The sequence below is a fragment of the Rhinoderma darwinii genome, chromosome 3 (genome assembly GCF_050947455.1).
Source record: "Rhinoderma darwinii isolate aRhiDar2 chromosome 3, aRhiDar2.hap1, whole genome shotgun sequence".
Lineage (NCBI taxonomy): Eukaryota > Metazoa > Chordata > Amphibia > Anura > Rhinodermatidae > Rhinoderma > Rhinoderma darwinii.
In genome coordinates, this window is record NC_134689.1 from 335,217,561 (window position 1) to 335,361,739 (window position 144,179).

The 144,179-nt window shown below is 43.1% G+C and overlaps 3 protein-coding genes across 5 annotated transcripts; 1 reads left to right on the plus strand and 2 right to left on the minus strand.

Moving 5' to 3' along the window:
* Positions 1-25,769: 25,769 nt before the first annotated feature.
* On the minus strand, positions 25,770-41,208 carry CIAO2A (cytosolic iron-sulfur assembly component 2A). 2 transcript variants are annotated; one of them, XM_075858376.1, is made up of 5 exons: positions 41,030-41,208; positions 40,010-40,174; positions 31,537-31,586; positions 28,289-28,334; positions 25,770-26,186 (listed from the first exon to the last, which is right to left on the minus strand). In XM_075858376.1, exons 1-5 carry the CDS (start codon positions 41,154-41,156, stop codon positions 26,089-26,091), a joined length of 486 nt encoding a protein of 161 aa, XP_075714491.1. In that variant the 5' UTR covers positions 41,157-41,208; the 3' UTR covers positions 25,770-26,088. The 2 variants fall into 2 exon arrangements, with proteins under 2 accessions (XP_075714491.1, XP_075714492.1); XM_075858377.1 differs by having other exon boundaries at positions 41,066-41,203.
* A 14-nt stretch (positions 41,209-41,222) lies between these two features.
* SPG11 (SPG11 vesicle trafficking associated, spatacsin) lies at positions 41,223-111,915 on the plus strand. The gene is made up of 41 exons (XM_075858375.1): positions 41,223-41,344; positions 44,822-45,044; positions 47,536-47,723; positions 48,212-48,439; positions 48,547-48,721; positions 48,796-48,891; positions 71,633-71,988; positions 72,278-72,423; positions 72,500-72,617; positions 73,170-73,325; positions 77,444-77,598; positions 77,746-77,922; positions 81,380-81,451; positions 81,524-81,657; positions 81,731-81,891; positions 82,537-82,750; positions 87,877-88,065; positions 88,369-88,472; positions 88,561-88,706; positions 88,786-88,950; positions 89,494-89,560; positions 89,632-89,797; positions 90,052-90,260; positions 91,286-91,388; positions 93,039-93,183; positions 93,266-93,502; positions 94,666-94,863; positions 95,045-95,143; positions 95,236-95,401; positions 95,484-95,698; positions 103,995-104,727; positions 105,693-105,826; positions 105,947-106,145; positions 106,234-106,371; positions 106,461-106,594; positions 106,688-106,795; positions 106,889-107,057; positions 107,264-107,352; positions 107,960-108,115; positions 109,169-109,320; positions 111,153-111,915. The coding sequence occupies exons 2-41, from the start codon at positions 44,851-44,853 to the stop codon at positions 111,331-111,333; spliced, it is 6,972 nt and encodes a 2,323-aa protein (XP_075714490.1). The 5' UTR covers positions 41,223-41,344; positions 44,822-44,850; the 3' UTR covers positions 111,334-111,915.
* A 10,677-nt stretch (positions 111,916-122,592) lies between these two features.
* On the minus strand, positions 122,593-137,937 carry EIF3J (eukaryotic translation initiation factor 3 subunit J). Of its 2 annotated transcripts, none has more exons than XM_075858379.1 (8): positions 137,683-137,937; positions 134,019-134,116; positions 129,054-129,108; positions 127,665-127,756; positions 127,439-127,553; positions 127,138-127,296; positions 124,353-124,426; positions 122,593-123,660 (listed from the first exon to the last, which is right to left on the minus strand). In XM_075858379.1, exons 1-8 carry the CDS (start codon positions 137,702-137,704, stop codon positions 123,529-123,531), a joined length of 747 nt encoding a protein of 248 aa, XP_075714494.1. In that variant the 5' UTR covers positions 137,705-137,937; the 3' UTR covers positions 122,593-123,528. The 2 variants fall into 2 exon arrangements, with proteins under 2 accessions (XP_075714494.1, XP_075714493.1); XM_075858378.1 differs by having other exon boundaries at positions 127,665-127,759; positions 137,683-137,933.
* Positions 137,938-144,179: the final 6,242 nt, after the last annotated feature.

Sequence of the window (144,179 nt, forward strand, 5' to 3'; positions counted from 1 at the left end):
CACAACGGTGACAAACGGAAACCATTAGCAAAGTTTCCATCACCATTTTGGATAAATGGTGATGCAAAAGGAAGCTAAGGTTTACATTTGCCTTTGCGTTCTGGGGTTCCCCCGAAGGAAACCTCAGACGAAACCCCTCAATGGAAAGACAACACTGATGTGAACACAGCCTTAAAAAAAAATGGACTTTAATATACAGCTTCTATGTAGCCTGTATACATAGAAGCTGTATTATTTTGTCTTAGTCAAGTCCGTCAGTTCAGCTGACACACAGGATCCAGCTAATAACGATCACATCTAAGTTCATAGATGTGTCAGTGACACACAGGACCAGCTCTCAGCCGAGCAGTAGTTTTAGCTGAACTGACGGAATCGGCCGAGACAGAACCATACAGCTTCTATGTATACAGGACACATAGAAGCTGTATTTCAACAAATAAAAACATTTTTTATTAAAGTTAATTTGAAAGTTGCTGAAAAACACTAAATACATTCATTCCTAACCTGCCTCTGTGAGGGAAATGATTGTCTTCTTGAACATTACTGAATCTACGGTATATAAATTAAATTAGGCCGTTTTTACTTACAACTGCCTTAGGGAAGGTTATATTTATCATTCTAGTTTACAATGTTTGTTTAGAATGAAAATTGTCCCAGTTATCATTTCCATTAATAATGAAGGAAAACAATGCAAAGGATTAGAACTCTTTGAAGACTCCCTCCATGTAAACTTCAGATTCCCAGCACAGGAAATATACCCGGTCCTTTTCACACATTCGAGGCACGGCACTTCTAGGTTCCTGGATATTCTCTTATTAAAGAGCTTTGTGGAATCTGCTGGCTATCAGGGTATGTATGGAAGGCTACACTTGGACCTCTTAAGATCTAAATACATTTCCAAATTGGAAGATTAAAACATCTCATTGCCTTGTTTTTCGAGCAGATGTCCATTTCAAAGGTCACAACATGGTAAAAATAAAAAATAATACGGCCACTGAAATTATAGGTTGGGGTTATTAATTTTGCAGCAGAGCTCATCGTGGTCCGTATCGAACTGTTAATGGACTTATTTGTGAAAAACGTGAAGTGTAAACTATTATTTTCTGATATTAAGAAATAGAGGTCTGGCAGAGCTCTATTGAATAACGCACCCCTTTGACTCATGACTTGGAGAGTTAATAGAAGCTACATGGAGTATAGAACTCAGAACCCCAGTAATTCCCCCTGACATCACGAGAGAGCATACACGGTATCTCTATACAGTTAATGCTGAGTATTTATTCTGTCTACACATGAGGAGTTAATTGCTGTCAATCAGTATACAATGGAGTTCTGCCTTATTGTGTTTTAATGTATAATCATGTGAATTCTTCATATTAGAATGCACAGTATATGTATATAATAAAACTGAATAGAAACATCTATCGAGTACAACTTATATTTTCATGATTTGTGGATGAAGAGGAAAAAACAAACTGACCACTTTAAGTATTCAGTCTGATTTTGGAGGTAATTGCATAGGCTTAAAAGTTGTATCTACAATTGAGCCAACATTTTGCAAAATTGAGTGAGTCTTCTCACCCCAAAAAACAAAACAGATGAGAAAAGCTCAGGCTGTAAATGTACTTTTAAGGTGGACATTCACATTAAATAGCTGTCGGCCGATATTCCTCCGCACTAATGTGTATGTGCACCTTTAGACTCATTTATCAAAAGCAAGGATTAAAAAAGGGAGCAAATTAGTGGCACACATGTACGGCTGTTCATAGCAGGTGTAAAAAGAAATTCACAGTCAGGTAATTCAAAATGCACCAAATTTATTACGAGCCGTGCAGCTTTAATACATTACGTGCGTTTCTCGGCCAGGGCTGGCCTTAGGATAGATGGCGTCCCGTGCAAAATTATCTTTCGGCGCCCCCCCATCTTTAAAAAAATGCCCCACACAGTATAATGCCCCTTTAGTGCCCCCCATACAGTATAATAATATATTATGACTCCTTCAAATACACAGTATTTTGCCCCCTAAGTGCCACACGCAGTATATTGCACCCTGTAGTGCCTCTACACAGCATAATGTCCGCTTAGTGCCCTCCACACAGTATAATGCCCCCCCTAACCCTGGCTGCCACACACAGCCCCCCTTATAGATAGATTGTGCAATACAGCCTCCCTGTGACAGTGCCATAATCCCCCACCTCCTCCCTGTAGAGAGTGCCATAATCCCCCACCTCCCCCATGTAGACAGTACCATACAGAGACCCACTTCCCCATGTAGACAGTGCCATAAAGCCCCCACACCTCCCCCTTGTAGACAGTGCCCCCAAACAAAAAAATTGTACTCACCTAGTCCCCCTTTCCTCGACGAACTGAGCTGCTCCACAATGCCGACGATGGGATCCTTGCGTAGGCCAGCGTGATCCTGTAGCCTAGTACAGAGTTTCCCAACCTTTTCGGACTCAAGGCTCCCCTGGGAAAAAAAAAAAGCCCCCCACTCACAGTTAAATGACCATCAGCCCCCCTCACAGAAAAATGACCATCAGCCCCCCTCACAGTAAAATAACCATTAGCCCCCCCAATAAAGTGATGATCAGTCCCCCAGTAAAATGACCATCATCCCGCCACTCACAGTACAATGACCATCAGCCCGCCACTCACAGTAAAATGACCATCAGCCCGCCACTAAGGCTGGGTTCACACGACCTATTTTCAGGCGTAAACGAGGCGTATTATGCCTCAATTTACGCCTGAAAATACGGCTCCAATACGTCGGCAAACATCTGCCCATTCATTTGAATGGGTTTGCCGACGTACTGTGCCGACGACCTGTAATTTACGCGTCATCGTTTGACAGCTGTCAGACGACGACGCGTAAAATGACTGCTTCATCAAAGAAGTGCAGGACACTTCTTTGGTCGTTTTTGGAGCCGTTTTCTCATAGACTCCAATGAAAACAGCTCCAAAAACGGACGTAAAAAAATGCAGCAAAAACGCAGCGAAAAACGCGAGTTGCTCAAAAAACGTCTGAATATCAGGGGCTGTTTTCCCTTGAAAACAGCTCCGTATTTTCAGACGTTTTTGATCACTACGTGTGCACATACCCTTACAGTAAAATAACCATCAGCCCACCACTCACAGTAAAATGACCATCAGCCCGCCACTCACAGATGCCCCCTGTAGATAGTGACACACAGCCCTCTGTAGATAGTGCCTAACAGCCCCTTGTAGGTTGTGCCACACAACACCCTTGTAGGTAGTGCCACAGCCCTCTGTAGAAAGTGCCAAACAGCGCCTTGTAAGTAGTGTCACACAGCTCCTTTGTAGGTAGTGCCACACAGCCCCTTGTAGGTAGTGCCACACAGCCCCCTCGTAGGTAGTGCCACACAGCCCCCTTGTAGGTAGTGCCACACACAGCCCCCTTGTAGATAGCACCCCCCTTCCTGTATATAGCGCCACTGTAGCTCCCTGAAGGAGCAAAATCTCCCTGTGGCCAGATATTCCGCTACTGGACAGAGCGCTTGATGTCTCTGTCCATATATGGACTGTGACATCAGGCGCAACTCCTGAAGCGGAATCCCCATCCACAGGGTTGCGGATTCCATTCAAGGAGAACCCCTGTCGTCTCTGTCCATTTATGGACAGTGACATCATGGGCTTCTCCTGGAGTGGAATCCCTGGTCACAGCGTCGGCAACGCTGTGGACGGGGATTCCACTTCAGGAGTTGCCCCTGATGTTACTGTCCATATATGGACAGAGACATCAAGCACTCCGTCCAGTAGCAGAATCCCCGGCCACACGGGGATTCCGCTCCTTCAGGGAGCTACACTAGCGCTGGTAGATAACATAGCAGGGAGATACCTCCAAAGGACGCAGATACTATTGAATGTGGCATTGCTACCGCTGTAGCAGCCACAGCGGGATCTATCCCGCCCACTGGAGGTATCCTTAAATATTAATTAAAGGGGTTTTCCGGAAGGGAAAAAAATTAGCCTGACATTAGGAAATGTGATCGAATAAAAAAAATAACCAATGCTCACCTGTTAAATGCTTCAGTGGTCCCCGTCAATCTTTGATAACTTTGTAGCGATGACATACCATACATTCACGTTATCTCTGCAGCCAATCACTAGCCTTAGTCACCAGACCGCTGAGGCCAGTAATTGGCTGCAGCGGTCACATAGATGAATGGAATGTCATCACTGCAGGACGAATAAACAAGGACCTTCGGGAAGAAATGAAGCGGCGGTGCTGAAGCAGCGGGGGATTTAACAGGGGAGTATTCGTTACTTTTTTTATCTCCTACAGTTAGGCAATGTTCAGACGTGGCAGAGTTTTTCTGCTGAAATTATTGGTGCAGATTCGGGGCAATTACGCAACGAATCTGCACCAACATTTGCATAGTTGACAGGTAATTCAAACGTTGCAGAAATCACAGCGGACTTGCCACAGATTTCAGTTTTTGCATTGCAAAGGCTGAAATACGCAGTGAAATTCCGCTGCTTCTCCGCAATGTAATGAGCATGCTGTGGAGGGAAAAATCTGCACCGCAGCCTGAATTCCGCACAGTTATTTTCTGCAACGTCTGAACTAAGTTTCCTAAAAATGTATAGAGAGAAATGTAAAAAACGGCTGCTGCAGAATTCCACTGCGGACTGTCCACAGCGGAATTCAACAGCAATTCCGCCAGGTCTGAATGTGCCCTTAGGCTATTTTTTTTAGACTCCCAGCAAAAAATAATCATACTTTGTTGCGGATATCTTTAATGTATGTATATCCTCTTAATGACCAGTGTACTGATGAGAAAATGAAGAATGCTGCTCGAAACTTTACGTCTTTTGTCAGCATTTATTGGTCATTTTTTCGATAGTGTACCTCTCATTACTCATGTGTCTGTTTAGTCCACAGCACTTTTCGAAGGTGTCATAATAGGAGTTAAAATCCATCGAGATTTCAATAGAAAACTTACTCTGTTACTTCACTACTAGACCATGAAAACATAAACTCCTTCATGCTTCTTTAAACACCACATGTGTAACTTTAAGAAACTGATCCACTATCTAAGCAGTTGTAGCTGGAAGGCATGATCAAGTACGTATGTATTTTTGTAAAAGTTAGATTGAGAGAAAGAGCCAAGTGTGTCAGTCTAAAGCTCGGTGAAACACCATAGAGCCCTCATTACATGGCTGAAATACATGTCTTAAAGTGACACTACCATCACATTTTTTGTCAAAAATGTCTAAAAATATTTAAAATGCAGCACCACTCTTGGAACCAGATTAAACGTTATATTAGATAAGTGCATAAATAGCAATTCCCTCGCATATTCTAATTATGGAATTTTTTCTTTTACAAGTGGGAGTGATACCTACGGGATATATCAAATTCTGCTTATGCAATTCCCTAATAGTTTCTAAAAAAATAACCCACTAGCATCATTCTTCAGTTCATAAACTATGTTCCTTTGATCAGCCACTGATTGAAAAACTGCTGACACACTGACCAGGTTTCTCCCATTTCAGCGGAGGAGCCTGTAGCCTTCAGGAATGTTCACAAGTGGCATATCTGCCACTATGAATATGTATGAATATGTATGAATATGTATATGCCATGTGTGAACATACCCTTAGGGTTTAATGACATGCAATAATTATGGCACTTAAAATATCACTGCTCTTGTATTGTACGCTTTGTTAATAAAACTGCACTATGAAATGTTTCTAGAATTGTTGTCATTTGAACGCGTCTGTAAAAAAAATATAAATGTTTTTCTTGACTCTTAGCAAAGGGGTAGGGTTTAATGATCCTTGTGTCCTTTTGCAGACAGGGCAGAAGGCGGAGGCTGCAGCTGCAGCCAGTTGTCTTACAGTCAGACATAGGGTTATTGGAAAGATGGGGAAAACGTCTGATCTCCTGGGACACATAGATTTCCTTATAGATGTCTGAGTTTTAATTGCAATCTGAGGCAGTATAAGATCGAAGAAAAGAGGAAATTAAGGGAGGAATTGCTGTTATATATGTGTGTCTTTTTTTAAATTTGATTTGTTTAATGTTTTTTTTAATGGATGCAACTCGCCCCCAAGACAGGAACATACAGGAAACAAATGACCTATTTAGTAAAATTCTGTATTAGTAAAAAAAAACACCAATGACAAATTGTGGAAAGGGGAATAGTCATCGGTGTCAGTACCAGGAAAGCAGGCATAACAACTGAAAAGGCTGGGTTCACACGACCACATTAACGTCCGTAATGGACGGACGTATTTCGGCCGGAAGTCCCGGACCGAACTCAGTGCAGGGAGCCGGGCTCCTAGCATCATAGTTATGTACGATGCTAGGAGTCCCTGCCTCTCTGCAGGACAACTGTCCCGTACTGTAATCATGTTTTCAGTACGGGACAGTAGTTCCACGGAGAGACAGGGACTCCTAGCATCGTACATAACTACGATGCTAGGAGCCCGGCTCCCTGCACTGAGTTCGGTCCGGGACTTGCGGCCGAAATACGTCCGTCAATTACGGACGTAATTAGTGTGTGTGCACATACCCTTAGGGTATGTGCACACGATGAGAGGCTTTTACGTCTGAAAAGACAGACTGTTTTCAGGAGAAAACAGCTGCGTCGTTTCAGACGTAAAAGCTCCTACTCGTAATATGCGAGGCGTCTTTGACATTTGTAATCTTGAGCTGCTCTTCATTGACTTCAATGAAGAACGGCTCAAATTACGTTGCAAAGAAGTGCCCTGCACTGCTTTGTCGAGGCAGTCATTTTACGCGTCGTCGTTTGACAGCTGTCAAACGACGACGCGTAAATGACAGGTCGTCTGCACAGTACGTCGGCAAACCCATTCAAATGAATGGGCAGATGTTTGCCGACGTATTGTAGCCATATTTTCAGACGTAAAACTAGGCATAATACGCCTCGTTTACGTCTGAAAATAGGTCGTGTGAACCCAGCCTTATAGGGCTCTCAACAAGGGGGCCCATCTCTACTCCAAGGGATTGTATAGTTAGTAACTACGGCTGATGGAAGAGAGATTGAAAAATTTAATGAAGGGCATTTTTAAAGTCTTGCTATAGAGCCCTTTGGTTAGGGCCTCATGCACACAACCGTAGCCATATGCACGGCCGTGATTTTCGGGTCGGCCAGCCACGGAGTGTCAGCCGCAAGCCACCTGAAAATCGCGGGCTGTGCACATGGCCGTGGCCATTATTTTCAATGAGCCCGGGTCGTGTGCATGGCCCCATAGGAATGAATGGGGCCGCAATTCTCCTGTGGATTTTCGGGGGAATTGCAGCCGCAAAAGCACGTTCGTGTGCATGGGGCCTTACTGTTAAGTTCCTGATGTGTCCATTATTCCTCTACTGAAGCATCACTTTATGAATTATTCCTGTGTTGACATTGCTATATGCATTATCCCCATAATGTAACATCGTTATGTCAATTATACCTGTACTATAAGAATATGTTTTTTCTTGTGCTGTGATGTCACTGTGTGTGTGGTGACATATTGGTTTGCATTATTCTTGTGCTGTGACATCACTGTATAAATTATCTCCATGCTGATATCAGTGTCAATTATCTCTATGCTGTGACATCCCTGTGGAAATTATTCTTTCACTGTGACATCACTGCGGACATGATTCCCGTGCTGTAACTTCATCGAGATAAGTATCCCTATACTGTGACATCATGTTGTGCTTTATCACTGTGTACTGCAAAAGACAATGGCACAAAATAAAGACCAAAATAATCATAGGCTTTTCATGTTCTGATCTCGCTGCTGAAAGTGGTTATGGTGGAGTAGGGGCCCATTTGGTTTTGCAATGGGGCCTCATAGATATGTGTTACATCTCTGGGCATAGTGAGGGGTTTTCATATGCCAGTCTTAATATGAAGAGCACTGGAGTAAAAGATTATTTAACTTACTAAGGGTCACATGGCTTTTAAGAAACTAGGCGCAACTCTGGCTGTCTGTGCGCCAGTTTCTGTGAGCCATAATGTGGTACTTTTTTATGCTATAATACTGGCCTATAGCCATTGATGTCTCTTACAACGATGCTGTAAAGCAAGACCTTTGTTTTGAGTGCAGTTAAAAGTTGGCTACTCTCTATGGTACCACAACCAAGGAGTAAAACTTGTAAGCTTTGATTTTTGGGGCTCTTGGTTTTCATTTCCGGAGGTAGTAAAATCATAGGCTACATTCTTGCTAGTTCCAAAGACAAAATGGCTGCAACACTGTTTTCTGCATTCTGTACTATCCATTTTATTGATAACCCACCATGATTTCCTCTCGCCTCATTAATTGAACACATCTTGTTCCTCTTGCAGGTGTTCAATGCACCCGTGACCGCCTCACATTCAGCTTCTGCCGGACATTGAAAATTCTAGGTCGTTGTTCCCTGCCTACAGTCCAAGCCCAATGCTGCCAGACTTGCCAGTCTCATATTCAAAGCTCTCGTGAACTCAGTAATCAACGGGTGTCCCGGAGGTGAGGAAGATAGCCATGTCTCTTATCTCAGGGACCAAACGACTGTACAATACTTGGTTATCTCAATCTCTGCTGAAAAAGGTCCATAGATCCGCCCCACAGATTTCTTGCTCTCTTGAACAAAAAAGGATAGAGGAGAGCTGCATTGCATCTAGGAATAGTTAGACTTTTTGCTTCCAGTGTCCCATAACCAGGAATCCCGTCCATAAATGCACAGTCTTTGGATTTTTGGAGCTAATGGTCTACAAGTGACCTCCCATGAAACTCTTGATGATTCACTGGCTGGCCAGTGGAGGAATCTAATGCTCCTTATAAAATTCTGCTTCTTGGTGCTGTAGGTTCCTTATGGATTAGTAAGAAAGAACTATGGTATAATCTATAAATATAGTGCATTCTAAAGACAAGAGGAAGCCAATGTCCACTTTCTGGCCTGCACTCTTTACTTCTGTAGCATTGTGTACTGCTGATGTGGGTTTCTGCCACATGAGCCCATCACTGCTTAAAACGTCTGGATTGAAGTGTTAAATCGGAGTATGACAAGGACTCGTAAAAGTGAAGATCTTGATAGTCACAAAACCAACGTAACAAGTCTACAAACCGGACAGCATCTATATATACAGCTGTCCAGGACCACTTCCTCTGAACCATCCTCTGCTATTCGTGCATTTGGTGCTGTCTAACTGGGCCAGGAACGGGCCGCAAAGTCACATACGTCTCTGCTATACTGGAAATTGTGGCCTTAGCACTAGTGAACCATACCTCATGGATAAATCCACAGAAAATTGTATCGTGCTAGTCTGTGTGACACTGAAGAGTTGAGGGCATTAAGCAGAGTATATGGTATAAAGACTGTAGTTTAACAATGTAAGGCCACAGATATGTAGCAAAGCAATGGAAACAAGCATGTATCTTACACTGGTGGGACTGGGAATATCAGCACGCTAAATGGCCAATACTAGTCCAGTTATGTCTACAACTGTATGTACCCCATTGGAAATTGGTGCTATAATTATGAAGTAATGACTGTCTGACGACTAGCCTGGTGAAGAGATTCTCACGCTCTTAATGGATCTTCTAGGTGCAAAAAAGTGACATGCCCTATTTTTAATAAACATTTTGTATGCCAATTAAATATAAAACTTTTTAAATTGTCAATGCATTACCCTCTATCATAAATACATACACCAATGATTACCATATTGATCCCGAAATAGCGTTTGTACCTATTTGTACTTTTTTTTTTTTTACCTACGTGTGACACTGGAAAATAACGTTAACTATTCTGCTCATTCGTCTGGGCTGCCTGTTCATGTGGGCCTTGACTAATTATTTAGGATCTTTACAGTTTGGTTTCACCTAGGAGAATAGCTGAGGGATCGCATAAAAGCCCCTGATATACTGACCTTACCCTGGTTGCTACCGCTTGCAAATTCAGCCTCTAGTCTATGGAAGGGGTAAATACAACAGGCGGTATAATCAGAATAATCTTGCGGCTAAAGAGACAATCCTGACAAAACGACTATATTAGGGAGTGGTAGTTTAAAGGGATTCTCCGGGACATTACCATTGATGGCCTATCCTTAGCATAAGCCATCAATGTTTGTTTGGTGTGAATCCGACCTCCAGGACATCTGGCGGTCAGCCCAATTAACCGGTAGCACCACTTCTACAAGCGTCGCGTGCCCGTCAATGTTTACTCAATCACAGTGGCTATACTGTAGTATCCTTAGTATACTTGTTATAATATACTTTTTATGTAGATCTTGTATTCAGCCATTCTACAGGCTGCATAACTTTTCCTGAGAATATAAGGAGTTAACTGAGAACCAGTACAGAAAAGAGAATAGGTAACCTCAAAAGCCCCAAACTGTCCTTAATGTGGGTACAACAAACAATATTAATGTTATGTTAACAGGAAGAGTAGAATAATACGATTCCTATAGCCTAGAAGTACCCGTTACAAAGAAGACAACAGTGCGGTGGTAAGGGAGCGCACTCAAAGAACTGGGTCTCTGTGCTGATTGGCCAAAAGGGATCACAAGGCCACATACTCAGCACCATGACTAATACATTACAAATTGTAGATTATGTGTTAAGATGCGAGTAATTTTTGGAATCTTTTTCTATTTTATTTTTTTCTCTTCTTTTGGTTACACGTGTTTTATCACCTAGAGCAAAACCATGCAGAACTGGGTTTCATTGGAAACAAAAGGTTGCACAAAAAAAATCATTAAATTGGTGTGTAAAGGGTTTGTATCAGGTCCCAGTTTATAAATACAAGTTACACTGACAATGTTTCGTTTTCTGGAATGAAAGCAGATCTATGAATGGTTACTATGGGTAACACCATCATTTTTGAATGGTAACCTATGGACTAATGATTCTGTTTCCCATTTATGTCCTGGAAATTAGGACGTTATTATAAAAACCCATTGTTATTACAGGATGTTTTTACCTCATCAAGTGAATAATAATTTCTGTTTTGCAACTACATGATCTCTTAATTATAATCTTTGCTCTTCTCGTGTGTTGGGTGTGTGTGATGGGACCATGGCCAGGAGAAGTGGAGTTCTGCACCACAGCTGGGACACAGGATGATCACTCATGGATTCTCAGAGGAGCAGGGCTCAGCACTCACCACACAATAGGTGTATTTATAGCTTTACAAAGCTCCGGATTAGTCGGATGTGCAAAAATATATGGAAAGAAAAAAATTAACAAAGGACAGAGTCCCATATGAGCGGACGAGTCTTCGTAGCTTCCTCCGCAGTCTCATAAACACTGCCTTTTTTCATTCTCCTCATGACTTAAACAGTTCTATCCCGAGAATTTCACCCTACAAAAGCTCAACTGTTAAGAGAGTGTTTCATCTGCTTGTATCCTGTGTAGCAGGAAAACTGGAGCGCACATACAAAGTATTATACAAAAATCAGGCACAGCTAGATATGGCCCAGAATAACAACACGTTGATATGAACTTATTACATAAATTATGAACTTAGTGGGAACTTGAAGCATCAGATAAGCATAGATAATACTGGCAAATGAGGGTCCGGAAGACCAGGTATCTTGCACCATATTTGTCCAACAGCTGAGACATTTGAAATTTTGTCTTTTGAAATGGATTTGTCTTGTCACAAATGGTGAAACAATCTTTAGAAGACAATCCTTTTTCAAATACCCTATTAATGTATGGTTCTACATCAGACCATGTATAGAGCCTCTGTATGTATGGGATGCAAAATAGCTCTCCTCTGGGAGGAAGAAAATGTCTTCTCTAGCACCACCTATAGGTAGCTATCCTCTAAGTCAATACAGCCTTGAAGCATGACTCCAGTTAATGGCCAAACCAGAGACACATATGTATACAGCACTGTTTCAGAGTTTTTGCTCCTCATCAGTACAGAGTAGGGTTATGGTTGGCTGAATGAGATGCCTTGGATGCAGCTGTTGAAAAGTAATGATTCTTTTTGCGAACGTCCTGCTGGCATAGAGCCTTTTAGGAGGATTCCCAACACAAACATTTATGGCATATCCACAGGATATGCCATAAGTGTCTGATAGATGTGGGTACCAGCTCTGGGACCCGCACATATATCAATAACGGGGGTCACCAGACACCCGTTTCGCCTGGTGAGGCAGCCGCAAGTTGATGATTCCAGGCAGGGAATTGTGGAGAGGGGGCATGCGCAGCTCTCTCCATTCTGTTCTTTCGAAGTTACAGAAACAGCAGAGCAAGCGCTGCTCAGCTGTTTCCGTAACTCCCATAGAGCAGAATGAACAGAGCCGCGTGTGGTCCCCTCTCCTCTAGTTCCTGCCTGGTATTGGCACTTTGCGGCCGCTGCACCAGGCGAAACGGGAGTCAGGTGCCCCTCTGCGCTATCGATATTGGTGCAGGTCCCAGAGCTGGAACCCGCATCTATCAGACATTTATGGCATATCCTGTGGAAATGGCAAAAAATTCTAAGTGGGGAATTTCCCTTCGAAGAACAAGGGAATAAAACTGTCTCTCTAGTGCCACTCTGGCTTAGCTATTAACCCAAGTTATGTTTCAAGGCTCTATAGTGACCTATAGGTGGCGCTAGAGACAGTTTTCTTCCTTGTGGAGGAGAGCTATTTATCATACTTTTTCCCAGGGAGCTTTGCCTTAAGACTCCCCACCAGCTGGATTAAGAAGAATCAGTACTTTCCAAGAGCTGGGAGACATTCTATATAAGACATTTTGAAGAATAACTGGATCATTTTCTGGAGAATCAGAAGTCCAAGGAGCTTTATTATAATCGATAACACATTTTGGGACCACTGTTTCATATAACAAAATACAATTATTTGTATACGAATTTAAGCACAAAAAATATTAAGGACCAATTGAAACTTGTATCAAACTATTAGACAACACATTTCTAAAGCTATAAATATGACATACTAAATAAAATTGCATTGCAGTCAACATAAGAATTTGTTCTCCTATAGCAAATTGTAAAGTATATACTGTAAATAAACAAACACAATAACATCCACAAATACTTTGCTTTCTGCAGTGCCTAAGTAGAATAGATTCTTAGTGTTGTATTATTCAATAATAAAGCAAAAAACTTTAGCTCGAAAGAATTCAAAGCCACCCAGATCCAAATATTTTGTGATTAGTATGTGCACATCGCAAACATTTTCCTTTCTTTCATCTAAGGGCCGATTCACATCAGCGTTCGCTTTCCAGTCGACTGCGCTATTGATTCAGTCGGAAAAACGGAAACCTGCCGGAACGGTGACAAACGGAAACCATTAGCAATGTTTCCGTCACCATTGATATCAATGGTGATGCAAACGGAAGCTGTGGTTTCCGTTTGACTTTCCGTTGTGGGGTTCCACGACGGAAACCTCCGACGGAACCCCTGAACGGAAAGTGAACGCTGATGTGAACCGGCCCTAAATTAAAAATTGATCCAACTTTGCAAATTGTTTTGATTAAAAATATCCTACTCTTTGGTGTATACAGCTCCCATGCAGGTCAATGTGCACCATGCTTGCTAACTACAAACAAACCATCATCCCCTCCTTCTACCTATTCTGCTCAAGACACCTGGTCAGTGCAGATTAGGCTAAGTTCACACTACCGTTAAACTCCGTTTAGCTCTGTTCTGTCGGAGGAAGAGATGAACGAGAGTCTAAACGTAAAACATTACTTCCATTAGAATTACCATTGATTGGTAATTCTTTTGTTTCAGATGCTTTCCATTTGCCTCGGTTCGCTAGGTTTCCATTGTTTTGATGGAAGCAAAAATGCAGTCTGCAGTACTTTTGCTTCCGTGAAAAAAAACGGAAACCTACCGAACAGAGAAAGCATCTGAAACAAATGAATTACCATTGAAATCAATGGTGATTCTAACGGAAGCGATGCTTTCCGATTTGACTCTTGTTCACCTCTTCCTCTGACAGTACAGAGCTAAACAGAAAAGAGCCTTAGTGTTATTTGCATACAGCATGTTATATATCCGAGGAGACTTCGAGATGTATTTTCTTACAGGTAGTACAGATTGTAGAGCCATGTGTCAAGGTCTGCAGCAGATTAGGAGTTCGGTGGCTGAAACGATGAGGCAGAAGCGTGCTAATAGCAAAATGAGTCAAGTTAAAGTCCAGGCAGGTTCATTACACAGATAAGCGGCAACAGGTTGTAGCTTGAGGGAAAGACGTGGACAAGAAGCAGTTCAAGTTCCGGGGGCAGATAAGCAGAAAAAGGTCATGGAGTGATGAAGAGACGTGGTCAGGAGACAGTCCAAGTTCGGTACACAGATAATCAGCAACATGGGCAAGAAATCTAGTCAAGAGGCAGGAATTAAAAGAACCTGGACATTAGATTTAGCATTGGAGCCATCCACAGCATTTCAGATAGCTCAGCAAGAAGAGTTGCTGGCTTCAAATCCTGACACCATGTCGGTATGAGAAAGGCCTAGAGTATTGAAAGTAGGGAGTTTGGAGAGAGAGCATGCTTCACATGTAATGTCCACTAAGCTCAGCGCTTGCAGGTCCACAAGCAGGCACGTTAGGGAAAAGAAGTCTTATTTTTTTATTTACAGACACAAACTTATTGGTCCAAGAGTCACTGTCACTAAAATGTTTGCACAAATATATGTACAGAAGAGTATTGTGAGATATCCATGTTAAAAAGGACCTGTCAGTTTTAATAAATACTTGCACGCCCCAGGAAATATTAACATGTACACGGCAGATGTGCTCTAAGAATAAGGTGCAGAGCTGAGCCTGCATTATACACGCGGGTGTCGGTTGTTTTATACAGATTACACCCGCCTGCAACGGTCGGGAATGGAGGCAACTCCAATCCCGGCCAATTAACCCCTACAATATCACAGCCTTTAACCCCTTCCCTCTTTAGCCACTTCTGACCTTCCTGACAGAGCCTCATTTTTCAAATCTGACATGTTTCACTTTATGTGGTAATAACTTCGGAATGCTTTCAACTATCCAAGCGATTCTGAGATTGTTTTCTCGTGACACATTGCACTTTAAGTTACTGGCAAAATTTGCTCGATATGTTCAGTATTTAATTGTGAAAAACACCAAAAATTTGCGAAAAATTGCAAAAATTAGCATTTTTCTCAATTTAAATGTATCTGCTTGTAAGACAGGCAGTTATACCACACAAAATTGTTGCTAATTAACATCCCCCATATGTCTACTTTAGATTTGCATCGTTTTTTGAACATCCTTTTATTTTTCTATGACATCACAAGGCTTAGAACTTTAGCAGCAATTTCAAAAGGCTATTTTTACAGGGGCCAGTTCAGTTGTGAAGTGGCTTTGAGGGCCTTATATATTAGAAACCCCCAAAAAGTCACCCCATTTTAAAAACGTCACCCCTAAAAGTATTCAAAACAGCATTTAGAAAATGTTTTAACCCTTTACACATTTCACAGGAATTAAAGCAATGTAGAGGTGAAATTTACAAATTTCATATTTTTTTGCAGAAATAAATTTTTAATACAATTTTTTTTATAACACAGAAGGTTTTACCAGAGAAATGCAACTCAATATTTGTTGCCCAGTTTCTGCAGTTTTAGGAAATATCCCACATGTGGCCGTAGCATGCTACTGGACTGACGCACCGGCCTCAGAAGCAAAGGAGCACCTAGAGGATTTTGGGGTCTTATTTTTGTTAGAATATATTTTAGGCACCATGTCAGGTTTGAAGGGCTCTTGCGGTGCCAAAACAGTAAAAATCCCCCAAAAATGACCCCATCTGGGAAACTACACACCTCAAGTAAATTATCTAGGGGTACAGTGAGCATTTTGACCGCACAGGTATTTTACAGAAATTATTGGAAGTAGGCCCTGAAAATAAGAATCTACATTTTTTCAAAGAAAATGTAGGTTTAGCTAATTTTTTCTCATTTCCAGAAGGACTGAAGGAGAAAAAGCACCACAAAATTTGTAAAGCAATTTCTCCCGAGTAAAACAATACCCCACATGTGGTAATAACCGGCTGTTTGGACACACAGCAGGGCTTAGAAGTGAAAGAGCGCTATTTGGCTTTTGGAGATCACATTTAGCAGGAATGGTTTGCGGAGGCCATGTCGCATTTGCAAAGCCCCTGAGGGGACAAAACAATGAAAACGCCCAAAAAGTAACTCCATTTAGGAAACTACACCTCTTGAGGAATTCATCTAGGGGTGTAGTAAGCATTTTGATCCCACAGATGTTTCATAGAATTTATTAGAATTGGGCAGTGAAAATAAAAACAATCCTTTTTCTTCAATAAGACGGAGCTTTAGCGCAATTTTTTTCATTTTCTCAACAAATAAAGGAAAGACAGAACCCAACATTTGTAAACCAATTTCTCCCGAGTACGGCAATAGCCCATATGTGGTCATAAACTGCTGTTTGGGCAAACAGCAGGGCTCAGAAGGGAAGGACCGCCATTTGGAGTGCAGATGTTGCTGGATTGGTTTCTGGGTGCCTGTGGGTCCAAAACAGCGGAAACTCCCCAGAAGTTACCCAATTTTGGAAACTACACCCCTCAATGCATTTACCTAGGGGTGTAGTAAGCATTTTAACCCTGCAGGTGTTTTGTAGAAATTAGTGTGCAGAGTGAAAATGGGATTTTTTCCATAGATATGCCAATATGTGGTGCCCAGCTTATGCCACCATAACAAGACAGCTCTTTAATTATTATGCTGGGTTTCCTGGTTTTAGAAACACCCTACATGGGGCACTAATCTTTTGCCTGGACATTCGACCAGGCTCAGGAGTGAAAGCGTACCATGTCAAATTGAGGCCTAATTTGGCGATTTACAAAGTATTGGTTCACAACTGCAGAGGCTCAGATGTGAAATAATAAAAAGAAACACCTGAGAAGTTACCCCATTATGGAAACTGCACCCCTCAAGGCATTTATTAAGGGGTGTAGTGAGCATTTTCACGCCACAGGTCTTTTCCATAAATGAATGTGCTGCAGATGGTGCAAATTAAAAATTTATATTTTTCCCTACCATTCAGTGGCAAATATGTCATGCCCAGCTTATGACGCTGGAGACACACACCCCAAAAATTGTTAAAAGGGTTCTCCCGGGTATGACGATGCCATATATGTGGAAGGAAACTGCTGTTTGGGCACATTGTAGGGTTCAGAGCGGAGGTAGCGCCATTTGGCTTTTGGAGAGCGGATTTTGCTGGGTAGTAGATTTTTTGAGTATTGCTGGCGTTTCCATTTATAATGTGGGGCATATTTAAGCCGGGCGGAGTATATAAGGGGCATAGTCAGGTGGTATAATAATGGGGTAAAAAAATAATAAAATGATCCATAGATGTGTGTTACGCTGTGAAGCAATCCTTTCTGCACAGGCCGGTGTCGCAGTGATGAATGGCGTCCTTTCTTATCCCCCTTTTGGTCCACATGCCGCACCTTAGCAGTTTGGGGAATTTTGCTGGGAAAGTGTTGTCCTGGTATAATACGGGCACCGTCGCTTCCAGCAGATATGTTTGGGCCCTACCCTTCCTGGTTCCCTAATTTTAGGTCCTTGATAAATCGCCTCTTGAAACAGAAGAATTGTTCCCCTCGGACCTGCATAACTGCATATTTTTTTATTTCCTGACTTATTGGAGCCTTAACTAATTTTATTTTTCATAGACGTAGTGGTATGAGGGCTGGTTGTTGTGGGACGAGCTGTAGTTATTGGTACCATTTTGGGGTACATGCAACTTTTTGATCACCTTTTATCCTATTTTTTGGGAGGCCAGGTAAACAAAAAAACGCAATTCTGGCACAGCTTTTTTAGTTTTTTTTATACAGCGTTCACCATGCGTTATAAATTACATGTTATCTTTATTCTGCGAGTCGGTACAATTCCAGCGATACCAAATTTATAGCACTTTTTTATGTTTTACAACTTTTTGCACAATAAAATTACTTTTGTAAAAATAATGTATTTTTTCTGTCGCCAAGTTGTGAGAACCATAACTTTTTAATTTTTTTGTCGACGGAGCTGTATGAGGGCTTGTTTTTTGCGGGACGAGCTATAGTTTTTATAGGTACCATTTTTGGATACGTGATCACTTTTTATTCCAATATTTGTAGGGCAAAGTGACCAAAAAACAGAAACTCTGGTAAAGTTTTTTACGTTTTTTTTTTACGCTGTTCACCGCGTGCAATAAATAATATAATATTTTGATACCTCAGGTCGTTATGGTTGCGGCGATACCAAATACGTATGGTTTATTATTATTTTTCAATAATAAAGGACTTGATAAGAGTAAAAGGGGGATTGTGTTTTATTTTATTACTTCAAACTTTTATTGTTTTCAAACTTTTATTTTTTTCACTTTTTTTTCCCACTTTTTTATACTTGTTTTACACTTTTTCTCAAGTCCCCCTAGGGGACTTGAAGGTCCAGCTGTCAGATTAATTTTTTTCTAATACATTGCACTACCTATGTAGTGCAATGTATTAGATCTGTCAGTCATAAATCGGCTTCCGTAATGGCAGAGCAGGAGACCATTGTGTCTCCTGTTGCCATAGCAGCAGTCGCCTAACCTGATTGCCTGTCAGGGCTGGCGATCTGCTAGTAACCGCTACGATGCAGCAATCGCTTTCGATTGCTGCATCGAAGGGGTTAATGGCAGGGATCGGAGCTAGCTCCGGTTCCTGCCGTTACAGGTGGATGTCAGCTCTAACATACAGCTGACTTCCACCGCTGATGACGCCAGATCAGCTCCTGACCAGGCGCCATCTTGCCGTCGGCTACGGAAGCCGATCAGGCTCCGCTGCCGGGCGGATCTTGACCGGCATCCATGCTAGGCAGACCGGGAGGCCAGTATTAGGCCTCCGGTAGCCGTTGCAGCCACCGGAACCCCGGCAATTTCATTGCTGGGGTTCCTATTAGCTGCAAACACCTTAAGTGCAGCACTCGCGTTTGAGCGCTGCACTAAGGGGTTAATGGCAGGGATCGAAGCTAATTTCGGTCCCAGCCATTACAGCCGGATGTTAGCTGTCAGATACAGCTGAGATCCGGCGATTATGGCACCGACCCAGCTTCTGAGCCGGTGCCAAACATTTGTCGTAAGTATACGACATTTTGCGGGAAGCACTGGCTTTCCATGACGTATACTTACGACAAATGTCGGGTAGGGGTTAAACAGTTAGGCTCCATGCACACGACAGTATTTTTCATCAGTAATTACGGACAGTAAATACTGACAGTAATTACGGACCCATTCATTTCTATTGGCCACGGACAACTTTCCATATTTTTACTGATGGGTGTCCGTGCTGAAAAAAATTATAGAACCTGTCCTATTCTTGTCAGTAATTACGGCAAGGACTCTCCCATAGAAGCCTATGTAAGCTTCCGTAAATATGGACGGCTACGGATATGCATCCGTATATTGTCCGTATTATCGGAAGCGTTGCTATGCAACATGCTGATGATATCTTTTGCACCCTCCCTCTTTTATTACGGATCCGTAAATACGGATGGAATACTGATACAATACGGACCGTATCATATACGGATGATATACGGATGCCTACAGATCCGTATTTATGGACAGTATTTCGGGATAGATGAAAATACGGTCGTGTGCATGGAGCCTAAGGCCCCATACACACGACCGTATTTTTTCCCTTCCGTAAATACTGGCCGTAAATACGTGTCCTTTGTCACACGTTTTTAACCCGTATTTACGGACCCGTGCCCATAAATACGGGTCCGTTGTCATCCGTATTCACGGAAACGTAAAAAAAGGGGGGCTGGAAATAATCGCCCAGACGCCATTTTCTCTGCTTCTCTTTATTAAAAAATCAAAATCCCCTGACGTTGCCTAGCAACGCTCCCATAATTACGGGTGAAATAGGAATTAGGAATAGGAATAGGGTGAAATTCTATATTTTTCAACGGACCGGGCACCTTCCCGTACGCAAACCGGAAGGTACCCGTGGCCAATAGAAGTCTATGGACCCGTAATTACGGGCGTTTTTACTGTCGTGTGCATGGGGCCTTAGACAGAGGGTGGGGTGCCGAGCAGTAGCCATAGCAGCTGGAGACCCAGTGAAGGCCTTTTAGTCTGCCTTCTGTGTCTGAGTATAAGGAGAGCACAGCAAAAGGCAATACACCTCAATACAGAAGTATTGCAGTTTATTGCATGAGCTTTTCATCGATCATATAGTAATAAGTCCCCTAGGGGAACAAATAAAAAATGCAAAAGAAAAAAAAAATTATATATATACACTAGTCCTTAATAAATTAGAATATCATCAAAAAGTTAATTTATTTCTGTAATTCAATTCAAAAAGTCAAACTCGAATATTATATAGATTCATTACACACAGAGTGATCTATTTCTAGCATTTTTTTTCTTTTAATGTTGAAGATTATGGCCAACAGTTCATGAAAACCCAAAATTTAATCTCTCAGAAAATTTGAATATTGGGTAAAAGTGGAAGATTGTAGACTCATGGTGTGACTCTCTAATAAACTAATCAACACAAAACACCTGCAAAGGTTTCCTAAGCCTTTAGGGTAAGGCCACACGTTGAAGTCACGGTGCGTTTTTAAATTGCAGCAAATCATTTTTCAATAGAAGTCAATGGTGAAATTAGTGTTATGGACAGACTGCTGCTCTTATATTACAATGTGTTTTTTGTGCAGTTAACTGCATCTTTATAATGTCAAACCGCATGCAGTTAATGACCGCGCTGCCAAAGTTGTTGCTGAACTGCTTGCGTATTTGCTAACAGTTCTGCAATGCATTGTAATGAACTATATTCCGGGAAGCACCTAATAAACTTCAACACGGGTGAAAACTATGTCCATAAACTATGTGAGTAAAAAAACGCAACAGAACTGCAGCATTACAGAGACAAAAAACGCATGCAGTTGACCGCATGCGGTATTCAAACGCAACAAAACCGCGTCAACGACGCATCGTGTGGCCTTACCCTTAAATGGACTGGTCTGTTGCTCAGTGGAAACTGCAGCAAAAACCGGCCTAAATAGTCTCTGTTGATATCAATGGGAGATGGAGGCGTTTTTTCCCACGAGCGGAAAAAAACGCTCGTAGGGAAAAGAAGCGACATGCCCTATCTTGAGACGTTTTCCGCTACAAAAACCCCATTTGAAATCAATGGTAGATGGAAAAAAACATTGCAGTGTTTTTTGACATGTTATGGCAAAAACCACTTGCGGTTTTTTTTCCTTTGCCTATGGTGCAAAACCACTTAAAAAAAAAAACAGAGCTGATTTTTACAGGCAGAATTTTCTGCCTGCAAAAAAAAAACCTGTGTGAACAGGGCCTTATCGTCCAAAAAATAAGGTATAGATACATTTTAAAACCCTCCCTTTACCATTTGTCAATAAAAAAATAAAAAAACATACCGTAATTGGTATCGCCGCAATGTAGGGCTGGGCGATATGGCCTAAGAATAATATCTTGATTATTTTTAACTTTATAGGCAATTTTAAATTTTCATCTCAATTTTTTTATTTTTAAGACAAAATTCAATCAATATATTGATTTTATATGTGCTTATTTGGGTTCTAGTTTGAAACAGTTTGGAGGCTAATAACTTTTTCGCTGGGTACACTGTTGAATTTTTAACTTGCATTCTTTGTTTTGGTTGATAAATCCCCATTGAGAGACGCAGTCTTTGAATGACACAGCGCACACAGTCATGTAAAAGGAGCCTTAGATCCCAGAATGGTTTTTGCCACCTTTGCATGAGTACAATCCCAAGAAAGCTGTTATAAAAGGGACATGCTGAGCTGACTGCACTGCACCCTTGGGAGTGTGCGATGACGGGTTGGGGCGGCCTATGAGAATTTGCAAGCAGCGGTTTAGGGCTTATCCACATGAACGGGATAATCGACCGTATGACAGACGTTTCCTTAACGGACGTCACACGGCTGCATTAAAATCAATGCCCTTCTATGGGGCTATTCACATGGCCGTTTTTTTTAACAATTCCAGAATCGTGCGCACTTGAAACGGCAACATTATTTAACTCGTTATTAAACGTAGTCGAAAAAATTGCTGTTTGGCCACCTCACATTCCCCAAAAAAATTAAATAAAAAGCGATCGAAAAGCAGAATATACAAACGCAAGCCCTCACACAGCCCTTTGACAAGGGGAATGGTAACGCCTAGTTGTCAATTTATTCTTACATTGCCTGAAGGAACAACAGAGGAAAGGCACAATGCAGAGTTCTAAGAAAAGATGCCCCAGAATTGTTACCTCATGAGTAATACAAGTATTTACTAAAACAGACGTGTTACAAGAGCTGACAAATCCTCTTTAATCCCTTGGCACCACCGCCACTTTTTTTTTTTTGTTAAATTTTTCGTCCCCACCTTCCAAAAGCCATAACTTGTTTATTTTTCAGTCAAGCTGTGCAAGGGGTTGTTTTTTGCGGGTCGCGTTATTTTTTTTATAGAGCACGATTTAATGCACCAAATAATGTACTAGGAAACTGTTATTTGAGGTGTGGAATGGGAAAAAAAACATGTGATGTCTCCAAAACTATATGTAAAAAATAAATTAACTGTGTTGCCACATTCTGAGAGTAATGACGTTTTTATTTTTCGATCCCTGTAGCGATAGGAGGGCTATCTTAATTTAACGGGGTAAGCTGTAGTTTTTATTCATACAGTTTTTTTGTACATGCGACTTTTTAATCGCTATTACTTAATTTTTTGGGGGAAGCCAGGTGACCAAAAAACAACAATTCAGTTTTTATTTTTTATAGCATGGGGAGTTTCTTGAACTTTTAATAATTTTTTGTATACTACAAAAAAAACAAAAAGCTTTAACTTTTTTTAACATTGTTTTGAACAAGCAATTGTTTGATCGCTGGTACAATACACTGAAAAATACCTATGTATTGCAGTGTATTATCATTTTTACCCGCTCCGATAAAGCCCTGGCAGGGCTAAATAAAAGCAGTTATATACCAATATGTATCTAAAGCATAAAGTAAACGATCAAGACCTAATTATATCTTCAAAAAAAAATAAAAAATGTGCCTAAACCAAAAATTATACAAACGTATTCCAATAGTATAGAAAAATAATTTTATTATCCCAATTTGCAAAAATCCCTACAATTACATACAATAAAAAACACAAAATTAAAAGAAGCCACAGATGGGAAGATCAAACATGACCCTATACAATAAGTATAAATTTAACATATCAATGATGCAAAATAATTCCACCAGGGATCAGGAATCTAGAATCTGATCCATTAGGTAAACCACAGGTGTGCTATACAATAAATGGTAAAAAGATCCAGTTTGTATTTATAAACTAAGTCCATTACCTGCGGTAGACATGATGGCAGATGACACTGTTCACAATCCAAGGAGACCCCTCGACGCGCGTTTCACTACCTTCGTCAGGTGATGACTATACTAGTCCCATTACAAGTTTAAATACTGGACCCAAGGCGGCGATGCCCAATAGCGCATAGCCAGTCACACCCCCCTCTCAACGTCAGACCACCTGCGTCATGGCTGCCAAAATTGCGTGCCAAGTACCAGGCCTCGATATCAGCCAGTATTTTGACAACTTCCAATCTGACGCTAGGGAGATCACATGACAGATATGCGCACTCATTACAACCCTGGTTTGTGTAATTGAATGTGAACCCTACATGCTGCCAAGAAACACCCCTCAATACCATATAAATTGTATAATATAACACATACTTGATAGAAAAATTAATCAGAGAAGCAGTTTAAAAAGCATTACGGTATATATAAATGTACTATATAGATATAATATTTTTAGACAGCACAAATCCCAAACCGTGACTACAGAAAAATCCAAATCCCTAAAAATGTATATAATATCCAAAATTAGACTGCAGATTGATAGTTCACATGTACATATGTATATATAGATGCAAAACAAACAACTAACCGAACCCTTGAAGGGGAGGGCATGACCAATGCCTTCATCATGACCCAAGGCTGCCATGACAACCATCGGGGGAAGGAGGTGATGGGAAGATGGAGGGAGCCCCCATCTTCCTAACAGCTTAGATGCCGTGGTCACTTTTTCCGTGGCATGAGTGGTTAAACAATAGGGAGTGGAGTATGTAGTGGGCGTAGGCCGTGAGGCTGCTTCATACTCCCCCTTGCCGGCTATGACATAAAGCTATAGATTGTACACTTGTAGCTTTTATGTTCTGCATGACATACCCCACACATGTAGATTCCAACATATGTGGCCCGTGCAATGTAAGATATGGCAGATGCAGTGTATTTTCTTAAACTGTTTTTTCCTAATTCAGCAGAACCAAATCTTGTCAGCTAGTTTCCTTTCATAGAAATCCCTTCAACTAGATATACCCCAACAGAACGCCCAATGTAATTTTGTCCTAAAGATTGCATTTGTAAAAAGACATAAAAAATTATATAGTGCCAAAAACCTGGGGTGCCGTGAGAACCCTCCAGGGGTGCCGCAACACTCCTCTAACCCACTGCCACCAGAATCATGTAATAAAAATAAAATGCTTGTAGCAGACGCGACGCCCGCATATCTGCCACAAATACCGCCCTTGACTCTCACTCTTTCTTCCTATTTCTTGTAGCAGACGTGACGCAGACACGTCTGCTACAAGCACTGACCGTTTCCTCCAAGAACAGCCTGACGCGGAGTGCGGGCGCCATTAACGCTGCGTTCCTGGGAAGCGTACGTGATTCCTTCCTCCGCAGCAAGAACACTTTTGTGCCGTTACAATTACACCTCTATGATTGCAGCGGCGTTATAGTGTGCTTACTGCGGGGGAAGGTATTAACTTCTGTCTGTGGAGCGGGTGAAGCGGAGTGGTAAGGCCCTGGTGACGAGAGCTTTTTTTTGCCTACCCTAAGCCATGTGCTCTGAAGTGGGGGAATGGTGTTGTTCATGGTGATGGTTATTTTACTGTGGGGGGGCTGGTGGTCACCACTGGGGGGGGGGCTAATGGTAATTTCCTCATTGCTGAAAGTGTTTTGTCTTGAGGTGCGGTTTAACGTAAAGGTGTAGCAAAGTATAAAGTAAATTGCCAGCTTCGGTAAATCGGACATACATTTCATCAAACACCGCTGGCAATTCAACATCTGCCTCAAAATTCATTCAGATTTTTTTGACTGCAAAAAACAGTGTGAACTAGGCCTAAGCGTATACGGCTTGTTTTTAGCCGTTTTTTTTGTCTTTTTGTAAACGTTATTTGGTAGGGGTGCCCTAAGGATTTTTTTTCTCCCCAGGTGTGCCTCAAGCCTGAAAAAGTTGGGAAACTCTGCTCTAGTGGGTACTGGCACTGCGCTCAGGCTGTGCAGCGCATGATCATAGTCTTAAGGGGTACTTTGATGTAATTTGTTTAAGTAGGGGGTACTGGGCTTAGGAAAATTGAGAAACATTGCTGCAAACCACTACGGGCTATAATACTGTTCTCACATGCTGCGACCTCCTGCTTGGAACATGTAGCACACAAAAGTGTAAAATGACCTACTTTAGTTGACACATGGATTCCCAGCCTCAAACAAGCTCATCCCACCCCCACCATTGTAAATGAATATTGTGTCCCTGCAGCCCGAGGTCAGAACCTCATAGACAAGTGTCAGGTGTCCCTACGGGTCATTACACAGGTCACTTGCTAAATACACGGCTCCTGTTCTATAGAAGAGTGAGTAATCCCAAACTGGTAGTTGTAAGACCATGCTGAAAAAGAGAGATATGTGCCCCTCACCGTCAGTGCAGATGTTCATATGTGCGATGACAGGTCCATCAAGAAGAAACAAGAATGTAAACCAGATTTATTTATGACTTCTGTCCATACAGCGCAATAACACAGTAACGTCTCCTGACTACTTCTGTAACACCACCATTTAGTAGTCCATGTACGGAGGCTCCGGCATACTAAAAGTGCGCTGGCATCTGGTCCTATGAGAACATGACATCCCAGAGACCAGCAAGGGCAGCAGTCCATGCGGAGCAAATACATTCGTACAACCCAGATATAGCACGTCCAGTGGCCTGGTCTCCTCTATGAAGGGATCGCATTGTCCATGTCCCCTGTTCCAGATCTTCAAGTACCCTTCAAAGTAGACCCTTCTAACTAATCTGGTTCTGTAACACACTGCTCCACGATCTCCCGTAGATTTGGGTTCTCCATGGCTGCAGAGACTCGTTCCTTATCGTTTATCTGTTTATTAACTTGTAGATAAAATAGAAGTCGTTAAAAATCGTAACGAAAAAGCAACAGCCACTAAAAAGGGAAAACCGCAAATAAAAAGTTAAATGTGAATGAGTTAAAGTATCGGTTAACACGAGCCAACACAGGTCCCACAGTGGGAACGGGAATATTGGTTCTAGAAGGCTGGTTTCACACAACTGTTAGGGCTTATTCACACTTCTGTATATTGGATCCGTATTAATAAAAAAAAATTTTATTGCAAAAACAGTGCCAATACATTTAGTTGGTTTTATTCACATTTCTGTTTTTTTCTATGTGCATATTTTTATGGGCATGCTGTTATTATAATATGCAGCATGTTCCAACGGATCCTTATTGGTACCATGTTTAGCCCATAGCAGTCAACGGGTTGATTTTAAAAACGCATGTTATGTTTTTGCATAGTTCACATGGTCGTATTTGTTCTGTTTTTTACATCCGTATTTCAGCAACATTAAAAAAAACAGCAGAAAAAAGAAGTCCTTTAACAAAAAAATGGAACAAATACGGATGAAAAACAGACAAAAAAATGATCTGCATTTGATCCGTATTTTCATACGCAAGTGTGACGGCGCCCTAACACAACTACATTTTACCATCTGTTTTACGGCCTCTTCACTCAGGAAACGCCCCCTCAAAACAAAATAAAAAATCAGCAGCAGATTGTAGGCATTGTGAAGATTGTGAGATCCCCAGCATGCCTGTTGTGTTGCAGATCAGTTTCCCACAAGCATTGGGCACTTTGCAGAGCGGTCGTCTATCACACGTGCAGATGGAGAATCGTTGGTCAAGCAGCAGATTACACTTATAAACATGTTCAATCATTGATCCTTCTCGGTGTATTACTGTAGTACCTTCTGCTCTGCTGAATTGGGGCTTGTTTGTTCTAACTCTCTACATGGTGTACCTTAAACTCTGTACGAGAGCAAATAGATCAATAAATCAGCAGAAGGCCAACTCTTATTTCACTGGACTTTCTAAGGTTCCTGAGGACTGGAGTTCAGCACAGACGCAGACTTGCACCAAAACTTTAAAGCGTATCGAACCTTTCAGGTGACTTTTCAGAATAAGCTGTCATATGTGTCTACATGAGGAATAACACTATTTCTGGACATTATATGACTTTTTTTTTTAGCAGTTTTCCCAAGGCTTTATCTATAATTCTCAGTTTTCTTTGAGCTAGTGAGCTGTTTTAAGTGCTGCAATTTCTCCCATGCACAGCACACAGGGAAGATAACATCTTGGTCTCTCTGTAGCACACAGTGTCATTCTCTCCCTGCTCCCATGTTCACTCTGCTCCTTCCTTCCCTCTCTTTAGACCTCTAAGGGCAGCAGCGTCTGTATCTCTCTGTGCTCCTGCTGCTCCCTCCCCTCTCTATAGACTTCTATGGGCAGTGTGTCTGTGTCTCTCTCTGCTACCCCTCCCCTCGCTACAGACTTCTATGGGCAGCGTGTTGTTGTCTCTCCTCCTGCTCCTCTCTCCTTAGATCTCTAAGGGCAGCAGCGTCAGTATCTCTCTGTGCTCCCGCTCCTCCCACTCCTCTCCATATACTTCTAGGGCAGCGTTCCGGTCTCTTTCTGCTGCTGCTCCCTCTTCCTGATCCCCCTCCCCTTGTCATAGACTTCTATGGGCAGCATGTCTGTGTCTCTCTCTCTGCGCCCTCCTCCAGTCTCCATAGACTTGTATAGGCAGGCAGTGCGGAGATACACCACCACCTTCTGCAGCCCTTCAATTCTGCTCTGTAACTAGGGATGAATTTTGCTTGACAACAGGAGGTGGACAGCAGATTACAGGAAGGGAGACGCCAAGTGGCAGTAATTAATTTTACAAAGAATTTGCATGAATAAAACAACTGAATTTTAACAGTAAGTAAATTACAAGGTTGATATATATCTGGTGTACTAGGAGATTAGTATCAATTGTTTGAAAAGTTAGTGTCCATTTATGTAATTAGAATCAAGATATAGCCTCTACGTTATATGATCTAGTAAGAGCAAGACTTATTTATAAAGCCCCCCTTCACCTAAGCCCAAATCTCAACTTCAGCAAGAGGTCTTATTGGCAAAACAATCAGAAACTTACTATCCTCCTCCGTTGAGTGCGTTCCTTCGGAAATATAGATCTCCAGCTGAAATAGAAGAAGGACATGAACTCACCCACTGCAGGAGTGTGAGGGATAAAAGAAGCAAAGCATAATGGCAGGTACAGGTCTGGCACAATGTATTACATTGTTTGCAAATGGATTATGTGACACTAGCTTCCCACAAAACCACTGCAAAACTGCAGGTCAGGACTTTACCAGAATGTCTGGAAGAGTAAGGAATGCAGACAACTTGCCAGACATCCCTGCGGTCCAAACTACGATGCCAGGACTGTGGGTGTGTGAAACCAGGATTTGTAATTTATTCCTCTGTCTTGCAATGTGCTTAATCCATCAGCATTTAAAAGGTTAAAAGTGCTTGGTGCAGAGATGGCATGTCACGCCAACTGGAATTTTCATTAAAATGTGAGAATACACTGCCACCTGCTGGTCAGCTTGTACGATTGCAGTCATTTTGCAGTAGTTATTTCTTCATGGGTGTAGTGGTTCTGGGATACAGACAGATCATATAATAAACACATAAATGTAGATTATATATGGGAGAAAGTTCTTTGACTTATTGAATTATAATATTAGAAGTCACCAAGGAGTTCTGTGCCCGTATAACAGATCGCAGGCTGAGTGCATTTATACACATGCATTTTGAATCATAATGTGGTGCACAAAACAGAACCACATTGCCCTGTATTGCGGCTGCCTACTTCTAAACACGTTTCACGGATCCATTTATCCTCTACAAGTACTAAAATCAGGGATTCTAGAGGAGAAATCGATTAATATACGGCTTACGATAAAGCTTGCTGCGTTTCCAATTATGGGGAATACATTGGAACCTTTTCCCTAAAAGGATCTCATGTAATGTTAATAAAAATATTATTTTTAGACAATAAATTTCCCATTGACGTGTATTATAAAAGTATAAGTCATGTAGAACTAATCACATTATCTGTTCACCACATTTTCTACCAATATCAGAAATATCAAGAGTTTGTCCGGGCACGGGGAGGTTTTTCATACTGATGTGATGACCTATCTCCAGGATAGGTAATCAGTATATGATAGTGGGGGTCTGACACCCGGACCCTGCACCGATCAGCTGTTCCAGCTGCCTCTAGGCACCGGTCGTCCGTGCCGGAAGTAGATGGCTCTGGTCACAGAAAAGGAGCAGAGTTGCAGTAACCCAGCACAGCCGCTATATAGTGTACGGAGCCTTGTGCTTCCCGACACCGGCCACTGCATAACATCCGGTGCCCGGAGGCATCTGGAACAGCTGATTGGTGTGGGGTCCGGGTGTCGGACCCCCACCTATCATATATTGATGACCTATCCTGTGGATAGGTCATCAATATGAAAAAACCACCCCATGCCCGGACAAACCCTTTAAAGTACTCTAGTGCAGTTTTCTGGGGTAGAAAAGTCACACTTTGCGCAAAAATGTAGCAACATTTTAATTTTTACGCTGGCTCCGCAACTTTAAAATGGGGCTGGAAATTAGTCCAAGGGGCGGGCCCCCCGCAACACTATAATTTACGCCAGAACCTGGCATAATTTATAGCGCACTCCAGCTCTTAGGTGGAGCAGATTTCACTTTGTCGCACAGATAGCAAGAGATGCGTCTAATTTATTAAAAGAAATGTGCGTCTTAATAAATTAGACGCATTTTACTCTAGCGCTCTTCATATTAAAGGGGTTATCCGGGGACCAAAAATTGCATTGCAATAATATATTTACGTGAAACTAAGTAACTTACTAATTTACTTTAATTTCAAATTCTGTACTAAATCGTGTAGTTCTAACCTTGTGAATTGTTCCCAGAAGTCCTGGAGCTTTTCAAATAATGATGATGCGCCGACACGGCCCCACGTGACGGAGGGCTTGCTTCCTGTGCTGCTCGTGTCGGCGTGTTATCAAGAACATGACCACAAGGGGCAGTTACATTGCCTATTGCTTGAGTTCCCAAGCAGAGCATAAGCTAGCACTTTGCTCGCGACTCTAGCCCTGCTCCCGACGTCCATATTTGGTCAGTGACTTCAGGGGTTTCCTGTCGCTCAAGTTCCCGAGCAGAGCATCAGCTAATGCTCTGTATGGGAACTCCAGCGATAGCAAACCCCTGAAGTCACTGACCACATATGGACAGTGTTGTTGGGAGCTGGGCTGGAGTCCCCGGGGCAGAGAATCAGCTGAGGCTCTGCTCGGGGACTCCAGTACTGCTGCCGATGTCACTGACCATGTATGGACGGTAACAGTGACATTGGCAGAAGGGCTGGAGTCTCCAAGCAGAGCATCAGCTGTTGCTCTGTTCAGAAACTCCAGCGATAGGAAACCACTGAATTCACTGACCAAATATGGACGTCAGGAGCAGGGCTAGAGTCGCGAACAAAGCGCTAGCTTATGCTCTGCTCGGGGACTCAAGCAACAGGCAATGTGAAAGCCCCTTACGGTCATGTTCTTGATACCACGCCGACACGAACAGCACAGGCCCTCAGTCACGTGGGGCCGTGTCGGCGCATCATCATTATTAGAAAAGGTCCAGGACCTTCGGGAACAATTCACGAGGTTTGAACCGCACCATTTAGTACCGAATTTTAAATTAAGTAGATTAGTAAGTTACTTCTTTTCAGATAAATATATTATAGCAATGCAATTTTTGGTCCACAGATAACCCAGTTAAGACTAGCGTATGACACGCCAGTCTTAATAAATTCCCCATAGTCTTTATCCTCTTTTTAATCGTGATCATGAATAAAGAGAAATTTCCTGTAAAAATCATATAATCCAGATTTGCCACATCTTTCAAACAATTAAAACATTTTTTTTAATGGGGCTGTGTGGCAGTTCCCTGCAATGTTGGTGGATGTGAATGACTACTTAAAAAGCTAAAGGGACCCCACCTTGTTCTTGGAATTGTCAGGAATCGCAGAGGTCAGACCCCCACCGATCGTAATATTATGGCATACTCTAGCAATATACCAGGACAAGAATACCCCTTTAAGGCCTAAACAGTTTTATATATTATTATCTAGTAAATCCTAAATTATTCCAAGAGGATTTTCCACAGGGGTACAACAAAGATTTGACTCTCCAGGTAGATACAACATCGGTGACAGCAGCTGGAGCTCCCTAGTGACCTTACGAGTCAATAAAGCAGCACCCTTGTGCCAATGCCCTTCATTATTAAGCCAATATCCGTCAAAGTGTCCAGTATTGAATGAGGAGAATGATTCCTTACCTTGTGCTTGAATGATAAACATCTCTGCAGCTTGACTCTCAAGCAGAGACCTGCATGTCAGAACATACATATAAAATCAAAGGTGAGGACCTCATGGGAAACCCATCTGTAAACTACGTACAAGACATATCAAAACATTTATCACAATTGCTGCACAAAAGGATGTAAAACTGGTGCAAGTTCTTGAACCACATACATATAGAATCCGTCTGTCGTGTGAAATGTCGAGTGCTGGCATAGTAAGGGCATGTTCACACAATCAGGATTTGCACTAGCGGCTTCAGAAATCTGTGTCGTGTTCATTATTCTGGGCAGTTTTTTTGTGGAGCATGTGAATGGTGACTAAAATACCCCATTCCCTTGCATTGCTGGTGGCATAATAGCGGATTCTTTCTGAATTAAGAACTGGAATCTGTGCCTAAATCCTGACAGAATTGTGTGAACATAGCCAAAGACTTGATATTTAATTTATCATGAAAGAAAGGTGTGGATGTCATAAACTGAATATGTGGAGGAAATATCCAACCCTTAAGTCCCGTTCACACATGGCACATAGGTTTTGTATAGGTTTGTGAAAACCCTATGCACATGCAGGGTAAAAATGATCGGGCAGATTTCCCAATCAGCAACATGCTTTTTTTGTTGAGAATTTATGCAGCGGATTTTATTCATTTCACTGCAACAGGTGAAATTTGCAACCAACTCTGCATCACGGCTTAAGGCCTTATTCACACGAGCGTTTTCATGCATATGATTATCCGTGTTGTGTCCGTGTGTCATCCGTTTTTCTTGTCCGTTTCTCTCCTCTGCACTTCCTGGTTTCACTATTATTTTTTTTCGATTTCTTTAGAAACTGATCAGTAAAAAACACACGGATGTCATTCATGTGGTATTCTTTTTTTTTTTTTTCACTCACCAATGTACTTTAATGGGCGAGTCCGGTCTGCAAATACGGACCAGAATAGGATATGCTGTGAGTTTCGCACACCACTTTCTGCCGCACACCACTTTCTGCCGCACACCACTTTCTGCCGCACACCACTTTCTGACGCACACCACCTTCTGACGCACACCACCTTCTGACGCACACCACCTTCTGACGCACACCACCTTCTGACGCACACCACTTTCTGACGCACACCACTTTCTGACCCACACCACCTTCTGACGCACACCACTTTCTGACGCACACCACTTTCTGACGCACACCACTTTCTGACGCACACCACTTTCTGACGCACACCACTTTCTGACGCACACCACTTTCTGACGCACACCACTTTCTGACGCACACCACCTTCTGCCGCACACCACCTTCTGCCGCACACCACTTTCTGCCGCACACCACTTTCTGCCGCACACCACTTTCTGCCGCACACCACTTTCTGCCGCACACCACTTTCTGACGCAGACCACTTTCTGACGCAGACCACTTTCTGACGCACACCACTTTCTGACGCAGACCACGCATTTCCTCTCTTATTTAGAAATAAAACGTAGTAGTAATTTAATAATCTATAATGAGCCACATTTTCCAGTTCACTGAATGCAGCCAAAAATGCATGGTGGTTCAGTGGTTGGCAGTATTGCCTTGCAGCGCTGCAGCCTGGGTTTGTCTGTCTTCCCCATGCAAGCTTGGATTTCCTCTCACACTCCAAAAACATGCAGATATGGAATTTAGATTGGGAGTCCCGCTGGGGGACATTGAGTGATGACAACTTCTGTACAGGACTGTGGAATATGTTGGCATTATATAGGCAACAGAAATAATTTAATAAAGGATGTTTTGTATGGTGGTTACCAAGGGCGTGTATACTTCTACTCTATATTATTTTAAACCACATGTTATATAGTGCATTTGCATTTTAGTAAATCTAGTATTGATTAGAGGGGAAAGTTTACTTGTATGCCAGGAGGTCGGCGGAGGCTTATTCTACTTTCCCTATTAGAATAAGTATGCAAAATTGGCCGAGCCACACATGCATGTTGATAAGGGAGTTGGGCAAGATACGGTTTATATGGAAAACCATGTTGTGGCACTATATGTAATAAAACATGACCATTTCATGTCGCAATTTGGGCTCTACTAAATATTTATAATAGGCAACATTTTGGTGGAGTTTCCCTTTAAGTAGTATTTTTTCAATGTAGTTTTGTGGGACCTAGAGAAAGTTGTCATACTAATGGCTGCCACATTGAACAGAAAGCCCGCTAGTGATGTAAACATAAGAATCATATATATAATATGGGGTTCATAAGAAAAAAGCACTGCCGCTGTTCAGGTTGCCTGCCGCATCGGTTTACGCTCCAGCGTGAGAACCATCATGGGAGATTTCATCATGCAGACATGTAAAGGTGGATGTGGCAGGGGACGTGAACAACGTCAGTGAGGAAACGATGAGGAATTGCAGAGGAAAATATATTAAGAAGTTTACTTCTATAGCATTTTGGGCAGTTTTATACTTTTTTTTTTTTTTATCCCCAGAAAACTCCTACAATAAGACAAGTGCATAGAAAAATTGTAATACTGTAATTGCCTGCAGTGTCCACATGTCAGCGCTAGGTTCAGTGCTTCAGGTTAGAAATAAAAGCGGTGAGCGGATTTGCTGCCTCATAAGAGCGGAGATCTTTTATAGTAGCTTTCATAAACGTGTCCCCGTGCACAGATTTTTTGTTTCTGCTCTGGTCATGGATTTACTGTCAAACTGAAATTGAAGGGGTACATAACTGCTTGCATAGCTTAACACATATGGGGTAATAATGGAAGGCTAAGGGACCTTAACGATCAGTGCCAGGCGGCTGCTGCCTAAGCAAAAAAAAAAAAATCATCTAAAGAGGTCTAGTGGCACTTGTTCATCATAGACAGTTTTTTTTTTTTTCTGTAAGAGCAGTGAGACTATAAAAGTTTCTGCCATAGGATGTTGGGATGGCTGATTCAAGAAATAAATTTAAAAGGGGTTTGGATATCTTTCTGGAGATGGGTCATTGATTCAGGGATTTATTCTTATTGCTATATTTGGAGTTGGATTTCATTTAGTATCAAAGGGACACGAGCATAAAAAAAACTCCCACATATTAACGCACAATATGTGACTATTATATGTGCTTGTTTTTGTGATATAAATTGTTATCTTTACTGAACGGTTAGCACGGCAGGGAGGGATCACTTTACACCCTCTGTCTGATCAGGGAGGTGTTAGTGGGGGTGACTCAATCACAGCACCACTACTCCTATAGGAGCTGTCCAACTTGTAGTATAATATAAGAAGCCTTGAGGGGCTCCTGTAAATGACAGACACCCCCCCCCCCTCCCGAGGTGCAGTGCATTAGATTAGTATAATATAAAAGCCCTAATTACAAAGCATAGGAGACACTCCTGAACATCACCCAGGGGAATACCACAGCGCCACATGAGCTCCTGACACTAGAAGAGCCGGATAAACACCTGTGTATAGCCATGTCCGGTGAATGGACATCGCGTGTGGCCCACCCTGCACCTACCCGCAGTGAATGCATGCCCCGGTCACTCGTAAGTGGTCTCCAGCTCCTTCAACGGCCTCTTCACCGCAAGGAAGCTCTGGAGAAAGCACCGTGCCCAGCACATCCCAGCGCCCCAAATCTGCCATACTCGCAGAACTTTGCTGGATGCTCCAATGACGGCAGTCCAAACCATACTACTAAGCTGTAACCCAACTTTACCAGTGCAGTCACTGTAATGACTTGAGCACTGGGAAAGCTGGGTTACATTTCAGTGATGGTACGTTCTGAGACTGGGAAAGCTGGGTTACATTTCAGTGATGGTACGTTCTGAGACTGGGAAATCTGGGTTACATGTCAGTGATGGTACGTTTGGAGACTGCAGCGGAGACTGGAAAAGCTGGTTATAGCTCCGTGATAGTAGGTTCTGAGAAAGGGAAAGCTGGGTTATAGCTCCGTGATTGTAGGTTCGGAGACTGGGAAAGCTGGGTTACAGCTCAGTAATAATGTTCTGAGACTGCTGAGGAGACTGGGAAAGCTGGGTTACAGCTCAGTAATAATGTTCTGAGACTGCTGCGGAGACTGGGAAAGCTAGGTTATAGCTCAGTGATGATACGTTTTGAGACTGCTGCTGAGACTGGGAAAGCTGGGTTATAGCTCAGTGAAGGTATGTTCTGAGACTGGGAAATCTTGGTTACAGCTCAGTAATGATATGTTCAGAGACTGGGAAAGCTTGGTTATAGCGAAGTGATGATACATTCTGAGACTGGGAAAGCTGGGTTACAGCAAGTGGCGGAACTACCACTATAGCAGCTGCTACGGGACCCGCAGTATGATGGGGCCTTGCTGCCCGGCATATGACGTTTATGTGCCGGTCCAGGCCCCACTCGTGCCCGGCGGCGCTAGCAGCGGGCATCTGGAGGACCTTGGATTCCCGGTGCTAGCGACTGCCATATTCAATTGTATCTTTGTCCTCAGGACGCAGATACAATTGAATACTATGGTGGAGCAGGGAGTGGCTCCCTGCTCCACCATTCACTAAGCTGCAGGCCACGTTAGGCCTGCAACCTATAAGATACTGGGACAGGATCCCTGCGCAGGGCGGCGTGATAATTTCCCTAGATCATTCCCGTCTTGGCGTCTCATATTCTGCAAGCCTAACATGGCTGAGGAGGCTGTAGAGCAACTCTGTTCGTCATCGGAACGAGGCTAGGTGAGAACAAGTTTTTTTTCTTATTTGTTTGGGAGCAGCATATGGCACCATCTATAAGGGGGAGCAGCGTGTGGCACCATCTACAAGGGGGAGCAGTGTGTGGCACCATCTACAAGGGGGAGCAGCGTGTGGCACCATCTATAAGGGGGAGCAGCGTGTGGCACCATCTATAAGGGGGAGCAGCGTGTGGCACCATCTATAAGGGGGAGCAGCGTGTGGCACCATCTATAAGGGGGAGCAGCGTGTGGCACCATCTACAAGGGGGAGCAGCGTGTGGCACCATCTACAAGGGGGAGCAGCGTGTGGCACATCTACAAGGGGGAGCAGCGTGTGGCACCATCTACAAGGGGGAGCAGCGTGTGGCACCATCTACAAGGGGGAGCAGCGTGTGGCACCATCTACAAGGGGGAGCTGCGTGTGGCACCATCTACAAGGGGGAGCTGCGTGTGGCACCATCTACAAGGGGGAGCAGCGTGTGGCACCATCTACAAGGGGGAGCAGCGTGTGGCACCATCTACAAGGGGGAGCAGCGTGTGGCACCATCTACAAGGGGGAGCAGCGTGTGGCACCATCTACAAGGGGGAGCAGCGTGTGGCACCATCTACAAGGGGGAGCAGCGTGTGGCACCATCTACAAGGGGGAGCAGCGTGTGGCACCATCTACAAGGGGGAGCAGCGTGTGGCACCATCTACAAGGGGGAGCAGCGTGTGGCACCATCTACAAGGGGGGGGCAGTGTGTGGCACCATCTACAAGGGGGGGCAGTGTGTGGCACCATCTACAAGGGGGGGCAGTGTGTGGCACCATCTACAAGGGGGGGCAGTGTGTGGCACCAACTACAGGGGGCTGTGGGATCATTATTAATGGGATCTCATAAAATAGATTATCTACCCCCCTGGACCCCCACTATTTTAGGAGATCCCATTAATAGAGATCTACCATAGATACATATACTGTATATAAATAGGATCTCATAAAATAGGGAGGGAGAGGGGTGGGGGGGGTGCATGCAGGGATTGCTGTAGCATAAGAAAATAGTCTATACTCACCCCTCCCCTTTACACTTTAAAAGTCAGAAAGAACAGATGGAAACAAGTTCTTCCTGCCCCGCTGCTTTGAGTTTCAGGTCAGTTTTTTTAATTAACAATTTTCGTAACGCTGCAACTAAAAGGTTAAAAAGAGGACACTTGGCGGCCTAGCTGGATTTTTACATTGCACACAGAACTGATAAATCTTAACCCCTTAATGACCAGCCTGATACTTCTCATCAGAAAGCCCAGCTAGTAAAAGTAGTAAAAACGCCCCGATGTACGCACATAATACACGCCCACTTGGACTTTTACTTTAAACACGCCCACTTGGACTTTTGCAAGCCTCATTTGCATAAATGCAAAAATGGTCATAACTTGGCCAAAAATGCTCGTTTTTTAAAAATAAAAACGTTACTGTAATCTACATTGCAGCGCCGATCTGCTGCAATAGCAGATAGGGGTTGCAAAATCTGGTGACAGAGCCTCTTTAATAACTTTTTTGGGGGGGGGGGGGGGGATAGAAAAAGAACAGAAATTTCGCCACACTTTTTTGCATCCTAAATCTACGGCGTTTACCGTGTGGCATAAATAACACGATAACTTTATTCAGCGGGTTGTCACGATTGCAACGATACCAAATTTGTATAGTTTTTGTATGTTTTACTACTTTTACACAGGAAAAACGCTTTCTTTTTTTCATTATTTGTTTTTGTGTCTCCATATTTGAAGAGCCGTAAGTTTTTTTATTTTTTCGCCGAGGCAGTTGCATGAGTGGGTTTTTTTTTGCGGGACGACTTGTAGTTTTTATCGGTCCAATTTTGGAGCAGATGCGACTTTTCGATCACTTTTTATCACATTTTTTTTAAGGCAGGATTCAAAGAAAACAGCTATTTTTTTTCCAGTGTTATTTATATTCATTTTTACGACATTCACCGTGCGGGTTAAATTATGTAATAACTTTATAGTCGGGGTCGTTAAGGACGCGGCGATACCAAATACATGTAACTTTTTTACTTTATTTTGTGTTTTTTTAATAGTAAAAGCATTTTGCAAGGGGAAAAAGTGGGTTTTTCATTTTTTTTCCCACATTTTTTTTTATTGACTTTATTAAACTTTTTTTTTACTTTCTTACTAGTCCCACTAGGGGACTATAATATGCGATGGTTCGATCGCTATTATAATACTTTTGTATTGCAGTGTAATACTGCATGTTGATGACCTCGCAGGTCATGAACAGGCAGTGTGTCGCTGTGTGTCAGTGGGATGAGAGGGAGGTCCCTCCCGATCTTCAAAACCACTCAGATGCGGTGCTCGCTATTGAGCGCCGCATCTGAGGGGTTAAACGGGTGAGATCGATCCTAATATAGATCTCACCAGTTAGAGCAGGGACGCCCCCAGCTCTCGGCTACCTCTGGCAGCGGAGAGCAGGGAGATTTGACAGCTCCCTGCTCTGTTTATTTATTCTGATGCAGCGCCGTGAAAAGGCTATTGCATCAGAATAAAGCCCGTTAGTGGCCGCCGTGAAAGGGTGTATTGGCGGTCACTAACGGGTTAATTGTCAGGAGGGCAGGGGTTGTGGTAGAGAAGTTTGCTATGGGGCCGAGTCTTTTGTAGTTATGCCCCAGGTTACAGCGCAGATGAGACTGCTGCTGGGTTATAGCTTAGTGATGATACGTACGGAGACTAGAAAAGCTGGATTATACTTTAGTGATGATACATTCTGAGACTGGGAAAGCGATGATTAGTATTAAATTAAGGAAACTGGTTACTACTTCACAGGATTGTTTTGTCTTCCTCTGGATCAACACTGCAGGAAAATAGGTTAAACTAGTTGGAAACATCTACCCTATACAACTATATAAAATGGTTGACTACGCTTTGAAAACAGTATATACGTAAAACAAAAAGTCAACCAAACATATTTAAAGAGAACCTTTCACCTGCCCAGACATGTGCAGCATGTAAGGGGCAGGGCTGCACAAACCCTGGGGCACTTTAAAAATAAATTATATTTTCCTCCGTTATTTAGATATCGGTGTCGTTATATTTGGCGCTCGATATGTAAATAACCCCCTGAACTGTCAATGGGTCGTGTAAGTGACAAGGCGGCGTGTAACATCGCTGTGACACTGTCCAATCAGCTACGGACAGTGTCACAGCGTCTTGTGCAGTGTGATCTCTCTCGCGAGATCACAGTCTTGTCGTCCTCGTCTGCTGAGAGGTGAAGAGTGAGAGCGCTCAGCTCCGACGCTGCTGACGACGACATTCCCGCCGCTACGGAACAGAAGAATTCCCATTCTCCTGATCCTCTTCTGTTTCGTGGCAACGGAGCTGTGCGTGCATGCGTGCGCGCTCTCTTCTCTCAAGATTTTGTCAAACAGTGAAGTAAAGACTTTGCGATCTCGCGAGAGAGGTCACACAGCACAAGCCGCTGTGAGACTGCCCGTAGTGGATTGGACAGTGTCACAGCGATGTTACACGCCCCTTTGCCATTTCTGGTTGTTATTTACATATCGGGCGCCAAATATAACGGCACCGATATCTATATAACAGAGGAGATTAAAAAAAATAATGTAAAGTGCCCCAGGGTTTGTGCAGCCCTCCCCATTACATGCTGCACATATATGGGCAGGTGAAAGGTTCTCTTTAAAGCACACACTCTTTTGGCACGTTTGGATAATGGAAGTCTATGAGCACATTGGCGTATACATCAGATATTCCTCTTTGGTAGCATACAGTCGTGCGCTCTCTTACCAATAAGCGTGGCGAGGGAGCAGTGGGGGACCGTGGGTGTGAACTTGATGATCACCAGGAAAGATTCATCATCCAGCTCCTCTACCGTCACACAACTCTCCGACACAACCTCAAGATCTTCTAATGTGTTCGGCTTCTCTGGATCCCGAATACTCCGGATTACATCTGGGGAAATGAGAAGAATACCACTTTATAACCGGACGCCATAATGAGAGGTGTGCCATATAAGAACCCAACCTGCAGCGAAGTCTATGACATCTATGCTCGGAGATTAAATAGGAGTACATTACATACTCATGGCACTCTGGTATGAGACCTACTTGTGTCAAGTATTAAACCCCTTTAACCCCTCAAAGAAACCCACCAGTCTAAAGCAAAAATACCCGGTGCCCTCCTCCTGAACAATCCAGCCGCCGTTCCAGCATTCCTGTCCCCCGTGATCATCTTTCCAAAATGGCCACCACAGTATCAGAAGCCCCTATGCAGATCATACTTAGGAAGTCTGAGTCACGCCCCCTCTCCACTACCCTCCAATAAACCAGCGCTGAGGAGGTGGCGCTGGTCTCTTAAAGGGCAGGGTTTTATTTTTCCACTTGTCAACACACGTAGGGAAAAAAAACGGAGTTAGTGGTCTGTAATCTGCAGGAAACCAGCTGCAGTGCAACTACAACTCCCAGAATGCCCTGTCAGATACGCTGGGAGTTGTAGTTTTACAACAGCTATGGAGCTACAGGTTGCAGATCAATGTGTCAGACTGTAGGAACACATCTTTACTATTGTTTGTTGCAGGAGACCCGATATGAGAGCGGGACTAGTGAGAAAAGCAGGAAGAGAACGTGACATTACAACATGGCTGAGGTCAAGTCTGGATCACGTTACTATACAATGCTGAGATCCGTATATACAATCACCTATATAAGATCCATATACAGAAGAAATAACACATATCACATGAGGGACAAGTAATATTAGATCACATGACTGTACTATGAAGGGTGACCCGGGACCGCCCCCTCGTACCACACACAGACAGGACGGGGGGCAGCGGCTGGTTACCATACACTTCCAGGGCGCGCTCCTCCATGACCCGGGTACGTCCCTTAGATCCCCCGCGGAGAGCTGACAGGAGTCCGGACAGCAACTCCATACCAACTCCGCCCACCAAATGACGTCACGCCTACAATATCCAACCACTAGCTAGCGGTGACGTCACCGCGCCGCCTGACTTGTTAGATCATGTGATCTTGAGGAAAGATGGCGGTGTTCGGGGCAAGTTAGAGTGAATGAGAAGAAGCTTCAGAATATCGTGTGGGAAGCGGAGATGAGTAACGGGAGGTAACTGACCGGAGCGGCACGTAGCGGAGGAGTGATATGGTCTGAGCTAGGAATAGCAGGTTATACTGTTCAGCACAGCTGGGGAGCTGCAGTGTTCCCTCCTGCTATCCGTAGACGAAAAATCAAAACTCGTGCAAGGGAAAACAATTTCACTTTAGAAAATTAGTGCAGCAATCTGGTTGGTTGCTATTGGTAACTGTGCCACCATGTTTCATTAGTCTTAATATGCCCACTCACACCGAAGATTTAGGCTTTACACTTCCGTCAGAGACTCCATTTATAGCCTCTGTCGGTTGTCCCAGCAGATTTTAACAGATTCCACTATGCGCCATAGTTTGTTATAAACAGAAACCACAGAGTCTTTAAAGGGTTTTTACGAACTTGTACTCCACAAAATATGCCATAAATGTCAGATAGATGAGGGTCCCACCTTTTGGGATCTGCATCTCTCTCTAGATCTGGGCCCCTAACCTCCCCCCCCCCTACCTACCTACTGCGTTGGGCTCCAGTCACTGAGTTACAAAGTGGCCGAGTTTTCCGGTAACAGCTGAGCGTGTTTTGCTATGATGTTACCAGATCTCCCATAGAGGTAAATAGGAATTATGGAACCAGCGTAGCTTAGCGAGCTATGTGGTTTCAGAACTTGGGCGCTACACTACGCTGTTTTCATAACTACCGTACCCATAATCACGGTCCATTATTTCAGGCGTGGACGGCTGCGGAGAGTCATCCGCATTTGTGGACTGTGCTCCCGTTCTAAAGTATGGGAGCACGGTCCGTAAAATAAAAATGTTATGTCCTATTTTTTACGGATGGTTTCTACGGCACAGACACCTTCTCGTAAATATACAGGAAGATGTCTGTCAGCCATAGATATGAAGGGGTCCGTAATTACTTACTAAATCTATGGTCGTGTTCTTGGGGCCTAAGTAAGGAGCCCAGCAGCAGAAGGTAGGGCGGGGTCAGGAGGCCACATTCTGGAGATAGGGGGGGTCCCAGAGGTGGGATCTTGTGGATATGCCATAAATATCCGAGACGGTAATACTCCTTTAAGGGACATTTCAGTTTGAGAAAAGACCGCTTAGTCATTTTAAATTGAAATGTTATGCAAATTACTTTGGGCATCAATTTCTCATGTTTTTCAAAATGGCTTAATATGGATCGGTAAAAGTTAAAGAGGAATTTCAGTTAACCCCTTAATGACCGGGCCATTTTGCACGTTAATGACCAAGGATTATTTTTTGTTTTTTCACGGTCGCATTCCAAGAGTCGTAACTCTTTTTTTATTCCGTCGACATAGCCGTGTAAGGGCTTGTTTTTTGCGGGACGAGTTGTATTTTGTAATTGTACCATTTTTAGATGCTTATAATATATTGATTAACTTTATTTTAGGAGAGAATTGAAAATAAGCAGCTATTCCAGCATTAATTTTCACGTTATAAATTTACGCCGTTTACTATGCAGCGTAAATAACATGTTCACTTTATTCTATTGGTCGGCACGATTACGGGGATACCAAATATGTAAAGGTTTTATATGTTTTCCTATGTTTGCACAATAAAAACCCTTTTAGAAAAAAATTACTTGTTTTTGCATCGCCGCGTTCCAAGAGCCGTTATTTTTTTATTTTTCCGTCGATGTGGCCGTATCCGGGCTTGATTTTTGCGGGCCAATGTGTAGTTTTCATTAGTACTATTTTGGGGTACATAGGACTTATAGATTAACTTTTATTTTATTTTTTATGGGGGGAATGGGAGAAAAGAGAGAATTTTGCCGTTGTTTTTTGCGTTTTTTTTGGACGCCGTTCATCCGGCGGTTTAATTAATGTGTTCATTTTATTGGTCAAGTTGTTACGATCGCGGGGATACCATATATGTGTATGTGTGATTTGTTTTGCCACTTTTACTGAATAAAACCACTTTTTGGGCAAAGAAAGTAGTTTTATTTGATTTTGACTGTAATTATTTATTTTTTTTTCAACAAACTTTATTTAACTGATTGACATTTTTTTTTTTTAAGTCCCACCAGGGGACTTCACTATGCGATGTGCCGATCGCATATATAATGCTTTCGTATACTTAGTATACCAAAGCATTATTGCCTGTCAGTGTAAAACTGACAGGCAACCTGTTAGGTCATGCCTCTGGCATCGCCTAACAGGCAGATGCTGAAGACAGACCTGGGGGTCTTTGTTAGACCCCCGGCTGTCATGGAAACCCGACGGCGACCCGCGATTTGTTTGCGGGGGCGCCAATCGGGTGACAGAGGGAGCTCCCCCCCTCTGTCAAACACATTAGATGCCGCTGTCACTATTGACAGCGGTATTTAATGGGTTAAACTGCCGGAATCGAAGCGCGCTTCGATTCCGGCAGTTGCAGCAGGAGCCAGGCTGAGTATAACAGCCATGCTCCTGCTGCTGATCGCGTGGGTACACTGGCAGTACCCGCGCCATCACAGGACGGATATATCCGTCCTCCTGCGCGAACTAGCAGCTGCTGAGGACGGATATATCCGTCCTTCGGCGTTAAGGTCTAATTTTTTTTTTTACATTTAAAGCAGATCTGTCACCATAACAGGGTGTCCTATTTGAGGGTGGCATATTATAGGGGCATTTTCGCTGTACTAACAAATATTGTCCTGTTGGTTAATAGCTCCTAATAAGAAACATAGCGGACTCCTATTCTAAGTATTCGCTCCCTTACTCGTAACTGACAGCCGCCCTGTATACATATTATTAGAAACTGAAACTAAGCTGTATAGGAAGTCTGAGGTAGTCTAAAATGCATCCCCTGCCTCATCAATGCCTCAGGCTTCTGCCTTATCCCTCCCTTGTGCTTTAAGGGGGTCATGTCTAACTTTTTCTATTCTCAGAACAATCCTTCCTATCTCCATAAAAAAATAAATTCTTGTGTCGCTTGTATCACCTCTCAATGCATTCCTATAGACCTCAGTCGTGTGACCTTTCCTATCCCCAGGGCTCATTCCCCACTATTATATTACTGTAGAAGTCTATGAAGCTTGCTGCATCTCTATAGGACTCTGATTCCTTATGAAACCAGCAGGAAAAAGATCTGTCATGCTCAATTGGGCGTCATATTAGAGAGGTATTTTTCCCTAGAAGCATGGGGCCGGTCCACATCCGCGCTCACCATTCAAGTCAGGGGAGCAGAACGAGGGAATAACCGGAAACTCCGATTCCGTTGCACCACCAGTTCCCGATGAAATCCATTGACTTTAGTGGGTTCCATCCGGGTGTCCGTGGTTTTACTAGATACAATATCTCAGCATGCTGCGCTACTGTTTCCGGTATTTTCAACCAGATCTGTGACGGAGCCCCCTAACGGAGCCTCCAATGCAGATTTGAACAGACCCTTACTGTCAGGTGCTATTTGTTTAGTCCCTACACCCATTTTTAGCTGATGGTATAAGATATATGGGTATTTAAATCATTTTTTTTATTGGATTTTACACACATAGAGTGAAGAGATTGACGTTTCTGCTGCAAAATGGAATTAAGTGTCCTTCTGGATCCTGGTATAACTTTACAAGACTGGACTGAGCTTCCACTACAGGTGTCTTTTACCAGGCTCAAAAACCTCAACTTATGTAGCCTTCTGCCGGAAGGAAGACTCTGCCTCACCGTCTTCCCCCCCGGAACAACACATGGCGCTCGTACACAGCTGGATGGACCGTTCACTCAGTAAGACTTCTAAATGTGAACAGCGATTTATTCATGTGAAGAAAATGTGTTTGCATGCAGGAAAACACTAAATGTTGTCCTTGGATTTTATTACATGAATAGTCAGTGTTAGGGTATGTGCACACACACTAATTACGTCCGTAATTGACGGACGTATTTCGGCCGCAAGTCCCGGACCGAACACAGTGCAGGGAGCCGGGCTCCTAGCATCATACTTATGTACGATGCTAGGAGTGCCTGCCTCGCTGCAGGACAACTGTCCCGTACTGTAATCATGTTTTCAGTACGTGACAGTTGTCCTGCAGCGAGGCAGGGACTCCTAGCATCGTACATAAGTATGATGCTAGGAGCCCGGCTCCCTGCACTGAGTTCGGTCCGGTACTTGCGGCCGAAATACGTCCGTCAATTACGGACGTAATTAGTGTGTGCGCACATACCCTTATAGTCAGTGTATAATGAGAAATAAATCACGCCGCTGTTTGTATGTTCGGGGTGCTGGAGTCAGTGACCTAACCCTGATTTATGAAAATTCCACAATTCTATACAATTTCTTTTATTAGAGTGTATTGGACAATCCAGTCATACAGGGTAAACGTTTTTGGTCATCAGACCATCTGCATAATATATAGACATTATATGAAAATAAAACGATTGGCATGACATAATAAATGAAGTGTTAGGCCTGGAACACACACAGAGTTTTGATGCAGTTTTGTGAGGCAAACGCAGGAGTTGACACGAAAGAAAGGAGATGCGTCAGTCTTATCTTTACACTTTTCCTTTAATTTGGTTCCATTTCTGGCTTTGGCTTAAAAGTCAAATACTTCATCAAAACTCTGTGCGTGATCCTGGTCTTGTAAACATGAGTAACATGTAGCCAAGTGCTATATCTCATCGATAATAGAATAAATAAGCGTTCCAAATACAGCACATCAGGCTAAAAATCTAATTCAAGGGACTATGCAACAGCGGACATGTAGTATTGGGTTCAGAGAAATGACTTGTCTAATATTCATGAGGCACTTGTATAAAAGCAGATACAGAAATCTCCGTTATGATGCGCATGCGTGCTCCCTGCTGTTAAACTGTGACGTCTTGTATACTGGTGAGTGACTAGCGGCTCCTTCCCCATAGGACGTCACTAGAGCAGGACCTAAAGATTACGTCACAGGTCACGTGACGTGCGGCCGCACCTGGTAACTGGGACATTTTCTTGCGTCCATGCTAAGCTCACTGCCAGCAGAAAAGTCGATCTTGGAAAACCCCTTTAATACATAAATGAAAAATCAAGAATAAAAAGAAAGACAAAAACCCACTTTTTTCCCTAACAAACTGCTTATTTTTATATATATATATATATATATATATATATATATATATATATATATATATAAGCTACACATAAGTGGTATTGCCACGTCCACAATGAGGCAAACTATAAAACTATTTGACCCACACGGGTCAATAAAAAAAAACAATACCAGAATTGCTGTTTTGTGTTCATCCTGCTGTCCAAAAAGTGATCATCTGGTCATATGTAACCCAACGTGGTACCAATAAAAAATTACGTAATTGTGACGACCCGCAGAATAAAGTTATCAGGTTACTTATACCACATGGAAATGGCGTAGATTTAAGGCAAAAAGAATGGCAAAATTTCTGTTTTATTTATTACCTCCCCCAAAAAAGTTGTTAAAGTTAATCAATCAATTATATGTACCCTAAAATGGTGCCATTAAAATATACAACTCATCCCGCAAAAAACAAGCCGTCGCACAGCTACAGTATGTCTACAGAAAAAGAAAAAAGTTATGGCTTTTGAAATGCGGCAATTAAAAAATGAAAAGTCGCTCCGTCATTAAATGGGTTTTCCATGATCGGACAGCTGATGACCTATCCATCGGATAGGTTATCAGTATATGATCGGTGGGGGTCCGACACCCAGACCCCGCACCGATCAGCTGTTGTGGGCGCTGGATGTTTTGAACGGTATGTAGTAGTTGGAGCCGGAAGCAGATGGCTCTGACCACTGCACAGCGGCCGTTCGCCAGAACTGCAGCTCTGCATCTATTCCCTTGGATCGGCAGAGGTGCAGTACTGCTCATGCAGTGTCTGACCTGCACCGATCATATACGGATGACCTATCCGGTGGATTCGTCATCCGTTGTCCGATCATGGAAAACCCCTTTAAGACCAAAATAGGCTGGTAAAAAGGGTTAAATATTGACCAAGTGTAACTCTAGCGTAAGCCATGGATAAACTAACAATGGGATAGTTGAACGTTGTGTGTTGTACATAGAAGACACATTACAGTCCTTATGCTTTGTATCTGTTGCGTTTGGTTTCCGTGTACGGCACGTGACACCGCACATAGCAGCTGCGTACATCACTGTTCTTTACTATAATATTAGCCCCAGCATACATCACGTTGGTATGGTAGTATCATTGGACCTGAACTGCTCTGTTATAACCTGTCATGATTTTGTCTCAGATTTCTGTGGGAAGATGAAAACTCGAATGAGACCGTGCTGGACCGGAACCCACGTCTCCTGACTCTTGGTCAGAACAATGATATATGTGTCCGTGAAGTGCGTACGGAGGGTGGGCAGGTGACGGTAACTACTCCCTGTCTGTGTGATGAAGACACATTGAGACAACTTTGTGCAGACAATCATGTTTGTGAGTATGGGTCTTCTCCAGAACTTCTAGTTTTAAGGGAGTTCTATAATAATCTTGAATAGGATTATATAGTGAGAACATTGAGTGCTCACACTATAGCATATATACCCTGTTAAAACAGCACGGGCATCCAGAAATAGACTGGTACTTCAATTCAGCCCCCCACTGCTCACTGGCAAATAGACCATCGATATGTAAGCGCCGGAAACCCCTATAAAGAGGTTGTATGCGTTTGCAAAAAATGGTTCTGTTTTTTTTCCCCCCCCACACAAACCGCGCCACTTTTGTCAATGGTCTTTGTCTGGCATTTCAGCTCAGACCCTTTCACTTGCATGGGGCTTAACTGCAATACCAGACACAGCCACTGGAAAAGAATGGCGCTGTTTCTGAAAAAAAAAAAGCAAATGTAATAGAACTTCAATGTTTTGCTTGTAATTCTACCCGAGCTCTTTTTAGTCATTAACTTCTATAATGTTGCTTGTTCCCAGGTGTTCCTTCCTTACCCTCCGTTCGTCTCCTGTCTCTTTATGGTGATGACGTCTTCATTTTGCTCAGCAGCAGTGTCTTTGTGCATCTTTGCTACTCTTGCAAGGACCAAAAGCCAAACCTTGTCTCTTGTTTTTGCCTGGACCTGGACCCAGAGACTACTGAGCAAATCTCAGATGCGTGTTTCAGAAATGAAATCCTCTTTCTTCTGGACAGCTCGGGGTTTATTTGTATCCTTCTTGTAAAGCTGTTGCTCTCTTGTGTGCCGTCGAATCGGTTTCATAATAGATTAGAAATACGATTAGTGTTTTTGTGATCCCTTGACAAATTCCTTCAGATGTTTTTGACACCCTAGATGGGTCACTAGTGGCCGAAATGGAACTTCCCATAAGGACTGACACCGATGAAGCGGAACCACCAAAAAGTATTTGTGTGTCTCCAAATCTAGATCTAATTGTTGTGTCCTCCAGCAGTTCTTGCTTTCTCCCATTGAGGATAAATGAAAATCTCAGGTAAATCTGTTCTGTAAAATACATTAAAACAAAGTATTTGATATAATATTTACTTGACTGTTTATCTTGTGCAGGGAGAATGTGATACTTTTACTACAGACATGGCGTAATGAGCGGCACTCCAGGATGTCGTTGAATGAAACTCAAGGATATGCTTTTCAAAAAGACAGGTAACTAAATTGTATTTATTTTCTGTTTCTTATATAACGGCAACATATCCGGCAGTGCTGTGCAGAGATTGTCATCACAAATTGTCAGTCTCTGTCCCCAATGGAGCTCACAATCTAATTTGCCTATCTTAGACACACACACACTGGGGCCAATAAACCTATCACCATGTTTTTGTACTGTGGTAGGAAAATGGTGTATCCAGTGGAATCCAAAATATACACAGGAGGACATACAAACCCTGTGCAGTTGTTGGATTTGAGACCAGGTCCCCAGCAGTGCAATGCAGCAATGCTAACCACTGAAGCCAGTCTTTTCTGTATTACTTTCCATATTTTGTTAGCAATTTTAAAAAGTAAGAATAGTAGACATATAAATAAAATTACAAGTAGTAACCCTTCATTATCGGGTACTCCAGTCTAATCATTTTCTCCAGATTTCGTACAATTTCGAGAGGTTCATAGATATGTTTCTCTATTTTTTTTTCTATTTTAATGTATTTGAAGAACAACCATTGTGATATCATAAGATGCAGGAACCCAGCTAGGAGTTCAACAAATAATCCTTAGATTAACCCCTTAACGCTCAGTGACGTACTATTACGTCATGGAAAGCGCCCTGTTCGCGCTCCATGACGGAATAGTACGTCTCGGGAGTAACGGCCATTTCGGCCGTCCTCCCGACACATACAGGAGCTGTGACAGATGCTGTCTCATACAGCAGCTGTCACAGCTCCTACAGCGGGGACCGATCGCTGTGTCCCCGCTGATTAACCCCTTAAAAGCCGCGTTCTATAGAGATCGCGGCTTTTTAGGGGTTAAGCTGCCATCGCCGGCCTGCTACACGATAGCGGCCGGTTTATGGTGACTATGGCAACCGGACACCAAACAATGGCGTCCGGCTATGCCATAGACGGAAGCCTAGTGGGTCCTGACAACGTCAGGACCCACTATGCTTGCTGTCAGTGAGTAGCTGACAGTTCTAATACACTGCACTACGCATGTAGTGCAGTGTATTAGAATAGCGATCAGGGCCTCCTGTCCTCAAGTTCCCTAGTGGGACAAAGTAAAAAAGTTAAAAAAAGATGTGTAAAAATAAGAAAATAAAGGATTTAAAAGTAATAAAAGTAAAAATCCCCCTTTTCCCTTATCAGTCCTTTATTATTAATAAAAATATTTAAACAAACAAATAAACTATACATAATTGGTATCGCCGCGTCCGTAACGGTCTGAACTACAAAATTATTTTGTTATTTATCCCGCACGGTGAACGCCGTAAAAGAAAATAATAATAAACCGTACCACAATCACAATTGTTTGGTCACTTCACCTCCCAAAAAATGGAATAAAAAGAGATCAAAAAGTCGCATGTACCTAAAAATGGTCCTGATCGAAACTACAGTTCGTTACGCAAAAAATAAGTCCTCGCACGGCTTTGATTGAAAAATAAAAACGTTCTGGCTCTTAGAATAAGGTAACACAAAAAGTGAATTATTGTTTACAAAACGTATTTTATTGTGCAAACGCCATAAGACATAAAAAAACTATAAACATCTGGTATCGCCGTAATCGTATCGCCGCGCAGAATAAAGTGAATAGGTCATTTATAGCGGACGGTGAACGCTGTAAAAAAAATAGAATAAAAAAACAATAGTAGAATTGCTGTTTTTTAGTCACCACGCCACCTAAAAATAGAATAAAAACTGATCAAAAAGCCGCATGCACCCCATGAAAACTACAATGGATTCCTCAAGGGGTTTAGTGTCCAAAATGGGGTCACTTTTGGGGGGTTTCCAATGTTTTGGCACCACAAGACCTCTTCAAACCGGACATGGTGCCTAATAAAAAGGAGGCCTCAAAATCCACTAGGTGCTCCTTTGCTTCGGAGGCCGGTGCTTCAGTCCATTACCGCACTAGGGCCACATGTGGGATATTTCTCAAAACTGCAGAATCTGGGCAATACGTATTGAGTTGCGTTTCTCTGATAAATCCTTTTGTGTTGTAAAAAAAATGGTATAAAAAGGATTTTCTGACAAAAAAATTTCACCTCTACTTTGCTCTAAATTTCTGTGAAACACCTAAAGGGTTCATAAACTTTCTAAATGCTGTTGTGAATACTTTGAGGGGTCTAGTTTCTAAAATGAGGTATTTGATAGGGGTTTCTAATATATGGGCCCCTCAAAGCAACTTCAGAACTGAACTGAAACCTAAAAATAAATAAATGAGGCAATACTTCGCTTCTTACATTATACTGATAATGAGCCGTGCCCACCCCGAGATGACCCCTGTTTTGACCGTTTGTATAAACGGAGACCCCTATTAGACCGTTTCAGTGCCCGGTTTTCCCAAGCATACAGCCCCGAGAAGTGTATTTCTATTGATGAGTCCCTGGTACATTTTAAAGGGAGGGTTCAATTCCGCGAGTACCTGCCGGGTAAGAGGGCAAGGTATGGCGTGAAGATCTATAAGCTGCGAGAGTGCATCAGGGTATACCTACAAATTTAGGATATATGAAGGAAAGGCCACCCCCAAACCAGACTGCATCCTGGACTACAATAGGTACATGGGAGAGGTGGCCTTGTCAGATCAAATCCTGAAGCAATACAGCGCCATGCTGTGTGGTATAAGAAGCTGGCCGGGCACATCATACAGATGGCATTGTACAATGTGTACGTGCTACGCCGATGTGCAGGCCAGAGGGGAACTTTCCTGGAATTTCAAGAGGTGATTATCAAGAACCTAATCTTTAGGGACCAAGAAGGGGGGGCACCCAGTACTTCTGGAAGCGGGGCCACACGCATCGTACCAGGGCGGCAACACTTTCCAGGAGAAGTTCCCCAAACTGGCAAGAAGGGAAAAAGTCAAAAGAGGTGCAAAGTCTGCTATAAGAGGGCGATAAGGGATGACACAATATACCAATGTGACACGTGTCCCGAATAACCAGAGCTCTGTATGAAAGAGTGTTTTAAAATTTATCATACATCCCTTGGTTTATAATTTACCCCAATTTTACTTACCCTGACGCCCCCCGCACAACTTATCCCCCCCTCGTCTTTCCCCTCTTAGCCCTGCTGTGTGCCCAGGCAGCGGATAACAGCCACATGTAGGGTATTGCCGTACCCAGGAGAACCCACATTACAGTTTATGGGGTGTAGGTCTCCGGTCAAAATGCTCACTACACCTCCAGATGAATGCCTTAAGGGTGTCGTTTTTAAAACGGGGTCACTTCTTGCAGGTTTCAACTGTACTGGTACCTCAGGTGCTTCTGCATACATGACTTCGCACTAGAAAATCCCCAGTAGGCCAAATGGTGGTCCTTTCCTTGTGAGCCCTCCCATGGGCCCAAACAGCAGTTTATCACCACAAATGGGGTATTGCCGCACTCAGGACAAATTGGGCAACAAAATGGAGTATTTTATTTCTTGTGAAAATAAGAATTTTTGAGCTAAAATGACATCTTATTGGAAAAAATATTTTTTTTTTCATTCCCAGCCCAATTCAAATAAGTTCTGTGAAGAAACTATTGGGTCTAAATGGTCACATTATCCATAAATGAATTCCTTGAGGGGTGTAATTTCCAAAATGGGGTCACTTCTAGTGGGTTTCCATTGCTTTGATACCTCTGGGGCTCTGCAAATGTGACATGGCACCCGAAAACCAAACCAGCAAAATCTGCACTCCAAAGAACACACAGCGCTTCTTTCCTTCTGAGGCCTCCCATGAGCCCAAACGGCAGTTTATCACCACAAATGGGGTATTGCCACACTAAGGACAAATTGGGCAACAAAATGGGGTATTTTGTTCCCTGTGAAAATAAGAAATTTTGATCACAAATGACATTTTATTGGAAAAAATGACATTTTTTTCATTTCACAGCCCAATTCAAATACGTGCTGTGAAAAAACTGTGTAGTCAAAATGGTAACAACAACCATAAATGAATTCCTTGAGGTGTGTAGTTTCCAAAATGGGGTCACTATTGGGGGGTTCCTACTGTTTTGGCACCTCAACAACTCTTCAAACCTGGCATGCTGCCTAAAATATATTCTAATAAAAAAGAGGACTCAAAATGCACTAGGTGCTTCTTTGCTTCTAGGGCTTGTCTTTTAGTCCACGAGCGCAGTAGAGCCGCATGTGGGACATTTATAAAAACTGCAGAATCTGGACAATACATATTTAATAGTGTTTCTCTGGTAAAACCTTCTTTGTTACAGAAAAAAAAAATGAATAAAATTGAAATTCAGCAAGAAAAATGAAATTTGCAAATTTCACCTCCACTTTGCTTTAATTCCTGTGAAATGCCTGAAGGGTTAAAAAACTTTCTAAATGCTGTTTTGAATACTTTGAGGGGTCTAGTTTTTAAAATGGGGTGTTTTATCAGGGTTTCTAATACATAGGCCCCTCAAAGCCACTTCAGAACTCAAGAGGTACCTTAAAAAAAAGGCTTTTGAAATTTTCATAAAAATGAGAAATTGCTGTTTATGTTCTAAACCTTGTAACGTCCAAGAAAAATAAAAGAATGTTCAAAAAACGATGCCAATCTAAAGTAGACATATGGGAAATGTGAACTAGTAACTATTTTGGGTGGTATAACCGTCTGTTTTACAAGCAGATGCATTTAAATTCTGAAAAATTCAATTTTTTTCAAAATTTTCTCTACATTTTGCAATTTTTCACCAATAAACACTGAATATATCGACCAAATTTTACCACGAACATGAAGCCCAATGTGTCACAAGAAAACAGTCTCAGAATCGCTTGGATAGGTTTAAGCATTCCAACGTTATTACCACATAAAGTGAAATATGTCAGATTTGAAAAATGGGCTCTGAGCCTTAAGGCCAAAACTAGGCTGCGTCCTTAAGGGGTTAAAGAATCTGGACACTTTTGCAAAACCAATGTTCCCAAACTAAAATTCTTAAAGAGGCTCTGTCACCAGATTATAAGTGCCCTATCTCCTACATAATCTGATTGGCGCTGTAATGTAGGTAACAGTAGTTTTTATTTTGAAAACCGATCATTTTTGAGCAAGTTATGAGCAATTTTAGATTTCGTTTCTTAAAGGCCAACTGGGCGTGTTTTTACTTTTGACCAAGTGGGTGTTGTAAAGAAGTGTATGAGGCTGACCAATCAGTGTCCTACACTTCTCATTGTCCCAGTTCAGCTTCTTTCACTGCACAATCTCACTGTGCTGTGGATCATGCTGGGCTGGAACAAGTAGCTCCTCAGCTCAATCTTGTAATTTCTTATCATTTACAATGTGACTCACCAACATGTAAGTAAATCAAGTAGATAGGGATATTGTAACTTAACCGATGGCCAATGCTGTAATAGTACGGTGCTGGCAGGAGTCCTCCAAGCACCAGTGCTGTACTGTTACGGTACACTGATTGCGTGGGTACTGACACTGTTCCCGCTCGATCAGTATCAGGACCTGGGATTGAAGATAACTCAGATTTTAGCAGTTTATCCCCTTAGATGCCGCATTCCGTAGCGAATGTGGCATCTAAAATTTTGACGGAGGGAGGCGGCTCCATCCGGTAGCCCATCGGCACTCCGATCACGGGTCGCTGATTGGTTACCACTGCAGCTGGAGCCTAACAAAGGCCCCCAGGTCTACCAACGGTATACACCTATAAGGCCATGCCAAAAGCATGGCTTCATAGATTTCCTGTCAGTGTAACATTGACAGGCAACAATGCTTTGGAAAACTATGTATTCAAGCGATTTAAATGTTAAATAAAGTTTTATGAAAATAAGTGTCCCCCGGCCCCCCAAAAAATAAACCGTTTTTTAATTAAAAATTATTCTTTTTTTTTTTTTAAATTCGTTAACCATATTTGGTACCGCTGCAATCGTAATGACCCGTAGAACAAAGATAACTTATTAGTTGTACATGTGGTGTAAAACAAGAAAACTTTGGCGGGATTGGAGGTTTTTTGTTTGTTGGCTTTTTTGCATTCCACCCCAAAGAGATTCCAAAAGCTAATCAATCAATGTTATGTACCCCAAAATAGTACCAATAGAACCTGCAACTCAGTCCCACGGGACTGACGGATTCAAGTCTTAGCAAAACGAAAAGCTGCTCTGTATCTCAAAAAGTGAAAATCATTTAAAAAAAAAGCTAATTATAAAATTGCACCAATCACACTGACATTTTTATAAAAAATAGAAAAAAATCCTTTCAAAGGTGTACGTAGCCTTTAAGGGCCCACTCTTTTTTTTTTTTTTTTTATTTATTTATTTTTATATATTCTTTAAAACATATTTTTATTGCTTTTTCAAAATAATTTTTTCAAATAACATAAAATACATCATACAATTACAGGGGTACATTCATATGTGTCAGAAGTTACAGAAGTCACATCCTTAAAATGGCACAGAAATCAGAATTGTTACATCATTGCGGAACAGATATTGATAACCATCGCAAAAATTCCCATAACAATATGTAAACAGCGCTGTTAATGAGTATCCCTGAGAAACAATGTACCATAACTTTTCTAAGTATAAACTGGAGCCTCATGAAGCTACATTCCTGACCGAGTCGGCTAATATATGACCTCAATACTATAGATATTATGTTCGAGATACCTTTAACGCGCCCAAAGTGCCCTTAAGGTCTACTATCAAGTACCAAGGCAATCCAGTAAATGGATCGATTTTATTTTGCGTATTTCCTCGCCAGAGAAATGTTTTGTAATGAATAGTTTCCAGTTCCCAAATAATTTTTTCCTTTGCGCATCCTTATGTTTTAAGATGCTGAGTCTATCCAAGTAGAACAAGTTTCTCATCCCCTGAATAACCACACTCCGTCGTGGGATATCCGCTACCAACCAATTCTGAAGTATACAACGTTTTGCCACCATCAGTGCGGCATGCGCTATGGGGGGCAGATGGGTCACCTCCGCATCCTCCAACTCTCCATCATGTTGGACATGAAAAAATACTTCCATTGGCCCCAGAATCCCCTTAAATCTGCTTACTTGTAATAGAGATGCCATCTCTTTCCAAAATGGCTGTATGTTTGAGCACGCCCAGAAGCCATGATACATGTCTGTGCGAGGTGAACTGCACCTCGGGCAAGAAGTCTTCCTATCGGGTTTGGTTATAGAAGGGGGCAAAGTAAAAGCATATATTGCATGATGGAGGATTTTTAGATGAGTTTCCGTCCATTTCTCATTCGTAACATGTGCTCTAAAATCCACCAACCCCATTTCAACATGTTTGGCAATACCCGGCAAGCGAAACAACTTTTCCTATCTCACAAATGCCTGGTCAGGTGATATCTGCAATAGCAGCGGTCTCAAAGTGTTATACAGTTGTGATATGGACCTGCTGTGCGTGCCCAAGAACCATGAGTCGATCAAGTTAGAGGGAACTTCACATGTGATATCAGCCAGTTTAGTTTTACAAGAGGATAATATTTGATAATACTGTAAATGTTGGGGATGTTCGAAGTTGTATTTTGTCTGAATTTCCTGTAAGGTCAACCATCACCCCTCCTGATCATGAAACATGTCTCCAAATGTCACTATCCCTCTCTCTCTCCATTTCAAAAGTAACTGACTTTATGTTCCCGCTGCCAAATCTGGGTGCTTTCATAAGGGCATGTGTTTTGAGATACGGTATGGAAGACCATAGTGTTTGCGTAATTCTTTCGAAGTAATGATGGTGTCTCGTAGTAAGGATTATCTCTTAATGGCTGTAGGGAGGGATGCAAATGCTGTGTGAACTAGGGCCACGAGATCCCATGGCTCCGCTAGCTGCCTTTCCAGGCTGATGTTGGAATGACACCCTGTACCATGTTTCCAATCCAGTAAGTGTCTACTCAAACATGCCAGGTTGTACCCCTGGATGTTAGGAAAATTGATGCCACCCTCTTCTTTCCGTAACATAAGATTTGCTAGCGCTATTCTCGGTTTTCTCCCCCGCCCCCCAAATGAATTTAGTGAAGGACGAATTGAGCGTGTTGCTATCCGCATGCTTAATCAGTAAAGGGTTGGTCTGTAAAGGGTACAGACATTTTGACCAGGCAGCACCTTCCCAGAAGTGAAAGAGGCAGACCATGCTATCTCAGAAGATCAGCCTGAATGTCCCGGATCAGTGGGGGATAGTTCAGCTCGTAAAGGGATCTATGCGCCCGACCTATCTTGATACCCAGGTACGTGATTTGTGTCCGCTTAATCTCAACGTCCAGTGCGTCCAACAGGCGCCTATGACTAGGTTCCTGCCGTCCCAAGTCCAACAGTTGTCATTTTGAATAGTTAACTTTAAACCCCGAATATGTCCAAAATTCACATAAGGCCTGGAAGATACGCGGAACATCTTGCGAGGGATGTGCTAGAAATAAGAGTATGTCGTCCGCAAACAATGTTTCCTTAACCTCCATCTTCTCTACCGAAATGCCCCTAAACACATCCGATGACGCCTGATACCGGGCCAGTGGCTCCAATGCCAGGTTAAATAGCAAAGGAGACAACAGACAGCCTTCCTAGTACCCTTATATAAGCGAAATGGATGGGATAGGAACCCTGTAGTATATATCCTAGCTTTAGGGGACTTGTAGATGTGGCGCAGTAAGTTTAGAAAAGCCCCCGGTAATCCCTATCTTATCCAGAACAGCATCCAACCACTTCCATCTGACATTGTCAAAAGCTTTCTCTGCGTCTAGCAAGAGTAGTGCAGGGTGTTCCTCCGGAATTGGGCTATGCTGCACCCTGTCTAATACCGCCAGGACCGTCCTAATATTGGTGACCGATGATCTCCCCTTAATGAAACCCACCTGTTCGGGGGCTATGAGATGTGGCATTATATCAGCCAACCTATTTGCAATGATTTTAGAAAGAAGTTTAGCATCTACATTAATTAGAGATATGGGTCGGTACGACCCCCGGCATCAGGGGATCCTTTCCAGGTTTTAATAAAAGTTTGATATAAGACGTGTCTGCAGATGGTGGCAATCCCTCACTACCCAGAGCATTGTTAAAGAGCGAAACCAGGGTCTCGGTCACCTGCTCCCCCATGGCTTTATAAAATTCTCCTGACAGTCCATCTGGGCCGGGTGCTTTTTAATTGTTCAGGTTTCTAATAGCCCCATCTACCTCCTCTCTAGTAATATATGCATTCAGGAGTTGCAGCTGACCCTCCGAGATGGCAGGAAGGGTGGTTTTGTCCAGGAGCGTATCATCCAACGGTGGGGAAGATTCGTCGGAGTACAACTCCTCATAAAATCTAGCCAGTATAGCATTAATACGAGAAGAATTACTAGTGTTTTGTCCCGTAGAGTCCCGCAATTTAGCTATGTGTTGTGTAGGGCGTTGCCCCCTGGCTACATTTGCCAGCAGCTTTCCCGCCTTATTACCATACCTATGCAGTATAGCCTCAAATTCGTGGCTGCGCGACAATTCTTTCTGAGAAGCCCATTCATCAAAATTCAGTTTGGCCTGTACCCAGGCTTGTCTAGTTTCCTCCGTTAATTGAGCTAGGTAAGTTGTGTAAGCTGTCCTCAAGGCGATTTCCCGTTTTTTACTTACAGAGCATGCAAGTATCCTGCCCCTCAACACGGCCTTATCCGTGTCCCAGAAAAGGGAAGCATTATCCTTATGCCCTTCATTCGCGGAAGCGTATTCCAACCACCACCCCTGCAACAAACGTTTGAATGTATCGTCTAATGCCAAGTGGGCTGGGAGGCACCATATAAAATCAGAACCTCTCGGGTAGATCGGAAGGGATAGCAATATTGGGGCATGATCTGAAATCACTAGATCCCCTATGGTAGAAGATCCTAGCCATTGTTGCAACGGTGAAGACACGAAAAAAGAATCTATCCTTGACTACGACTGTTGAGAGTGCGAATAGTGCGTGAATTCCCTTGCATCGGGATTACCCACCCGCCATGCGTCTATTAGGTGTGTGTGCTCTCCAGCAGAGCTCTCAAGGCCCTGTCATGTTTTCTAGGGGCCCCTGTAGGGATGGAACCCAGGTCCTGAGCTTTGTGTGAACTCCTATCCTCTCTGTGATCTAAAACCGAGTTGAAATCGCCCCCACCAGTTTATGTGGGACATCATCTGTTAACAAGGAGCTTTCTAAACCGTTATAGAAGGAAGCATTATCATCATTGGGTCCATATATATATTGTAAATGCTTAGAACCCCACAAGGAGTGTCAAGGACAACATGGAGCAAACGTCCTGCCTTGTCAGAATCTATGTGCAGTACCTCGTGTACCAGATTTCTATTGATCAAAATGAGTACACCTGCTTTACGGCCACAAGCTGAAGAGCCGTATACTGCACCCACCCACACTTTTTTCATGCGGTGGAAGTCACTCTCCTCCAAGTGAGTCTCCTGTAGGAGAGCGATGTCAGTATGCAATTTTTTTAGGTGACGAAGAACAATCATCCTTTTATTTGGGGAACGGAGCCCCTTAACATTCCAACAGGTCTCCTGCATGTTCCAAATTTCACTATAAGGCTCAATAATGATCGGTCTTGTATATCTATTTCCGGGCGTGTATTCCCCGTTCTTATGTTAGCCACTCGGTGATGTGTGCTCCATGTTGCTCCCAACCCTACAACAGTTTCATGTAAAAACAACAATAAAACCGTAACATAACCTGTGAAAACATAATACCCAACCAGAAATATCCACAGCATTCCCTGTGTCACAGGCAGTAATTCGGTATACATGACTTATTTTTTCTGGGATAAGACCCTACCTCCCTCCCCCCCCCCTCACCCCCAGCCTTGTTACTGCTATGGCCCTCGTTAACTTCGAGGCCTCCCCATTCACCAAAGATATCTCACATGTGCAGTGTCCAGCATTCAAGTGAAACCATACAGTGCATTTGCCATTTCTGGCACAAGCTGTAAAAGATCTGCCAGACACAGCTTCTGTGTCAACCCCCATAGGTAATCAGTCTGCACCTGCTCCTATGTCTGTGAGACTGACTCCATCTTCCACCGCTTAGGAGTGGGAGAGCCTATCACAGCCTGCCATCCTTGGTGGTGGAAGATGGAGTCAGTCTCACAGACATAGAAGCAGGTGCAGACTGATTACCTATGGGCGTTGACACAGAAGCTGTGTCTGGCAGATCCTTTACACAAGCAACTAACAATGAAACCAAACTCGTATATGTAAGAGACCATGTGCAGTCGCATATCATGGCATGATATACTTATCAGTCCGGTAACGTCGCAATCAGCCTTTCCATGCGCGGTCTTTGTGGGTTCTTAGACGACTCTGACCGTTGCTGCTTGGGTGAGGGCACCCAAACAATTTCAGACCAGGAACAGTCTCGTGGCGATGCTGATTCCGGAGGGGCATTCTTCCCTGTTCTTGTACTCCGGGCTGTCGTCTGACGCGCTGGGACTCCCATATCCCGCCATCTTGTCCACGAAAAGCGTCGCTTCTTCAGCCATCTGGTTTCGTAATCTTCAAGGTGGCCGGATATTGCAGCTGAAATTTAATTTTGCGCTTGTATAAAGTAGTACATACTCCCCCAAAGGATCTTCTTCTGCGTGTGACATCCGCTGAATAGTCAGCAAATATAATTATTTTAGCTCCCCGTATATGTAAAGGGGTATTTCGATTCCTGAAGGTGCGTAAGAGTTCCTCTTTGTCGTTATAATCCAGGTAACGCATGATAACATGGCACGGTCTGGTTTGCGTCTCCCCTGTGGTGGCATTTACTGATTCAGGAGGGCCGACCCGATGCGCCCTCTCCACGCTGCATGACCTGGTCAGACCCAGAGCTTCTGGGAGTTCCATTTCATAAATCCCCTGTAGGTGCTGGGGTTTAATGTGTTCAGGCAGACCGACAATCCTGAGATTGTTTCTCCTGGAACGATTCTCCAAGTCCTCTAAACGGTCTCTGAGCTTGGTGTTATCTTGCATTAAACCTCGGATGCATGTATGGGCCCCTGCAGATTCATCTTCCATGAGGCCAACATGTTGTTCCAGCTCGTCTAGCCGTGTGCCATGGGAAGTAACCTCGTTTTGGAGCTTCTGTAACGTCGTCGTTACCGTGGACACCAGAGAGTCTCTAATATCAGGGGCTAGATGAGTAGCAACCTCTATCGCCAATCTCCGGTAGTCTAGTGGCAATTCAGCAGCCTCAAGTAGTTGTAGTCCCTCTGTATGGGGCACTGGACTCTGGTCTGCTCTGAGACGGCGATGCCTGGTGCGGCGCCGCCATCTTGGATGCCTCCTCTCCCTGCATCGTGCATCCGGACGGGCGTGAGATCACATGGCTGCTGCTGCTGAGGAGATACCGCTCCATGCACGGTGTGCCCACTCACCGTGCCTCCATCTAACTGCCGGGGTAAGTTTTGCTTGCGGGTGTGTGGTGGCGGAGGGTCAGGGGATCGGGGTCTCAGGAGCTCACCTCACGCCGTCCTCACATCCCAGCGCCGGAACCGGAAGTCGGCCCACTCTTTTTAAGGAATATATAATTTTCCACATATGTGATTTTAATGTAGAATAACTTTGATTTTTTGGAATGAGATTGATTTTAATTAAGTTTTTGCTTAGTACAATAAACAAAAAGAACCCCAAACTACCTCTGCTTAACACCATAAATCGTACATGTAACTTCAAGGTCCATATTCAATTTGACAATATTTGGTCAACCAGAGGAAAACATTGCATCTCTGAGCGGGATAGGTGATGCCAGGACTGGAGCGTTTACCAATGGAGACCATATTTTTTCATATTGATCAGGCCTGCCTCGTTTAACCCCTTAACACTCCCCGTTCGCGCTCAGCGGCGGAATATTAAGTCGCGGGAGTAACGGCCATTTCGGCCGTCTTCCCGGCACATGCAGGAGCTGTGACAGCTGTCTCGTACAGCAGTTGCCACAGCTTCTACAGCGGGGACCGATCACGGTGTCCCCGCTGACTAACCCCTTAAAAGCCGCGTTCAATAGCGTTCGCGGCTTTTTAGGGGTTAAGCTACCATCGCCGGCCTGCTACGCGATAGCGGCCGGCGATGGTGACTATGGCAACTGGACACCTAACAATGGCGTCCGGCTATGCCATCGACGGAAGCCTAGTAGGTCCTGACAAAGTCAGGACCCACTATGCTTGCTGTCATGGAATAGCTGACAGCTCTAATACACTGCACTACGCATGTAGTGCAGTGTATTAGAATAGCGATCAGGGCCTCCTGCCCTCAAGTCCCCTAGTGGGACAAAGTAATAAAGTGAAAAAAAGAGGTGTAAAAATTATGAAAATAAAAGTAAAAATCCCCCTTCTTCCCTTATCAGTCCTTTATTATTAATAAAAATATATTAACAGACTATACATAATTGGTATCGCCGCGTCCGTAACGGCCTGAACTACTAAATTATTTTGTTATTTATCCTGCTCGGTGAACGCCGTAAAATAATAATAAACCGTACCAGAATCACAATTGTTTGGTCACTTCACCTCCCAAAAAATGGAATAAAAAGAGATCAAAAAGTCGCATGTACCTAAAAATGGTACTGATCGAAACTACAGTTCGTTACACAAAAAATAACTCCTCGCACGGCTTTATTGATGGAAATATAAAAAAGTTCTGGCTCTTAGAATAAGGTAACACAAAAAGTAAATGATTTTTTAAAAAACGTATTTTATTGTGCAAACGCCATAAGACATAAAAAAAACTATAAACATCTGGTATCGCCGTAATCGTATCGCCCCGCAGAATAAAGTGAATGTCATAGCGCACGGTGAACGCTGTAAAAAAAAAAAATAGAATAAAAAATCTATAGTAGAATTGCTGTTTTTTAGTCACCACGCCACTTAAAAATAGAATAAAAACTGATCAAAAAGCCGCATTGCACCCCATGAAAACTGCAATGAATTCCTCAAGGGGTCTAGTTTCCAAAATGGGGTCACTTTTGGGGGGTTTCCACTGTTTTGGCACCACAAGACCTCTTCAATCCGGACATGGTGCCTAATAAAAAGGAGGCCTCATAATCCTCTAGGTGCTCCTTTGCTTCTGAGGCCGGTGTTTCAGTCCTTTACGACACTAGGGCCACATGTGGGATATTTCTCAAAACTGCAGAACCTGGGCAATAAGTATGGAGTTGCGTTTCTCTGGTAAAACCTTTTGTGTTCTAGGAAAAAATTTAATAAAAAGGGTTAATAAACTTTCTAAATGCTGTTGTGAATACTTTGAGGGGTCTAGTTTCTAAAATGAGGTGTTTCATAGGGGTGTCTAATATATAGGCCCCTCAAAGCAACGTCAGAACTGAACTGGAACCTAAAAAAAATAAATTAGGCAATACTTCGCTTCTTACATTATACTGATAATGAGCAGTGCCCACCCCCGAGATGGCCCCAGTTTTGACCGTTTGTATAAACGGAGACCCCTATTAGACCGTTTCAGTGCCCGGTTTTCCCAAGCATACACCCCCAAGAAGTGTATTTCTATTGATGAGTCCTTGGTACGTTTTAAAGGGAGGCTTCAATTCCACCAGTACCTGCCGAGTAAGAGGGCAAGGTATGGCGTGAAGATGTAAAAGCTGTGCGAGAGTGCATCAGGCTATACCTACAAATTTAGGATATATGAAGGGAAGGACACCAGTGCTCAGCCCCCAGAATGCCCCCCCTTACTGGGAGTTAATGCAAAAATTGTGTGGGTGTAAAGGATCTGCCAGGCACAGCTTCTTTATGAACGCCCATAGGTAATCAGTCTGCACCTGCTTCTAGGTCTGTGAGACTGACTCCATCTTCCACCACTCAGGATGGCAGGCTTAGGAGTGGGAGAGCCTATCGCAGCCTGGCCAGACGGAGCTAGCTCCCGCCCTCTGTCTATTTATACCTGCCTTTCCTGTTCCTCCTTGCTTGTGAATCTTCTCTGTTGGTTTCCTGGCCCTGCTGCAGCTTCTTGTACTATTTGTCCCTGCTTCGTATTGACCCTGGCTTGCTGACTACTCTCCTGCTCTGCGTTTGGTACCTCGTGCTCTCCTGGTTTGACTCGGCTTGTTCACTACTCTCCTGCTCTGCGTTTGGCACCTCGTACTCTCCTGGTTTGACTCGGCTCGTTTACTACTCTTGTTGCTCACGGTGTTGCCGAGGGCAACTGCCCCGTTTCCCTTAGGTTCTGTGTTCCCTTGTCTGTTTGTCTGTCGTGCACTTATTGAGTGTAGGGACCGTCGCCCAGTTGTACCCCGTCGCCTAGGGCGGGTCGTTGCAAGTAGGCAGGGACTGAGTGGCGGGTAGATTAGGGCTCACTTGTCTGTTTCCCTACCCCCATCATTACATATTCACAAGCCTATATACCTAGTATACCCTGGTCCCTGACACTACTATGGACCCCCTTGAGACCCTGGCTCAGCAAATGCAGGGTCTCTCCCTACAGGTCCAGGCCCTGGCTCAGAGGGTCAACCAGCCTGATGCTACCATGGTAGTGCCCCTCACCTCACCTCTTGAACCCCACCTCAAGTTGCCTGACCGGTTCTCAGGGGACCGGAAGACTTTTCTCTCCTTTCGGGAGAGTTGTAGGCTCTATTTTCGCTTAAAGCCCCACTCCTCAGGTTCTGAGAGCCAGCGGGTGGGTATAATTATGTCCCGGCTCCTGGAGGGGCCCCAAGAATGGGCCTTCTCCTTGGCTCCTGACGCCCCTGAACTTTCCTCCGTTGATCTTTTCTTTTCTGCTCTCGGACTCATTTATGACGAGACTGACAAGACTGCCTTTGCCGAGAGTCAGCTAGTGACCTTACGTCAGGGTAAGAGACCTGTTGAGGAGTATTGTTCTGACTTTAGGAAGTGGTGCGTAGCTTCTCGGTGGCAGTTTAGGTTGGGCCTGTCGAACGCCCTGAAAGACCTGCTAGTTAGCTACCCCTCTTCTGACTCCCTAGACCAGGTTATGGCTTTAGCGGTACGACTTGAACGACGACTTGAACGTCTTGGTGTTTTCTCCTCTGACTCCCCCCATGATTCCTCCCGAGGTTCCGTTGCTTCGTTCTTCCACGGAAGACTCGGAGGTACCTATGCAACTCGGGGCCTCCGTGTCCCCCCAACAACGTAGAGAGTTCCGCAGGAAGAATGGTCTCTGCTTCTACTGTGGGGATGACAAGCATCAAGTGAACAACTGTCCTGGGCGTAAGAATAAGCAGCCGGAGGAACTTCCGCGCCTAAGTGATCATCGGGGAGGTCACTTGGGCGCACAGGTATTTCCCGTAAATATGAAACGTAATGAAATATTGCTTCCCTTTCAGGTCTCTTTTGGTGGTAGGTCTGCTACCGGCAGTGCCTTCGTGGATTCAGGGTCTTCTGCTAATATCATGTCTGTGGAATTTGCTATATCTCTAGCTATGCCTTTGATTGATTTGCTTAAACCTGTCCCGGTAGTGGGTATCGACTCCACTCCTCTTGCTAATGGTTATTTTACACAGCATACCCCTGTTTTTGAACTCCTTGTTGGCTCCATGCATTTGGAGCAGTGCTCTGTATTGATAATGCAGGGATTATCGTCCGATTTGGTTTTAGGCCTTCCCTGGTTGCAGTTGCATAATCCCATGTTTGACTGGAATACTGGGGATCTTACCAAATGGGGTAATGAATGCTTGATGTCATGTTTTTCTGTTAATTCTATTTCTCCCCCTGAGGAGGTGAATACGCTACCTGAGTTTGTTCAGGACTTCGCTGATGTTTTCTCTAAGGAGGCCTCCGAAGTGTTACCCCCTCATAGAGAATACGATTGCGCTATCGATTTGGTACCAGGAGCTAAGCTCCCTAAGGGTAGGATATTTAATCTCTCTTGTCCCGAACATGAAGCCATGAGAGAGTATATCCAGGAATGCCTGGCCAAAGGTTACATTCGCCCCTCTACTTCTCCAGTAGGTGCTGGCTTCTTCTTCGTTGGGAAGAAGGATGGTCTTAGGCCATGCATTGACTACCGAAACTTGAATAAGGTCACTGTGAGGAACCAGTATCCCCTTCCTTTGATTCCTGATCTCTTTAATCAGGTTCAGGGGGCCCAATGGTTCTCTAAGTTTGATCTTCGGGGGGCTTATAACCTTATCCGCATCAAAGAGGGGGATGAGTGGAAGACTGCGTTTAACACGCCCGAAGGTCATTTCGAATACCTCGTCATGCCCTTTGGGTTGTGTAATGCTCCCGCGGTCTTCCAGAATTTCATAAATGAGATTTTAAGAGACTACCTGGGGGTATTTCTTGTAGTGTACCTTGATGACGTACTTGTGTTTTCCAAGGACTGGTCCTCCCACATGGAGCATGTCAGGAAGGTGCTCCAGGTCCTTCGGGAAAACAAACTGTTTGCGAAGACCGAAAAATGTGTGTTTGGGGTGCAGGAGATACCATTTTTGGGTCAAATCCTCACTCATGAATTCCGCATGGACCCCGCCAAGGTCCAGGCTGTGGCGGAACGGGTCCAACCTGCCTCCCTGAAGGCGTTACAGTGCTTCCTGGGGTTCGCTAATTATTACAGGAGATTTATTGCTAACTTCTCAGTCATCGCTAAGCCTCTTACGGATCTCACTCACAAAGGTGCTGATCTCCTCCACTGGCCTCCTGAGGCTGTCCAGGCTTTTGAGGTCCTTAAGAAGTGCTTTATCTTGGCCCCGGTGCTGGTTCAGCCCAAACAAATGGAGCTGTTTATCGTGGAGGTTGATGCGTCCGAGGTGGGAGTGGGGGCTGTCTTGTCCCAGGGTACTAGGTCCCTCACCCATCTCCGTCCCTGTGCCTACTTCTCCAGGAAGTTTTCGCCCACTGAGAGTAACTATGATATTGGCAACCGCGAACTCTTAGCCATTAAATGGGCATTTGAAGAGTGGCGCCACTTCCTGGAGGGGGCTAGGCACCAGGTAACGGTCCTTACCGACCACAAGAATCTGGTTTTCCTAGAATCTGCCCGGAGGCTAAACCCGAGACAAGCTCGATGGGCGTTATTTTTTACCAGATTCAACTTTTTGGTTACCTATAGGGCTGGGTCTAAAAATATTAAGGCTGATGCACTGTCGCGTAGCTTCATGACCAGCCCTCCTTCGGAGGAAGATCCTGCTTGTATTTTGCCTCCAAGTATAATCATTTCCTCTATTGATTCTGATTTAGTCTCTGAGATTGCGGCTGATCAAGGTTCAGCTCCCGGGAACCTTCCTGAGAACAAGCTGTTTGTTCCCCTGCAATTCCGGCTAAGGGTACTTAGTGCGGAGTCATGAGTTTCCCTATCTGGTCATCCAGGCATCCTGGGTACCAAGCACCTCATTGCCAGAAACTATTGGTGGCCTGGGTTGCCTAAAGACGTTAAGGCCTACGTCGCCGCTTGTGAAGTTTTTGCTAGGTCCAAGACTCCCTGGTCCCGACCAGCGGGCTTACTACGTTCTTTGCCCATTCCCCAGAGACCTTGGACCCATATCTCCATGGATTTTATCACCGATTTGCCTCCATCTCAAGGCAAGTCGGTGGTGTGGGTTGTAGTAGACTGCTTCAGTAAGATGTGCCACTTTGTGCCCCTCAAGAAACTACCCAATGCTAAGACGTTAGCTACCTTGTTTGTCAAACACATCCTGCGTCTCCATGGGGTTCCTGTCAATATTGTTTCTGACAGAGGGGTACAATTTGTTTCATTGTTTTGGAGAGCCTTCTGTAAAAAGTTGGAGATTGATCTGTCCTTCTCCTCTACCTTCCATCCTGAAACTAATGGCCAAACTGAGAGGACTAATCAGTCTCTAGAACAATATTTAAGGTGTTTTATCTCTGACTGTCAATATGATTGGGTCTCATTCATTCCCCTCGCTGAATTTTCCCTTAATAACCGGGTCAGTATCTCGTCAGGGGTCTCCCCCTTTTTCTGTAATTTTGGGTTTAATCCGCGGTTTTCCTCCGTTTCACCTGGTAGTTCCAACAATCCCGAGGTAGAAGTCGTTCATCGGGAACTGTGCGCAGTCTGGGCCCAGGTTCAGAAGAACCTAGAGGCGTCCCAGAGCATACAAAAAACTCGGGCAGATAGAAGACGTTCTGCTAACCCCTTGTTTATGGTCGGGGATCTGGTGTGGCTATCGTCAAAAAATTTGCGCCTGAAAGTCCCGTCCAAGAAGTTTGCTCCCCGGTTTATAGGGCCGTACAAGGTCATTGAAGTCCTCAATCCTGTCTCCTTCCGACTGGAGTTGCCCCCATCTTTTCGAGTACATGACGTGTTTCATGCCTCCCTCCTTAAACGCTGCTCCCCGTCCTTGGCTCCCTCGAGGAAACCTCCGGTGCCTGTTCTCACCCCTGAGGGGGTAGAATTCGAGGTGGCCAAGATTGTGGACAGCAGGATGGTCCAAGGCTCAATCCAGTACCTGGTCCATTGGAGAGGATACGGGCCTGAGGAGAGGACGTGGGTACCCGCCCGGGATGTTCACGCTGGGATATTGGTCAGGAGGTTCCACCTTCCACCCAATAAACCAGGTCCATCTAGAGAGGGTCCGGTGGCCCCTCATAAAAGGGGGGGTACTGTAAAGGATCTGCCAGGCACAGCTTCTTTATCAACGCCCATAGGTAATCAGTCTGCACCTGCTTCTAGGTCTGTGAGACTGACTCCATCTTCCACCACCTTTCCTGTTCCTCCTTGCTTGTGAATCTTCTCTGTTGGTTTCCTGGCCCTGCTGCAGCTTCTTGTACTATTTGTCCCTGCTTCGTATTGACCCTGGCTTGCTGACTACTCTCCTGCTCTGCGTTTGCCACCTCGTACTCTCCTGGTTTGACTCGGCTCGTTTACTACTCTTGTTGCTCACGGTGTTGCCGTGGGCAACTGCCCCGTTTCCCTTAGGTTCTGTGTTCCCTTGTCTGTTTGTCTGTCGTGCACTTATTGAGTGTAGGGACCGTCACCCAGTTGTACCCCGTCGCCTAGGGCGGGTCGTTGCAAGTAGGCAGGGACTGAGTGGCGGGTAGATTAGGGCTCACTTGTCTGTTTCCCTACCCCCGTCATTACAGTGGGATTTGGTGCACCCACTGCTGGACCAAGATTACCTCCTCTACCCGGATAATTTTTATACCAGCATCCCACTCTTCAAGTGCCTCGCTTCCAGAAGTCCTGCAGCATGTGGCACTGCTAGAAGAAATCTGAGAGGCCTCCCTAAGACTCTGCTTGGGCAAACGAAGGGGTGAGAGCAGGGCACAATCTAGCAGCAACATATTGTGTGTCAAGTACAAGGACAAGAGAGATGTCCTTGTATGGCCAACAATACAAGGCCACACCAGTACCCATGTACCTGTACGAGGTACCAGTACAGAGACCCCAAACCAGACTGCATGCTGGACTATAATAGGTACATGGGAGGGGTGGACTTGTCAGATCAAGTCCTGAAGCCCTACAGCGCCTTGCGGTGTGGTATAAGAAACTGGCCGTGCACATCATTATCAAGAACCTAATCTTTAGGGACCAAGAAGGGGGCACCCAGTACTTCTGGAAGCGGGGCCACACGCATCGTTCCAGGGCTACACTTTCCAGAAGAAGTTCCCCAAACTGGCAAGAAGGGAAAAAGTCAAAAGAGGTGCAAAGTCTGCTATAAGAGGGGGATAAGGGAGGACACAATATATCAATGTGACACGTGTCCTGAAAACCAGGGCTCTGTATGAAAGTGTTTTAAAATTTATCATACATCCCTTGATTTTTCATCTACCCTTAGTCCACGAGCACACTAGAGCCACATGTGGGACATTTCTAAAAACTGCAGAATCTGGACAATAGATATTTAGTAGTGTTTCTCTGGTAAAACCTTCTGTGTTACAGAAAAAAAATGGAATAAAATTGAAATTCAGCAAGAAAAATGAAATTTGCAAATTTCACCTCCACTTTACTTTAATTCCTGTGAAAGGGTTAAAAAACGTTCTAAATGCTGTTTTGAGGGGTCTAGTTTTCAAAATGGGGTGTTTTATGGGGGTTTCTAATACATAGGCCCCTCAAAGCCACTTCAGAACTGAACAGGTACCTTAAAACAAAGGCTTTTGAAATTTTCTTAAAAATATGAGAAATTGCTGTTTATGTTCTAAGCCTTGTAACGTCCAAGAAAAATAAAAGAATGTTCAAAAAACGATGCCAATCTAAAGTAGACATATGGGAAATGTGAACTAGTAACTATTTTGGGTGGTATAACCATCGGTTTTACAAGCAGATGCATTTAAATTCTGAAAAATAATTTTTTTTCTACATTTTCTCAATTTTGCAGTTTTTCACCAATAAACACTGAATATATCGTCAAAATTTCACCACTAACATAAAGCCCAATGTGTCACGAGAAAACAATCTCTGAATCGCTTGGATAGGTTTAAGCATTCTGACGTTATTACCACATAAAGTGAAATGTGTCAGATTTGAAAAATGGGCTCTGAGCCTTAAAGAGGCTCTGTCACCAGATTATCAAATCCCTATCTCCTATTGAATGTGATCGGCGCTGCAATGTAGATAACAGCAAAGTTTTGTTTTTTTTCCAAAAACGATCATTTTTGCCCAAGATATGAGCAATTTTATATTTATACAAATGAGCTTTTCAATGGACAACTGGGCGTGTTTTCTCGTTTTCCAACTGGGCGTGTATTGTGTTTTTACCGACTGGGCGTGTATTGTGTTTTTACCGACTGGGCGTTGTGAATAGAAGTGTATGACGCTGACAAATCAGCATCATACACTTCTCATCGTTCCCACCCAGCTTCTTTCACAGCAGACACAGCGTGACGTCACCCACAGGTCCTTCAACCTTGTCGTCGGACAAAGAAGATACATCGGCTCCAGGCGTCCAAAAGGTTAATATGCTCGTCTCTAGGGAGTTGGCTATGCTTACCTGCACATGGTGATGCTGCTGCAAATTCAACTGTACTCTCTGACGCCTGGAGCGGATGTGTCTTCTCTCTTCCGACGCCAAGGTTGAAGGATCTGTGGGTGACGTCACGCTGTGTCTGCAGTGAAAGAAGCTGGCTGGGAATGATGACGTCACCTACAGGTCCTTCAACCTTGGCGTCGGAAGAGAGAAGACACATCCGCTCCAGGCATCAGAGAGTACAGTGCAGTGTATGTGCAGGTAAGCATAGCAAACTCCCTACAGACGAGCATATTAACCTTTTGGACGCCTGGAGCCGATGTATCTTCTTTGTCCGACGACAAGGTTGAAGGACCTGTGGGTGACGTCACGCTGTGTCTGCTGTGAAAGAAGCTGGGTGGGAACGATGAGAAGTGTATGATGCTGATTTGTCAGCGTCATACACTTCTATTCACAACGCCCAGTCGGTAAAAACACAATACACGCCCAGTCGGTAAAAACACAATACACGCCCAGTTGGAAAACGAGAAAACACGCCCAGTTGTCCATTGAAAAGCTCATTTGTATAAATATAAAATTGCTCATATCTTGGGCAAAAATGATCGTTTTTGGAAAAAAAACAAAACTTTGCTGTTATCTACATTGCAGCGCCGATCACATTCAATAGGAGATAGGGATTTGATAATCTGGTGACAGAGCCTCTTTAAGGCCAAAACATTTTCCAAAAGCAAAATCTGTCTGAATTGGCATATTTGTAGTTCTACTTTGAATGTCAGATAACTTTGTTTTTAATAAATGTTAATAATTCCAAAACTGTGTTCTTTGGGTTCCCTTTGTATAATCTATTTCATGTAAGGAAATGGCTCATGTTACAAATATGCGTTAGTAGGGGACAACTTGTAAATGCTTCTTCACAGCAATGTATCTACTCCATTGGTTGTTTACATTATCAAGTTCATTTCAATTACTTCACTGTTAATTTATTCTCTATGAAGGTCGTGGGATGCCACATTATTATCACTTCTCTACAAGACCAAGAGCTGCTCGGAATTTCCCGTGTGCCACCAGGCTCCTGGTTTACAGCCAAGTAGCTTGTCCTCTGGGGCTCCTTTCTACTGGACAGTGGTTGGAGGAGGTTGGATGAAAGCCCTGACAGCTGATCTCAAGGATCCTTTAAGTCTTCACATCTGGTCTGTGTCCTCATATAGCGCTATGTTTTATGTTCTGCAAAAAGAGGGAAATGCCACCCTGGTACACTGGCACATGGACTCGCAGCGTGTTACTTACCATACTCTGGGAAAAGCGCTGTGTGTTTATACTCCAGATGATGAAGCTTCTTTGGTGATCACAGGTAAGTCAAGTGAGGTTGGAAGAATTGATGAAATATTCTGCCAGTTTTTAGTTTATACGTAGGCTCTGTTCACCCTGGAATCAGTGCTTCCGTCTTTTCTCCAACTATCTTAAAATGGGTCTGTCAGTTATCTGTTTTTTAGTTTTACTGGGTAGAATAGTGCAGCATACTACACTTTTCTGACTGTCAAAAACTACAGAACCGGACAGAAAAAAACTGACGTGTGAACAAAGCCTTGCGTGAAAGCTTCAAGTAAAATAACTTTCTTCTCTGCATCTTTTCCCTTCAGATAGTGGCCTTTCACTAATCCTTTTTTCGGTATCACAAAATGAGTTCTTGACCCGGTTAATGATTCATGGCAGTGCCAGTACTGCGGATACTCTGTGCCACTTAAATAATTGGGGGCGCTGTTCTGTACCTATCCACACACTGGAGGTAATGAAATTGACCACTTCCGTTTCTCTTTATTCTCTGCGTTGGCTTTTTAGCTGACTATTGTTTCCTCTTACAGGCTGGTTTGGACAACAGGCAGTTGGATACAGTTGATTTTTTCCTAAAGAGTAAAGAAAGTATCCTGAGCTCTTTGACCTCTGAGGACGGAGACATTCGGTCTGAGCTCTACCTTTGCAGTAAGCACAATGACAATGTGGCAAGTTATAAGACAGGTCACCTGCAAACAACATTATAAACTATACTGGAAATATTTAGCTTTAGTTGAAAACCAAGTTGCGTTCAGAATTCTGCTCATTATCACTGATTGAGTCTTTAAAATGTTAGTAGCTTTGTCCCTGTACACATCTGCATTGCGGCTACTGTTTATAATGGAAGCCATGACGTAGTGCTAGATCCGTCATAGGACTGATACCACTGGCGCCCGGTGGACTGCATTCACTTGCAATTTGACTGTCTGCTGCATTGCTTTATGGGATATTATTTTATTTTTTATACATCAAATATATGTACAGTATAGATCAGCAGCGCATGCTCTGTACAGACACTGAACCAACGGGAATTGCTGGGAGATCTCAGAAGTCGCCAGGGTTCGGAATGCAGCATTGGACGTGAATGGCCTGAATATAAGACATGATGTATTATGATCCGAACAAGACAAATACCAGAACTTCCATGTACCATTCCCTTTCAGTGCCTGACTTGATCTGACCCTCTTCCATTTCCCATAGATGTGCAGGATCTTGTTCCGGCTCTGGATCTGCTCTATTCCTACATCCGTGGCACAGATCAGGAGACGCAAAGTAAACACTTCTCAGAACAACTGTTGCAGCTCACGCTCCACTTCCTCAATGCTCAACTGCTGACACTCTGCAATTTGCAGTCTGGTATGTTGCTGTAATGGGGACTTTTTGCAAAATATTAGACATGTTCTTACCATTACTTTTTTTGTGTTGAACTTTTGTATTTCTATTTCTATTAACAGCCAAATTGTAGGTATTGTCCCTCCTATGAGCATATGCTTCACTTTATCCAAGATGTCTGCAGACAGATCTTTGTCTCAACAATACAACAGTCTGTGGGGGACATCTGTCTTTGCTCAGAGGAATGGCTTTTTTATCACTTATTTATTTCTTGTTGCTTACATCTTTTAGAATGTTTACATATGTTAAAATGTAAGTTTTTGGGCATGGCTTACATTATACCTTTTATTTAAAGAGGCTCTGTCACTAGTTTAGTAATGCCCTATCTAATCTAATAGGCGCTGTCACGCTGATCATGCCAGTGAAAATTTTGTTACAAAAAGCTTATTTTAGAAGTTATGAGCTTTTTTTTCTTCTAAATATGCAAATGAGGCTATACTAGACAAGTGGGTGTCAACAGCAGCGATTTTCCTGAGGTGGAGCTACCTCACAGCCTCTGACGCTGTCCTATCAGCATGAAGCTGCTTTACACAGTGTGAGACAAATTCTAGAAGGAAAGGGGATCACTTCAAACAGCCATATCTCTGGCTGTGGGCCGCATAGAGCAGCGGTGGCATATGAATAAGGAGATTCTAATTGCAGTTCTAGCTGTGACAGAACCGGAGATATCACCCATTGAAAACATAGGTCGGGAATGGAAGCTGTATACTACATGATCACACTGTGTTGCTGGGCAGGGAAGGGGGAGGAGCTGCATGCTGATTGGACAGCGTCATACAGAAAACATTACACTACCCAGAGTGAAAAGAAAGTCAACTCCCATTTGGCAAGTATAGCAAATTATAGTTGCAAATAATAAACGTTTTTGGAAAAAATATTACATGTAGTTATCAGCATCATCGCGCCTATTGGATTAGTTAGGAGATACGTAGGGAATAATTAAAGTGGTGACAGATCCTTTTTAACCCTTTCCCGACATTTGACGTATCCATATACACCAAAGTCGGGTAGGGGAAGTATGAAGCGGGCTCACGCAGTGAGCTCGCTCCATACGATGACGGTGTCGGCTGTATGTTACAGCCGACACTTCAGAGTAACTAGCGGCATCGTGCTCGAGCACGATCACGCTAGTTTAACTCGTTAAATGCCGCGGTCAATACTGACCGCAGCATTTAAATCGTCAGAAAGAGGGGGGCGACCCCCTCTAACAGCTCATCGCGCCCCCCGCAACGCAATCACGGGGGGGGGGTGGCATGGTTGCTATGGCTGCCTGGGGGCTTAATGAACGCCCTCAGGTCCGCCATCTTTGTACACCTATTAAGCCTTGCCTCCGGCAGGGCTTAATAGGTGCCTGTCAGAATCGCAATATACTGCAATACATTAGTATTGCAGTATATCGTGCAAGCTATTTAACGATCGCTGGTTGAAGTCCCGTAGGGGGACTAATAAAAAAAGTAAGAATAAGTTAAATAAAGTTTTTTTGGGTGTAAAAAAAAAAATATATTAAAAGTTAAAAAAACCCCCCTTTTCCCATTTTCCCCCTAGAGCATAGTTAAAAAAAAAAAATAAACATAATTGGTATCGCCGCGTCCGTAAAAGTCTGAACTATTATAATATATCGTTATTTAACCCGCACGGTGAACGCCGTAAAAAAAAATAAATTGTGAACGCCAGAATGTCTATTTTTTGGTCACCTAATCTCCCACAAAAAGGGAAATAAAAAGTTATCAAACCGTCGCATGTACACCAAAATTGTATTATTAAAAACTACAGCTTATCCCGCAAAACATAAGCCATAATACCGCTTAATCGACAGAAAAATAAAAAAGTTATGGCTCACGGAATTTGGCGACGCAAAATAAATTTTCTTTTTTACATGTAAAAGTAGTAAAACATAGAAAAAACTATATATATTTGGTATCGCTGTAATCGTATTGACCCATAGAATAAAGTTAACATGTTGTTTTAATTGCACAGTGAATTCCGTAAAAACAGCGCGCAAAAAACCATGGAGGAATCGCTGTTTTTTTCGTTTTCTACCCCACAAATAACTTTTTTCCCGTTTCCTAGTACATTATATGGCAAAATATATGGTGCTACGAAAAACTACAACTCGTCCCGCAAAAATCAAGCCCTCAGTACTATATCGACGGAAAAATAAAGACGTTATGGCTTCTGGAAGGTGGGGAGGAAAAAACGAAAATGAAAATCTGAAAGTTGTTTACGACAGGAAGGGGTTAAGAAGGGCAAAAAGCTAGAACTGGGTAACTGTAGACCAGCATTGATTCATGAAATATAGGTTGGCTATATGTGAAATTTGCTAAATCTTTCCATACAGCCTGGTATAGAAGTTGTGGGCACAGGAACTAGGGGAAAATGTTTGTATCTGGGTGAAAACTGTCTAATAGAACAGAACTGTGAATACCTAGCAGGAAAAGCACATGGATACACAAGGTGAAAGCAGCACCCCTCAATGCCAAGCAGCACTAGAAACATTAAGGATGTGTAAAAACAGTAATTCTTGTCTAAATTTGACCCTCTATACATCAATTGTGAGGCCACATATCATATATGGAGTACAGTTTTGGTTACCGCACTGTAAATAGAATTTAGAAGAGCTGCAGAGTATTCAAAGAGAGCAACGTGATGGATAAAAGCAAATGAGAAGTCTCAAGTACCATGTAAGGCTGATCAAATTGGACTTTTTCAGCTTGAAATAAGACGCCTTAAAGATTTTCCTGGTGTATGCACCGAACATTACGTTTTAATATAGTCCAGCAATTGATAATATTTAATAAACCACCACTTGTCTGATTAACCGTTTCGCGCCCATTCACGTTACTGTACGTGACAAACGGCGGTGCACTGAGGACATTGAGCCGTTTCAGTGTCCAGTACGATCCACACAGATCGCCACCATTCACTGTTGCCGTGCCACATACAGAGACAGTTTTACGCAGTGATCCAGTCAGTTCCATCCCGCTTCTACATTTTTGAGAGCGCCAGTTTGTTTCTAGTTAATAATAAAAAAAATATATATATATAAAAATATTTTTTTATTTTTCTTCTTGACCGTTAAGTTTTAGGGTTACGATAAACTTAGATCTATTACATTGTATTGTACATTACTGCAATATGGCGCAGAAATTTTATAGCCCAGAGGAGGCATCCGCTATGCTGTGCTCGGATACAGACTCTGCTAGCGAGGATGAAATGCAGTTCGTGCTGACATCATCTTCGTCTAGCGAGTCTGAGGAGCCCCCCCCAGCAGCGCAGAAGAGTTGCTGGTTCTGACCAGCCCCCCGATAATGAGGCGATATGGATACCTGCTACAAGTTATTCCCCTCAGGTTCCTGACTTCACCGCATCCTCGGGAATCCAAGTGGAGACCACATGGTTCGGAGAGTTAGATTTTTTTTAAATTTAATTTTTCTCCGCTGAATATATACATTTAATGGTCAAACAGGCAAATTTATATGCGGAACAATTTCTCGCCCACAATCCCATATCCTACTATTCCAAAGGCCAAAATTGGACCCCCACAAACTCAGAGGAGCTTTGCTAATTTTGGGGCCTGTTACTGAATATGGGCCTCATAAAGAAACCCAGCATTAGGGACTACTGGTCATCAGAAATTGGAGGATGACCATTTTTTCACTAACATAAAGTACAGTATGCCACGAGAAAACAATCTCCGAATCTCTTGGATAGGCAAAAGCATTCCCGAGTTATTACCACATAAAGTGAGACATGTCCGATTTGAAAAAATGGGGCTGGTCCTGAAGGCCAAAATGTACTTGGTCCTGAAGGGGTTAAAGAAATCTTACTGTATACCCCATGGTCCAAAAAAATTAGATTTAGGATAAGTGGTATTAATTTTAAGAGCTACAGACTACGAAGCATTACTTGAATGGGAAGGAAAGTGGATTTTATTGTGAACATAGGAAGGTTTTTGTTTTTTCATGGCAGTCACATTTGAAATGTGTTACAAAATAGTCCCATCAGTGGAGAAAAAACATAACATTTATCTGTGTGTCAAAATTGTTTGGGGTTTAGTTCAGCTTTTTTTTATTTTTATATAGTGCCAGACATCGGTCTAGAACAATGTGTGGGAATTCTGACGGGCTACATTACCAAGCTTCGACCTTTCATGAAGAAGTTTCAGCAGCAGACGCTTCCTGTGAAGACCCCACGTCCTGAGAGAAGACATGGAGAGTGGGAGAACATGTCTGTGGAGGTAAAGGGACTGTGAGAGAATCTGAAAGTGATGTCTAAACCTTTCCCATCTAGAAAGGGAATGTTCAGACAGTTTATTTGGATCTTTTAATTTGTATTTTTTTTCAGTACTTCTTATCTTCTATTTCATTATTCCTCGCCTTTTTAGAATATAATTTCTGATGCCATCCTGAGAAATTGCATTCCTGAAGCCCAAACCTTCCTACGATCACAGGGCCATTGCCCCTCCAGCATAACTTGGTTGAAAAGGGAAGGCCTGAAACTTGTTTACCGATGTCTACTAGAGGCTTGTGTGTCAGAGGCCTGCCAGCTTCTCCAGAACATGGTGGGTAATAATACACACATGGTCACTTGGTATCTTCCAGCTACACTTGTCGACTTTCTAGAATGGCACACAGAAGGCTTTGATGTTGTTGCTTTCTAGAAAGGTGAGAGTTATAATCTATGCCTTGTAGGGATGTCACGATACCAGAATTTGGACTTCGATACCGATACTTCGTTTAGTATTGCGATTTCGATACCAATTTCGATACTTTTGCCAACAGTAATAAAAAAAAAAAAATCTTCCGTTTTCTGATGTGAGGCGCGAGGTGTGATGAATTTTGAACGTGCCTCACATTAATAGTAATTAATCCCATCATGTTTGTCAGTCATAATGGGTTAATGTGCGAGGTACATGATGGGGTTAATTACTATTAATGTGAGGAACATGGAGGGTAAATTCATCGCACCTCGCGCCTCACAATAATAAGTGAATGAAAGCCGTGTTTATTTCATTTTTTTACAGCGTACACATCATAAATGATGCAAAAACATTGTTGTGCGCGCCATTACTGAATGTGTGAATATTTTATGTATTGAGACTTATTTTAATGTTTATTGTAAAAAAGGTGAATGTGTCTTTTTTTTACATTTAACAATACTTTGTTTTTACTTTATTTTTAAACTTTAATGTACTGACATATATCAGATATGTGCCAGTACATTAACCTGTGGACAGATAGCACACAGGCAGTTGTTAGGACATACTTGGGTATGTCCTAACAACAAGAAATATGGTAAGACAGCCCTGGTGTCCGTCAATAGACCCTGGGCTGTCTGCCCATATATGGTATGGCCCTCGATCGCGTCACAGGAATTCCCTGTGACGCGATCCAGGGGCATCCCCCCTTCTCATTTTCTCCTGAATGCTGCAGTCAGCTGTGATCGCAGCATTCAGGGGAATAACGGCGGAGATGAGAGGTTTCTCTGATCTCCGCCGTTATAGAGCGGGGCTGTGTAATACAGCCATTGCCCCGCTCCTGACAGGAAGTGCGCGCGCGGTCAGCATGAGGAGGAGCGGCCGGCGCTGCACTAATGAGCGGCGGTTCAGGCACGGAGGACAGAACATGGGTGTGTTTTGCAGAGCACCCGCCATGTTCTGTCTCCAGTGCCGCCGCTCATAAGTACAGCGCTGGCCACATCGCATCATCCTGACCGTGCGCACATGTTATCAGGACTCAGGAGCGGGGCTGTGGCTGAATTACACAGCCGCAGCCGCGCTCCCATACATTCATGTATTACTATACTGAGCTGTGCCGCTGCGCAGCGAAGTATCGAAATACAGGAAATAGCGGTATCGAACCGTTTAGGGATGCAAAGTATCGAAACAGTATCGAAGTTTCGATGCACCGTGCATCCCTAATGCCTTGTGCGTAAAATTTTAATACAATTTTTCTTAAAAATATTCAATTGACAGAGCCTAATTTTAGGCTCTGTTCACATCACGTTGTACCTGCCCATAGCTGTCATCAGCCAAATATGTACCGAAAGAGTGTTTATTTGGCATATGTTTGGCCTGTTGAAATTGGATATTAAAAATTGTTGGCTCACCGCAGACTTTGGTGAGATGTTGCTAGCAGTTGGATCCACACCAATCGCTAGAACGAAGAATTAGCGGCAGTGGAAAAGCGCTGTGCCACTTTACCTAATGGGCATCCATGCAGCCGTCCAGAAAAGGCTGAGTGAAGCCGTCAGGAGACTAAGTGGCACACTACTTCATTACCTCTTTGTTCTAGCCAACGGCAGGGGTCACAACGTTCGTACCTATGCCGATCGGACATTTTTGGCATATCCTAGCCCCATGCTATCAATGTCTGTAGTGAGCCAACCCCTTTAAAGAGGCTCTGTCACCACATTATAAGTGCCCTATCGCCTACATAAGGAGATGGGCGCTATAATGTAGGTGACAGTAATCCTTTTTATGTAGAAAAACGATCTATTTTTACCACGTTAGGAGCCCAACTGGGCGTGTTTTTACTTTGGTCAGCGTCATACAATCCTCTGTACAACGCCCTCTTGGTCTAATCAGCGTCATACACTTCTCCCCATTCACTTATTCAGCGCACAGTGACACTGCGTTGTTCACTATGTGCTGTCTTATACTGAACGATTAACGTTACTGAAGTGTCCTGACAGTGAATAGACATTCCTTCCAGCCAGGACGGGATGTCTATTCACAATCCCGACACTTCGTTAACGTTTCTGTGGGATTTACAGCAGAGCAAAGCATAATCTCGCTGTAACCTGTTATTTACAGCGTGATCTCGCGAGATTACGCTTGCTCTGCTGTAAATACCACAGAAACGTTAACGAAGTGTCGGGATTGTGAATAGACATCCCGTCCTGGCTGGAAGAAATGTCTATTCACTGTCTAAACACTTCAGTAACGTTAATGTGTCAGTATAAGACAGCACAGCGTGAACAATGCAGTGTCACCATGCGCTGACTAAATGAATGGAGAGAAGTGTATGACGCTGATTGGTCACTGATTGGTCAGCGTCATACACTTCTCTCCACAGCGCTGACTTGGTCTAAAGTAAAAACACGCCCAGTTGGGCATTAAGCAACTCCTTAGCATAAATCTAAAATTGCTAATAAAGTGGTGAAAATAGATTGTTTTTCTAAATAAAAAGCATTACTGTCACCTACATTATAGCGCCGATCACATTATGTAGGAGACAGGGCACTTATAATGTGGTGACAGCAGTGCTCTATTTTTACCACGTTATTAGCGATTTTAGGTTTATGCTAATTACTTTCTTAAAACACACCAAAAATGCCTCCCATTGATTTCAATGGTAGGCGTTTTTTTCCCGCGAGCGGGAAAAAGAAGCGACGTTCCCTTTCTTCGGGCGTTTACGTCAATGGGAGGCAGTGAAAGTATTTTGCAGTGTTTTTGCCCGTGGCGCTCAATGAGCACGGCAAATGGCGTGCAGGCAGATAAAAAAAACTCTGTGTGAACATAACAGGAGAAGGCAAGTCCATTGCCAGTGTAAACTAAAATAGCAATAAAGACAAATAAGCAAGAGCCAACAAGTGCCACTACAAGGAAAGGATAGGAGCAAAACAAGGACCACCCAGGGCCAAAACAAGTAGCATGAGTGGCATTCAGTAGTATGTTGGGAAACATTAAAGACAATTTGTGCATTTTAATGGCCCCTCCAGTTGAGGGCCATATAAAAAATACATTGCTGGTTATTCATGTTTGCTCTAGACCAGGGTTTCTCATTTCTAAGCCAAGTACCCCCTACTCATATTACATCATAATACCCCAAAGGTAATATTAAAGGCACAGCTGTAGGCCAATGTAAGTAACCCTTAAAAACATGGTGTGTACATTGGCTACAAGTACCACAAGTTGAGAACCTTGGCTCTAGACGGACTGTCAAGTCTAAAAAGAGGTTGTTCTTGTCAAGTTTGGCTACACCTAATAAAATATATTCTTAAAACCTTTGTTCCAGGGCTATTCCATATTGGAAGAACTTCATCGTATATGTTTGCACACTTCAGATCTCGGAGTACGGACGCTATTGGTGGGTATATTTTACTGTAACATTGCCGGTTTGAGCTTGGGGATGGCTGACCGGACGATCTCTCCTTTTTAGGTTTACCTGCTGCAGAAAGAAGGACTTTTTTCAGAACAGCAACAACAAGCGATCCATACAGTGTGCAAGCTTGAGGAACTGTATGGTAATGAGTGCCAGACCACTGAAGAGAGGAAAAACGTGCTTCACTCCAGGTAATAACCTTGTGCTGCTCTCTTGTACAATAAAGCCCCTAATATTTATTGTGAGCAATGTCGTCTATTCTAGGCCTTCATGGAGAACGTGTGCCACGTCTCAGGAGGTGAAAAAACTGCAAGATGCCCTGACTGCTGTAAGAAATGAGCCGGAGATTTTGCTTCTTCATTGGGCCAAGGACTGGGACTCTGAGACACAAGAGTCGCTTTTGCTGCCTTGGAGGAAAAACACAGGTGAGCGATATTTTATCAATGATTTTTATTACAGGAAAGTTATAAAATCACAAAGTGTTCAATTCGTTTTTCACGTCCCAGGTTGGCAACGTTCGTCTGAATGTAGCCTAAAGTCCCTATTATACCTGCCGATTTTGGCCAGTGCAGCGAGACATCATTGATCGGCGCTCGTTTGCTCCTGTCACGCGGAGCTATGGATGGGGACGAGCGGTCGTTACTCCGATCACTCGTCCCCATACATTATTATCATGTCGGCAGCGCGTCTCCCTGTTTACATAGGGATACGTGCTGCCGACAACGATAATGTTTTACTTTTTTTAAATCATATGATCAGCTGATGAACGAGTGTTTGCTGGTTCATCTGCTGATCACTGCCCTGTTTACACAGGGCAATGATCGAGAACGAGAGTTCTATGAACACTCGTCTGCCCGATAATCGCCCAGTGTAAAACCCCCTTAACACAGACAGAGCATTGGGAGATGGATTGCTGTGGAAAGCTCAGTGGCCTCTCAAAATCCAGCAACTAATAGTTCAAGATAACACAGAAAATACTTTGCACAAGAGGACATGTCAGAGGTTAATATTCTGTGGATTTTTGAGGCATATGCCCATAAATTACGATGCTTTTATTTCTGCTCTTGCAGACATGTCTTTTGACACACCCAAAATTCTTTGGCGCCATTTGACTTTGTGGCATGATTGGTCACGGATTGCATCTTGGATTGAAAGCACAGGACAACCCCAGGGAAAAGAAGACAAAGAGCGCCCCCTGTGGCCTTTCATCAGTCCGGCTGTCATTGATGAGGATACCATGTGCTGCAGCTACACAAGGCAGAAAATACATGATGGATTAGCAAGGTTTGAATAGAAGGATTTCTCTGGCTATCGCTATATCTGTTGCATTACACAGATTACAGTATAGTTATCCAATGTATAATAAAAAAAATACAGCTGGGTAAAGCTGAAATAGATATACACACACCCTTATATGCTATGGTTGGAACTTGTGACAGGGGCATAGACAGTTAGGGTCACTTCTCCTGGCCGCAACTCCTTTTTGTTAGGCTTTTGTACATTAGACAGTCTGTATGTAATGTGGTCTGCCATCTACTGATGAAAGCTCAACATTGCATAGGAGATGTTTTACCTTTCACCAGCAAATGGCAGACAACATTACATACAGACAGCAGTCGGGTCAGAGCTGAAGGGAGAGATCCAGTGTCTCCACATCATTGCTGGCTGGAGCAGTCTTGTCCTTCTGTGCACAGCCACTCTGTGGGAGAAATCCAGCAGAGAAAGTTAAGTGTGTATATGTGTGTGTGAATGGCGGTATACGTGCGCAGGGCCGCCGTCAGGAGTTTCTAGGCCCCATACAGTCAAGGACTCCAGTCTCCCCCCCCCCCCCCTGAAACTGGAGTGTTGGTAAGAAAAAGTGGAGGGACGGGGGCACGAGGGGGGTGAACTGGCGGTAGCTATGTGGAGACAGTAGGTGGGCCGGAGCTCTGTTAGGGGACAATGCGGAGAGACTAGGTAGCAGGGCTCTGCTGGAGGGGAGTGAGCTATGAGAGTGAGCTAAGAGAGCGGAAAGAGGGAGTAGGGCCAGGGGGTACACACACCTTGACAGGTGCTCTGGATGGGTATAGGGGAGTCAGGTGGGTAGGCTCTCTGTAGGAGGGCCAAGGGGGAGAAAGAATGGGTGCAGTGGGGCAAAATAAAAAACATAATTGTACTGATGCTGCTTTTACATGGCAGTGTCGCACACCAGGTTGCAGTTCTTGCTGCTGCTTCTGGCTCCTGCAGGGGCATGCCTGGACTTCTCTGCCTCCTCCTCTTACGGGACACCTGCATAAACCGCAGACCAGATGCAAGAGTTAATTTAGACCCCTAAATTAAGTCAGACCTATGACCAGACCCCTAAATTAATTGAGACCCCAGACTATACGCCTAAATTAATTTAGGCCCCATACAAGACACTTAAATTAATACACACTCTCTCGCTCTCTCTCTCTCGCTCTCTCTCGCTCTTAGGGTATGTGCACACACACTATTTACGTCCGTAATTGACGGACGTATTTCGGCCGCAAGTACCGGACCGAACACAGTGCAGGGAGCCGGGCTCCTAGCATCATACTTATGTACGATGCTAGGAGTCCCTGCCTCTCCGTGGAACTGCTGTCCCGTACTGAAAACATGATTACAGTACGGGACAGTTGTCCTGCAGCGAGGCAGGGACTCCTAGCATCGTACATAAGTATGATGCTAGGAGCCCGGCTCCCTGCACTGTGTTCGGTCCGGGACTTGCGGCCGAAATACGTCCGTCAATTACGGACGTATTTAGTGTGTGTGCACATACCCTTTCTCTCTCTCTCGCTCTTTCTTTCTCCTTTTTCTCTCTCTCTCTCCTTTTTCTCTCGCTCTCTCTCTCTCGCTCTCTCGCTCTCTCGCTCTCGCTCTCTCTCTCTCGCTCTCTCTCGCGCGCTCGCTCGCTCGCTCTCGCTCTCTCTCGCTCGCTCTTTCTCTCGCTCTTTCGCTCTCTCTCACTCGCTTTCGCCCTCTTTCTCGCTCGCTCGTTCTCTCTCTCTTTCTCGCTCGCTCTCGCTCGCTCTCTCTCTCGCTCTCTCGCTCTCTCGCTCTCTCTCGCTCGCTCTTTCTCTCGCTCTTTCGCTCTCTCTCTCGCTCTCTCGCTCGCTCTTTCTCTCGCTCTTTCGCTCTCTCTCACTCGCTCTCGCCCTCTTTCTCGCTCGCTCGTTCTCTCTCTCTTTCTCGCTCGCTCTCGCTCGCTCTCTCTCTCGCTCTTTCTCGCTCTCTCTCTCTCGCTCTTTCTCTCTCTCTCTCGCTCTTTCTCGCTCTCTCGCTCTTTCTCGCTCTCTCTCTCGCTCTTTCTCGCTCTCTCTCTCGCTCTCTCGCTCTTTCGCTCTTTCTCGCTCTCTCTCTCGCTCTTTCGCTTTCTCGCTCTTTCTCGCTCTTTCTCGCTCTTTCTCGCTCTTTCTCGCTTTTTCTCTTTCTCGCTTTTTCTCGCTTTTTCTCTCTTTCTCTCTCTTTTTCTCTCTCTCTTTTTCTCTCTCTCTCTTTTTCTCTCTCTCTCTTTTTCTCTCTCTCTCTTTTTCTCTCTCTCTCTCTTTTTCTCTCTCTCTCTCTTTTTCTCTCTCTCTCTCTTTTTCTCTCTCTCTCTCTTTTTCTCTCTCTCTCTCTTTTTCTCTCTCTCTCTTTTTCTCTTTCTCTCTCTCTCTCTCTTTCTCTCTCTTTCTCTGTCTATGTGCGTGTGTCACAGTGCGTATATGTGATTTCCCTCCGTATATACACACACACACACACACACACACACACACACACACACACACACACACACACAGCCTGTGCACGCCCCTGCAGGGTGAGCATTACTGCCTTTTTGTTTTGCACTGTGCACGTTATAATGTGTAGGGATTTAGAGCTACCAATTACTATTTGCTGTCCGCTTCTGAGCGAACAATGCCTGCCATCTAGTGGTGATTATCTGGTAACACATATTTTAATTGTGATTGATATATTGCAGAGTCCAGGTACATAAAAAGTATTATCCTACTTAATTTTTTTTATGTATTACCTTCTATAAAATTTTATTTATAGCAGGGTTTCTTTTTTTATTGGAGCCTCACCATTAGTCATAGTCCATAGCAAAGTATTTAAAAAAAAATACCTCTTATATTAACCATAGCTTTCCATTAGCATTACCATTTATTTCAATGGTAATGCTTCCGTTGCTAATGGTTTCAATTTTTTTTACGGAAACCATAGCGCAGTCGACTGCGCTATTGATTCTGTAAAAAAAACCCACAAACTTTACGGAACGGAGACAAATGGAAACCATTAGCAATGGAAGCATTACCATTGAAATCGATGGTAATGCTAATGGAAAGCTATGGTTTCCGTTTTGCCTTTCCATTGATGGGTTCCTCCGACAGAATGGCCTGACTGAACCCATCAACGGAACCTAACGCTCATGTGAACGCACCCTAAAATGAGTCTCCTGAAGTCCGTATATTAAAAAAAAAGGGACGCAAGTTCATTATGTCTCTAAAACAGAGATCTGTAATTATGATGAATTTTTGATGTACAGTTCTATGTATGTGTGCATTTATTGTCACCTTTTTCGGCTGCAAGTCATATTTTAACCTCTTAATGACCATGCCTGGAAGTTTTTGCCTTTAAGCAGCCATATTTATATTTTTTTCTCATTGATGTGGCTACATGATACCTTATTTTATGCGGGAGAAATTTTAATTTATTTTCTGCGCAGTTTGGGGGTACAAACGAATTACTGTGTAATTTTATGTAATTTATTTTTTCGACGTAAATATAGAATAAGACAGTTTTCGGCATTGTTTGTTTTTGTCATTCACGTTTCACGCTGTTAGCTTAATTCTTCAGGGCATTACGGTCGTGTATATGTAAATTTGTTTTTTATGTTATGTATGGGCAATAAAATATATTTTATACTAAATATGACTTTTTTTTATGGACAATTCTTTTTTTTTTTTGTTACATTTCTATTTATTTATTTTTTATCCCATGAAAGGATAATTTTTTAGTAACTTAATTTTATACTTAGTGTATTAGCATACTCATTTATGCTAATACATTATACAGTGTCACTATGTGTGCCCTAACAGCAGGCTTATAGAACACACAGCCCTGGGGTCCTTTTATAGGTCGTTTACGGTGATCCGATCGACGAGGAAGGGTTAAACATCTGGGGTCGGAGTTTTCTCTGATCCCAGCTGTGTTCACTAGGCTTCTCGAGGTACCGGAGCTGTTAGTTCCAGCCCCTGCTTAGAGAGTAAGCGCTCTCTGGAGCGCTCATAAGCCTTTTCTACAGCGACACCAATGATGTCGCTCTAGATTCCGAACCTGCACCGCCTGCCCTCAAAAGCCAGAGGACGGTCAGACAAAAAGGTTAACTATTATTCAACATATAATGTTAATGTTTTTTATTAAATATGGTATTGTGTAGATATTTTTAGTATTATTTGAGATTTGTGGTGGTTTGTTTTCTTTTTTTTCTTTTCATGGCCAACTCCAAACCTGAGAGTTACGCTTCATGCACATGGCGTGGTGCTTTGGCCTGGGGACTCCGGTATTGTAGTTCCTGAAATCACTGTCCATATATAGACAGTGACATCATTAGCTTCCCCGGGCGCAGCGCTTCAGGTAGCCTATACAGTGGGATACGTTTTCAGCCTTCTGTCAGGGGTATATGTTGGGTGGTTAAACTAATTTATGTTAAATTCCAAAATAAGAAAAATGAAGGAAATTTTGAATTTTTGCCCCTATTTTTCCCTACATAAAATGGAAAGTTACCAGTTCTGTCTTGGTACCACATTAAAGCACCATCTCCGTCCTAAATAAGAAAAAACTAGTTTGGCCAATGTATAATATTCACCCCTAGAATGTGGCATTCCAAAAGGTGAAATTATGCGGTGGACATTCAGCCTTGGTCATGAAAGGGTTAATGCTGCATGTGATGGAGCATGCCACAATTTTATTCCTAGAGAGACATACGGAGGTGTAGTAGTAATGTCCCATGCACCTCTATGGGTGCCCTGTTACTGCTCTGTACAACGCAGAACCATAATATGTCCATGTGCATGAGGACTTGAAAAAAATAAAATCGGATCCAATTCGAGGGACGCAGGAAATTTTCCTAAGGGAAAGGATTTGCTGCTTCCTTCTAATGAGATCCAATCCCATAGTAACGGAAAAAGTCTGGATATTGAAAAATCTTGTAACATTTGTTGGATTGGGAGCCGACTTCTATGACCAGCTGTAGTCACTGTAGGTAGAAGTAAAGCATTACAGTAGACGGTGTATCTCTGTACATGTATAATATGTCTGTATCTTTCTATTAGAATCTATGTGATCATCACAGACGTGCACTTAAAGATCACAACCTGCTCTAAATATAAAAATGAAAGTTGGAAATTGATCGTTTGCTTGTTTCGCAGGATGAACACTTTTATTCCGTCTGAAGTGAATGATTTTGAGCGTTTTGTGGAACGTTTAGCGATCAGTGGGAGATTGATGGATCCAGCGGGCACTTTCCCAGAACGTCTAGATGTTCATAACCACTTTGTAGTCTTATGTGTTGAGCGCGGTCTCCGGTACATGCTGTACTGTTATCTAGATTGTCACAGGTATTGAATAGTAAATGTCATGACATATTTAACTCAACTGTTTTGTATTAAACAAAAAAACATAAACAGGTTTACGTTTTTTTTTTACTTGCAGTACATCAGAGCTGTTTTCCATAAAAGCAGTTGTGGAAAAATCTAGAACTTTTTATTTTTTTATTTTAAAGCCACAATTATGCCAATAAATTTTGTACAAGTTTTATAGTATTTGTCACGTCATATCATCATTGGATAGTTGTTTGTGGTGCCGCAGATTTACATAAATGTATTTATGACGCAGCTGAACTTGTGATCTGATATCGGCAGATTAAATCCAGAAACGTGTTCTGCTTTGGCCAACACCACATTACATGAGACTTACCCCTGGTTTGGGTACTTGGTGGATATTCGACAAGTTAGTGACAATGCAGGTAAGAGATCCAGTCCTCCCAGGTATTTCTACAATGCTAGTGATGGACGCATTTCCTACATGTTAAGACTACATATCCTCACCGTTAGATGCTGATCGGATGTTCCAGGTCAGCCTGTCCAATGCACATATGCTGATGCCTGGTTGCCCGCCGAGTGTGAACAATATGCTCCTGGATGGGCATACTCTGCTTGCTCTTGCAACAACCATGTATGCTCCTGGTGGAATTGATGGGGTAATTCATATAATCATTATATATTGTTTTCTACTTTAATTAACCCCACTTGTTAATGCTGCTTTCTTCTTCGCAACAGGTACTGAAGCAGTGTGAAGAGCCAAACCTATGCCAATGGAATGTGGATCTTCCGTTATTGAAGATGGCGCTGACTCCCTACCCCAAGCTCAGAGCAGCTCTCTTCACACAGCATCCATCTAACTGTGGATCACCTCCTGACATTACTCTGTACCATCTTCTGCAGGTTCTGTTCACATTATGGATTTATGCAGTATACATGATAGCATTCATCTAGAGTGGAGACCGACTATAAAGTGCGTCTCTTGCGTGTATGTGCTGGGTCCTCCGGGGCATTACATAGACAAGCTTTGATTTTAATAGGCAATGTGTTATGCTTTATTTCTTCTGTGGTGGCACGGCCTGGAAATGGAATACTTGCCAATAGGTTCCCCACACAGAATAGAGCTGATCGTTGGGAGTCCCAGCAAAGAGACTGTGTGATCAGCTATTCATCAGTGAACGGCTAACTTGCCAAGTGTTTCTGGGTGACATGCTGGATCTCCATAATCCTCTGGATATCTGCTGCTGCCACCCATTATATTGGAGAAGCGCTCAGACTTCAGCCACCGAAAAATAAAAAGATGGGCAGTTTAAAAGAGGGTCTCAATTTATGGGAGTGATATCAGCATTTTTTGAGTTAAATACCTGACTATTGAAGGGATAACAAGTATTTGCTTCCCCTGTAAGTGACTTATTAAACAATAATAATTTTTTTGGGTTCTTGTAGACCTTGTCACCCTTCCATCCTACACATTTCTTCACATGGCAGCCAACAAATTCTCTGGCAGCAAGTGGTAAGTAAACTGGCACATGGCAGGCAAAGACACCTGACCTGTTAGCATTGTTAACATGCTGTCCTTTACAGATACCAGTTCAGCGCTGCCACACTGCTCATGTCCAAAGCTGGTCAAAAAACTGTCCGTAGCGGAGCAGCTGGATACATTTTTCTATTTACGCAGTGGTCGGCCGGCTGTTGCCTTTTCCACTTTCCTTGTGCATCATCTCCTGAAAAGCAAAGTTCCTAAGCAGCTGTAAGTCCATAGTTTCCGTATAAGTGATATGGAAGGTATAGATCTCCTTTTTAGATGTTTACATTCTTGTTTGTCAAGTATTTGTGCACTTTACTCCCCTTATTAAACTATATTCCCCTTTCATGACCTAAGCCCCCCCCCCCAACTCATGACTTTGTGGCCCCCCTCTCATGATGTAACGTTTGCCCTTTCACTACGTGTCTTTCCTTACTCCCTTGGATTCATATTCCTTATTTAATTGTTTTCTATTTCAGAATTCATCAGGTCACAGAGGATGTATACTCACTAGCCTTGTCCAGCTTTCATGTCCCCATTGTCATTTCCTCTTGCGTTTGTTTCCTTGAGTTACTTGGACTTAGCAGCTACAAGCTTCGTGTGGATGTAAATGTGGCCAATGTCATCCTGCGGCACAGCACATCTCTACAAGAGGAGGCAGGACACAAATTCCACATACAAGCATTAGGTATGATGATTGATTTGTATTAACATTGTGGACTTTGGCATTGCACTACTAATATAATATAGGTTGTTTTGTTCTGTTAACCTCTGTACACTGCTATTAAAGTCTAACTCCAGGCAAAGACTGAAAATGTAGCTCTTGAACAGCGTTGTGAACCTTTAAATTCCCTTTACCTGAATGGTGCCATTCCAGAGATACTCTGCTGACCCCTACTAGGCTGCAGCTGAAGCCTCTGCTGACCCCTACTAGGCTGCAGCTGAAGCCTCTGCTGACCCCTACTAGGCTGCAGCTGAAGCCTCTGCTGACCCCTAATAGGCTGCAGCTGAAGCCTCTGCTGACCCCTACTAGGCTGCAGCTGAAGCCTCTGCTGACCCCTACTAGGCTGCAGCTGAAGCCTCTGCTGACCCCTACTAGGCTGCAGCTGAAGCCTCTGCTGACCCCTACTAGGCTGCAGCTGAAGCCTCTGCTGACCCCTACTAGGCTGCAGCTGAAGCCTCTGCTGACCCCTACTAGGCTGCAGCTGAAGCCTCTGCTGACCCCTACTAGGCTGCAGCTGAAGCCTGTGCTGACCCCTACTAGGCTGCAGCTGAAGCCTCTGCTGACCCCTACTAGGCTGCAGCTGAAGCCTCTGCTGACCCCTACTAGGCTGCAGCTGAAGCCTCTGCTGACCCCTACTAGGCTGCAGCTGAAGCCTCTGCTGACCCCTACTAGGCTGCAGCTGAAGCCTCTGCTGACCCCTACTAGGCTGCAGCTGAAGCCTCTGCTGACCCCTACTAGGCTGCAGCTGAAGCCTCTGCTGACCTCTACTAGGCTGCAGCTGAAGCCTGTGCTGACCATTGCAACATGAGTCACACCGTAATGAGCCACCCGAGAGTCAACATAGGAAATGTTCCAACGCTTATTAACTGGTGACCATAGAGATAGATAGATAGATATATATATATATATGCATATATTGATGGTGATAATGGACTTACTGTAGGTGCCTATTACACAAACGCAAATATAACGTATGTCTATTTTCTCAGCCCACAAATTGTCAAAACTAGTGGAAAATGAAGTAGAGGCTGCAAAAGATCTTTTACTGAGCTTGGAGGAGGTTGTGGATACAAACTTGCAGCAGGAAGACAGGTACGATGCGCTACAGGAGACGGCACTGGCAACAAGTTTGTAAGAACAGCAAGGTTTTATGGTTGTCAGTAAGAATGGGTTCATTGCACTGTCATCACAAAGTGGTTTAAGCTTTACTTCTCTATAAATTACTTTTTATATGTTAATTTTATATGTATTTTGTTTTGTTTTTTTAATTAACATAATTGACATAATATAGAATAGAAAAACGTGAATCGCAATAGGACACAAGCAGGAGTCCCATTAAATATACAAATATATTTGATAAATTATGAAAAAATATGTAAGGGCCTGTTCACATCAGCGTTGGCTTTCCGTTCCGGGTTTCCGTCGGGTGAACCCTGCAACGGAAAGTCAAACTGAAACCACAGCTTCCGTTTCCGTCACCATTGATATCAATGGTGACGGAAACATTGCTAATGGTTTCTGTTTGTCACCGTTCCGTCAGGTTTCTGTTTTAACGACGGAATCCATAAACGCAGTCGACATATCAATGGTGATGCAAACGGAAGCTGTGGTTTCCGTTTGACTTTCCATTGCGGGGTTCCATGACGGAAACCTCCGATGGAACCCCTGAACGGAAAGTCAACGGTGATGTGAACAGGTCCTAATCGTTGGACTAAGCAAAAAGATGGAGAGGAAGTCTTGAGTATAGAAAAAAATAAGATGAGAAAGAAAGAAGACCGCTACCTCAGATCTAACTAGAGCAGGGCAGTGCTAATGGAACAATAAAGTCTACATATTAAATCAGCTTGACTTGTTCTAATGATCACAAAAATGTAAATAAAAAATGACAATCGAGTCCCTTTAAACCTCAGAATCTGGGCAGGATTTTACATATAACTGGCCTTTGGGGAAGGGCGACTGCTGAAGGTAAAATGTACACATGAATGCACTGAACACTGTATCCATACAGTATATAAATGGCGTGTAGTTGTTACTTATTAAGTCAGTGTTGTTGGAAAGCGAGAAGGACACCCAGGGAGGTACTAGGGGGAGGCTGTAGAGTGCGCTAGATGTGAGAAGAGCACCGTTCTGCTTTATCTTGTCAGAGCAGGTGAACATACATGACTTAATGTCCGTCCTAGGGGATGAGCGGAGTCCGTCCTAGGGGATGAGCGGAGTCCGTCCTAGACCGTCTCTGCCTGCAAGCTCAGCAGATGTAAATCCGGCAAGGCTCAGAATTCTAACATTTGTGTGATCACTTTGATCGGACTTGTGAAAATCAAGTTGAACACCGCACGGTTCAGTCAGGCACAACCCTGAAAAGTATATCACAAGTGCAGTCCAATGTGATTCTTTATTGGTAAGGTCATAAAATAGCAAACGATCCTGCTGTTTCCTTCGATCAGGCTTCTCACAGTGTATAACAGGTGAACAGGGGATTCTCTCTCCGGTCTTTTCTGGCCTCTCAAAACGTCAGAATATTATATAGAAGCTATTATTAGACGGAATATGTGATCAGACTGTCGGGAAGGCAGCTTGTGATATCGGGAGAGCAGAAAGAATATTTGGACTTTTTTTGGTGGACACTTTTTTTTTTTCTTTTTTTTTAAAGGAAATTAAGAGTTTTAGCAACAGCAATCGAGCCAATATATGCAGTGAGAGATATGGAGATTAGGTCATGAATTCCCTCTGTTTTCCCTGCAGTCCACTTCCTCCGCATAGTTTATGGGTCACAGTGGTGCAGTTCTGTCTCCTCCATGGTATTCCTTTGAGCACCAACTATTTGAAGTACTGTGCACAGAGACAAGACTGGCTGCAGCTACTGGTGCATACAAACAGCCCAGAACAGGTCAGTTCACCCAAAGCCAGTCTGCTCCGTCCTTCTTAATGTCTGTCTAGTTTTATCTATATTCGTGTCTGCTCTTCTACAGGTCTTTTATGTCTTGGATGATATGAATCCAGTTCTATGTAGTCATATCTCTCTAGCATTACAAGACAACGTCTCTACTGATTGTTCCCTGCAAGCAATTGGCAAAGACACAACCACAGACCGTCTCCACCATGTGCTGCTGAATTGTCTTCGTGTCGGAGAACCTGGAAAGATGCTCCTTAAAGAGTCTATGAGATGGAAAGTGCCACTATTCAGTGTACTCGCTGCTTCTACACAGGCGAGTGCTCCAGAGACTTTTACTAGCTCAATTACATTCACATTGATCCTTAGAAACAAGGTGCAAGGTTTGAGTAGCCCTAGAACAGCAGGTATTACACGGCGTTCATTCAGATGATGATTGGGCCACAGAGACATAACTTGATACTACTGATCCCCAAAGCAAAATGTGTAACGGGACCCCCGCCTACCATATGCCATTTATAATAGTGGTGTCTTTTTATGTGGCAGAGGGGTCTTTGGGTGTGACCACTACCTCGTCGTGCCGAGTCCCCTACTCTCTGCAGTTCCTCTCCGCTCTGCTTAATAAGCAGAGGTCCGCTTTTGATGTCCATAAGCCTTAGAATGTGGGTTTCTCTTTGAGAAATATATTAAATTAGTTTTTTTCTGTCATTTTATTAACCTCTGGAATGCTTTTTCTACATGCATTCTACTGTCCCTCCTATTACTGCTGGAACAGATCAACGGCATCAAGATCGTGTTGATCACAGGTCATGCTGCTAGGCCACACTCCGAGCACTCTCCTTACCAATTAATATCCCCTCATGAATCCCTCTATGGGAGGAAACGGATAAGGGACAGTATAAGGCCTTCTGAGACTTCCTTTTCAGGGTCATCACTTGGCTTACCCCTAGAATAACTATAGGGTCACATTCATTGTACACAACAGACCCTCACGTAATTATTTCTACAGCCAGGCGGTTACTAAACCCTGTGGTGATTATCGCTCATTGTCACACCAACCTGGATACTTTTGTATCAGCCAGAAGTAAATGGGGGAGGAATCCTCCAAAAGCCACTCTCACCCCTTGATCTTTGCGGGTGTGTGTATAACCCTCATCTTGTCCTCTGCGTGTATTACGTTTATTATGCCCTAACCAATGGGTTACATGTTAGTGAAAGAGGAACAATTCAGTCTGGCATCTATACCCTCACCTATCCGCAACTTATACTCTGTTTAACATCGGTTCAGTAGTTATTTTATTGGTAGTGCACCAATAAAAGTGACGTTTTAATAGACTACTGCTCTTCTGTGGCTATACTGCATGTACACATACTGCATCTATGCTTAGGACTTACCAGAGAAGTCATTGTTACATTAGAACATCAGCTTTTATTATAACTAGATGAAACTCTTTAAATGCTTTTTCTTTTTGTATTCAGGATACAGACCGCATCACCTGTCTATGTGCCTGGATCGTAACTTCTGTGGATGGTGCCGCATATACAGAGATCACGCACACCGTGTCTGCTTCCATAGATCATGAGTGGAGCCTGGAAGATCTTGTGCAGATTTGGGACATACTCCTGGCACGGACGGACAGTAGCACCCTGCGAAAAGCCTTCAGCATATTTCTGGAGGTATTTAGTGATGGGAGATATGCATTTGGAAAGGTTAGAAAATGTAAAGGCGGAGAGGGGGGGACGACGACATTATAAACCAGGGCCAAAAAAAATGTTAATAGCCAGAATAAAAGACCATATCAGGGGAAATGTATAAATTGTGCTCTACGTTCACGCTGCTCCGTTTGCTGTCTTCTAGGACTGCCCTTTGCTGAACTTGCTTGAGATGTATGAGCTCTGTCTGCAACACAAGAATTACACACAGGCCAAGCATAAAGTAGTGGATTTCCAGAGCCGTGTGAGTAATCTGTTCTTTCTATATATGTGCGATACTCCACGCTTTATGTCTTGCGTTGGTGGATAGTATATAAAATAAACCCCATCTTACAGCTCCAGCCTATGGATTGCTCCTCCACTGCTCCGATTCCTGTCTCGTGGCTTCAGGCCCGTGCTTCTCATCTTCTGCAGTTTCTCCTTCTCCAGAGCCAGACTCCATATGAGTTGCAGAACGTTTTGCAGCTTCTCTGTGACTGCGACAGCCAGAATTTATGTGGCGGTAAATGTTATACGTTATATGTGTAACATAGTTGTTAAATCCAGTGTTCCTGAAGACGTAATATAACGGTTTCATCTTGTAGGTATGGATATGCACAAACTGAGCAGCCTCTCTCAAATCCTGGAAGGTCATCCTATTGTCATTAGCAAGCAGCTTTTAAGGGACTATAGCCCTACAGCATTACAGGCGGAATGCCAGAGACTGCTGCAAATTCTGCTAGAAGGCGGTCACTTCACTGTGGCCCATCAAGTAGCCGAACTAGCAGATTTGCCCACTGACAACCTGGTTATTGAAGAGGTAAATTTAAGAGCGTATCTGGAATGCTTATATTCTCAGCATCCTATTTGTTGTAATCTCTCTTATATAGGACTCTCACATGCCATTTTCTTTTACATGTTAAGCCAGCAAACTATACCTTAGGCAGATATCTCAAAGATGTTGACCATTATGTTGAGCTGAAAATTAGACTTTTCCCATTAATATCATTGGGGGGGGGGACTCCGTACCATGGTTATAGGACCCTGTCTTAAGGAGTCGACACTAAGAAGGAAAGAGGCCATAACCTCCCCGCAGACACTGGCTAATTTTAGTTTTTAGTTTAATATCCATAGGAGGCCGATGTGATTAGATACTCAGGTCTGCTACTAATTTTTTTATATTAGTTTTATTTCTTTTTGTTCTCTCCTTAGCTGCAGATAGGTGGGCTGCCCTGCTTTTCTCAGCCTAGTCAACCCCCTGCCTGTGCAGGTAAACCAGGCAGTCATCTGCACTGAATTTTCCTCTCCGTTGGTGACCTACCAGTAAATTGTTATTTTATGCCAATGTTATTTGGTGCCAATAAACCCGCTATACGTGTAAGGTTACTGATGAGGTGACCCTGTGTGCACCCGAAGCCTCCGGAGGGTGAGTTGGGTATTACCGATTCACTCTCCAAACCCCATCTACACCATCTAGAGGGGCTAGGCTTTGGGAGTAAGATTTATTTTTTGGACATTTCGAAGAAATTGGCACTTTTATTTTTTTTCACTTTTTTGTACTCCTTTGGCACATTTTCATGTTCGCTGGCATTGGTGGGTAGGGCACATGTTTGCTACGTTTTTGAGCCAACGGTCCCACCAGCGCTTTGGCCTGACTTCCAGATTTAGGCTACATTCAGACTAATGTTTTTCACATCCGAGGTGCACTCGTGTGAGATGCGTTGTCACGGATCCCCCATAGACTGGAGTATATAGGGGGATGCGTGACACGCAGTAAAATAGGACTTGTCACGTTTTTTCACTGACCCTTCACACGCTCCGTTGAAACAACGATCGTGTGAATGGCCTCATTGAAATACATGAGTCCGTGTGACGCCGTTGTTTTAACATCTGTCGCACGGACTACATATACGCTCGCCTGAATGAGCCCTTAGTCCCCGGATCTTTCCAGGCCTAGGTTGCAATCTCTTCCTGCCTGTCGCATGTTAATTTTTTACCTATTATTTCCCTCCTCCGCATCAGAGGTTAATTGGAGGGAGGTTTTCCTGGGGGCGGGGCGGATGTTTAAAGAGACAAAAATGGCCATACTCACAAATTGGGCTGGTATAAGCCCAGCAGGACGCAGACAGGTCACAAATGCTGCTGAAGGAGAGTGCTCAGGTGTGTTCAATAATAATAGCCACTCCCACTAGCCTTGAGGGGAGTGGTGTGTGGGGCATGGATATAAATGTGTAGTGCAGAAAATAAATACGGTGTGTGATACACAAGTGATAATAATATATCTGGAATATAGGGGGCAGTAGTGCATAGGGGTCAGAACTATGAGTTATACATAGTGAGAGAGTGCAGTGTCTAAGACATGGGACTCGCAAGAGTGGGGACCTGTGAGGAGGGTAGCGAGCTTAGTGGTTTTTTGGCCAAAATCACAACCAGTACTCCATGATTTTTCATGTATATTTACATGATATACTTTTTTTCAGGACGCAGCCGGGTCTTATAATGCTGGGAGGGCATGGTGTGCTGGTGGTTGGCATTGCATGCAGGGCAGCCCGCTCTGATAGCATGGGCGCTATTAATAGGCTGCTATTCGGCAGTATATGCTGTGCCTCACTACTCGCACACTATCCCTCCGTGTCTTACACACTGCACTCACTCCCTATGTATCACTCATAGTTCTGACTCTTATGCACTACTGCCCCCTATATTCCGGATACATTATTATCACTTGTTTATTACACACCGTATTTATTTTCTGCACTACACATTTATATCCATGCCCCACACACTACTCCCCTCAAGGCAAGCGGGTGTGGGGCAAGGATATAAATATTATTATTTAACACACCTGAGCACTCTCCTTCAGCAGCATTTGTGACCTGTCTGCGTCCTGCTGGGCTTATACCTGCCCAATTTGTGAGTATGGCTTTTTTTGTGTTTTTAATCTTATTCTATGTCCCACTTTTTTCTGGGATGTTAAAGAGGCTCTGTCACCAGATTCTGAAATCCCTATCTCCTATTGCATGTGATCGGCGCTGCAATGTAGATAACTAACGTTTATTTATTTTTTTTAAAAACGTTCATTTTTGGCCAAGTTATGAGCTATTTTATATATATATGCAAATGAGGTTTGAAATGGACAACTGGGCGTTTTTTTGTCGTTATGTCCAACTGGGCGTGTATTGTGTTTTTAACTGGGCGTGTTTGTGTATGACGCTGACCAATCAGTGACCAGTCAGCATCATACACTCCTCTACATTTATTTACACAGCAGCGATGTGCAGCCACATACACAGAGATTAACGTTAATCAAGTGTCCTGATAATGAATACATATGAAATCCAGCCTGGACGTCATGTGTATTCAGAATCCTGACACTTCTGAATCTTTTCTTTGAGATTTCTAGCATGGGAAACGAAATCTCGCGAGATTTCGGAGATAAACGAGATTTCGTTTCCCTTGCTGGAAATCTCACAGAAAAGATTCAGAAGTGTCCTGATAATGAATACACATGACGTCCAGGCTGGATTTCATGTGTATTCATTATCAGGACACTTGATTAACGTTAATCTCTGTGTATGTGGCTGCACATCGCTGCTGTGTAAATCAATGTAGAGGAGTGTATGATGCTGACTGGTCACTGATTGGTCAGCGTCATACACGTAAACACGCCCAGTTAAAAACACAATACACGCCCAGTTGGACATAACGACAAAAAAACGCCCAGTTGTCCATTTCAAACCTCATTTGCATATATATATATAAAATAGCTCATAACTTGGCCAAAAATGAACGTTTTAAAAAAAAACCAAAAAAAAAAACGTTACTGTTCTCTACATTGCAGCGCCGATCACATGCAATAGGAGATAGGGATTTGAGAATCTGGTGACAGAGCCTCTTTAAAGAGGACTGTGATCTCCTTGAGCTGGCACCATTTTCAAACGAGCCGGGGACTTGGTCTCTGCTATTAAGTTTGTCTTCTGGAACCATCTTCTCCTGCTTTGGTCTACAGGGGTACACAGCTCCAAGGATCTGGTAGGCCAAACTTTTGGCATTATTGTTGTTTTGGTGCAACTTCCCCAGGGATTGACTTTCCCTCAGATGTTGCTGTTTGTTTTCTTCTCGTCCTCGGGAGGATACTACCAAGTAGCCTATACAGGTACACATATCTTCATACTATACCTATGGCGGTTTTAAATATAAGGTTTTCATGCGGCCAGTCTACCCCATTCTGCCCTAAGTGCTTGCAATCTAGGACCCCTCAGAGCCCCCCCTCAGGATGTGGCACCCCTAAATGGGCAATGTCTTTTGCTCAGGCCCTAGGGACATTACCAGACTATCCAAGTCCATGGTTCAGCCTCTAGAGCATTTACCTTCCCAGATTGCGGCAGAGCTTATGGGCTCTCCTTCCTTCCTTGGGACAATGCTTAGTCTACCTTCTACGGTAGATCCCATAAAAGCCGCAGAAGTGCCAGAGACAGGTCCCATTCCTCATCAGGCTCTTTTCAAGGGGTCTCCCATTAGAGTTTTCAATGGTGATGTTGCTTTCAGAATAGATCAGTCTATTTCCATTATGTATCCTCTGACTCAAATTAAAAATAAGGCATTTTGTCGATTTGCTCTGTCAGAGGAGCAGAACAATGAAAATGCCGGAAGTTCAGTGGGTTCTGGCGGGGGGTTCGTGGTCTTACCCAAAATGGCGCAGCATGCTGCACTATAGTTTTTTCTTGTTTTTAGCGGAATCTGTGACGGAGGCCCCTAACAGAGCCTCCAATGCAGATGTGAACAGGAATCGCAATTGACAGCGGTCATGCAGGCGTTAATACGTTCTTTCAGAGACAGCTTTTTATGTAAAGTATGACCCTCCTCTTCACTTCTCAGGAAGAGGCACTCTTACAGCATCAGCGACTCCGGGACTGTTTCCCAAACCATAGTAAATTTGAGGAGATTCTATTCAAGGAGTGGAAACATCCTGACAGATGTCTTGCTGTTTCAAAACTCGCAGATACTGTTTCCTCTTCAGGAGGACCTGAGCTCAAAATGGTCCCAAGCTAAGTCCACTTTTATGGCCACAGGGTCCGCTTTGCGCCTGGCTTTTGCATCTGCCTGGGTGAGTAAAGACTGTTCGGTGTGGGGAAGCTGCGGCACCACAGTATATTAGCACAAGTGCCACATCAGGATTTAGCTGAGCTTGCCTCTCAGGAGATTCACAAATTCAATATTTTCAATGCCCGGGCATCTGTTAATTCGAATGCCATTCAGCGCTCTATTTGGCTGAAATCTAGGGCAGCCTATCTGACTTCTAAGAGAGCCCTGGTTGGCCTTCCTTTTGTTGGTGGCAGGTTTTTGGGATACGTCTAAGGTTATTTCTGAGGCTTCTGGCAGTAAGAGCTTTCCTTTGTCTCCGAATCGTCCCCACCGTATGCAGCCTTTTCTCAGTGATTCCTCTAGGAGTTTATTTTTTATTTTTCAGACCAGACAGGAGGATGAGCGATCTTAACGACTACAGGCGTCCATCCTTCAAGCCCAGACTTGCCTGGCATCCAGGGCACAGAATCCCCTCCCTGCAAAGACATCTTCAACATGAAGGTGTTTCACCACTTGTGTTGGAGGTCTAAGTGGGTGGCTGGCTTCTTTCCTCTCTCGCTCATGTGAATGACACCTGGGTTAGGGAGGTAGTTTCGACTGGATACAAGATAGAGTTCTTAAAGCTTTCTCCTAAAAGTTTATTTTTTGTATCGACTTCGCTTCGCTCACTGGATTGTGCTACTCCTTTGTACCGCACTGTTTGTCTCTCATACGGAAAGTTATTGTCCTAGTTCCTCAGTCGGTACGTTTTCAGGGTTTCTACTTGAATCTCTTCTATCCTTTTTGGGGACTGTGATCTCTTCATCCAATACTGGGCATGGGGAGGTTGGACTGATTTGTTCGCATTTGTAGGTTATGCATAGAATCATTAATGTCATTGGTCGCATCGCTGCAACAGGGAGATTTGCTCTTTTCCATCGACATACGCGATGCCTACCTCCATATCCCCATTGCAAGGACCCACCAGTGTTTCCTTTGTTTCGAGGTGGGTTCCCCACAATTTGTAATTTGTTGCCCTCCGTTTTGGGTTTACCACGTCTCTTTGGGTCTTCCCCAAGGTCCTGGTGAGACACATGTCGCTTATTTACCTCGCCGGGGGTGGGGGAGTCGCTGTCATCTCTCACCTTGTTAACCTCTTGGTGAAGGCCCCCTCCAGAGAAGACAGTCTCTGCATTTCTCTAGACACATTGAAGAGGTTCTGGTGAATCATCAACGAGGAGAAATCCTCATTGGTCACAACTCAGAGCATGGAATTTTTGGGAATGACCCTTAATACCACGGCAGCCAGAGTCCTTCCTGTAGACAAGGTAGCCAAGAATCGAGCCAAGGGGGCTTTTCTTTGCCAGGACACTCCTTTGTCTTTGCAATTTTGCATGTGGGTGTTGGGCAGGATGGTTTCGACCTTCGAGGCAGTTCCGTATGAACAATTCCACTCCAAGGGGCGATGCTCTTGCGCTGGGACCTGTTTCGGGACTCACTGGACAAGTTGATTCTCCTGTCTTCTCGAGTCCGCATCAAGAGATTGTGGGAGAACATACCGGCCATCACGATGGGTCAGTGGTTTCCTCCCCTCCAGTGGCTGGTCATCTTAATGGATCCCAGTCTGTAGGTGGGGTGCAGTTTATGGTTTCCACATGGTAAAGGGCTCTTGTTTGCAGGAATAGACGTCTGTAGAAATCAACTTTCTGGAAATGAGGCAATTTTTCTAGACCTCTCCCATTGGACTTTTCTTCTTCAGGATTGTCCGGTCAGTATGCAGACCGACAACTCCACGGCGGTTGCTTATCTGATTTATGGGGTGGCACCAGGAGTTGGGTGACTCTGTTGGTGTCCACTCAAATCCTACTGTGGGCGGAGCAGCATATTCCAGCGGTCCACATACCAAGAGTGGACAATGGGGCCACAGATTTTCTCAGTTGAGAGAGAGACTAGATCCAGAGAGTGATCTCCTCATCCAGAAGTATTTCATTAACTGTGGCAGAGATGGGACTACCCGGACCGGGGATATCTTTTGCGTTCTATCTCAACCACAAGGTACTGACCCACGTGGCCATGGACACGTGATCCACTATAAAACTTCACGGATGCGTTTAACGGTGCGGTTGTTGAAACAGGTTCTGAGTGCCCAGGGTCTCTATGATCCTGTTTTATCCAGACAATGTTGAAGGTCAGAAAACCTGTCAGCCAAGATGTACCATCGTACATGGAAGGCTTATTTTCGCTGGTGTGAACGGAGTAATTTCCATCCTGTGAAATGTTCTAAATATAGAGTTTCGCCCTTCCTGTAGTCAGACCTTTGAACAGGGACTTTGCTTATCTTTCTGAGGGGTCAGGTCTTTTTCCATTCTTTTTCAGAGAACTTTTTGAGCCTTGGGATCTTAATTTGGTCCTCGGGGGTCTTCATGTGGCTCCTTTCGAATCTTTGAGAGATCTTTATTATGTTGCGTCTTTGTTTCTTAAAGGTAGCTTTTCTGGTGACTGTTGCCTCCATCAGGAGGGTTTCGAAACTTGCTGCCTTGTCCTGCAAGTTCCCTTAATGGTCATCCATACGGATAAGGTGGTGTTCCAACATGTTCTGTCCTTCCTACCAAGGGCAGTCTCTGACTTTCAAATCAATAAAGAGATTGTTCTATCTTTTTTTTTGCCAAACCCATCTCATCCAAGGGAGTGTGCTTTGCATTGCCTTGATTTGGTAAGAGCAGTCCAATTCTGTCTGGCTGCGACTGAGTGGTTTTCGTCGCTCCAATTCTTTTTTTTTTTTTCCTGAAGGGCTACACAAGGGTTTGGCAGCATCCAAGGCCGATATTGCGTGTTGGATCCGGTCTGTGATTTCGGAAACCTATTGGTCTAAGGGTAAAGTTCCTCTCCTTGGGGTTATCGCCCATTCTACAAGGGCTGTTGGTGCCTGCTTGTCAGTCAAGCATCACGCTTCAGTTTATCAGGTCTGCAAGGCTGCTTCCTTGGTTTTGTGCACATTTTCACTAAGTTTTACCAAATTCATTCTTGGCCTCTGCTCATGCCAGTCTGGGTAGCAGAGTGTTGTAGTTAGCTGTGTGTTGGACGGGTCTCGTGGTTGTACTTTTACTTTTTTTTTCTTCGCACCCTTTGGGACATCCAATGGTGCTGTGTCCCCCAATGATTTTTAACGAGAAAACAACAAGTTTTTTTTATACCCACCGTAAAATCTATTTTTTCTTCAATCCATTGGAGAACACAGATCCTGCCCTCTTATCTTTGTTTGTTCCAGGCCTAGGGTATGTTGATCTGACAGTTTTCTTAAGTTTTCTCCCGGGACCGTGGACATGTTCGTTTTTTTTTCTCCTACTGCTTCCGTACAAACTGAATTAGCCAGTGTCTGTGGGACTAGCACTACCAAACAGGGTGGAGCCAGGACTCTTTCCTATCTAGTGTCACCTCCTAGTGGCAGGAGCCTTTACACGTGCTGTGTCCCTCACTGAATTAAACGAGAATTAGACTTTACGGTACAAAAATCTTGTTTGTATAACCAGCATTATTAGCTTCTTGTTAGATTCTACTTTGGGGACGTGTTTGTCTCGGTCTCCATGCTATTAGTTGTTTAAAGCCATATGTAGTTAGCTCCCTCTAGTGGTGGCTGCAGGCAGCTAGAATTATATCAGAAAAGCTTAGCTCCATTTACAAATATATTATGAGATTAATCAGTACATAGGTTTGGACCTAAAAATTGAATGTTAGACTTTAATAAAGGCATAGTACATTTGGCAGAGCTCTTAGTGGGTATTGGGGCCCCTTCCGAATATTGCAATTGGGCCCAATGATTTCTGTGTACACCCGTGCGCTGTATCTGAAGTACTGTGAAAAATTCCATATGAATTATGTTAAAGATTCTGAGTGACTAAAATCTCAGAGCAGCACTGAAGAATTTTGGGTTCTGTGTGGACCTGAGCTACCCACAATGATATCTTCTGACTTGGGTGAAACTCCCCTTCAATATGTCTTGATGTTTATCAAATGCTTACATGGTTCTTGAGTTATTTATTTCTTTTGTATAGGTGCTACAAGACCAAGGCCTTCTACGAGAGAATAAGCAATGGGAGTGCCCACAGAGCCGGGCGCAGTATTGGCGGAAGTGTCATGTCACTTTTTGCACCAACCAGCTGTCCCCTCTTGTAGCATCCAACTTTTTTCAATCTCAGTCCCCCCAGCACGCTGCCACTAGCACCCTAATAGTAGAGCAAATGGAGACACTGGCAGAGCAAGAGCTGTTGTTCACACTTGCAGGGCATTGGCTTTCTCTTGATGAAAGTTCGTCACTGAGAACTTTAGAAGAATTAGAACAAAAGATCTGGAAGTATCGCATTGAGCGGGAGATCTTAAATAAAACTGGTGGATCTCGGCTACTGCCGTCTCTGTCTGCTTTTACTAGTTTTTCCTTAGAGTTTTCATTTTCTGGACTGCCCGCACTTAACATGTCTAAACTTCTAGAAATCGCCAGTCTTCCACCTCTACATGGTATAACTACAGGGTTGAGTGAAAGTGCACACTCCCGGGTCCTGTGTTCTCTCATAGACCGACTACTAGATGACAGTAAGGTACATGAAGCCAGCCGTGTATGCAGGTACTTCCAGCTCTCCCATCGGGATGTAAGGCTCGTGCTGAGCTGCAGAGCTCTGGCGTCTGGGGAAATGACAATACATCAACTGCATCCTGATATTCAGAATATCATAACGGAGGGCATAGATGCACAGGAAAATACCTGGAAGCGGAGAAAAAGATTGCAAAGCTGTGAGTGTAAAGAACTGGCTATATTTTAAATTACAAGGAGAATTTAAAGAGGCTCTGTCACCAGATTATAAGTGCCCTATCTCCTACATAATCTGATTGGCGCTGTAATGTAGATAACAGCAGTGGTTTTTATTTTGAAAACCGATCATTTTTGAGCAAGTTATGAGCTAGTTTAGATTTATGCTAATGAGTTTCTCAATGGACAACTGGGCGTGTTTTTATTTTTTACCAACTGGGTGTTGTACAGAGGAGTGTATGAGGCTGACCAATCGGTGACCAATCAGTGTCCTGCACTTCCCATTGTTCCAGCCAATCTTCTTTCACTGCACAATCACACTGTACTGTGGATCATGCTGGGCTGGAACAATGAGAAGTGTATGACACTGATTGGTCACTGATTGGTCAGCGTCATACACGCCTCTGTACAACACCCAGTTGGTCAAAAGTAAAAACACGCCCAGTTGTCCATTGAGAAACCCATTAGCATAAATCTAAACTAGCTCATAACTTGCTCAAAAATGATCGTTTTTCAAAATAAAAACCACTGCTGTCATCTACATTACAGCGCCAATCAGATTATGTAGGAGATAGGGCACTTATAATCTGGTGACAGAGCCTCTTTAACCACCAAACATACTTTTGTATCTAACACGACCCTTAATTTAGTAAAACATGTCTACTAATTATTTTAATAGTGATCACCCCCAACGTCATTTGTTAACCTTGGGCATTAACTGATTGGTGGTTGTTAGAGAGGATTACATGCCTGACTCCGTCAAATAAAGTCCTCATAAGTTATTTTCACATTTCGTCCATCCATCCGCTCTGGCTATGTCCATAAAGGGGCTGCCTATGAGATTAGCTTTAGTTTGGGTGGTCTCCCATATGGTAAATGATCTGATTTTACCCTATAGTCCTGCATATGGTTTTAACTGACTTTCACTTTTTTTTTTTTTGGTCTCCAGCATCCAGTGTAGATTCCACAACTCCTGAGACCCCCAACAACTTTGTTGTCACATATCTGGAGGTCCTGAAAGATGCTTGTACACATGGAAAGACCTTTTGTAGACAGCTGCTGTGTATGTATGAGCTGAGTCAGGTATGTGACAGCTTGTAAGTGTTTTATTAAAATGATAAATGGAAGAGACAGCCGTTTTCTTTCGACATTTTCATAATTGCGACTAATATTCAGTTTTTGCCTGTTGATATTATATTTTAGGATCTTGGATGTTCTTACTCAGAAGTATCATCTAGAGATCCAAGTGAAGTTCTGCGTACCTTGCTGTCCAGTCATCGCCCTGAGCTTTGTGACCGAGCACAGGCAGTTATCACTTCACATGGGCTTTCCCCAGAGACTGTGGCCCAGATTGTAGCTGAGGGGAGCCTGAAGATATGGAGGACACTACACAAGGAAGGAGGTTAGTGCTGGATTGAAGGGACTGTGTTGAGAAGGACGGGGTCATGCGAGGTGGTCCGTCATCATTATACGTCTATTGATATTTGCAGGCCAGTCTGAGGTATATAATTTTTCTGAGAAAAGATCCAACTTTCTTCAACTTGCAAAGCTGTGTCCTGATCCAACTCTGGTGGGGTTATATTTACTGGATAACCTGGAGACTGTTCCACTTACCGAACTTCATTGCAGTCAGTACCTAGAATTCATATATTATATATTTAATATTTTTGCCTTATCCTGAGATCCCATTACATTTTTTTTTTTTTTTTTGCTTTAGTAATTGAAATCCTGATCTCTGCTCATGATTGCTTTAGTTTGACATGTCACCTAGAAGGGATACGTCGTGTCCTACAAGCATGTCGCCACCTGACAGAGATGCATTTGGCTCCCAATCAGGAATACAGCCTCATGGTATGCCGGTTTAATTATTTATTTATTTTTTCCTGTCTCCGTTGATCGTATTGACTTTATTCGTGGTTTTCTTTTGTTTTATTGCCCTTTTAGGTGAGACTCCTGTCAGGGATTGGTAGATATAATGACATGGTTTACGTCTTTGATATTTTACACAAAAACCAACACTTTGAAGTTCTGCTGAGGAAGCAGCTTGATACAGTGAGTATGGCGTTCGGTGGTGTTAGACTATCACGTGATAATTTGGAGTAAATGCTGATTTGCGGTTTCATCTTAACTACGGCTTGCGTTTAGAAAGGTGGATTGCAGACGGCACTCTTGGAATATATTAAGCGCTGTCATCCAGGTGACAGTGAGAAGCACAACATGACTGCACTCTGTTTCAGTCTGCACCGGGACATTGGCCACAACCACGAGCATGCCGCAAAAATCCAGCTCCGATTAATCCAGTCCAGACCTTGGGGTAAGTGGTCCGTGATTTTATATACCACGTTGCTGGAAGTGAATACTGTATACAAGGCTGTGGAAAATGTTGATGGCGATACAAATACTGGGTAATAACAAATAGTAGTTCAATAATAATAAAAGGGTTTTCTTTCTTCTGAGTTACATGCACAGTCATATTCTTATGCGGAGTACCAAAAAAATGTCATGTGTTATGTCCTGCAGAATATTGGATGTCTGACCTGGGAGAGCTCCGATCTTCTATTATGAAGGCGCTCACCCTGCTGATCGATGCTGCAGAGAGTTATTCTAAGGTAAGAGGAGAACCGGGTTGTTGGTCTGGTGACCGGTTCTTTTCTCATATAATGCTCCTTAGCTTCCCGTATTCTTCTAAATATAGACTATGCCATAGTTCACCCTTTCCTTTTCTTCATGTTGCCCAATGCTGTCATAGGCTCTGTCCTCCCTTCACACCCACCTGTATATAATGAATCCGGGGGGATATAAGAAATAAAATGGTTAGGTAAAGTGGGGTTCAGCTTCTTAGTTTGTAACAGAAGTAGTTCAACATCTGAGTGGACCTAAAGATAATGGGAATGGAGGGAGAGGATCAAAGCAGCAGGGAAACGGCTAAGAAAAGGTGAGCTGTGCAGTGTGAAGGGAAAGTGAGGCGGTTGTGTTCAAAGAGGATCAGGACAGCTGAGTGACCCCGCCGTCCTACCCATAATGTAATTGGCCACACTAGATGGTAGAAGTGAGGGGAGCGTTAGTTCTATTCACTGTGTGCAGAAATTCTTGCTCTCCTTATAAAGTCTAATAGAAAAGTGCAAATTGCCATTCTTTAAAATATGGAACTGTGAACATGTTAGAAAGAAAACTGGGCTATTCCCATCATATTCTGGCTTCCCTCGCTCTATACAGGATTCTTGTGTTCGCCAGTCACTACGCTGTGCCCGTCTCACCCGTCTTTTGACCCTTCAACTTCATCTGTTAAATAATGGCCATCAAACAAAGCTTATTAACTTGGAAAGAGAGAACTTGATGGATCCAATATTGGCACTGCCAAGATTTTACCAGGTGTGTGCACATGATTTTTATGTGTTGGGCAAGTTCTGATTTACATATATCCCAAGACCGTTCTGTTTTTATCCCGCAGTTTTGTGTTTTATATGTTTATATAAAATTGTTTGAGACCGTCTCAATGGCCCAGGATTCCTGTTTAAGTAGGTGATAAAACCATTCCACTGGCCATATGCATGGATGCTGGTCCTGTATATGAATATTTGCGAATGTGCCCTCAACGTTCAAGTCCATCAGAGGAGTGTGATGATTGGTTATCACTGCCAGGTTATTGGCTTCTGACCCTATGAGATTTTGGATTTCATGTCAGATGTGCTGGATATGGCACTGGACCATTGAAATTACCCGAGTCTCAGAATTTTATCAAAATTAGTGCAAAGGAAAAGTGGAGGCGTTGCCCATAGGATTCAATTGGATTACCCTGGTGGACCTGGGATGTGTGTTAGGCCAGATTCACACGAACGTAGAATACCTCCATGTGCCGGTCGTTAATCCAACGGCCTTCACGCAGACGCATGTATTTCAATGGGGCCGTTCACATGGCCGTTGATTGAACGGACCATGTGAAGGGTCTGTTGAAAAATAGAACATGTCCTATTTTCTTCTGTTTTCATGGATCCCTCGATAGACTCAAGTCTATGGGAAACCGTGTAAAATTGCAGTTTTTCACGTCCGAGTTTGCACTTGTTTGTGTGAATTTGGCCTTACATGGCTGGTTATTCACCTGCAGGTGAAATGTCTGGCTGGCTTCGACTTCCCCCAGCAAATTCAGCTGTATGCCTATGGTTGCCCAAACCGATCACTAAGGGGGCTCCAATCTCGTACATCAGTATCTGTAGCGAGACCACCCGTTTCACCTAGCTAGAAAATAAATATTGTGTTAAAATTTTTATTTCATATACAATTTAATATTCATTTATTAAGTGCTTGGCATCATGGTCTGACCAATGCTTGTACGCTCAGACTCTAAACATTTTTGTTGTTTTTTAATGTGCATATCATAAACCTTAATATTTATTTATTCTCCCAATGTTCTCACCTTTTTCTTAGGCTGTTATTGTTACTGAAGCATATGACCTGCAGCCAGACTGGCCAGACATCATATATAACAAAGTGATTATTGGAGGAGACTTTCAGTACATGGAAGAGTTCAAGCAGCGTCAGCTTCTCAGCAGTGGAGTGTTTGAGCAGTTGTCAAACAAGTAAGACCGCAGGTTAAGATGAAGGGAATGGGGTGCGGCTGCTAGAAGTACTTTATAGAAGAATAATGGAGATGCAGAGAATACTTATTGGGTCATATCGAAGTGATGTAATGAATGGATATCACAGCACGCTACGGAACTTACGCTTTTTCTTGTTTCTACACGTTTTCCCACCTGTCTTACTTGTTTTTCATTCTCAAACTGCATAATGCTTTGTTCTTCTACGTTCTATTCCGTGAGAAAAAGGGATGTAGCATCTGAGCAGATGTATAGTACATGGATCTCCTCGGCATGACGTGGTGGTCACCCAGACAGAAACAAGTTCTTATTAGGCAACATGAGCTAACAAACGTTGCCGAAAACGATGAGTAGCTGCAAAGAAACAGACATAGAAATATTTGTAATAAAACAATTAAACTGTGTATAGACAGTGTGAATTGTACAGTGGAGTTAAAGAATATGTAGACTTATTTTACCATATACAGCCCATTTTCATCCATAGCTGCATACACAATTCTGAAGTATTCCAGTCTACACAGTGTATTCTACAAAGTGTTGGCTTGTATTTTACAGGGATATAAAATGAATGGCCAATTTACATGTACCAATTTTCTTCTACTATCAATGAGAGTACCTGCTAAGCTGTGTGCCCCTCCTGGAAGAAAACCACCCTGGAGATCAGATGATCGCTGTGGGTTGGGTCCTGCTTCTCTAATACCAGTTGTTATTGCCAAAGGAAGCTTTCTGCTGCAACTATTTTCCCTGCAGCAGCCACTACTGGGGAGGGGTAGTATTACACGGCGTTCATTCAAATTAATGGATGACCGTACATTACAAGGCTGTGTTGTGTCGTAGAGTGTGATGCTGTTATTTGCAGACGCTCTCCTCTCTGGCATGTGATAGAGACCCCATTCTATTCTGTATATATGCCCTAGCATGTATGAAAAAGAGTTGTTCAGATGAGACAATCCCTTTAAAGGAGTATTACGGTTTCAGCAAATAAAGCCAATTCATTATATTAGAAACACATATAACTTTTCATTCTGTACTTTCTCTATCACTTCCTAATGCTTTTCAAGATCACGTCTTCCTATCCCACAAGGGGAACCTTCGTTTTTAGGTCCAGGGGATGCACATCAGTTGTGTTCCTGTCCTGTGGTGAGGTGCATGGTATGTTACAGTACAGTTATCAGACCTTTTCTCCTGTAACAAGCAGATTTTACATCCTGTCTGAGCTATACGTCGGGAGTATTTGATGTATTCCTCCAACGGAAGGCTCCGACGTATGCCACTGTATGGGCATACAGTGGCATATGTCGCCCATAGTCCCGTTGTAGGAAAATTTATATTTTTACTGGATGCCTCTACTGAATAGCGTAGTCAACGACATTATTTCATACAGTAAAAAAATTAATTAAAAAAATGCTGGTGCATAACTCCCCAATGCATGAAAAAAGAACAATCCTCTGCCATACGTTGGATCAATGGGGTATTAAAGACACGTTCGGCATTGCGCCGTGTGCGTTTTTGGCGCATACACCGAACATAGTGTTCAAACGTGATGTGAATAAATCCTTATCCCATTGAAGTAAACAATGCAGGATCCCATTCAAGGACAGCAAGCAGAGATTTTGAAAACAAATTCGAGAATTGTAGAACTTTTTATTATACAATCAATAAGCTTTATCTGCTGAAACCGGAATATCCTTGAAAGTATAGGAAATCAGATTAATTCATCAGTGATATTTAGTACAACTAATTTTCTTCACGATTGTATAAACCATTGCTAAATTATCTGCTCATAATCTACATCCGATCGTGTCTAATTTCAGGTGCAAACTGAACCCACCTGGAGCCACTGGATTACAGAACCTGAAGCGAGTGATCAGTTATTGTGAGGACATTAACACACGTTATAAATTAGCTATTGAAAACCAGTTCTATGAGATCACGGATGTCCTGATGAGAGACTCGCAGACACGTTGCTGTCTGACAGATATGCTGTCACGATAAAGGACGCGGCACTAGAGATACCGGCTGAAGCAGCAATTTTTATATCGGTTACTTTCTACCACTTTTTGTCAAGCAGAAACGTGGTGTTACAGCTGTATCTAGTGACTCATTGTGGATTTAAAGAAATGTGTGTACTGTTTTCAGAAGTCATGGGGACTTGAAGCTTTTTTTTATATTTTACTAGACTAATAGAACCATCTGTATATGCTGCCACTGTATGACACTTTATCTCGATTTTGCACTAAGAGCTGTTAACATAAGATTTTAGCTGTTTATTGATCTACCTAATCTATTGGCTAAAATGGAATTCAATCTCAATAGCGGAAGCAGGTACCTAATGTGGGACAACCGCTCATCCCTCCCGCTTGCCTTACCCCCACTTATTCAGAGTACACCCCTTCTCTTCCGTTTCTAGTTTGCCGCAGATTATAAAACAATGACACAATATTTTGTTCTCTGTTATTCCACTTGACTTATGTACGTTGCCCGAATTGTAAATGTTTTTGACCCATAAAAAAATAAACGTGTGGCTTATGCAAAAAAAAAGTCTGAAGCAAAGCCTAATTTTCCAATTTATTAAAACTTGATTAATGTTTGTTCTTTTTCTGACTGAATTTATAATTGTTATTTGTCATGATTACTTGTTCATAACCGTTTCATGACTTGGGCTTTATTTTACAAACCTATAATACGACTGATATCGTCAGAGGAAGGACTTCTATGGCTCGTATGTAAACCTCTGCGTCTTCGTAGTTACAGACTACAAACCGCTGTGTAGTCTGATCCTGCAGTTATACTCTATTCTACTAAATTGTATGTGGTACTAGACAGATGAAGGGGGAGTATGGCTGCAGGATCAGACTACACCGTTTTAGTAGTCTGTTACCATAGAGACACGGTTGCATAGCATTTTTAGGACAAAATCAAATGAGTTGAAATCCACACAATTTGCAGAGTTGCTTCGTTTATTTGTTTTTTACATTATTTTACATACATTAGAGCAATATAAGAAAACTGAATGCAAATGTGGACATCCTATTTAATTACTACCCACCCACCTGTAGAGGATAGGTCCGTCAAGAAGAGATGTACGAGTCTATCCTTCTCCAATAAGGACTATATCAAGAGGGCAGTGCTGATTCCCCAAGATTCAAGGATACTGCTTATTGGCCCAAAGAAGTTGCGTTATCAGACTTCAATCTTATTTATATGATACTTATGTTGGCGTCAGGGATTCTCCATGGTCCTCTGGAAATATTGATGAGGGACAGACTGGGTCACATCACTGCTTGTGGTATGCCTTTAAGGGGAACTGCACTGCTTTGTTCATGGTTGTCGAAGCTGGAGGCTGCTCTGACCCATAACTAAGGAATAAAACAGTCTGGTTGGGAGGCTGCGGAGCTTTTGCATCTGCTCTGCTGATAGAAGGCGTTGGGCTTTGTGTGGAAACAGTCCAGTGACAAATACAGGGTAATTGAAGTCTTGGCTTTGGGTCCTGGAGAAGAGTGCTGTTCATCCTATTAGCTATATTTTCTAGCCTACTCCCTGAATTCTATAAAACTTACAGAAACAATATCTATAGCAAATCAAAACACCTCTAGACTGGAAGACACAAACAATGCCTTAATTAGAACGCTAAAATATCTAATATTATAATTAATCCCTAAAAACTGGGCTAAGCTAGCCAATATATTCCCTAAAAAGTTTAGGCTAACCAGGCAGAGAAAAATGAGGTGGATTGCCACTAGTGAGCAACTGTTATAACAAATACCACACTAAACTATTCTTGTTCTAACGTATCCCACCATCGGTTATCCGCATATGTAATTGTCCCTGCCTGGACTAATAGCCACGTGGGTACAAACACCGCTATCATTTGACAAAACACCTAAAGCGTTTCTACATCTCTTTTATGACGGATGTTTCCTAAGAGGTGTACATTGCTGACGTGGAGAGTTATCGCACTATTTTATTTTTTTAACCATCTTTTTTTTTATTTTTTATTAAGGTACAGAGTATAGAAATAACATTCCATGTCACATACAGGATATCATGTCTCACATTGCATTGTTTACAGTGTTAATATTTCAAAGAGTACATGTACATAGAAGCAACTCTGTGCCCTCATTCTTTGTCAATTTTTCCTCCAATTCTGTTATAACATAAAACACTTTGCACCTGCATCTGTCCATAGCATGTGGAATAAACTCTCCCCCCCCCCCCCCCATCCTGTACACCTTCACTCATTGCCCGTCGTCCGAGATCCTAAGTCAGAAATCCGTAACCTACCCAGTGTTCCACTTAAATCTTCTTTATTATACCAGGCTGTGTATTTAAATGTACTCATTAGGCCAGATTCACATGAGCGTGTTCAGTCCGTGATATACAATCCGTACGTCGGTCGCATTTCCCGGACTGAACACACTGCAGGGAGCCGGGCTCCTAGCATCATAGTTATCTATGACACTAGGTGTCACTGCCTCGCTGCGGGAAAACTGTTCCATACTGTAATCATGCTTTCAGTACGGGACAGTTGTCCTGCGGCGAAGCAGTGACACCTAGTGTCATAGATAACTATGATGCTAGGAGCCCGGCTCCCTGCAGTGTGTTCAGTCCGGGAAATGCGACCGACGTACGGACCATATATCACGGACTGAACACGCTCGTGTGTGGAGCTCCTAATGTCAATCTCGGTATCATCCAAAATCTGTCCTACAAACGGTCTCCATTTCCTTCTAAAACCTTTCCGTATTTGTATCTTTACATTTTCTGCATCAATTTTATCCAAAACCATTAGGTGTTTGTTGTGCCCTTTATTTCTGCCAGCGTTGGAATTTGCGGTTGCAACCAATGTCTCACTATAAATTTTTTAGCCACCTGAAGAGCGATATGTATCCCCTTCTTTGACATTAAACCTCGTGATCTCATATCGGAGCTATGAGGGATATAATGAAATATATAATAAAGGGGTAAGAGAGGAATACGCTCCTCCCACACATCTGCAATTAATGTCTGTACTTCCAACAATACTGGTTGGATATGAGGGCAATGCCACAGGCCATGCAAGAGATCTGCTTTCGGCAAATCACGTTTAAAACACTTTCTGAAATAATGTGCTGGTGCATCTTTATATGGAATATCAAAGTCATAAGTGGCTATATGTGCTCTTCTGTATTGCATTTCTCTCCACTGTTCATTCACAATGGATTTTCTAACTTTATCTAATCCCTGAAGAATGTTATGAGTAGTCTGTGTCTTGTAATTCCTTTTCCCAATGTTTAAAGAGATGGTTTGAATCTTTACCAACATTACTTCTCTAATTTTGCCATACAGAAAAGATAAGGATTCCGCATCATCTTTATGTCCCAACAAATTATCAAAACCTCCGGCCCCCCAACAAGTCCTTGCATAACCGCCCCTCCGACAATTCCAATATATCCCCCAGTTTCCAAATCCGCTTACTCTTCCATTCCTTATACATTTTATTTTCACCCCCCTGCGAGAATGCTGGATTTCCCCACAAAGGTAAATATTTTGAGATATACATAGGCAAATGATATAATTTTCTGACCGCCTTCCATGATGCCACGGTATCTCGAATGAGAAGACTCTGCTTAGTTATTGCTGGAAGAAACTTCTATTGCGTGTGCAACAGAGACCCCAAATCCCAAGATTCTGCCAGCGCCTGAGCCAATGCTGTATTGGGAAAAAAAAATGTGTTCCTCCTATCCAATAGGATGTTAACTTAAGATCCATGTCTCCCACCCTTATACCCCTATATGTGTCTGATGTGATCAAGAAGAGCGCCAATGGTTCCAGCGCTATATGAAACAATAATAGCGACAATGGACATCCCTGACATGTGCCCTTGTGCCGGCGTATCTGATCTGACAAAAATCCCGGAGCGCTCACCTTAGCAGAGGACGTTGTGTACAGAGCGGATAAAAAAAAGTCCTGAATTGCCCCTGAATTCCCATATGATCCAACACTACCCACAGCCATTCCCAATTTACATTATCGAATGCTTTTTCAGCATCAATAGCCAGTAGTGCTGAAGATTCCCTCACCTTCTTCAGTAATAACCTATCCTGAACTGCTAAAACTGTTCGTATATTGGTAACTGCTGAACGACATTTAAAGAGGCTCTGTCACCAGATTTTGCAACCCCTATCTCCTATTGCAGCAGATCGGCGCTGCAATGTAGATAAGAGTAACGTTTTGTTTTTTTCAAAAACGAGCATTTTTGGCCAAGTTATGACCATTTTTATGTTTATGCAAATGAGGCTCCTAAGTACAACTGGGCGTGTTTAAAGTTATGTCCAAGTGGGCGTGTATTATGTGCGTACATCTGGGCGTTTTTACTTCTTTTACTAGCTGGGCGTTGTGAATAGAAGTGGATGATGCTGACGAATCAGCATCATCCACTTCTCTTCGTTAACACCCAACTTCTGGCAGTGCACAGACACACAGCGTGTTCTCGAGAGATCACGCTGTGACGTCACTTCCTGCCCCAGGTCCTGCATCGTGTCGGACGAGCGAGGACACATCGGCACCAGGCGACAGTTGATTCTGCAGCAGCATCGGCGTTTGCAGGTAAGTCGATGTAGCCTCTGTCGCCTGGTGCCGATGTGTCCTCGCTCGTCCGACACGATGCAGGACCTGGGGCAGGAAGTGACGTCACAGCGTGATCTCTCGAGAACACGCTGTGTGTCTGTGCACTGCCAGAAGTTGGGTGTTAACGAAGAGAAGTGGATGATGCTGATTCGTCAGCATCATCCACTTCTATTCACAACGCCCAGCTAGTAAAAGAAGTAAAAACGCCCAGATGTACGCACATAATACACGCCCACTTGTACTTAACTTTAAACACGCCCAGTTGTACTTAAGAAAGCCTCATTTGCATAAATATAAAAATGGTCATAACTTGGCCAAAAATGCTCGTTTTAAAAAAAAACGTTACTCTTATCTACATTGCAGCGCCGATCAGCTGCAATAGGAGATAGGGGTTGCAAAATCTGGTGACAGAGCCTCTTTAACAAATCCTACTTGATGATTCCCTATCAATTTAGGCAACAATAATGCTAATCGATCTGCCATCAGTTTGGACAGTATTTTAAGATCCAGATTAATCAGTGAAATTGGTCTAGGAATCTGGCTGTTCTAAATATTTCCCCGGTTTGGGCAACTCTTTCATATATGCAACGTTATTAGACGGAGAAACTTGGTCTCCTGCCATTACCCTGTCAAATAAATCTTTAAGTACTGGAATATTTGCACTATTTCTTTCGGATCTTTATGAGTAATCCCTGTCTCATCTTTCAAACTATGAATATGATGAATCGGTTTCCTTCCCCTCGCCGGGTTAGCCAGAAGCCTCCCCGATTTATTCCCAAATTTAAAGACTTCTGCCGAATTTCTGTCTGTAAAGTCTGTTGTAAGTCAAAACTTTGTTTGGCTGAGATCCGTCGAGTCTTGTTATCTTCCCCAGAATCTTTCTGAAAAGAGGAGTAGTTATTTCTCAGATTTTCCATGGCCTGAATATAATTTTTATTCACTTCCTTTTTTTTCCGGTGACCATAAGCTATAATGTTCCCTCTAATAACTATATAACGTTCCCAGATGTCAACTGGCGGGCTGGTTCCCGTTAGTTACTTCCAATTATAGTATAATATAGAGGAAGTATTATTTATAAAACTTAGCTTTTATTAAGCTTGAGTAAAATATGGAACATCACATGTTCTGTAGTGAAAACATTACTGACATACAATCATCAAGTATCAAAGAGGCAGCGGTATATATCACGGCTTTGTGGACAGCATTCCAGCCTAGCATGCTTAGTCTTGTAGTACTACTGTGCATTATATCTGTCCTATCTATTATCAGGTCTGCATTCAGATCTGATAAACTATCTCAAAGTCAGATACCTAATCTACCTAAATTAAATTCTGAGTGCAGTGAGCAACTCCACCTCCTACGCATTTCACCCTATTCTCGGTTCGTCAGAGAGACGTCAGGAGTATATGTAATCTGACTCAATGGTGTTTGGCAGTGGCAGCGAGCGCTTCATTTCCGCATCTTTTTGTGTATCAGTAAGACACTCCCCTTCCAGAGGTACGGCTGTCCCATGGCCAATCACCGACAGGTTTACTTCCTCACCCTTCATGATTCCCAGCCCCTCATTGGACTGATTATATTTCCGTCATCCTGGGATGTTTATGCATCATCCCTATTTGTCTAAAACTCTGTCAGTCACTGTGCCGAATCGGAGTATTCGTTCCCATGTCATTCACATTAAGTGTGTGTTCTCGCGGGAGGAAGCACAGTGCAAGCCATCCTGACACTGTTATTAGCTGATTGGACAGGGTCAGAGCAAAGAGACCACGCCCCATTGCCAATTAGTTAGATAGAAACGCCCCATTGACAGTTCAGGGGCTAATTTACATATCGGGCGCCAAATATAACGGCACGGATATGTAAATAACGGAGGAGGTTAGAAGAATTATTTTACGTGAGACAGAGTGTTTGTGAAGACACATGTATGGGCAGGTGAAAGGTTCTCTTTAAGCTCATCTTGATAGGCTTTAGTTGGATTTGTGGGCAATATTTCATAACAATTGCGGTTGTCAATGCACATACAAACACACGCCTGTCCATCCATGACAACCATATTACATCCCTTGTCTAATGATTTAATGATTCATCATTCTGCAAGAGCCGTAGGAACTCTAATTCCGGAGGGGTAATATCCTTAACATCCCCACCATACTGCATTCGGGTCAAATGCTCAAAAGCCACCTTAAGGCCGGATTCACACGAGCGTGTTCAGACCGTGATATACGGTCCGTATGTCGGCCGCATTTCCCGGACCAAACACACTGCAGGGAGCCGGGCTCCTAACATCATAGTTATCTAAGACGCTAGGTGTCACTGCGGAAAAACTGTCCCGTACTGTAATCAGGTTTTCAGTACGGGACAGTAGTTCTGCGGGGACACTTAGCATTATAGATAAGCTCCCCGCAGTGTGTTCGGTCCGGGAAATGCGGCCGATATACGGACCAATTATCATGGACCGAACACGCTTGTGTGAATCCAGCCTAAGGAACATGTCAATCAGTGTATCACCACTCATGGGGGGGGGGGATTTTGTTGTCAAGGGTAGGGTCAAATCTGTAAAGGGACCCTCACCTGATATTCTACTTCCCTCCAATAATCTACCCATAGTTCTCAAAAGCGGCATGTCTTCATCCTCCAACCTCAATTTTTTACATCTGCATTCATTTAGAAGTATTTTCTCCACTTGAGCTTCCACCCAAAAAGTCTTTCACCCATGAAAATAAATCAAAATCTGGTGTAGGAACAAATGAAAACGTGGTGATAAACGTACTTTGGTGCGAAAAAATAAATAAAATCAATCCAAGAACAACCTGTGAAGATGCTGGAGGAACCAGTACAAAAGCAATAGTAAACCGTGTGTCCTATATCTACATGGCCTGAAATGCTGTGCAGCAAGGAAGAAGCCACTACTCCAAAAACAGGTCACCATCCGCACATGGGGACAAAGATCTTACTTTGAGAAATGTCCTCTGGTCTGATGAAACAAAAAAGGGAACTGTTTGGCCACGATGACCATCATTATGAAGGCAAAAGGGGGAGGCTGATAAGCCAAAAAACTCCATCCCAAGCGTGAAGCACAAGTGTGGCAGCATCATGTTGTGGAGCTGCAGGAGAGACTGGGGCACATCCCAAAATAGGTCTTTGAGGAAGGAAAATTATGTGGCGATATTGCGGCAGGACAACAAAGTGAAGGTAATGTAGAGGCCCTCACGAGGCCCTGCCCTCAATCCCATTGAAAAATAATGGAGTGAACAGAAAAAGCCTGTACAAGCCAGGAGGCCTAGAAACCGGACTCCGGTACACCAGTCCTGTCAGGAGGAGTGGGCCAAAATGTCAGAATGGAAAAAAAAACAACTAACTTTTAATGAATGTGGCTAAGGCGTATGTAAACTCATAGCTTCCACTGTCCCTAGCCTCACTTTAATTTGAATTAAAAAAAAAAATAGTTTGGCACATACCTGCGGTTTTAGCGTTTATTTAACACCTGTGCACAGACGTGTGCGGCGAGTTCATAATAAACACATTTCGTTTTTTGCAGAGTATATTTGGTTTACATAAGGGGTCTGCTTGTGCGCACATTCTAGCGGCAACATTGAAATGAAATGTAATTTTTGCTTATAAATCACTAACGCAGGGTTGTGTGAAGGTGGCTGTGTGTATAAATTATTAAGTTATATTTCAATACACGGTATGGTATTTTCGTTAAAAAAAAAAATAGATTTTTTTTAGCAGCACAACAGCAGATAGAGAGCTAGGTATGGTTAATTTTTTTTTCATTTTATCCAACACATTTGTGATTGGCAAAAATTGCTTGGCCTCTGTTTCAGCATTTTTGAATACAAGCTCTTGAGGTCGATGGATGTGGTATATATAAAGTTTGCATAGGTAGATTATTTTTACATAATTTTTTCCGTGTATACCTCTGCTTGCATGTGAGTATTAGACATTAACTTGATAATGCATTTTTAAAAATAAAAAAAAATTCTGTTTGTCACAAACTGACGTGAAGGTGGACATAGCCTGACTCTTGCACTTATCTGGACGTGCTGTTGGCAGCCGTCTGCTTTCAGGAAATATATACGTTTTGGGAAGTGCACTCACTACAATGTGTGCAATCCCTGTATTTTCCAGATTCAAGCTATTTTTGGACTCTAGATCTGGTACACATGGGTCGAAGGCTTCGTTCACATCTGCGTCCGGGTTCCGTTCTGACGTTTGGTCGGCGCTTCCCATCAGAACGGAATCCTGACAAACAAACTGAAACCATAGGATTCCATTTGCATCACCATCGATTTCAATGGTGACGGCCGTGATGCAAATGGTTTCCGTTTGTCTCAGTTGTGCATGGGTTGCGTAGTTTTGACGGAATCAATAGCGCAGTTGACCACGCTATTTATTCCGTAAATACGACGGAACCCTTGCACAACTGACAGACTGAAATCACTTGCACCAGATCTGTCACCATTGAAATCAATGGTGATACAAACTGAAACCTATGGTTTCCATTTCTTTCAGCCAGGGCTCTGTTGGAAGCTCCGTTGGAATGTCAGAACGGAACCACGACACACTGCATGTTTTTTTTTTGTTTTTTTTTAAAGACAACTTAGATTTACACACAGGCAATGTCCTGCAAGGTTGTGTGTGTGGTATTTCGACAATGTGCTAGGTGTCTACTTTCAGAAGAATGTGTGGAAAGTGTTTTGCGGCGCGACTTTCAAATCCGTAGAACGTCAATTTATGCTGTGTATTCTGAACGAAAATGCAGCGTGTCTGGGCCATAGACTTGACGGGTGAGCAGAAATTCTGCTCTAAAAATACGCAAGCAGTTTTGTTGCGCTTTATACAGCAGTGCACATTAAGCTTTCTACAATCAATGCTTCACACTAAATCTGCACATAAAACCACTCGGAAATTCCACAAAAACCTGCACTCCTTGCTGAGGATTTCTGTGACTGATTTACCTGCATTTTTTCCACTGCAGATTTTCTGTTGCGGAATATCTGTAGCGTATCCTGCTTGCCATTTTTTTTTTCCCTTAACGCGTTAAATACACGAAAAGCTTTAACCCCATCCCGTCATAAACAACTTATTTTTCATTTTGTCCTCCCTACTTTCCAAAAGCCATAACTTTTTCATTTTTCCATCTATATCGTCCTATGAGGGCTTCATTTTTGCAGGACGAGTTGTAGATTTTCGTAGCGCCATTTAATGTACTGGGGAAACAGGAAAAAATAATTGTGGGGTAGAAGATGAAAAAGAGAAAGCTAATATAGGTCATAACTTCGTCCAATGATCGTTTTTCTAAATAAAAAACACTGCTGTGATCTACATTACAGCGCCAATCACATCATGTACAAGATAGGGCACTTATAATGTGGTGACAGAGCCTCTTTAGGGGGTTAAACGAGGGGGGCCGAGCTCGTTACTGTGAAGAGTCGTCTGTAACATACAGCCGACACCCGCATTGTATGAAGTGGGCTCACTCACCGGATAACTACAGTGTGATTGGTTTAAAAAATAAAATTAAAAAAATTTGCAAAGTTATGAGCATTTTTCTAAAGATGTAAACGAGCCTTTACAAGTGGGAGGCAACAGCAGTGATTCTCCTGAGGTGGCGCTACATCACAGCCCCTGTCCTATCAGCATGAAGCTGCTTCTCACACAGTGCGAGTCTAGATTCACGTCAAACAGCCATATCACAGTTCTAACTGTGACAAAACCAGAGATATTGCCAGTTGAATACACGGTCGGGCATGGAAGCTGTATACTATATGATCACACTGTGTTGCTGGGCAGGGAAGGGGGAGGAGCTGCATGCTGATTGGACAGCAACATGCAGAAAACATTACACTACCCAGAGTAAAAAGAAAGTCACCTCCTATTTGGCTATTAGAAGCACATTAGCATATTTAGAAAAGTGCTCAAAACTTTGCAAATAAATATTTTTAAAACAAGTTACACTGTAGTTATCAGCATCATAGCGCCTATTAGATTAGTTAAGAGATAGGGAGGCAATTGATAGACTGGTTATTTAAAGGGACTTTGTCATCAGTGGCAAGAAACTTGACTTTTTCAATGGTTTTTGTTTGATAACTTGCTGCAGTGCGATATCAGAGGCTAGATAAACTTGGCTACATCCGTATATGACTAAAATAAGGTACTTAGAAGAGTCTAGGTGTACCGGCCGCAGCTTCATCTGAGCACGTGCAGGATATTGGACTCCTCTGGTAATTAATATTTAGCGCATACGGTTTAGAATTTTGTCTAAAAACAAGTTCTAATAAACAGACAGTTTTGAGGAGAAGATGGTTAGGATGCTAAAACCCAGCAGTATAACATGCTAGTAGTCTAGTGCTCTATAATCTAGTGACAGGTTCCCTTTAAAGAGGCTTTCCAAAAATTGGAAAACACCCTGAAGCTCCACAAAGGAAATATAATTTGTCATATTACCGTTAACATCCTACTCTTTCCAATACTGCAAGCCTCAGTAGATCCCCATCAATCAAGTGTTATAATCTTGACTCAATCACACTTGGCCACACTGACGTCACATTTTTTTAAGTGACAGATCGCTCCTGGCCACTGTATCCACTATATTATAGGACTTTTCCCCAGAGACCACCACCAGTAAGAACAGCAGGCACCTTGTCACAAGGATGAATTTATTAAATTAGTCGTCTTATAAAACAAACATTGCAGTCTCATTGTTAATATAACAATTCTCCCATGGAAGGACCTGCTTGCAAAAGCATCATCCGTTAAGTGAGCAGAATTTGAGAAAGGGTCAGACCCTGCACCTCTGAGTGAGAGTCAAAAAGCATCTAATCAACCTTGAAACCACGGCAAAATTCGACCACTAAATAAATATCAAGCCACCCAAAAAAAACAAACCCAAAAAAAAAAAAAAGTTAAAAAGACCAATCGATTTGTGTGATCTCTCAGCTAGGGCATCGCACGTGGTAAGCAGATTCACAATAGTAGCTTAAGTCTCTCTCCGAGGACCAATAAGTGACCCCAGAATCAGAGGCATCAGTGGCTCCTGCATGTTCATGGTAGCAGAGTTCAAGATCATTCCATGTGGTTTTAAGTCTCTATTTTAAACATATGAAAAAAGCACTGAGCTGCGGCAAGGGTGAGTCTCAGCACAAGCCAGAGCTTCGTACAAGGCTCAGTAACTGCCAAGTAAAACCCTAATGGTGACAGCGGAAAATCAATGCCATATATGCAAAGATTCAATGAGGAGAGAGGATGCTTATTAGGAGACCAGCACGGCATAAAAAAGGCATTTCCTCTTATATGGGCAGAATAGCGGGTGGGAAGCACGGAGCACTCTGTTTGTAACATGGCACAAGCGTACATGTATGCCACAAGCAGAGTGCAAGAGATCACAGGCCAGGAAATATAGTGCATGAGCAAGTATGCAGGGTGTAAGGTGGGTTTATTAACCCTGTTGTATCCAGAGTCACCTATCCTGACTTTTAGGCTGGGTGACGGGTGTAAATTCTTTGACTGTAGTATTTGGCAGAGTCCTGATAAGGGGAGAGGACACTCACATTCAGAGTCGTGAGCAATGAACGAGGGTCACATAAAATCCTCAAACTCTCGTCCATATCCCTCATCTACACCCCCGTAATCAGCTAGATCATTCTTCATGTTGGCCTTCAGACCTCCCCCAGGAACCACTCCTTTCTTCTTCTTCTTGGCTTTATTTTGCTAAACAGGAGAAATAAAAAATTTGAGAGTTTATTCTATCATGTATATTACTATATACCCACAGATGACATTCAGTACTAGTAGGACACAGACATGTTGGGGGTAAAGGTTTTATAGATGCTCCAGGTTCTGATACATTTTACCCTGCCATTCTCGAACAAGTCTTGCATCAAATCAGCAGACATGGCCACTAAGCCAACCCTTGACTAACAGCTCTGTATGGTTGCAGTGCACAATCTCAGCCATTTAGGTGCCACCCCAATTCAAGGATTTAAAAAAAAATATATATATATATATTTATCCGAGGTGGAGTGACTATTAAAATGACATGAACCAATAGTCAAATCTAAACTTTTTCTTTAATGGCAAGTAGAAAACGACCTCCCCAAGAAACAAGACCGCAGTACAGCAGTGACTTCAGATCACCGTCATCTATATCTGACCAAATCCTCTGGCTGTGGTAAACATGCTATGGTGTTAAGCTAGAGAGACGGCATGCAGCTCCAGACCAGCGTCTCCCAAAGTAGATTCAAGGGAATAGCAGGCAACTGCCAATGGGGGTCTCATTTGTTTAAGACGACAAAGATAGGTAATGTCTTAGAGAAAAAAAAAAAAGTTTGTGAATGTATGGGTGCCCTCGATGCCACGTTACTGCGAACATAGTATACGGATATCCTAAAACTCAGTCTCACCTTCTCTTGCTTCAGTTTTTCACTGCAGAGAACTGTTAAGGAATTTGAGATCTTCCTTAGGTCATCAAGCTCCACTAGAAGACAAGAGCAAAGGAACCTCCCAAGTCAATGATCCACTTATCCCATTCACACACGGAGATATGCAGAAGTAACATGTTTGCAGCAATTTTACAGTGTTCGTGTGTGTTGAGAAATGCAACAAAATCCCATAGCAGCCTCAGCAACGAAATGTCAAGTGTTCTGTGACCATCCCGAGCTTTTATCTTTTCAGAAGAATCTGCGGGATATTTTTTACCACAATTCTTGTAAAAATATTCAAAGTTCAATCTTAGGCCATGAGACATTCACAGAGTCAGAAGGCAGGTATGTACAATGCCAAAACACTTACTTTTAGTGTTTTAAAAAAAAATATAATTTCATTGGAAAAACTACTTTCCTTTGATTTTCATTGTGGAACGCATCACATGTAAACAAAGCTTTAAAGTTTGATTTAGCTGCAGGAGAGTTGAGTGATCTGCATGGATCTGATTATATAGTGGTTATATTATATAGGAGGGTGCAGTCACATGCGGCAGATTTTGTTGAAGTTTTCTGCAACTGAAAATCAATTCCATTCATCTGAATAAAACTTGCAGAAATGCATGCACCTACTGCAGAGACTACGTTTAGATGAATGCAACTAATTTTCAATCACAAAATCTGTTGCGTGTGACTGCACCCTAATACTGGCCACCCACAACCCAGCGCTTTTGTAAACGTATAAAATTCTTGTTTTCAATATTGATCCACTTTGCTTGCCATTTGTGATCAGAAGGAACATTTCTCCTTTCCTTTTTTAAGGCAGATTGGTTCATGCCTTATAGGTTTGCTTTTACCTTACTCTAGATAAATAGGGGTAAAACAAAGTTCTAATGTTTACCCATATATCCCTTCCGGTTTCTCACGTTCCTTAATTGAACTAGATGGACATAGGTCTTTATCCAACCAAACTATGTAAATAGGTTTCCTGCTTATTTGAACAAGTACTTAAAGGGGTTTTCCACTTTCTGACTAAGGATTACCTATCCACCGGATAGGTCATCAGTATATGATCAGTGCGTGTCCGACACCCGGACCCTGCACCGATCCGCCACACTGGCTGCCTCCATGCACCTGATGTTTGGAACGGTATGCAGTAAATGGAGCCGGAAGCAGGTGGCGCCCACCACTGCATAGCGGCAGAACTGCTCCTATTCACTTGAATAGGAGCAGAGCTGCGGTACTGCAGCTCAGCCGCTATTCTTTGACCGGTGCCATCTGCAGTTGCGAATCGGTGCGGGGTCCGGGTATCAGACACGCACCGATCATATACTGATCACCTATCCAGTGGATAGGTGATCCGTTGTCAGAACGAAGAAGACCCCTTTAAAAAGAGTGCTGTCCAGTTTCAGCAAATTAATGTTCTGTCTTCTTGAATACTTAAGTTACACAATTTTCCAATATACGCTCTGTATTAATTCTTCATAGTTTGAGATCTGATTGTTACTCCGTATTAACAATCATTTACTTCCAGTGGATACAATTCTGTCCTGGTCATGTGATGTACACGGCTCGTTACAGTTACATGTATCAGAACTGTGTCTTCTAACAATCCGTGTACACCTGTGTCCATCACATGACCAAGGACAGAATGTTACTCTGGAAGTAAACGATAAATGTTCCTACTGGATAACCGCAAGCAGAGATCCTGAAAACCGTGTAGAATTAAAGAAAGAACATTGGAAAATTGTAAAAAAAATTACATTTTTTTTTAAAGAGGTTCTGTCACCACATTGTAAGTTTTCCTATCTTGTACATGATGTGATCGGCGCTGTAATGTAGATTACAGCTGTGTTTTTATTTAGAAAAACTATTTTTGACGGAGTTATGACCTATTTTAGCTTTATGCTAATGAGTTTCTTTAATGGACAACTGGGCGTGTTTTACTTTTTGGCCAAGTGGGCGTTGTGGAGAGAAGTGTATGACGCTGACCAATCTGTAACCAATCAGCGTCATACACTTCTCTCCATTCATTTACACAGCTATGTGCAGCCACATACACACACACTAACGTTACTGCAGTGTCCTGACAGTAAATATACATTACCTCCAGCTAGGACGTGATGTCTATTCAGAATCCTGACAACTTCAGTAGCATTTGTGAGAGACTACAGCACAGCAAAGAGAGATCTCGCTGTGAATGACCGCTTACAGCGTAATCTCGCGAGACTACGCCTGCTATGCTGTAAATCAGAGAAGTGGTCAGTATATTCATTGTCCAGACACTGCAGTAACGCTACAGTGTGTTTATGTGGCTGCAGATAGTGATATAGCTATAATCGCTATGTGCTGTGTAAATGAATGGAGAGAAGTGTATGACGCTGATTGGTCACTGATTGGTCAGCGTCATACACTTCTCTCCACAACGCCCACTTGGCCAAAAAGTAAAACACGCCCAGTTGTTCATTAAGAAACTCATTAGCATAAAGCTAAAATCGGTCATAACTCCGTAAAAAATGATCCTTTTTCTAAATAAAAAACACTGCTGTAATCTACATTACTGCGCCGATCACATCATGTACAAGATAGGCCACTTGTAACGTGGTGACAGAGCCTCTTTAAATTATACAAAAAACAACAAACAAAAACATGGATTTGCTGAAACCGGAAAACCCCTTTAATGGCCTTTTGGCTGCATATTCGAAATAAAAAAAGCAATGGAGGTCTTCTACAGCGTAATTGAAAACAAACTACTTTCATTACTCACATGAGATACAGATTTCTCGCATAAGTGTTTCTAGGAAGCTAGGGTAATGAAGTGATTTCTCATATTGTGTGATCTTCTCCTTCAGCAGCTTGCCAAATTCTGTGAAGTCCTCTCGTGACGATGGATTCATGGCATCAATTCCAGTAACACTGACTACACCTGTGAGAAAGGAAAATGGTTTAATAGAAACTAGAACCATGAGCAAAGCAACACATTGTACTGAACAAGCCACTGGCATCAACATAATTAAAAGGAATGGTTAACACCTACATATTCTGTAAAGAGTCAAGACAACCCTTACCAAAAGCTTCTTTAGCTAACTCTAGGTCTGCATCTTCTTGTAACTGTATCAGCCGAAGTTTCTCTGCCAATTGATCCTCTGGGGACAAAACTACAGGTTCTTCAGGCTCCTCTAACTGAAAAAAAAAACAAAAAAAAAAACACACATGACAATTGGAGAAAGCTCAATATGTAGTCAAGGGTCATGGACAAGGTAGTCCTACATGAAAGGGTGCACCATTACGTACCTTCTTTTTCACTTCCTCCTGTTTCTTTTTAGAAAGTTTCTCTTTTTCTTTTATTTTTTCCAGTAATTTTTTCTTTTCAGGGATTTTCTGTTCTACTGGGGAGATAAAGAAAGCAAATTCCTAGTTAGTCACTTCAAGCATTCTAAAGTTGATATAAAATCACTCAGCTAACTCGATTTAAGTCACCAACATCTAGAAAGGTCAGTATCGAAAGTAGACAATTGCTAGCAGCCAGCTTAAAAAAAACAAAACATCAAAATTCATAGAAGTGACATGGTTATTAGTCCTGCTGCATTACTCTTAGGTCTCATGCACACTGCTGTAGTCATGTGTACGGCCGTGATTTTCCGGTCGGCCGTGGAGTGTCATCCGCGGGCTGCCCGCAAATCGCGGGCCGTGCACACGGCCGAGTGCATTAATCTCTATGAGACTGGACCGCAGAACACGGCTGTAATAAGACAAGCCCATTCTTTCTGCGGTCCAGGCTCCTGGGCCATGCACAGACCGTGTGCATGGCCCCATAGAAATTAATGGGGCCACAATTCTCCCGTGGATTTTCGGGGGAATTGTGGCCGCAAAAGCACGTTCGTGTGAATGGGGCCTCAGTTGTGTCACCAAGACACAGAAGACATGACCCGGCATGATTCTCAAGGCTTCTGTGTGTTCACATAGGTATTGAGCTTACTAATATATTAGCAGATCCAGAATGGTTCGGAAAACTCAGCTGGAAGATTTACCGTGGCAGAAATATCAGCTTTGAATAGCATTACATACGATGGAACTAAATAAGACTGATAATACAATCGATATACTTCACTCCACAAAGCGCCAAATTGATCAGAATGGAGTATGTGGCATGATAAATTTGGCACAACTAGCTAGGTATGTTAGAGACATTTCTCTTCCTTACGCCACCTCATGCCTACCATACAATTAAACCAATATACCTGTTGAGGTAGGCGGAAAATGTGTCAAAAACAATTATGGTACATTTGGCTTAGTAAATCTTCCCCATTATTTTCCTTCCTGAGGCCTCATGCACACGGCCGTACCCGTAACCACGGCCCGCAATTCCGGGCATGGTCGGCCACTGCCCGCATTTTTGGCCCGTGCTCCCATACAAAGTATGGGAGCACAGCCAGTAAAATCCAAAAGATAGGACACTTCTACAGCCCGGACAGCCTCCCGTAAATAGACGGGAAGGCGTCCGTGGACAATAGAAGTAAATGGGTCCGTCATTGTGGAAGTTTTTTTTACGGTAGTGTGCATGGGGCCCGAGCCTGTAATAACTGCGGATCACAAATCTGCGATTGCCCTTTAAATACATAATCTTTGCAGTACTCCAAATGCCTACCGACACACCTACACGGCTCGGATTTTAGTTCTTACCCGTTTTCTGAGGTTCTTGTTTATTTTCCGCTTCCTCCTCATCATCCCAGTTATCCTAAATGAAAAGCTACTTATTATAAATCTGTTGACAAGACATGAACGGATGAAGAGCGTACATAATATATTATAACAACTTTCTACTCGCAATACTCTCAACCACAGTTTGGTTATCAAACACATTTTAAAGTGACATTTAGGAGTTTCAATAGATAAATGTTTTTTTTTTATCCTCTTAAGGCTATGTTCACACGGAGTATTTTGGGGGAGGAATATCTGCCTCAAAATTCCGTTTGGAACTTTGAGGCAGATTTTCCTCTCCATGCACGCCGATTTTCGCGCCGTTTTTCGCCCGCGGCCATTGAGAGCCGCGGGCATAAAACAGCGCGAAATACGCTTTCTCTGCCTCCCATTGAAGTCAATGGGAGGTCAGAGGCGGAAGCGCACGAAGATAGGGCATGTCACTTCTTTTTCCCACGAGGCAGTTTTACTGCTCGCGGGAAAAAGACGCTGACGCCTCCCATTGAAATCAATGGGAGGCGTTCTCGGGCCGTTTTTGCCGAGTTTTGCGACACAGTTTCTGCGTCAAAAAACTCGGCAAAATACCCCGTGTGAACATAGCCTAAGGGTGCAGCTTTTTTCCCCCCATACCTGAATTACCACATTATGAGAGCCAAAACTTTATATTTTTTCTTTGACGTATCTGTAGGAGGACTTTTTTACATGGCATGTTGTGTTTCCCCAAATGCCTTTGAGGTACATATAACAACCTGTATTACAAACTATTAAGACTGCCATTGTTACATCGACAGGAAACCTATTAAAGGGAATGTGTTGCCAGCAAAACATGTTTTGTTTTTTTTAGTTAAACAATTAGTGTGTGGGTGATTAAACATTGTTCTAATTTTTTTTATTTTTTTTCACTTGTCAGGAAATATTATAAATTGGATTAAATTTATAATATTTCCCAGCACTGGTCACTAGATGGAGCAATCCCCAAAATTGCAGCATTGCATGTGGTAAAGCAGCCACATTGCTTTATGCTGCAAAATTGGGAAAAAATCCCTCGCTCTAGTGAGCTCTCAGAATCCCCCCCTCCTTTATCCTGGCTAGTGCCGGGAGAAACGAGGGGTTTGAACGGTCTAACCTCCTACACTGTGTGTTGCCATTTTTTGAGCTAACACCGTGTAGAAGGTTTACATACACTAGTAAACACACACTGAAACACGAACATACATAGAAATCACTTACCTGCTCCAGTCGCCGCCGCTCCCTCCGGTCCGTCCGCTCCGTCTGCTGCTCCATGTGCACAAGTGCGGAAGCCGCGACCGGAAGTAGTAATCTTACTGTCCGGCCGCGACTTCCGGTCCACAGGAAAATGGCTCCGGACGGCGCGCATTTCAAATTGGACTGTGTGGGAGCGGCGCATGCGCCGTTCCCACACACACGGCGTACACCATAGTGGATGGAACGGGCCCCGTTCGCATTCCCTATGGGACTGGAGCTGCCGTATTCCATGTCTGTATGTGTCGTTAATCGACACACATAGAAACGGAAAAAAAAATGGCAGCCCCCATAGGGAAGAAAAAGTGTAAAAATAGAAAAAAGTAACACACAAATAAAATATAAAAGTTTTTAATAAAACCCTAACATAAAACGGATATAAAAAAATAATAATTTGGTGACACTGTTCCTTTAAGCCCTACCATGGACACCCATTGGAGCCACACTGCATTGAGGATGTGTTGATGGGATAATAGAGGGAGTACCATGTAGGCGCAACATCTAAGGAGTTAAAGTGATTATCCCACACAGAGAATTCATCACCTATCCACAGTACAGGTGATAAATGTGATCGATCAGGGCCCCTCTGATCACTAGAACGGGTGTCCTGAGCTCCTAGTTCCTCCTCACTACGTTTGTGAGTAGAATACCTTATCCATCAGCACTATAGACATTGAATGGAGAGGCAGGTCGCATGTGTGTGACAACTGCTCCATTTAAACTTCTTACTGTGCTCATCCCAGTGGTGGGACCCCTAGCGATCCTGTGGATATGTGATAAATGTTTTTTTTTGTGGGACAAGCCCTTTAAGCACCAATGCCTAGATCAGACCTTTGCAGCACACTGCAGAAAAAAGGTCATGGGGGGTCCCTAGGGGAAAAAAGAACCTAAATTCATTAAAATAGAGATGGGACTTCACATTTGTGAAAAATGTATCTTCTGACGAGTTACAGAAAGTGTGAGAAGATCGTATCAGTAGATGTCCAGGCACAGAGGCCCCATCCATGACTAGAACAAAGAGTGCTGCACCCGTCAGTGATGTGCCCCTTTCATCTTTTTTGGCTTCACTTGGAATGGACATTCTTGAGTAAAGACAAAAGCAGGTGACAGGAGTCAGCACTTTCTTCTAGCTCACAAGTAAAAACTAGAACATGTCAAAAGATCCATTTTATGGCCAATTGTACAATACAGTAATAGGGTTTAACAACTGGTTGTTGTACGACCAGATGTTTTTGCTTGAAAATCTTTACATTAAAAAAACAAACATCCTAAGACGTTCTGTAATAGTGAAGCCAGATGTCCTACATGCAATATACATATGCCAGAATCTTTTTATTTGGGGATTAATGCAAGTAAGAAATACATTAAATAATCATGGCAAATTTCTGTGCACAAAGCAAGTGCAAACTTCAACTTAAAGAGGCTCCGTCACCACATTATAAATGCACTCTTGTACATGATGTGATCGGCGCTGTAATATTGATCACAGCAGTGGTTTTTTATTTAGATAAACTATCAATTTTGATGGAGTTATGACCTATTTTAGATTTATGCTAATGAGTTTCTTAATGGACAACTGGGCGTGTTTTTACTTTTTGACCAAGTGGGCGTTGTACAGAGGAGTGTATGACGCTGACCAATCAGCGTCATATACTTGTCCCCATTCATTTACTCAGCACATGGCACATCATGACCTAAGCAAGATCACTGTCACATACACCCACATTAAATTTACTGAAGTGTCCTGACAGTAAATAGACCTCACCTCCAGCCAGGACGCGATGTCTATTCACAATCCCGACACTTCACTAATGCTTGTGTATGACTTACAGCATAGCAAGCGTAATCTCACTGTAACCGGTCATATACAGCGTGATCTCACAAGATTACGCTTGCTGTGCTGTAAATCCCACACAAACGTTACCGAAGTGTCGGGATTGTGAATAGACATCGCGTCCTGGCTGAAAGCGGTCTATTAACTCTCAAGACACTTCAGTAACGTTAATGTGTCTGCACATCATGATCTAGCAAGATCACTATGTGCAGAGTAAATGAATGGAGAGAAGTGTATGACGCTGATTGGTCATCGTCATACACTCCTCTGTACAATGCCCACTCGGTCAAAAGCTAAAAAACGCCCAGTTGGGCATTAAGAAAGCCATTAGCATAAATCTAAAATAAGGTCATAACTCCATCAAAATTGATCGTTTTTCTAAATGGAAAAAAAAAACACTGCTGTAATCTACATTACAGCACCGATCACATTATGTAGAAGATAGGCCACTTATAATGTGGTGACAGAGCCTCTTTAAAGCAAATCTTCCTTCCAGCTGCATAACCCAGCGACAGGCTGACTGATAAACTGCAGAGAGAAAGGCTTACATCCAAGATAACCAAGGAACACCACAGATAAGAGGCATGTGGCTAAAGACCCTTTTAACCAGGCAAATGAACGATTGTTCGTACTAGTGCCTGTTCCCGATCCTTGCCCTGCGTAAATAAAGCAGAGATCAACCGATGAACGACAAAACGCTCGTTCATCGGCTGATCACATCTTTTATGCACCCACAAAAAACGTAAATGTATTAACGATCATTCGTCCCAATACTAACGGACATCGTTCTGTTTGAATGGAGCAAACAAGCGCCGGTTGAAATGCTTTTTGTATTGTCGATCGGCGCTAGTTTAAGGTGGTATTGACGGATGAATAACTACCCATGTAAAAACACCTAATGGAATGCCCCTAGATTAAACCATTTGTGGGTTTCAATAGAATATAATTTTTGGGGGTAATTTGAGTTACTCATTATGGAGTTGGCAGCAATAATTCATTAATCCTGCTGTTTGCCAAGCAGCTGCCTGAAGAGGTTTGGATCATTGGTTAGCAAGGCTAATGTGGAAATATGCATGACCACTAATAGTCAACTGAAGTAGTGGTGTTTTAACCCGTTGTGATGGTGGTGGGAATTAGTTGCCGCTACCCTGCTCTGGAACAGCGTTAAGTATTAACAAACAAGACCTCTAAAGGCTCTTTGACACTGGTTGATAATCAGCCGATGTAGCGAGCACCGATCAACGAGACATCGTTGATCGGCGATCGCTTGCTCCGGTCACACGGAGCTACGGACGGGGACGAGCGGTCATAATCCCAATCGCTCGTCCTCATACATTATTATCACGTCGGCAGCACATCTCCCTGTTTACACAGGGAGATGTGCTGCCAACAACAATGAAGTTTCACTTTTTTTTTTTTTTAAATGTTACGACCAGCAGACGATCTAACGTTTGCTCGTTCATCTGCTGATCACTGCCCTGTTTACAGAGGGCAATTATCGGCAACGAGCGTTCTATGAACACTTGTCTGCCCGATAATCACCCCTTGTAAACCTCCCTTAAGAGGACTTAATAGGGGAAATTTATGGAGTCTTCTGGTGTAGAAAAGTTGCAATTTGCCCAGAAACTAGATTTTTGTGCAAATTGTCCCTTTAACATTACCTCCACCACATTTAGGTGGGGCTTAGCAGGAGCGAGCATGGCAAGGGCAGCCCCATAAATTTACTAGGATTTGCTACAAATTATAGCACAAATCTACAGCTCAGCCATGGATTTGCCTAACTTATTGAGACGAGCGGTTCAGTGCTCTTATAAGGCATTATAAGTATGTGTATTTTAACTTCTCCACACCTTAACTTCCTCGTCTTCATCTTCTCCTTCCCAGCGATCCTTTACCGCTAATGGACCACCTGCTAGAACAGGTTCTTCGGTTTCAAAGTCTTCTACCTCTGTGGATATTAGGAAAAGCCTATTAAAAGGAGAAAGCCTTAAACAGAAGACCGCTTAGCAAAATCAAGGGCCATGAAGATTGAGTCTGGGATGAAGACCTGAGTGACCCAGTGTAGGAGATCTCAGACCCCAGCTTGTATTACACTAGTACATGAACCCAGGTGTAATAAGTGAACAGTGCTCCATACAGTAGATCACAACAGACTGCTGAGACCCAGACAATGACAAGTGCTTTATCTTTGTGTGCGGTGTCCTCCAGCAAAACTGAATTCACCAATTTGGCAGGGAAAGTATTAACGATTTCTGCAATGACTTTTGCATGTCTCAAGAAACTATTTCAGCTCAATGACAAATATTGAAAAGTATTTGTCTTGGAAGAAAGTGATCACATGACTTCAGTGTAAATGCCACAATATAAAGGCCCGCTTCCATTTAACAGTTGTCATTTATCAATTTGTCTCAGACTGCAACAATTATTGTGTAAATACATGAGAAGTTTATTGATCAAAATTGATCGCGTATACATAAATTATTATTAGCCGTGTCCGTAAATATCAGTGATGGTGTAAAAACGTACTATGTGCAAATTCAGCTTTATTAACTTATCGGTAAGGCCGGGTTCACAGTTTTCTGCAGGCGGAAAATCTGCCTCAAAATTCCATTTGGAAGTTTGAGTCAGATTTTCCTCTGCCTGCACGCCAATTTTCACCCACGGCCATTGAGCGCCACAGGCATAAAACGCCGGGAAATACGCTTTCTCTGCCTCCCATTGATGTCAATGGGAGGTCAGAGGCGTAATCACGCGAAGATAGGGCATGTCCCCTTCTTTCTCCCGTGAGCCGGTTTTACCGCTCGCGGGAGAAAACCGCCTCCCATTGAAATCAATGGGAGGCATTTTCAGACAGTTTTTGCGGCACGATTTCCGCGTCAAAAAAACTGTGTGAACATACCCTAAAAGGGTTGCCTCATCAGGAAAACCCCCATTCCATATACAGGTGGGTCCTCCGCTCTATAAGCCAGAGTAGGAAACCACAATCAGCAGCTCTAGCGGACCCGCCGGCATGTAATACTATATTTCTCCTGCAGTGGCCACTGCAGAGGAAATGTTGATCACAACTTCAGGCTAAGTCAGCTGTTTCAGGAGCCAGCTGTCATTTTGAAGGGTCTGACTGTGATAAGACAACCCCTTTAAGTGTTGAGAGCGCAATCAGGCTAGAAGGCCTTTGGTCCAAGCTACGTATACGTTTTGGTAACACAAACAAGACTACTTACATTACTACCTGAACGTTACATGGCCACTCCACACAATAAACCTTCTGCTGACAATGCGGCAGATCACTGTCTAACCACAGCATCTGCACTACACCATGGACTGACCACAGCATGTACAGCAAACACTGTAAAACTGCATACATACACAATATACAGTATATACCGTGAAACCTCTGAGACGACAACCTAAAATTGCATAGCAAAATGGTCTTTTAGAGGGGTGGGTCTCATTGAGAAGACATCCAGTATACATATCATATGATGGAAATGAAAACCAGGTCTAGATAAAGAGGTTGTCTTTGAGGTCTTCATATATACTTATTTTACCTCTCATACTGAGCCCCCAGCGCTGTCCACCCACCTGAATGAAGATAACACATGAGACAGAGATCAAAGTATTGAGGAGCCTTCACAGGTGTCAATGACTCCTATAGAGAAGCGCTCTGCTTAACGCAGCTATAATTGATAAAACCGGCCACAGACTTAAATAGGTTTTACGATTCAGCTGACAGCAGAGAAGGCTCCCTCCACATCACGTTAAAGGGGTTGTCCGGCTTCAACAAATTAATTTACATTTAAGGTTTTCCATTAAACGTTCTGTATTAATTCCTCACGGTTTTCAAGATCTCGGCTTGTTGTTATTAAGTAGGAACATTCACTGTACTTCCACTGGATACAATTCTGTCCATGATCATGTGATGGACACAGGTGCAGGGATCGCTAGAAGACACGGCTCTGATGGACACAGATGCTGGGATCATTAGTGTGTGTATCACATGATCAGTAGAATGGAAAAATTGTATAACTTTTAGTTATACAACAAAAGAACATTTAAAAAAACTGGACAACCCCTTTAAATGACTCCAAAAGTATACCTCAGAAAGAAGGCTGCGACATTTTCCCACTGTATATGCATTGGGTTAAGTCGTCCGAAGAGGCGCTGACTCCCTTGCAAAGCGCCTGGAGATACTTACCAAGGGGAAGCTCCATTTATATGAGTGACATCAGGAGCTTCCCATGGACCAAACTGCTTCCTGCGGCCCTGTGTAGGAAGCTCCAGTGATGTAACTGTCCATATGGAGTTACGCAACATATACCTGTGACAGAGGCCGCACAGGAGCATCCGTCACCCATAGGATCCAATGTTGAAGACCGAATAGCGCACAGTATACGTTTTTTTGTGGATACCTCAGGACGAGATAGTCTACAACCCTACTCCACCCAAAAATAAAGACAGACTAATGGAGCCCCATGGACATTTATTGTAAACGTCTGTAGCGTTCCGATCAACGTTGGGCAGAAATGTGATCTGAAGAGGGGCCAAGCACCCCTAGTGAAGAGCTGATATCACCATGGGGAGCTGCAGGGTAAATGTCTTATGTGGCACCCAAATACCACGTACCAGATGGCCAACTATGGAGTACACAAGTCTTCCAGCGCAGTAGCTATTTCTAGCAGCTGTCCACTCTGGCTGGCCAATATTAAGGGGTACGGAGGGATAAGGAGAGATAAGGAGAATGCCCTACTCTATCATTTCCAAATACAATAATAGGGCATATGAGAAGGGTTAGTCCAGAACGAACAGAGCAGTATACAGTCCGGACTGTATGGCGACGTCTATGGCCACCTATGACGTCTGACACCGAATGTTAAAATCAGTCAGTATTAAAAATTGGCATCTAATTAGAGTGAGATAGCAAGTATTACACCCCTAGGACAGTCCGCGATCATTGCCTTTTATAGAAATTACACTCTTTGCCGGACCATCAGATGTCATCAAAAATGCCAGTGAGCTCACGACTACGTCAAAAACGAATTATCATCCAACACCAGACCGCAGATCAGGGCAATGATGGCGACTAATTACCCCCCCCCCCCATGTGTAGATTAGGCCTTACAGGGCGGAACACCACATAGTGCATATACAGCTGTATAGAAGGGAGATGTATTCATCATCAGTGTATAACACCAAGGGAGAGTATAGGCCACGACAGAAACTACTAGAAGGACCGGGCAGCACTGTGAAGAGATGACAGGACTGTATTGACCGGTCACCCCAGTACCAGAGCGAGCCATGTCACGGTGACCCGGGAGGGCGTGGCTCTGGCTATATAGGGCATAACCACTCTCTATGAAGAGATAAGGGAACATATGGATGAGTGCCGGGCCCTCATGTGCAGAGAGCGTCCATTAGAGGCCCTGAGGGGGAACGTAGTACAGCCGGGGAAAGTTGTTCCGGCGAGTGGGAGTGTACAGAAATATCACGGATAGACAGCGTGCGCCGTGCTCTCACCCCAGCTGTCGGCCTCCGCCATGTCTTCCCGCTGCCGCTCCGACTCTCACTGACTCACCGCGCAGCGCACTCAGGACTAGTGGGCCCCTCGCCGGAAGTGCGTCACTGCACCCAATGGCACGGCCGGCGCCATCTTACTACTCCCAAGTCGTCTATATGTTTTTACATGAACATCTACGAGTGAAGTTGCTTTGGCCCAACAGATGCTGGCCCGGTGTCAAGAGCACTTCCTGTGCAAAACAGCATTGGGGGAGGGAACAACGCAGCCGGCAGTGTGGCACTGTGGTCCGCCATCTTGGTGGTAACACGTGAGAGTCACGTGTTATTTCTGGGCTGCGCTTGTGATAAATGCAGCTCTTGTAATTTCTACCTCCTTAGACACGTGTGGCGAAGACAAGCCGGGCTTATGTGTAATAATGTAGTTAGTTTAGACTAAAAGTTCTGTATATTGCAATGTTGTATTATAGACTTCAATGCTTCAAAGAAATGCACTGTGTTGCCTCCAATGTTTACACTGCTGAACAGCTGAGTGTAGGTGGGACCACTGAGTGGTTAACAGGCCTGCTGAGAAAGTATAGTTTATATTATACCATAGTCCAGTACTGGGAGATTACTGTACACAAGTATTAAAAATTGTGAAGATCGTCAGAAAGTGGTGCAAAAAGTAAAATGTCAGCGGCAATCTTCATATATTTCCCTGACTGTGTTTTTACTTTTCTACTAGTTTTTATAGAAAAACGCATAAAAGCCCTTTAATTGAGCACTGCAGTAGTAATCGTACATTGTATAGAAGTATTGAGAGCTGTATAGTGGATATTATCACGGCTTTATATCGGGATACTGAGCGGTGTATGACCGCATGTCTTCTCCACAGAGCTGCAGGTATGAGGCACTTGCCTGAAAGCTTTACCCGCAGCCACCACCTAAGAGGTGACAACTTTATGTTCATTCCTGGTGTAGGATCTATAGTGAGATACGCTATATATGGACAAAAACAAAAAGTATTGGGACACATTACACCTATAGGAGCTTTTATGACATCTCATTCTAAATCCATAGGTGTTAATATGGAGTTTGTCCCCTCTTTGCCGCTAAGTTGATATGTGATCTTAGTTTCACATTGCTGGAATTGTAAAATAAAATAAAAAAGTTATTCCTCTCAGTTAAGTTGAAGAGAAATTAAAATATGTGAGAACTTGTCAAGAAATAACTGGAGACCAGATATCCATTTGTTGGATCAGATGTCTGATCCTGAGATACCCCATTGTAAATCCACGGGCATTAATATGGAGTTGGTTCTCCCTTTGCAGCTAAAACAGCGTCCACTCTACTGGGAAGGCTTTCTACAAGGGTCATCCAGAAGAGCGTTTGTGAGGTCAGACATTTGTGTTGGCTGAGAGGGCCTGGCTCGTAATCTCTGTTCACCCCAAAGGTGTTTGATGGGGTTGAGGTCAGGGCTCTTTTTTCGGCCAGTCAAGTTCTTCCACACTACACGCAACAGTGGCGCCACGCTTTACACCACTCCAGCCGACGCATTGTGCTTGGTGATGTAAGGCTGGCATGCAGCTGCTCGGTCATAGAAACCCATGCCATGAAGCTCCTGGCGCACAGTTTTTGTGCGGATGTTAATGCCAGAGGAGGTTTGGAACTCTGCAGTTACTGAGTCAGCGGAGCGTCGGCGACTTTTATGCACTATGCGCCTCAGCACTCAGTGACCCCGCTCTGTAACTTTATGTTGTCTGCCACTTTATAGCTGTGTTCCTGTGGTTCCTAAACACGTCCACTTTGCAATAATATCACTCACAGTTGATCATACAATATCTAGGAAGACACTTCACAAACTGACTTGTTGCAACGGCGGCGTTCTAGTACAGTACCGCGCTCAAATTCAGACCCATTAGCACGACCCATTCTTTCACAAATGTTTGTAATGATTATAACTAATAGCCTCCAGAAGCAAACAGATTTACTGGGCTAGGTATTGTTTCAAAGAACATCCTCCCATTGGTAATATTAAGGCAACTCTATAATAGATATATTGATACAGAGAAAACAGAGTCTAAAGCCAATATATGTCAAAAGTATCAAACAATGCTTTATTTAAATATTCAAGACAACAAACATTTAAAAAGATATATATGACAGGAGAAACTCAATAAATAATCGACATAGAGATGCATCAAGGAAACCAGAGTTATGAATAGTGAACCCCTTTAGGTATGGGTTGCAGTAAGATTATCACTGGTATGAAGTATGGTAAATTACACTCGGGTACACGTCTTAGTGCTAATACAGGACTCAAATGGTCCAAAGAAAGAGCGTAGTGTACTAGGGAGATAAACATAGACCATACCCTGAAACTTCAGGGAAAAACAGGATATTCTTACCCATAAAGTATCCTTAAATGTTTCCTGATGATCACTGTGTGCGCCCCGATGCGCGTTTCGCGAATGTCCGCTTCCTCAAGGGGGTGTGACAGTATCTAATTCTACCATAAAGAGAAGACTTCATGAGAGCAAATACAGAGGGTTCACCACAAGGTGCAAACCATTAATCAGCCTCAAAAATAGAAAGTCCAGATTAGACTTTGCCAAACGACATCTAAAGAAGCAGCCCAGTTCTGGAACAGAATTCTTTGGACAGACGGAACTAAGACCAACCTGTACCAGAATGATGGGAGGAAGAAAGTATGGAGAAGCCTTGGAACGGTTCATGATCCAAAGCACACCACATCCTCTGTAAAACATGGTGGAGGCAGTGTGATGGCGTGGGCATGCATGGCTGCCAAAGGCACTGGGTCACTAGTGTTTATTGATGATGTGACTAAAGACAAAAGCAGCCGGATGAATTCTGAAGTGTTCAGGGATTTACGTTCTGCTCTGATTCAACCAAATGCAGCAAGGTTGATTGGACGTCGCTTCACAGTACAGATGGACAATGACCCAAAACATACTGCGAAAGCAACCCAGGAGTTTTTAAGGCAAAGAAGTGGAATATTGTGCAATGGCCAAGTCAATCACCAGATCTCAACCTGATCGAGCTGCATTTCACTTGATTAAGACAAAACTTAAGGCAGAAAGACCCACAAACAAGCAACAACTGGAGACCGCTGCAGTAAAGGCCGGGCAAAGCAACACAGAGGAGGAAACCCAGCGTTTGGTGATGTCCATGGGTTCCAGACTTCAGACAGTCCTTGCCTGCAAAGGATTCTCTACAAAGTATTAAACAAACACATTTCAATTCTGGTAATGTTAATTTGTCCAATTACTTTTGAGCCCCTGAAATGAGGCGGCTGTGTAGAAAAATGGTTGCAATTCCTAAACGTTTCACGGGATATTTTTGTGCAACCCCTTGAATTAAACCTGGAAGTCTACACTTCAATTGCATAATGAATAATGAATGCAACCAGGGCAATTTTTGCTGCAACATAAATCTCCAAGATAAATGACCCATCATCGTATGAAGCATTAGAGAGCACGTTAACCAAACCCCTATTTGCCAGACATTCAAATCTAATAGGGGAAGTATAGTGGCCTATTTTTGGATATCTGGACAAAGGAAGTTATAACTATACATGGGGAGCAGGTAAATTATTGCATATGATAGCGGCAGCGGGTGTAAAATCTATTTGTTTTTGGATAAATTCACATTTTTGTTCAGGATGGACTGGACGGAAACCTCAATACGTAAGACGGCGCTCATAGAATCTTTTTTTGATACTTGGGGTAGTTTTATCTCTGTTCTTCCACAACGAGTTAGGGAGGCTATCAAGACCAATTTCCAGAGCACTGTGTGGTACCAGAAAAGGGTATTGATGGGATCACCACCGATGTCATAATAACAATATATGTGAAACCCGGACCCACGTGTTTGGAACGTGTTTGGCGGGACCGCAGGTTTCCCATTAATACACTCTGGGGCATTTATGCTTGTACCTACCGCAAGGGAATAGGGTGTACAATATTTGCTGGGTGGCGGTGTTTTTGGGGAATGTGGGGAGCATGGCTGGCTCTAAGTTCCACATAGGAACTTTTGTTTGCACTTGAGCAAAGTGCTGATTTATTTTTGATTTGCTGTTATTTTATTATTTATTATTTTCTTTCTTATGATTTACTGTACTGATATGGGCATTGTTCCTTACCTAGCTACTGACATGGCGGACACCCATATATTTCTGATTTTTATGCACAGGATTAGTTGCATCTTCTGCTATAGTATCAATCGTTGTTATTATCACAATGCCCTTGTCGCTTTGATGTTTCTGTTTCATTGTAAAATAATTGTTTATGGTGAAAATCACAATAAAAACATTTGTTAAAAAAAAAAAAGGGGAAGTATAAAGTGCATAACGACAATATAACATGTAAGAGACCAACAACAATTACTTCATTAAGCATGAGATAATAAATCCATAATCGTATATAGTTTCAAGGGTTACAAAAGCAACAGCAAGCACATCTCACCATCATGCCCACTAAACAAATTTCCTGAAGACCCTCCAAGGAAGCCATATTGTAAGAAAGGAGTTCTTTGAGCAGGAATCCCAATGCGACATCTCCTCAAATCTATAAATTTGGTCTACTTTAGCTATCCAAGGTCAATAGAGGGAATGATATCCGAGAGCCAATTGAGGGGAATGAGTAAGCGGGCAGCGACCAACAATAGCCTGAATAATGTGTAAGGGGCTGTCTGGGGAGACAAGGAGGGAATAGAAAGCAAGGCTATTTCAGGGGTTGTAGGGACAGAGCAGCAACAAACATCATTACACATTTAAAAATCTCATCCCACCACTTTTCTATTACGCTGCAGGACCGCCATATATGAAAATATGAGCCTCTCTGCCTCTTACATCTCCAACAGATATTGGAATGAGTAGGAGAAAATATACTAGTTTTATCAGTTGTCTTATACCATCGGGACATTATCTTGCAGCTATTTTTCCGCTGCAAATGTTGGTGCAGATTTGGGGCAATTACGCAACGAATCTGCACCAACATTTGCTATTTTCCTGAATTTTAACGCATCTAGACACTTTTTGAGGAGCAGACATAATCTTTGAAATCTCAACTTCAGAAAATGTTTTCCCCCTATCACGTTCCCACAGTCTTATAAAGTATGAGGGGGGGTGGGGGGGGACACGAGCGGGATCCGACATGGACAGTCTTTTATAAAGGGTAGCAATCGGTCACATAAACAGTTTTGATGCAGTTTTTGGACCAGTTTTTTTTAAACCAAAGTCAAAAGTGGATTTAGGCCATGTTCAGACGTGGCAGAATTTTTCCGCTGCAAATGTTGGTGCAGATTTGGGGCAATTACGCAACGAATCTGCACCAACATTTGCATATTTGACAGGTAATTCAGACGTTGCATATATCACAGCGGACTTGCCACAGATTTCAGTTTTTGCATTGCAAAGGCTGAAATGCGCAGTGAAATTCCGCTTCTTCTCCGCAACGTCATGAGCATGCTGCGAAGGGGAAATTCTGCACCGCAGCCTAATTTCCGCACAGTTATTTTCTGCAACGTCGGAACTAAGTTTCCTAAAAATGTATAGAAACAAATGTAAAAAACGGCTGCTGCAGAATTCCACTGCGGACTGTCCACAGCGGAATTCAACAGCAATTCCGCCACGTCTGAATGTGCCCTTAAAAGGAGGGAAAGATATAAAGGAAAGACTGATGCATCTTCTTTCTTTTGTGTCCAAACCTGTGTTGGCTTAAAAAACTGACCCAAATACCGCACCCAAAACTGTGTGTGATTTTAGCCTTAGAAAAACAAGATGCAAAAATGAGACCGGCTAAGATATATAAAATATTATCCACTGTGTACTGTGACTTATATTACACTTACCACTAAATAAAATGTTACAAATATAGGTACAGTAGGAGTTAATGTAAATTTACTATACATGTGCATAGTAAAAGGAATTGATTATTGTCTAATTTTGCAAAAATATTTAAACTCTAAATTCGTTAAAACAATATGTTTGCCCTTTTGTATCTATTTTAATGTGAATATATAATTACATCTATCTTAAAATTTGTAAAATAGAATCATTAAAGGGTACCTCCAGTAATCCAACAATAAACCTTCTTAAAGTTTCTAATACAGATTTAAAAATGAATGCTGTTTATACACTTCATTCATTGCAGGTTGCACACACAATTTTTTTGAAATAATTTATTTCAATAAGATGAATAACAGAAAAAACAAAAGCGTATATGTTTTTATTTGTATTGAAGTCAATGGCGACGTATGGATGACGTATGCAATATTAACCCCTACACGACTGAGCCAGTTTTGGCCTTCTGGACGAAGCAGATTTTTTCAAATCTGACGTGTTACTTCATGTGATAATAACTTTTGAATGCTTTTACCTATCCAAGTGGTTCTAAAATTGTTTTCTTGTGACATATTGTACTTTATGTTAGTGAAAAATTTTTGTAGATGAATTCAATATTTATTGGTAACATTTAGAGAAAATTTGCAATATTTAG

Excerpts from the sequence above, each read along its gene's own strand:
- EIF3J (XM_075858378.1), bottom strand. The coding sequence starts at position 137,704 with ATGGCGGAGGCCGACAGCTGGG. Across the intron at positions 127,760-129,053 it reads ACAAGAACCTCAGAAAACGG|TAGAACAGAAAATCCCTGAA; the intron begins GTAAGAACTAAA and ends TTATCTCCCCAG. Across the intron at positions 123,661-124,352 it reads AAAAACTGAAGCAAGAGAAG|CAAAATAAAGCCAAGAAGAA; the intron begins GTGAGACTGAGT and ends TCTCCTGTTTAG.
- SPG11 (XM_075858375.1), top strand. The coding sequence starts at position 44,851 with ATGGAATTAAGTGTCCTTCTGGATCCTGGTATAACTTTACAAGACTGG. Across the intron at positions 89,561-89,631 it reads AAATTCTCTGGCAGCAAGTG|ATACCAGTTCAGCGCTGCCA; the intron begins GTAAGTAAACTG and ends TGTCCTTTACAG. Across the intron at positions 106,372-106,460 it reads ACTTACCGAACTTCATTGCA|TAATTGAAATCCTGATCTCT; the intron begins GTCAGTACCTAG and ends TTTTTGCTTTAG.
- CIAO2A (XM_075858376.1), bottom strand. The coding sequence starts at position 41,156 with ATGGAGTTGCTGTCCGGACTCCTGTCAGCTCTCCGCGGGGGATCTAAG. Across the intron at positions 31,587-40,009 it reads CTCCCTCGCCACGCTTATTG|GTCTCTGCTTGAGAGTCAAG; the intron begins GTAAGAGAGCGC and ends TCTGACATGCAG. Across the intron at positions 26,187-28,288 it reads GCACTCAACGGAGGAGGATA|TTAATAAACAGATAAACGAT; the intron begins GTAAGTTTCTGA and ends TTTATCTACAAG.